The sequence below is a fragment of the Sturnus vulgaris genome, chromosome 3 (genome assembly GCF_052056855.1).
Source record: "Sturnus vulgaris isolate bStuVul1 chromosome 3, bStuVul1.hap1, whole genome shotgun sequence".
Lineage (NCBI taxonomy): Eukaryota > Metazoa > Chordata > Aves > Passeriformes > Sturnidae > Sturnus > Sturnus vulgaris.
Window position 1 is genome coordinate 82,620,808 of NC_142245.1, and position 144,179 is coordinate 82,764,986.

A 144,179-nucleotide genomic window follows, 5' to 3' on the forward strand; every position below is an offset into this window, starting at 1 on the left:
GCATTCTTCCATGGAAGCTCTGGAAGCTCTTCCCAGGTGTGGCACGGAGCTGGAGCCCTTGTACTCTTGTGTCGTTTTCATTGGCCTCTTAATTTCTATGTGGGCTTGCAACCCAAAGAGCCACCTGTATCCTGGGCTGCATCCAAAGCAGCATGACCAGCAGGTTGAGGGAGATGATTCTGCCCCTCTACTCTGATCTTGTGAGACCCCATCTGGAGCACTGCATCCAGTTCTGGAGTCCCCAGCACAAGAAACACATGGATCTTTGGAGTGAGTCCAGAGAAGGGCCACAAAGATGATGAAAGGGCTGGAACACATCTATGAACACAGGCTGAGAGAGTTGGAGCTACTTAGCCTGAAGATTCCAGGAAGACCTCATGGAAGCTTTCTATGATCTAAAGCAGGCAACAAGAAACCTGGAGAGGAACTTTTTACAAGGGCATGTAGTCATAGGACAAGGGGGAATGGCTTTAAACTGAAAGAGAGCAAATTTAGATTAGATATTAGGAAGAAATTCTCTGCTCTGAGCATGGTGAGGCAATAGAACAGGTTGCCAGAGGTGGTTGATGCCCCAGTCCTGGGAGTGTTCAAGGCAAGGCTGGATGGGGCCCTAAACAACCTGACCTAGTAGAAGGTGTGCCTGCCCATGGCAGGAGGGTTGGACTAATGACATTTCAAAGGTTCCTTCCATGATTCGTGCTTAACATCCCAACCCTGTGAGGTCCTGCATCAAACCCCAACAGTTTTCAGGTCTAGGAGAAACCAGACCTGGTCCCATGGTCCATATGTCCACCTCACAGCCATCATCACTGGGGTCTCAGTGATTTGAAGATAACAGGACAAAAAGGTTTCCAGGACTTTCTCCTACTCTTTATACTGCCTGAAACAATGTTTTTCCCCAGACATCCCCAGATCTCAGCAGCCAACAGGCAGAGCTGCATTTACCCTGGGACTAAGAGGAGCAAAATAAGAAGGAAAATAGAGGAGTCTTGCAGACAGGAGTCCAGAAGGAAGACATGGGGATGGGGTGAGCCACAGCTTGCTCAGGGATCCTCCTGCAGCCTCTGTGCTGTGAATGCCTCTCTGCCTGGTGCTGGCTCCGACAGCTCTCAGACGGGCAACAGAGGAACCGTGACTGGCACTTTGCAGGAGGATAATTATAATCTGGGCTCTGCAAGTGTGGGTTAGCTCTCACTGAAATAAACTGCTCGAATCTATGATGAATATCAACATTGTAGGCACAAGGGGCAAGGCAGTAAATTGTAGTAGGATGAAATACCTACATTTAATTATGTGAAATTATATAGAATTTGAGAGTTTTTCTGATGCGTGCTATTTAAAGCTATGCCTAAGTGCACTTCCTTGTCTGAATAAAACAGCTTTTGTTGCAAGATGTGGGCTTACTTTGTAGTTTACAATTTATAGTCTTCACATTTTGTCACTTTCTTATTTCTTAACTGAGACGTTTCTGAACAAATAATGGAACACAACTCAAGTGCTTCACTATATGCAGCTTCTTAAAAACTCATGAGAAGTGTTCTGTTGATTTTTTTTCCTCCAAGATACTCATACTTGAGTATGCTCTTCACCTAAGTGTGTGTAACACATGCACAGACAGTAGTCATTGCTCCACTAGCCTAAAATTCATGCACTTGTACACCAGGTGGATGGTGCCAACCCACTGATTTTCATTGCAAATAATTTTTGATCAAACCAATCAGGAGCATTCAAATAGCCCCAGCCCAGCTGAGCTCACTCTTAGTCTCCGTGGTTAAGCCCTGCTTTGGGACACTGCCTTGGGAGCTCTGTGCTGCATTCTCATCATGGTGGGGCTCGCAAATTACAAAGTAAGGAGCATCCATCTCGAGGCAAAGGGACACCTAAATCATTTCCAGTGTGGGCAGAGGAAACGACCGGCTAGGGAAGCTGAAAGGGTTGCCACCCACACAGTTCAGCGGCCCTGGAAATAAAAGAGGGTTTATGTGCAAATAAGAGCCTGGAATATTCCTGCCTGACGGGCTTGGCATGGAGGATTGTGCAGAGTGAGCTTAGAGCCGCAGGCCAGTAAGGATGCACAGCATGTCAACAGAGAGACCGAAATTTTGTTCAGCCTCAGTAAGCACAACATTTAGCTGGTGATAGTGACCCAGACCTGAACCACTTATTCACATGCAAAGACACATGGGAATATTTCTGATCCGGTGTTCCTGCCACTACACTGCCCTCAGCACACTCCCTGAGCTGCAGGGTTGTCCTGAGGGGTGGTCAGTCCTGCACAAGCCCTGTCACTGCATTGGCTGGTAGGGCCAGGGCCTGGGGATGAGGCAGAAAGCTCTGATGTTCTCCAGGTGTACAGGACACAGTGTAGTCATGGCTTTATTTCACAGTGTTGTGGGTTAAACCCAGCTGGCAACTAAGAACTGCACAGCCACTCACTCCTCCCCTCCATCTCCCGAGTGGGGAGGAGAATAGGGAAGAAAAAAGTAAGGCTTGTAGCTTGAGGTAAGAAGAGCTTAATAATTGAAACAAAATAAAATTGTTATTATTAAAAATAGGAATAATAATAATAGTAATAATAATAGTATTGGAAAGGAAAGGGATAAAACCCAAGGGAAACAAGCGGCACAACACACTTGGTCACCAGCTGCTGATTGATGACCAGTCCATCCTCAAGCAGCAATCCCCCTGGCCAACTGCCCTCAGTTTATATACTGGGCATGGCATTCTACAGTATGGAATATCCCTTTGGCTAGTTTGGGTCAGCTGTCCTGGCCCTGCTCCCCACCAGCTTCTTGTTTGTCTCCTCACTGGCAAAGAATGACAAACTGGAAAATCCTTGAATTAAGGTCAGCACTACTGAGCAAAAGTCAAAACACGGCATTGTACCAGCTACTATGTGAAGAAAATTAACTCCATCCCAGCCAAAACCAGGACACTCAGATACAGTATCAGGTCTTTATATTCCCTAGCAGTGCAGATTTTTTCAGCATTGTGTCAGAATTAACAAAAGGATTAAAGAGCTTCATAAATAATAAAAGAACAAATGTTATTTGAATTTAACTATTTCCCCTGGTTGAAAAATAAGCAAATAAATCCAAAGAACCTGCTTAGAAGATAGCCTCATATTTTAATTGAAGTTGAAGAATCTAAAGATTTCATTTATGGATATAGACATGTCACCAGGACAGTGGAAGAAAATGACTGTAACCTAAGGATTGCTTGTCCTTAGAAATAAAATTAATCAAATTCATTGGGAAAGATAATTAAAATTTCAATCTCATGAAGCCAGATTCATTCAAGAGGCGCCTCATGAATTTCAGTGTGTCTATAGACACCACAAACATCGGTTTGCTTTTGCAGCTATGCTCCACTGAGATAATTTTAACTGTATTAATAACTTGAACATCTTCCTTCCCAAAACATCAGGATGAATGCAGGCAGTTGCTGTGCTGTCACAAAACAGCTTTGCAAAAGCAGAGGCAGATGAAGCTGAGGAGAGGGAGCTGGTGCAGCAATGACAGAAACCCTGACAAATTTGCACAGGGCCTCCCTTAAACCACAGTCCTATGGCAGCCAAAGGCTCGGGTAGAGATGCTGACAGCAAAATGCTCAGTGCTTTCACCGCTCGTAACACAAGATGAATCACAAGTTCTTTGTGGAAAGCTAATTAGATAAAGTGTCATCTCCCAAAGGCTCGAGTTGTGCATATGACAAGACCCAGATCACTACCCGAGTGGGTGTTTCACAGCCTGAGCAGTGAATTGCTCTAAGTCACCAAAACTGCCTCTATCTGGGCGAGAAGGAACAAGAACAAATGCTGAGGGGTGGGACACGGTGGCTGCACACACCACAGGTAGAGAGAGATGCACAGCCTGTGATGTCCAGGCTGGATCTCTCTCCCCAGGGGCTGAGGCTGGGACTGGCAGTGGAGTGGGAAGCCTGGGAAGGATGGAGTCACTTGCCGAGGACAGGCAGGGCTATGACCCTGCAATAAAACACTACTGCCCACCTCACACCTCTTCTCCCTCTCACCCTTCATCACCCAGCAGCAGCAGCAGTCACTGCTGTGGTATGAGCTCCATGACCTCCCCTGGCCCAGCCCCCTCCCTGCGGCAGCAAAGTCTCCCCACACCCAGGAAAGTTGTGGTTGGTTGTGGCATGGGGCCAAGCCAGGAAGGAAAGGACCAAGGAAGAGGCCAGGGCTTCAGACCAGCTCTGCTTGGCACAGCTGTTCAACATCCAATTGCTTCAGTGGCCTCTAACTCAACTATAACACCAAATGAGGAACAATAGTTTGGTTTTATTGCAATACAGTGTGACAAAAACTACTTCAAAAATTTAAAAGTGTTGTAGTTGAAGGAGTAACTAGGTTGTTGGCAAAAAGGGAGGGGGGAATCTTTACTGAAGAGATGGGTGAGGGGTCTGCCAAAAAATCATTTGAGAGGACTAAGTTATGATTACACTAAGCCTCCTTAGTCCTTTTTGTTCTCCATGTATTAACATTTGAATGCCAACCTGCTCACACTTTCCTTCCCAAGCTAAATTCTGTTTTGTGAACAAACCACATGTGATAATTGATAAAAGATTCGTGTTAATCACAAAAGCATTGGGGTTTGTATAAACCAGAATACTAAGCTCTGAAGCATGGACACTAGATAAAGGAAATTATACGATAAAATCATTCTGTTTAAAATCACCTTATATTATGTTACATTATATTATGTTATGTTTTCCAAATAAGTTGTATCGGTTACCAGCTTGCAAAATCAGACTTCCCAATAGCCTTTCCTGCCTTTGTCTGATCAATGCTGCCTATCTCAAGGACCAGACTTCCAGAACTTCTCTGGTGGTTATCTACAAGGAGCAGATGGCTATCTGTGACTGATTATCACCCAAAGGCTTTGTGAATTTATGTAAGGATGTTTATTCGACCACCACTGCTTACCTGGCAAAATTATGATAGCACAAAACCCCCAAAATTATTGATTAAAACGAGAAACCACAGGATAAGAAGAGGCTGCAAACCACGGTTCAATGGAGCGTGGAGTGGGCGGTGACCCCTCACGTTCCCCAGCGCGCTGCTTGCTCTTTCTATATCAAATAAAGCAATCGAAATTTTGCTGAATATCGAGACTTTTGTCTCTCATTTATAACACCGCAGGACCAGTATGTTACATGAGATGCCATGAAATCATCAGAGCTGCACTTGAACAAGGCTGCACTTTGTTTCTCCACTGCCTCACCGCTCTCTAGAGAGGCATCTTTGAAAATTCCTGAGGCCAAGCTAGTAGACGTTAGAACATTATCATCACAGTAAACATGATCTTTCCAGGTGTTATGGGATAAACAATTATCTAAACCCACTTTATTATGTGACACACTGTTGGGGGTTGAATTGTTCCCTTTTCTTTCTGCAGAATTTTTCCCATTGTTATGCTAAGTATTTGTGGCTACACCTCAGTAGCAATAGTTTTCTCTCGCAGGGGGGTGGGGGATAGGGGGACACCGGGAAAGGAAAGGTGGGACAGGGGTCTGGGCTCTCTGGCTCTTGTTCTCTCGCTCGCTGGTGGAGTAGAAAGAAGACAGCCGGGGCTCCTATCCACCGTCCTCCCCTGCTATCCCAGCGCCGGGAGCCACGTTCCCTGCCGTCAGACACCGCTCTGCTGCTCTCCCACTTCATCCTGCTACCTCCGGACACTCTGCTGAGCACCACGACCGACACCGTGAGGGGGGAGTGGCTCCTCCATCCCTCTCACCCCTGGGCCCTGCTGCCATCACCCAGCGCCTTCAGCTGAGCGAGCCCTGCCCTGCCCACAGCACCGGGAACTGAGCGCAGGGAGAGGGCCTTGGCCAAAGGGACTGGAATTGAGATACACTGTTCTGTTCTGTTGTCAGTTTTTATAGCTGTTGTTGTTTCTGCTATTTTGCCTTGTTAGATATCAGTAAAGAATTGTTATTCCTTTCCCCATATCTTCTGCCTGAAAGCCTCTGATTTGAAACTATACTAATTAGAAGGGAGGGGGTTGCACTCTTCATCTCAGAAAAAGGGGCTCTTGCCTTTCCTTAGCGAATACCTGTCTTTCAAACCAAGACACACACACACATCTCAATCATCTTCTGCTTTGACTTGAGGCACTACCCTGCAGCAAGTTGTATGATAGAGAAAAGCATACAGCACTATGTTACAGCCATGGATCCTGCTGGAGGCACCTTCCCTGCATCTCCTGCACAAACCATCCTAAAATTTTAAACATATCTAGTTTGTTCTTTCCTGCAAATCCCTAGACTAGCAAATAAAGAGTGTGAGACAGCCGAGCTGCACGTGGAACACTGTGCACTGCAAATGCAGATGGGCTTGGAGTCACACAGCGCCTATCTGGTCGCAGCTCATCACTGAAAAACAATCTCTAATATCTCCTCTGTGCAGCTGCCACTAAGACCTGCCTGGATGCGCTGCTCCAGACGTGCCAGAGCCCGTCCCCCAGCTCACGCTGTCACAGCTGTCACAGGGGATGGATTCTGCAGCCTCTCCTGCCCCCGGCCCCAGCCAAACCAAAGGTGCCTGGATCCCGGCACAGCTCCACACACCCACAGCATTCTGCGCCGCCCGGACCCTTGGCAGGGGCTGCCTCGAGGCCCTCGGCACAGCTGAAACTGGCAGGGCAACAGAGGGGAAGGGGCTGCAGAAGCCTTCCTGCAGCCCGGGTCACTGTCCTCAGAACTGCCAGAGCCTGCTCAAGCCTGGAACTAGCAGTGGCTCAGGCAGGGCAGAGCTCACCAACACTGCAAGAGAGCAACCACAGGATATTCGGACAATTTCTCTTTTCAGCAAGTACTCAGCTGCAAGCAGAGTGCAAGTAAACAGGAATGATTTAATTACCATATAAAAGTAATTAATTACACACAGGAATCAACAGGGATGGCTTATGAGACACTGGTGGCACATTACTGTCAGTTGTAGAATAGTTAGCCACAGATCTACATGAGCAAGACCAGACACTAATTTCTGTTGTTAGAGTAGCAGAATTATTTTGGCAGACAAAAATAGGGTTTAAAAACATCACCAAAAACCATAAAGCAATTTCAAAGCAAGTAACATAAAACCAAGGCTGAGGCTGCTTCAGTGTTGCCCTTGAAATATGAAAACAGGCAACTGATCAAATTAATTGGTATTGTTCATCAGGAGGATCAGTTCTTTCTGCTAGGGGGCTGGGGATGACTAACATGATATTAAGTATGGATTAGGTCAAAGCTGCTTGTAGCCGCTGTACTGAGGGACAGACCATCCTCTCACAGCTTCTTCCACCAATTAGTGCATAGCCCCAGCATCCACGTAACACTTCATGTGCTTCCTCTCCACTCTATCCCTTCTGCCAAAAGCACGGAATGACTAATGTCATCTGCAGTCAAGAATCTAATGTCTACCTTTGGGCTGTAACACCATGGCAGGCACAGCCACCGGGCAATTAGATCCTGCTGCCCACACATTTAGCAATGATGCCTCATATGACTTCAAACATGGTGAAAAATGTGCCTTGAGTAGCAGATGTGACCAAGGACTGATGGGAGACCTGAACCTTTCCAGACAAGCAGCTGAGGGCCAGGCAGGAAACCTTACAGCACCTAATGTGGCACCATGCAGAGACAACTAGTCAGTGGAGTCAGTTCAGCCTGCAGAATGAGTCAAGATTACCTTAAAGGAACTTAGTACCAGCTCAACTGCTCTGCTCAGTCATACACACCTAGATCTGGACACAATTAGGTGGCTTAATCCTGAGCTGAATCCCACACAGAGCCAGCCTACAGAAAGCAAGGGGACTCATCTCCCATTAACTCACTCTTTTTGCTCAGGGCTTTGCTGAAATCTAACCAGGTCCTGCCCACAGGTTACCTTCAGATAATCATCAGAAACTTTGTGACTTAGAGCAACCAACTCCACCCAGGTAACAGTTCCAAGGCTGGGGTTTTACTCTAAATTATTCTCCTTGAGGAACTAACAGTCCAGTCCAGCATCAGCCCATCACCTAGGAGACGATACTTTCTTTCACACACAATGTCATGTATCCAACCTTATGTACATACTGAGGATTTGAGCAATTTATCTGGAAAATCAAGGAATGCACCAATCTCAGTGCTGGCATTTTATGCAAGCTCACAGAAAAATAGTCAGACACCAGCTATTCAAAATTCCAGAAAACAAAGGGCTCCATTTAGATGCCTGAATGCAAGCATCTGTGCTATTTGAGATGCCCTGAGGCACTTAAGATACACAGGGGGTTGGCAGATACCACATAGGACCTATGGAAGAAGCAGCTGGAGACATGGAGACCATGCAGGATACGCCAGGGTGTCTCAATGGTATTCCATGCCAAAGCATAAGCAACTGAACCAAGTTCTAAAACGCCTGTTCATACTGAAGTCAGCTGTAGCTCTTCCATATCTAATCAACGTGTAACTTACAGAGCAGCTAAGCTGAAAAAGAGTTACAAAAGAATTGCATCCTTATTTCGGGTCTGCTGAAATCTGGCAGAGCTTACAGACTGTGTCAGCTTATTTTGTTATGAACATATAATGCTCACTGAACCCCATGAGCTCTGTGATAACAATCTCTGCCAGCTTGCTGAATGGATTCCTTTCAGTTGCTGCCTCTGAAGTTATGTGGCTAGAACAGAACTTCTGCAGTACACTGGGAACACCAGGTTTTAGCTATGGGAGCAAGAAAGCTGTCTGGAAAGATTAATGGGCTCAGAATTGATTATCAGACCGTAGGAGCAGAAGGTCATTATGTCAAGGCTCCTGGGTACTGCAGTGAGAATGTACTACTGGCTAATCCTCTTATAAACACATGCACTTCCACGAGGAACAATACCTCTGATGATTTAAATCCAGTTTTTATATAATAAGTGCACTGTTTATTATGGTGAGGTTGTTATGGCCCTACAGTCTTAATTAAGCTAGATGACAGAAGAGGATACAAGTCTTTCATCTGCAGTTAATAAATCTGGGGTCCCATGAAGACTGGGTAGGTCTTTCGTAGAATCATAGAATAATTCAGGCTGGAAAAGACCTCTAAGATCATCCTAGACCAACCACTAACCTGGCACAACCAAGTCCACCACTCAACCATACTAATGTCAAAGCTACACATCTTCTAAAAATCTCCAGGGATGGTGATATTTCTCTGAGGCTGTTCCAATACTTGACAGCCCTTTCAGTGAAAATCTCAGGACCCAGCAATAAACTTTGTACTGTAAGTATTTCCAGCAATTACTGTTAGATAGATTACTAATTTTCTGGATTATCAGCAAGGAGTAGTGACAGGATTTTTCCTTTAGGAGTTACTTACAGTGAAACAATCATTGCCCAGGTTAAATGTGAGAATATTCAATTAAGAGACCCAAGTGGTTAAAACCAGAAAATACGACTTGTCTTTGGATTTTAATATTAAGAAACTTAATAAAAAACAGTTATTTGTATGTACGAGCATACACCTTCCCATCCAGTTTAGCATTGTAAGTCATTTTTCTGTAACACACACTTAAACAGCCTCCAACCTTGAGCACAGGTTACGTGAGTGAATACTGCCATCTAGGCAGGCTTTTGGGAGCAGCACCTATTTTAGAACATTAATCCTTTTTTTCCAGGGAAAAACATTCTATTACCCCAAGCAGAGGAAAAAAGGAACAATTTTTTATACTATTAAAACCGACACAACACCAGTCACCACAAACACAACTCACCCCTCAACCGGATTGTAGCAGTCCACATTAACAGTAAATATTTTCTACATGTTTATTAAGAAATATATTATTCCATATTTCAATGCAGACAACTTGAACTTAAGCTTTGCACTAAATTAGAAATCACTTTTTTCTGTGAAAACTGTAAATACAAAGTATATTTTATTAAGGCTATTAATTACCAAAGTACATTTTACTAAGGCAGTACTATAATTGCATCTATTTTATGTGCTTTGAAATACAGTAACAGTACATTTTTAGGAGGCAGTTACTAAAATATCTATTGATGTTCTGCAAAGAAAGAAATAATTTTTTAAATCATTTTCTTAATATGACCAAAATAGCTTTCCATCCAGCTCAAAAAAATATAAAGTATGTAATACATCCATCTTATTTCAGACAATAAACAAGTTCTATACAGGGCATTTACAGGAAACTTACAAGATTTGACAACAATCTCATTTTGTTTGGATACATTTCGAACTAGCTTCATTATCAGTTGTGGGATTCTTTAGGGAATGCACAAACCATGAACACAGAACGGAATCTTACACAAAATGGTAGGACCTGAAAAGATAACAACTTAGCACTTTCCATAGATCCACTGATATTGACTGTGAAGTTATCCTCCCTGGTGTGTTTCAGCTGTCACCTTGAGGATTGTCCTGAGCAGGTTTGTGTACAAAAGTATCCTTCTTTCTCTCAGAAAGACTCCCCTGAATAACCACAGAAATGTGATTATCTGGCTACCAGCATCCATCTCCTCAATGCCCCCACTCCTTCCCCCATTTGGTAAGAAGCATGAGACTGATTTGTACAGAGAGCAAAGCAGGCAAAAAGAAGAGGAATTGCTTTTTGCACAACTGCTTAGTAGCAGACACATTCCAATTCTAGAAGGAAGGATATTGTAGCAAAGATGTACCAATTAAGCCTCTCATTCACAGCAACAAAGCAAAAAAAGCTCTTCTCCCTTCTCAAGAAAAATGGACTTCCCCTTGCAGAAAGGGGAAATCAGTATTTAGGGACTGTGTTGGATGAAGCCACTCAAGTAAAACAGTGATGCCACCAGTTAAAGCAGGTCTCCATCACACAAGTTGGTCTGGCTGTCTAAGGTTTATTGTGTTGACACTACAGTCACATTCCAATAACTTCTTTGGGTTCTTCCAAAACAATAGAAAAACTAAGAGACAACATGAGCATAATATGTTTTATTGAATAAAATTCTGCTTCTAATATTTACACAGTGAAGTCTAGATGTAACTTAGTTAAGCACGGCAATGTGCAATTTTCATTCAACATCTGGAATATCTTTAAATACATCTGAAACTACTTACTGTAACAATCACCTGCCCATCACTGATTTCATAATTAAGGAAAATTTGAACTTGCTGAAGAATAGCCAAGATGAACATTCAGGACAGCTGAGTTAAAACAAAAGTCTGCTATGTAAATTCCAAACCCAAAAGATCTGATTAAAATGTCAAGAGTTTTGAAGGCAGCTTCTGTATTTCCCCGTTGTTCTTCTCCTCTCTGCAGAAAAAGATGACAAAATAAATTATAAATCTGAAGACTGAAACTAATATCTGCACATTAAACAGACAGCACAGTCCAAGGTGATCTTATTTCTTAAATTCATAATGTCTTAACTTCAAGGTGTATGAACTAAAACAAATTACTACCAATTACTTATTAATTCTGCATTAAATACTATTTTACATCTTTAAAGCTGCCAGGGTAGACACACAGAAATTAGAAATGCTGCAAATGATACCTAGAGTCAACACACCACTAATTATTGCCATTTACACAAAAAAGTTTATGATCAGCTACCTTCCCTCCTACTCTAGAATGTTAAGCAAATGTTTTGTATTTTTTCTACTAGATATACTATCATTCTACTATTACAAAGAAGAGGGGTCTGGTAAAAAAACTATAGTCAACACCTTTCCTGTTTACAGGGCTTTTTTTGAAGATAATTTCATTACTGACCTTGCATGAATTCTCAGCAATGTCTGAAAGCAAGCATAGACTTGCAGCAGCCATACTAACAATCTAACTCATAGCTCTAGTAGAGTGGTATCTTATATGTGAACTATTCACTTGCTGCAAGACATAATTCATTAGCCACTTGCATGCTTTTGTCATCCAGCAGGAAAAGATTATAAACCAGGAATCTCAAGCTTCTGGAGGTTGTTTATTGTAGTGGGTTACAGTTAGCACTCAAGCGGGCAGTCTAGCCTGCCACATTTGTGATTTATGTTTTGAAAAAAACTGGTTGTTAGTCTCAGGTTAAAAAGATCTTGCGGTCTCTCATATCTTATTTATCAAACACGGAGAGGAACTACAGCTGTCCTGTGATCAAGTTAACCTGTATGAAGCCCTGCTGAACTGCCAGGAGTGCAAAGGAAGACACAATTACTAACTAAAGTACCTACCAGGTCCCTTCCTGTTTCCCAGCACAACCAATTTCAAATATATGCTTGGAAAGAAAAATGAATTAAAATCAACCCCCTAAGATTCCCTAACATCACCTAACCTTTTAGCACCAAGATTAAACTTCTCATAAAATAGTTCTGCAATGAAGTTCAGTGTGATAACTTTGCATTTTTAGAAACTAAATTTGTAATGTAACAATGGCTCTCCATGAACACACATACTCTCATGGAGGTAAACTGTAACCTAGCAAAGAATAGCTTTAAAATTTAGAATTGACAAGAAAAAATACGCAAATGTGGCGGCAAAATCTGCAAAATGTAACAGAAAAGCACTTAAATACCTGCCATTTCTACACTACACTCAGCCCTCAACATATTTGTGAACAAGAATACATCTTATAAAATTTGTCACCATATTTTTCAGTTTCATACCTATCTTCTGTTTCTTCTTTTAAGGTTTCTTTCCCCTCCTCAAACAAACAGCCAGACACTGTTCCATTTACCCAGGAAATGCATATCCATCCCAATCTCACCGCCTTTTTTACCTTTATCTGTTTTTCAGCTACAGAGAGTTATCTGGAACACAGCTCCCTACCTGGAAGCTATTTCTCTAATAGCTAATATAGCTACAAATTTTAATAACTCCGAAACTGCTGAAAGATAGAGACTTTGCTTTTGCCTGTCTCATTGGTGAGGTATACAGGACACATTAGCAAACACTGTCTTTGCGAAGGAAATCCATCTGTGCTGACAAACTCAAGATAAGCAATTACCTGTGTGTGAGATGCTGTCAACATAGGCTGAACAAAACTAAATGTACATTAAGATAATAATGTTAACTTTAGAAATTATTAACCACAGCGCCCAGCTTTTTTTACTCTTCCAGTTCTCTCTCCTCAATCCCACTGGGGGAAAAAGAGAGAGGCTGTGTGGGACTGAGTTGCCAGCTGGGGTTAAACCACAACACCAGCTTGACCATTTCTGTAACCCAAAAGCCAACCCTACACTCCTCTTCACCACAGGGAACTCCTAGCTCCCCTGTCTCTCCAACAGTAGGACATGAAGGAGACCAACTCCTCTAACATCCAGAAGGACTGACTGTGCTCAAATCCATACAAACTGTAAAACCATTTCTTGGAATTACACATGAGATGGTTTGGAACACATAATTTCATCACTCCGTACCAATGGCAAGTAACAAATGTTACCACAAGTACAAAAAAGAAGCAAATGTAAAACAATCCTTTTATTTCTCAGAAACGTAAGTGAGCTACCTTATTGCAATTACTGTGTCAAGTATGTAAAACCAATGCGTAGCAGACAGAAAATTAAGGAAATATTCCCCAGAAATGTGGCTTACAACAAGGCACATTAATGTTCTTCCATAGAAAAACTTTGAGTAGCTCATTCTGGAATACTAGTATCTAGTCACACCAACCAAAAGATATGGTGCTATGGGCCCCAACATCTGGATGTCTTGTTAGACAAAGCAGGAAGCAGAGTTTCTGTGTCTTGACACCTTTTCTGGGGGGTTTTTTAGACAACCCCTAATAAACCTGCTCCTCGATATGCTAAATCCACATTTTCAGCTGACCAATAACCTCCTCTGATATTTGTGTGTGGTCCAGCCCACAAAAGAAAAGTTTAAATGCAGATGACTTTTCCATGTTTTAGACCAGGTTTAGAGGGGACTTCCAATGTCAAAACTGGATTGTGCGCAAATTCAATGCAATCTCAGAACCCATTTTTTCAGCTCATACCTCCCTCACTTTACCATCCCCTATAGAGGAACAGGGGGTTAACTAACTCTCTGAACCACCAAATGTCCTCAGATGTCCCCTTTTCTTACAGAGGAAACAATATCTGGTCCTTTGGTTTCCTTTGAAAAGTAACAAATCAGAGGCTACCTAGCATGACCCAGTTACTTGCCTCAAGGAACAGATACAACCAAGCCATTCTCTTTAGGTAAGATTCCCTGACTTTGTTACAGGGTGCCAAACAGAAAAAAGAAAGTAAGTCCTTAATGAGTTTACTTCAACCCAGATCAAAGGCAAGGACAACTGTTATTAAAAAGAGTGCACTGATTACATATTCTACAAAAAAGATGACAGGTGAGAAAACAGCTTTAGTTTTAATTCCAAGGAAATGAGGTGCATTAAGAACTGCATCACAGCCGGGCAGGGCTGGGGATTGCCCTGCTCTGCTCTGAGCTGGGGCAGCCTCACCTCCAGTGCTGGGAGCAGTTTTGGGCATCACAATGTGAGAAAGACATTAAACTATTAGAGAGTGTCCAAAGGAGGGCACAAAGATGGGGAAGGGCCTTGAGGGGAAGCCGTGTGAGGAGCAGCTGAGGGCACTTGGTCTGTTCAGCCTGGAGGAGACTGAGGAGAGAGCTCAGTGCAGGTACAACTTCCTCAGGAGGGGAGAGGAGGGGCAGGCACTGATCTCTTCACTCTCATGGTAAGGCAGGACTCAAGGAAACAGCATGAAGCTGAGTCGGGGAAGGTTTGGGTTGGATATCAGGAAAAGATTCTTCACACAGAGCGTGGCTGGGCACTGGAACAGGCACCTTAGGGAAGTGGTCACAGCACCAAGCCTGACAGAGTTCAAGAAGCATTTGGACAACACTCTCAGGCACGTGATGGGATCCTTGGGATGTCTTCCACAGGGCTAGGAGCTGGACCCAATGATCCTTTCCAATTCAGCATATTCTATGATTCTATGAAATGCTCTGGCATGTCAGTAACAAGCAATTTTTGAGAAAAATAGAACTACATTATTTTTGGAGAGATTGCATCACTGGTAGTAATCCCATTTCTCATACAGGCACTCCCCCATCAGTTATTGAGGGAAACAGTGAAATGCCAGAAAGTCTTCTGACAGTAACTATATATAAAGGAAATTAACATTATGGTTTTGGTAACCTTCTATCCATGGCTCTAAATTGAATTCACAGTTTAATTTAGAGGTAAAACAGACAGAAGATGGCACCCCTAATATAGGGCCCACCTTGGCCATCCTGTCTTTGGTGTCAACAGCTAAAAATCCCCTGACTGCCCATTACAGATTCTGTTGTTTTCTTCTTTTCATTTCCCACACACAAGCTCCATCAAGACGGTATCTCAAAAACTAGGTTACTTTGTTCAATTAAAGGAATCTCAGAATACATTGTGTTAATACATTTTCTAAACTGTTAAACTGTTGTCATTAAAAACCAGAAGTTCTCCCACAGCACAATTCTAAATCCTGGTCAGCCACCCCACAGTCAAATGTTACTTAGTATAATATTATAATGAAACAAAAGATGTTACAGACTGTGAGTAACAGACACAGAAATATGTATTACTTCACAGTCTTTCTGCTCTGCAAACAGAAATCTTCAGGCATGATCAAATTACATTGAAAATCATAAAGAAAAAATATTTTTATAATATATATTGAATATTAGTACTTCAACAGAACTACAGATGCTGCACATATTTCAATGGTTTGTGTGTATTTACAACACAGAGCCAAAATTCAGGGCAAATTGGGTCTTATTTGTACCTTGCAGGACTACAGGCCACCCTGAGGAGTGAAAAATTATAAAACTTAACACTGTGCCCAAAGCCATAAAGGGCAATTCTTATTATAAATAACTAAATAAACCAGTAGTAAATAAACTAAATAAACGAGTAGTAACAGCGCCAAACCTTGCAGTTATCCTGTCAGAACCCTTGCAGGTAACCTAAATAACAATATGTTTATTTCTCACCTGTACTACTGCTCAGTAGTTAATCATTTTTTTAAGAGCATCATAGCATTTCCATTTGTCTGGGATGTAGAAAGGCTCAAAGATGTGAGGGAACGGAGTGTCATAGCCACATACTCTTGTAATAGGAGCTTCTAAATTCAAAAAGCATTCCTCCTGTTAACAGAAATACAGAACAAATGTTAGTGAGGACATTATTTTCAGGAGTCTTACATCACAAATGGAGGTCAAATGAACTTTGCCAGACTGACAGTCCTAGAAACTCAAAAGCTCTATTTATATCACTGAATAAGTAGTCATAACCAGAATAGTGCTTCCTCTTGCACAAAGGTCCTTATTAGAAAAACAACTTGTATTAATGTTATTTTCATTCTCTACATGTGTGCTGCATTAAATCATAGGCAGGTTATATTTAGTACATCTGCTATACATCCAGACAACTGCTGCCAAGAAACAAATATTTTAGGAACAAAGGAGTAAGAGTCTCTTTCCTGTGCCACTTTTAAACATATAGAAAAATTGTATAATCTAAGAGTGCATATTATTTGTTGGATAAAGGAACATCATATTCAAAGTTCTTTGAACTCCTAGATTATTAAGGCTCTGTCTAAGCATTAAGCAGTTATGAAAATTAAATGGATTTGCATATTTCCAACCTTTGAGTCAAATCCATGCTCTACTACTTAACCCCCTACAATTTGTGCTCTACCTGGAGATCAGATTTGATAATGACTGTGAGAGTTTCATTACTTGACCTAGAATGGCACAAAATATTACAAATACCACATTAATTTGAAACTAACCTGTAAATATGTAACATTATCAGCCTTAATAACCAAATAAATAGTGGGGTTTCCATCCTCTTACTCTCAAGTATCAGAATGATGGCATAGACCACAAAAATCTGCGAGAAGTAGAAATAACTTAGCCAGACCAAATTGATGTTGATGCTAATTATCAGCTCCCTTTCTCCCCATATCTTTAGTATAGGTATTTGCTTTCCAAAGCAGACAAATGAAGTGATAAAACATGTCTCCTCCTGGTCCTTCCTTTATGGAGTGCAGCAACTGAGAAGTCCTGGCCAACTTCCCCTGTACTTGGCTCAGCAAAATGGAAGATGAAGTATTATCTACCGGTCCTTTTCTGCCAGGTCCACAAGGAAAATAGTTAAAAACCTATGCTTTTCTACAAAAGAGTGCTAAGTGCTTTCTCAGACTGATGAACTGTTTCGAATGCACATTGCCTTGCAGTCCATGGCAGCCTGATTCTACTTACTGTGCTTTCAATCCATAGCAATATTTAGCAGTATGGAAGGTACTGGTAACACTCTGAGATCACAACATTTCACTCCAGCATTGTGAAGTGGGTTTTTCTGGACAACGAACCAAAGTAAAAAGTCCAAGAAGTTGTGATTGCACACAGTATCAATTACACTTAATAGTGCATTAATTCATCTAGAATTCACCTAGTAGGTCTGAGGTAAAATATATATGCAAATATAAATATTTTTGAGCTCCATTTCCAGGCACTCTTTTCTTTGAAAAGCAAAAGATTCACATTAGTAGAAAATCCTGGGAAGTAGAGTGTAATAAATCCTTTATCTGCCCACAAGGTAGATCATGATGTTCTACTCTGACTTGCTGGCAAGGATAATTTTGATACTAAACAGACCTTGATTCCCATGTTGCAACTGACCAAAAAGACAAAGCAATAGTTTTTGAACCATCCCAAAACTGACTGCCCAATCCACCTGTCAGCTGCATTACACCAAAACATGCAAGTATATTCTAGACCCATAGCCTCCCAGTACTGCAGGGCTGTTTTCAAGTACCCAACACAGACCACTGTCTAGAAGACAGACTGTTTAAGCAAACTGAAAGCTTTCTAGGAAAGATGTTAGAAAAAAAATTAAAGTTAAATTGTTTTGGAAGTAAAGTAGTAGGCATGGGATTTCTGATTCAGTGTAAAATGTTTACTTTTGAAAACCTGTACGAAAAAGTCATTCTCTATTAGCAGAATACCCAAAATTCAATTGAAAAATTATTATTTTGTTACAAAAATAAGAGTTTACAAAAGCAACAGCTACAGTTACATATAGTCAATATATCTAAATTTTTCTTAATGCAAAAAAATCCAGTGAAACATTAAATCTTGCTCTGCTTCCTAACTGCAGTGGCCAAATTCTGGCTCAAGTTATTCAATATGAAATTTGCCAATTTTGCTTCATTTGATTGATTTTCACTCAAAGCTTTCTGGAAAATACATTATTATATTAGGATATAAAGGCATATAATTGGTCACATAATTCTATTTCGACATTTGATGCTTAATACACACTTATTAAGACCTTAAAACAATTTAAGACCACAGGTCTCAGTAAAAATCAGTTCTTGAAATTCACAGCAATCAGTCAAATGCATCACAAAAACAACACTTTAAAACAATCACATGCCTTGATTTTTAGAACAGGAGCTAGAACCAAGGACTTGGTGGATGTTGCATAATTGTATGTGAAATGGATCCTCCAGTATGTTGTACACTCCATCTATTTCCCCAGATTAAAATATCCTAGTATGCTAATATAGGATTTTTATCCAAGTTAATTTTAGCTTTATTTAAAAGTACACTTTACTTTTATCAGAGATTCAGGTACTCATTGCTAAACCAGGGTTCTGAGCTAAAAACTCTTTGAGTGAGAACTGCAGACATTTACAGAGATAAGCAGTTGCACAAAATGGATAAAATAAAAAAACAAGTCTCCATTATTGGGCATTATTGAAAGAAATCATTACTCATCCATCTGCAATGTATGGAAAAATAAAGCAATCTCATCTGCCGTTTGGAGGAAGCACTTTCAGGCATCTGGTCAAGAAGAAGATAGTTAAAAGATTTTCTTTTGCTCCAGTCTGTCCTTCCTCTGAAGGGAATCTCTACAATTCCACAGTCATAGTAAACAGACCTTCACATGCAAACACTTTGGTAAGTAAGTACTGGTAAATGAGACTATTTAATGCACAGCTAGCATATCAAACAGATTCAAACTCAGTCTTTTCCCCTATTATAGTCTTAATTTCTTTATTTCCATACTTTTTGGATCTATTTCATTTTCCTCTCTAGCTGGCATGGATTAAAATCCATAAACAGGATTTTTTTTTTTTTTTTTCATTTCTACTTGTGTGTAGAATACTTCCTAAGTGAGAAAGCTTTCCTTTAAAAATAAATTACTTCTGCAACACTTTATGTCCTCTCCCAAACTATTCTTATTTTGCAGCACTACAAGCACCCCAAAAAATTAAAAGCTACTAAAATGTTAGATGGCTGCTACATGAGACCACTGATTTTACAACTCCTTTTTCCATACATAAATTTACTTTCTGAAGGACGATAAACAAAAAGTTTATATTAAAGGCCAATATGAATATGAAGAGTTGGATAGAACTCTTGATATTTATTTTGATATTATAGCTACTATAATAAAAAGAAGATTAAACAAAATCCATTACACAAGGAAAACCATAGGAACATTCTTCATGCAAGAGTACTCATTTTTTGGCTGACAATACTTAAAAAATTTAGATTCAGGAATTCATGTGACAGGTTGCAAAGCTTTAATTAAATTGTAGTCAGTTCTGTCAATTAGAATTCTGAATTTTGCCATCTCATCTACAGATTATAACATTTTAAAAATCACATATTTAATTGAAGAACTTTTCAGAGGGAAAGCTTATTGCATCAGAGTTTCACTTTCTGTTCTGGATTTTTATTCAGATTTATTTATGCTGCTGACATAAACTAAAGTTACTTAGGCTTAAACAGTTAAGAAAATTGATTTCAGATCACTTTGTTGGTGATCCACATATGAATTTTCAACTGTAAATTACCTACTATTGTAAAAATAAGATTAAACTTATTATAAGTTAATAATGAACACGACAATCTCAAATACAATAAAATTTATTTTTAACTCATAGCTTAGATTTTCAAAAGAAGCTTTCCAAAGACATTGTCAATCAAGTCCCATTTTGTAAAATGTGGATTTCATGCAATAAAGCTGACACTAAACAAAGATTAAATATTTTTCTCCTTGGTTTCTGCCGAAAAAAGTCTCATTTAAAAAATCTACTTTCTATAACAGAAAAGCCAAGCGTCTGTAGTTTTCGTATGTTTCTCACTTGTAGTACAGTCCTTTCCTTTACAGCTGCAAGCACCAAATGCTACACATTTTAAACATAATTTGCTTTGACAACATATATATGTCACATTCCTATGAACAGTCACTTCTATGAGTTACGTAAGTACTATGCAATGCACTCACAAGATATTTTCAAGGTTGAGATATGTGTAGAGAGAAAGATCTATATATTCTTTCTTTAGAACTTTTTTCCAACAGCTTAGCCATTTTTGTCTTAAAATATTTTTATAAATCTTTTCCTGATAGTTACAACAGTGACACAATTTTTCCTCTGAGAACTTTGCAGATGTATGTTGTAAACTTTTAACTTCTATCAAATACTTTTCTCCTTTTCAAATTACTTTAAGATATATATTTATAACCTAGCACAGATTAATAATGATACATTTTATTTGTTGTCAATTCTTTGCATTTATGTAATTAATATATTGTCAAATACAGAAAAATAGCCGCTAATACTATTTATTTTTTTGATTGCCAAAAGAGATCATATTTTTACCTACAAAATACTTCCGTAATTATAAAACAAAGAAAAATTTAGGGGAGAAAAAGTCTGTTCTGTGTAATTCATTGCCTTGCTACCATTAAAAAGCAATTAACTGCAAATATTGTCTTTAGAGTAATAAATCACATAAAACAGTATTTATAGAATAAGTCAAATTTTTTCTAAAAAAGATAAAGTACTATAACATGAAATAAACAATTCATACACAGACTTGAAGACTGCCTTCGAATTTCATTTCAGCTAGCTTCAAAAATGAATAATCTTTAATAACCCAATACACAACTGTATTAAATTAAATTTAAAAGTCTGTTAAACAACAAACATTCACAGCAAGAGCATTAACTTGAAGCTGTTGGAATTAGAGCCTTAGTCAGTGGCTGAGCTGTCTTGGTGGCAGAACTGCACAAAGAAATCAGCACTGCATTCCCAAGGTATTTACAATACCAAACAAAAAAAACCCCCACAAGCCAAACAAACCCAAAACTTTATTTATGTCAAATAATTATCTTTTCAACAAGGAGGAAAATGGAAAAAAAAAGAAAGTAACTTTTCTTTCTTCACAACCTACCCTATGTTTTATGCAAAAGGCACAGACTTTGTATGAAAATATTACACCATTTAAATTGACTCTGGTAGAATCTAGGACTAGAAATTAAATATATTCAATTCAGAAGAACACAGAGACAGGAATTAAATTATTCCTAGTAAATGTATAATTTGGATTGTTTTCGGTATAAGGTGCAGCAGCCAGCACAATTCTTCTCCATAGAATAAATGTACAGGTACACTCAAGAGGATGTGGAATGACTTCCAGGTTATGGAATATGCTGCTTTAAGTGAACTATAAGAATGTCTTTTGGCTAGTCAGGTTTTCGATAATTAATTGTAATCCACTAGATCATCACTTCCCAACTTTTTGCTACAAATACTAGAAATACTATTTTTCCTAGGCAACTATGTTATATGCAGAACATGACAAAACTATTCAAATAGAAGTTGTTCCTCTATATAGCAGCAAATCACCTTACAGCAAAGTCACTACAAATTATTCTATAGGATATTCCAAGTTTCCTGAGCACTTTCTTAAGTGGCAATTATGAATATTTGCACGGGGACCAACATATTTTCTAAAAGCATGCCCAAAGCCCCAGAGCTGGAATGATTTCCCAGGCCCATGTGTATCTGAACATTCTTGCTTTATTTAGCTACTTGGCATTACTAACTGATCTGTTCAGTAAATGATCCTGCAAACTGCTACACGTACAATAATGTACAATAACGTGGCTGAATAATCCAAAGGAAATCAACACAGCTAAAGTCCCTGCATAAAATTATTTTTACATGAAAATGTTTGCAGATCACAGGTCATTTTTCCACATGAATGAGCAGTTGCTCTGCACAACAAACATTTGTTAAGCTTTTCAGTAAAGATTAACCTACTTCTAATTACTTCCTACCTTTTAAAAACAAAGCTAGAAATATGCTACCAATATAATCAGACTTTATACTTTTGATCATCATTTATCACCTACAATTCTAATTACTTATTTAAGTATTTTGTAAAAACATCTTCTGGTTAAGCTCAGCATGCCAAAAGTGACTGGAAGGATTCGCTGCTAAGAGTTTTAATAGTCAGTGAGTGGTATTTTTATTTTTACAGCTGTTAAGGCAGCTGAGAGATTCTTGCAAAGACAGTCTTGTCAGTCTGCATATCTGGCACAGTAAAATTCTCATAGAAGTACTTCGCTCAACACACACTAATGAACTTCAAAGGAAATGCAATTTCAGCTGCTGTTACTAAACAATTTAAACCAGCACATTTCCCTTTTTATATTGAAGCATTTGCATTTTGGGACAGCGTAGTGGATGCTGTCACCGTGACTCACCAAATCCTTCCCCAGGGCAAATCCACGGCTTGGCCAGGCAGCCAGAGACACAAGTACAAAGGAACCGTCATGTCCTCCCATGAAATAGTGAGGGCTTACCTATTATCTTTCCAGAATTTTTTACAAGATGACCTTTGCAAAACAGACTCAGGGTGGAGGGGATTATTGGATCACTTGACACAAAGATATAAGGAATTTCACGATGTATTATTTAAACCGAGCTGTCATTTTACTTACAAATTTAATTTATCAGAAGCTGCTTGATGATTCAAGTCCTTAGGTAGAAGAATTCTAGTGAAAAGCTTTAAGTGAATAATAAATATTTTCTCACTTAAAGGTAAAATTAACAGTTAAGAAATCTGACTGTTGAGAATAGAGATGAAAATTTTATTCTACGTAAGTGTAAAAAGTTGGAGAAAAATATAATGAGGTTTCATTATAAAGGTTTATGCAAAAAAATACTCGGAATACTAAATGAATTATATTGGAGACTGAGCTTTTGGGTATGGGCTAACCTAAAATGCACAAAATAATTATTTTACCAAATTTCTTACAGTAATTAGCTTTTTTCCTTTTCTAGAAATGCAATTTTTTATCGTTTTGATCATTCTACACTTCATTTCTTTAATTACTATTCAAGCAGACTACATTGATATTCCAGTGTAATGAAAAACTGCCAACAAAACAAACGAAAACAAGACTTCTAAGAAAGTAAGAAATTAACACTTCATTAACTTTTGCAGCTATAAATAGTCAATGCAACTCTGTTACAAAAGACCAAGAAATGGGCTGCAAATGAAACATTTTTATTTTAAAATGTTTAATAAGACCATAAACAGTTAGCATGACATCTCTTAATTTAAAAACTGGTCCAAAAATATAGACAAAGAATAACATATTTCAGAGACTACGAAATTTTGAGTTTCTTTTATGCCAGAACAAACAGTTCAGAATTATTGCACTGATTTTGAAGAGCCGATGAAATGCATGTATAAAAACATGTGGGACCTGCAACATATTCAGCAATATTACACAGACAGAAACATGGATAACAGAATTAATTACTTTTACACAAGAGAGAAACATAACAGTAGTTGTCAAATGTGTATTTTAGGAGTCTCACAGAAGTTTTCATTGGATTAAGCCCAAAGATTTAACTTGGTCAATGTTTTAGAACTGATCATTTAAATAAATTTCATACTTAAAGTGGTTATGTGAAGTTCACTTTTATACTAAATCATTTACACAATTTAAATTTTCACTCCAATGAACCTATTGCTTTTAAGATGGAACTACAAATCTTTATATAAACTAATCTATGTCTTCCACCAATGTTATCAATTGTACAGTGTAAATTCTTAATGAAGAAACAAAGTACAATTACCTACACAGCTGCCTTAGCTACTGTGAAGCACCTCTCTTAATCTTCTTCTTTTCCACTTCAGTTAGCACTCAAAATTGCCATGAATGAAATGTAAAAATAAGCTATTGGTAATATTGCAAAAGGAAAATCACAACAGAGTTCAAACTGAGGTTTTCTTTTCCCCCTATGTGCCTGATAAACAGTAAAAAAAATTTTTCCCTCACATAAATAACTGGAGAGAAATTCTCATTTTTTTCACTAACTAAAATTTTTGCAGAACTCAATCCATCACGACTCTACTGGACTAGATATCTCTAACAAATGGCATTCAATAGCACAATACATAAAATCAGAATACCATAAATATAAAACAGAACTATAGTACAAATCAACATTAATTTACTATTTACATGCTCTGATTTTATTAAGCTAATTATTAAACAGCAACCCTACTTCACATCTGCCCTGAAAAAAAACCAAACCACCAGTATTATACTAATGTAAGATTGTTTGAGAATCAGTGTTCCCTATGTCAGATAATTTTTTTTCCATTTTTAACATAACTCTTGAAGTACATTGGGCTTCTGGTTTCACCCAATATCCAGTACTGTGATTGTACAGGAGCATAAACTCTAGCCTCCTGCAAGCACAGAGATTGTGATACAGGACATACAACAGAGCATGAAAGGGAGAACACAAAATGCAAAATTCTGTGAAAGTCTGAGCTTTTATTTCCTTTGCTAGTGACCAAACTCACCACTGCCTGAGGTTTCCTGTCACATAAAGTTACTACTGATGTCAGAAGTCAGGGATTAGCTGCACTTACACTGATGTGCTCTCCCAGCTGGGCAAACACAAAATCAAAGCACATTTTAAAACAATAGTTATCCAATCATGGACATTTCTGTGCCCACCAGCCCATACATCTGATTTCATCTCAACAAATGAGACCACTAGGCCATGCACAGATGAAGCTGGGGCTTTTTCCCCAGACTTCTGACAAAGCCTAAGGATACAAAGCTTGGCAAGGTCTCAGAACTGAAGTCCTGTCTCTGCCATCACAGAAGGCCACAGTTTCTATCACAAATTGATCTCATTTAACTGTATTGTACACTGCTCAATGATAATACTGTAATGTGGTTATTGGCTTTTTTTATCCACACTCCTTCTATGTGAACAGGTCATCTTGAAACCCTTTTTCTAATTTCAAGCTATTCATTTCAGATTCATTCAGATATCATTTTTTCCCAGTATTACTTTAGCAAACATTTTTCTGCTGGTTACCTTTGTTTATCTTTTCAGTAAATTTATAAACAGGATTTACATTCCTTTAGTCTTCCTTTTGACAGAGGCAGGAAGGCAGGCATTGTTAATCTGCTTTCACAGAGCAGGCTCTCCACAGTTTCTGATGACCCTAACAATTCCTCGCTCACATCATCTGGTTTCAATACTCTTTAAAAAAAAAAACCAGTTCACCACACCACTGTCTTCTACAACAAAATAAGTCTATATTATTTCTACTATAAGGGCCTGTCCAAATACACTTGTATTTTTATCCAACTGCAGGATACACAACTGAGCTGAAGGTAACTGATACACCAGCTCTTCCTCTTTCACCCAACTAATCATCTATAAGCTTATGCTAAAAAAAAAGTTAGTAGTTCCTAGTAATGTAGAAACTCTGTTTCTGTGACCCTCAATATCAGCCAGGTTCATTACAGGATTCTAATTTTTACTATATCAATAATATACTGACTTTGTAACTTTAAAATTCTGATGTTTGTAACTAAGAAACTACAAGATTGTTAAGATCTAACCAAGTCTTCAAAAATGCTACTCTTTACAACTTGTTAATATTTTTGAGAGCCCCACACTATACAACTTGCAGTTCTTGTACTGACAAGATTTTGTAAGGTCAGGATCTGTCAAGTTAATCTGGCACACAGACTGTATAAAGCACAGCAAATTCACTGACAAATTAAGTTTCAAAAACATCAGGCTGACAACATTTTTATCAGAGCACAACAACAGAAGAAAATTAGTCCTTCATGCTTTTAGGAGGGAATTATTAGCTGTCAAGACTGAAAAACAGTATTCAGAAAAATCCACCCAGTACAGAAGTTATTATGGGGCTTTTCTCACTGTATTTGGTGAGACTTTTCACTTGTCAGATGGTAGGAATACAGTCAACCAATCCTGCCAACAACTGTAAGAATTAAACATGCAGACACTGCTGATATGGATTTAGATTGCTAAAGATCCAATTTAAGTGTCTGACATTGTACTTTTCTTGATCAAGACAAGAAACATGTTCTCAAATGTCTTCTTTTGTGGCTGACTTTAAAAAAAATCATGAAATAAAGTACACACGTAACATTATTTTCCTAGTTTGTTTTTGCTATGAATTCAGGGATACTTCAGAAATTATGGGGTTTGCTAGCTTCATAGTTTCCTATCCACTGTAAAATCAGTATTACTTTGAATGCTCCACTAAAATAGAGGCTTAAGCGTCTTTCTCTGAACAGTATATAATTTTTCAAGGCATTTCTACTTATTTTAGTGATCACCACAAATTATATAGAGAAAGAAAAGCTTAGCTTGTAGTGGTTAATAAACAACTTCAGCCTAGAAGACCCAGTGACCAAACAAATCTAGGGTTGAGATTTGCCGTGGCACAGTGACCACATGCTCAAATTTAAGTTGCTGCTTTGCAGTTTTCTTATTGAATATAATGGTTTCCTTTATTCAAAAATCTTTTGAAAGTTTTCTAAATTATTACAGCTGTTTTCAAGACTTCTTTCTTTCAGATTTCCCCTCAAACAAAGAATCACTTAGGTGCAGGCAGTTGTGTGTAATTCATTAGCTTGCTATCGTTAAAATTCAAGTAAAGCTATTTATTTTCCTGAAAGGGAGACAATTTTAGGAGGTAATCAACAATTACAGTTACAGTTCTCAGGCACTGCTAAAACGTTTCAAGTCTCTCCATAGGGATATTTACTTAAAATGAAATGTACCATCCTTTGAAGATATTAATCCTTATTGATTATAAAGGAGGCCTGTAGTGCATAGATTAGAGATGCAACTTTCAGATCAATTCCAACTAAGTAATTATTAAGAAAAATTCAAATCCATGCCACCTCACTGCAGTCACAGAGATGTCAGTACATAGACAGTGAAAAGTCTTCAGATCTTTCAAGTTTCTCAACTACCTGGAATTCAAAGCAGGTACAACATCCAGCTTTACAGGTGAATGAAGATTGCAAGTAATCAAACATATAAAAGGAAAAAAATGCCATTCTGAAGTTGCTCCTATAATTTGGGTAGACCCATTGGTTTCTTGAAACTTTCAAATACATACATAATGTTGCATATAGTAACATTACCATGTTTCCCTCCAGTAGCTCAAAACTCCATATGAAAAAGGAGTAAGTTCACATCTTCCTACTCAAAGTTTAATAAGAATTTCTATCCTTAAAGAACAGCAAAAGTTTCTTTATAACTTGTGCAGAGATGGTAACATCCACATTTATTCACATAATCCCATCAAGCTTACTTATATAAGAAATCCTTTTCTTAGTATTCTGAATATAGGCAGTGATTAAATGCACAATAACTTGAGGATTTTGCCTAAGAGGAAAGTAGATGTCTCAATTTTGGTTTAACTAAGTAGGATTCCTCTCAAAGAAAAGCTGTTAAAATTGTCTTGGTAATGCAACATTGATGATGTAATTTGATTTTTGAATAACAGTGGATTGCTTCCTCTGTATTATTTACCATTATTATCCTTATACATCTTATACATTCTCAATACATTCTAGAGATAAATTCTTACTGGAAGCATTCTGAATAAATGTGAACAATTTTCTAACTCAACACATATCAATATATGGTGTTACAGCTCATATTTCAGAGACATGCTGCCCTTTGGGACTGAATAGAACGTAAGTCAATCAATATATTTATTAGCATATAATCACATTAATTCCATCAATATCAATATATATTGTGGTTGACTTAGACATATGCACATGCAGACTTGAACTTGGCACTTGCAATACACAGAATGTGTGTTGTGACACCTACAATACACAGTATTCATTCCTAGCTTTTTATACTCAGTGTTTCTTATTCTCAGTCAAACAGCATTTTTAATTTAAGGTGGTGCCCAGGCCAGCAAGAATCTGATGTTTGGAATCTAATCCCCAAGTATCTGAATTATCTGAATCTAAGGTATTCTACAACAAGCAAATAAAAAATAAACAAACAAAAAACAGTATAATTTTTTTAGTACTCCCATAATAATAATAAATAACCATAGAGAGGAGTAAAATTGGATTGAGAGGTATTCTCTTCGTGGTACCCCAAAAGTCACAGCGCCACTGAGCAGCAAAGAAGGGAACTCAAGTAGGGTACTTCTGCCCATGGCCAGCATGCTCATCTCAGGGATAGCAGCTCCTCACTCCTCCTGCTCCTCACATTTTATCCAATGGACATGAACACAAACAGAAAACAATCCAGGGAAGAAGGTCAAACTTCCAACCAAGAACACCAAGTTTGTCAGAAACTCCACCTGGAAAGACAGAACTAGTATTCCCTGCTGCTAAAACTGGCAAAAAGATTTGACATTGGCATCTTCTGACAGAGCAGTATTTTGCCAAAAAGACTATGGTCAGTCTTAAAACAGAGGTATTTGTTTTGTTGGTTTTTTTGCTAAAGAATAGAAGTGTTGCATGTAATTAGCTTCAGTGCTTAATTGAAATAATTGATTGGCAAGGACTAAACATTAGTAGCCCCACTGGAATTGGTTATTCCTCCTCCAGGTCCTCAGCAACTTTCATTTGTCTTCTCCTACCATTAACGTCTTGAATCTAACCATGACTTACAGATATATTCAAATATAAAAGTCTGAACATCTTTTACAGATCATCTTGAAGAAAAATATTGAAACTATGTTAGGCAGAGGAACAGACACATCATATTTCTACTTGGATATTTCATAAATGAATATCACAATGCTTGTTTCTCTGGAATAACACCAGTCAATGCTAGCCACCCAAGGGGCCTTCCAGGATTTAATTACCAAAACTTGGGCCTGCAGATAACTTTTTTCTGTGGCAATACTGAACAGTATAAGTTTGACTGTATTTAGAGCAGCAGCCAATCCTAAAATACAATTCATCCATCTCAGCTGTCCAACACAAGCATGGAGCTTTCACATTATAATGCAGGATTTAAGGAGTGGGGTTTTCTGTCTTTTTTTTTTTTCCCCTTCCAAGTTTTTGCAGGAACACCACGTGAGTTGTCTTTGGCCTCATCAACTATTTCTAGTATGCTTTTTGGGTATCACTGTTACCAGTATTTCTGCCTCCCTGACGGAACATCTTAGGTCTGAGGTTTCATGATTCAGAGAAATTATATCATAAAAACTGAATGTTAAAACAATTCATTTACACATATGTTTATACTGCTCCAAAGATTTTGTACACTGAGATCAGATTACAAAGCATATGCAACTAAACTTGTGTTTCAACTTCAGCTAACAGACTATTCACATACAGTAAATTGTTTTAAATTAAGATAATTGCATTTAATTTTAGAGTTTGTGCATTTTTATTATTATATTATACTCTAATGTATTTTGCAATGAATTAATTATATTATTTAGCAAAAACACAAATGTAGCCCCCTTAAGTTCCTTTTGTATTACTTAAACCTGGTTTTGATTATAAAACCTATGAACAGCTGTAGAAAGAATAATTTTTCCTTTAGTCATATGTTATATAAAAGAGTTAAAGTGTAAAAAATTAAATATACAGAGTTTCACATACCATAAAATAATTATTATCATATTTTTAAGGTATGGAAAAACTAATTTTTAAGGTTTACAGTGTATCAATCACTGGGTTTTAAAATCAAAAATTATGGATTTTTTTCTGAAGGACAATTACTAATATGGTCGACATTTTTCTGATCTTTAGAATTAAATTTAATATTTTTTTAAAGTAATAAATTATAAACATATCAATTTAGTACGGAAAGGAATTATTTAAAATAACAATTCTGTCTTTAAGTTCTGAATGTATGTTCCATAATTCACTGTTAAACTTCATGCTATGAAATAGGCATGAGAATGACTTTCAGATTTTAAAGCTGCAGTGCTACTATAAACCAGAGTACATGGAAGCAATTAACTCAGATTGCAATCATCTTATGCTGTGTTTATAGAAAATTAAGCTTTAAAAATACTTATTTAAACTCGTGATAATTTGCAAATATGCTTGGGGTATGCATAAAGAGAATTAGATGTAATCAATTATTTTTTAGTATCAAAGTATGCAAAGAAATATACTGTATTACTGAAGTAAAAACAAACCCATACATTTTCTCTGGAATATATTTCATAATTGTTACTAATATTTATATAGATAAGCACACTAAATTCTTTCATTATTACCTCCACTTAGCATCATTCCGAATTCTTTCTACAATGTAAACAAAATGACTGGCTCAGAATTGTAAAAAAAAAAAATAAAGTTGCATAGACAGTAACGATTCCAGCTCTGTGAGTTGTGAAATGCTTTCTCACGTTTACTTAAAACTCAGATTTCAGTCAGAGTGACAGCAATAAATAATACAAAGGGTTAGGTCTGAATTTTTTGTCAAAGAAACAGCACAAAAGATGCTAAGGCACTAAACTCTCTTACTTTTACTTATTTTACTGCTCAAACATGTTACAGCCCACTAAACTGCGGAGTAAAAGCAAGAAACATTTCATTTTAAAAACAGCTCCTCCATTCGGTTTTTGTGCCCTCAAGCAAGAGCTCCAGTTCAGCTCTCCGGGTATTTTGGATATACAGGAAGATAGATATCCATGCCATCCAATATTCACATTTCTGCAGTCACTGGCCAAAACCTGCAAGAGCTAAAAGAACTGCTTTTGCTTTCTACTTATTGTAACTCAATTCATTTGAAGACAGTGACCAGCTCTGCTTCAACCGCTGCTCTGGAAGCGGGCCCTGAGAAAAGCCATCTGTTCCGCTCAATCCAATCAATTCCGTGGGCCGCCTTCCACTTTTATTTCTGAATTCAAGTGCCAAACACCTGCAAATTCTCCAGGCAACTTCCAGATCCAAAACTTCCACTTTCCCCAGGACACATTTCAAGACAAAATTGCACCACTGCAGTGACTGGCAAAGCTCCTCAGGGTGGAGCTCCCACAGCTCGGGGGCATCTCCAGGGCGGACAGAGCTCTCCCCTCTGCTGAGCAGGCAGGGATGGTATAATGATCACTCTCCAGCCTTGGGCAGTACAGTTCAGTGCCTCAAGTCACAAACCAAAACTGAATACCCAGGTTTGGCAGGTTTAAGACACCTAAAAGCAGGTTTTGTTATTCAGAAGCCACTGAATAAATTTGTTTTACTGTACTACCCAAAGGAAAAAGGCAACAACCACAGCTGAGTATTATCTGAAAGAACTTCAAGATGCATTTAGACAGTAAAATATTTAATTTAAAACTGTTTTGTCAACAAAATGTCTGAAATCGGTCCAAGAGAGTGGGCAGTTTCTAACCTCAACTGGCTATTTTAGAGCCAGCATCTGGTTTAAGCCAGTTCCCCAAAACCTCCTCACAGTTCTAGGAGAGTGAGGCCCCCCATGGGGCATGGCACACCTCGGGCATTCTGTGTGACCGACACTTACGCTTCGGGACTGCAGAGGGAGCTCATGGCACCAAAACTTCCCAGTCTCTTCACTTACCCCGGCCCAGGCAAATGTCCAGTCAAGCAACAATTAAATCAAAAATTAAGTTCCCTTTATAGACAGACTTATCACCACTAAATTTAATGTATCTATAAAGAACATACAAAACTGCATATAGAGTACACAGTTACCATGAGCCCTGGCTATCCTGATGGTTGTCTACATAGTGAAGTGAATCTTTATTTTTCACACTGTGCAATAAATCATGCTGATAGATGACACCATAGAACATGTCTAAATCAAGACAGACACTGAGGAATACCTAAAAACTATCCAGCCAAAGAACTGCAAAGAACCAGCACTAAAATCTACCATATGCCAAAAAGCTCTACAGGGTTAAAAGGAAAGTATAAAAATACCCTCTGGTAGGGAAATGCTCAACAGCTTTTAGCACTGTAAAACACTTGCCTATCAGTATGGTTATCTGCTTATCTGATCTATTTTACATACCTGGTATGTTTGTCTTATATCAAAGAGCAAATCTTTTCTCTGGCTCCACGACTTCACCATTTTATGGCATCCCTCAGAGCCTAGATGAAATAAGTGCATCTATCTGGGATTAATGACTCTGGCCTCCCTCAGTTTAAAACATAGATATGCAGTTCTGCAGCTGAAAACCCTAATTTTCAACTCTCTTGCTATAAATGCTAAGCATTTCTGGGCTGAGAAAGGATTTTCTCTCCTTAACACTCAAGGGTAAAGACTTGCAGGAGAAAAATGAGTAATGGGTCACTCACCATTTCCCAGCTTCAGAAACAAAACCATCAGCGGTTCCAATCGGATCAAACACTTTGCTAAGTCTGAATCAGCTTTTCCAACCAACTGAGTAGTTAGAGGTTACAGCACATGATAAAATCAAAACACCAACAGCATTTCAGAGCAAATTATTGCAAACATCAGGTTTTTCAAAAATTCATATGCAGGAGGTCATTTCCAAGTCTTCTGAATAGCAAAATATGCTCACTTGTAAAATCTGGCATCCACATAGCAATGTGGATCTTATGAACCTGAGCAAAAAACCTAAAAACCTTTAAAGTTTCAATTAAGTGTGTTTTATTCTTAATATTATTCTCATTCTCTAGAAATTGTGGTTGCAATGAAGAAAAAATAGTGAAAGTCCAGAAAAGTGTCAACATAATTACAACCATATGCAACAAATCTCCATAACAAAATATTTGTGGAAAAACCTGAGTGACATGGAAGAATATCTTTCAACAACAGAATATATTTTCCTGATATAGTCCTCTTGCATTTTAAAATACAATTTGTGAATATTTTAATGTATGCAATTCTCTCAGTCTGTACAATTATTAAAGACAGTAAGCCAAAGATAATGCCAGTTTTATATCAGAGCTTCAATTACACTTATTTTGTTGTGCTCCATATGCTTGTCCTCTAGAATTAATGTCATCTATCATTTTAAAGATTAACATCTTGATTGCGTATCCCCTCCTTTTTATAAATTATGAACTTTGCAAACACTCCTGAAATCCCCTGAACTCCATCCTCCTTTTGGACTCTATTGAAACTCCAAAACTTCCCAGTACTATTAGTGAGAGAACTAAAATTAGATAATTGCTTTGTACAAAAATCCAAATTTCTGTCACTGTTTCAGGACTTTTGAAAACTCGGGCATTGAGCAAACAAACCACACTGATAAAGCTCATGTTGATAGCCATATTTCTTACTAATACTTAAAAATTTGGAGGAATTTCTGTTTCCTTTCACTTGTTGAAGTGTCATTTTGTCTATAACACTACACTAAACAACTCAGATTTTTGACAGACCTATTTCAGTATCTTGTATTTTAATATCTGAGAGAATTATTACTTAAGTAATTTTAAAAACCTTTAAATCCTCACATTTCTCAGCTGCATTGTGACAACACTACTGCTTACGCTGTATTTGTAGTAATGTTTAAAAGGGTACACTACCATTTTTTAAGATTAATTTAAGGTTGAGATTTAAAAATTTAGTTTGATATCACTTAAAAACTTCCCATTGAATACTTGCTATTATAGTGTAAGAGGCTGGTTTTGCAGTTGCCTTCAGAAAAAGAGGTGTATCTTTAGCCTTTATTTCTTCCTTTTCACAGACACCATTAAAAGACGCTCCTACAATCCGGTGAGCTTTAGGCATATAAAACCAAGACTTCTGGATAGCTGAGAAACTATCTCTTGCTAGATCATGCAGGATCTTTATTAAAGATGCTATGGTAGATTAAATGGTAATTTTGATTTGGTTATGGTACTATAAATACTTATTCACAGATTTCCCCTCACAGAGATTTTTAAGTGTGAATCCTTATTTTATAGCAATCTAGAGTTATGTAGAGATATTCAAAGCTATTTCAAGGGAAGTCAGTCCTTCTACTTCACTTATATTTTATTAATAAGCCCACAGAATCACAGAATTTATAAGCTTGGAAGAGACCTCTAAGATCATTGAGTCCAACCATTAAGGTAGCATTGCCAGGTTCCCCTCTAAACCTTGTACCAGTTTGCCACATTTTTAAATACCTCCAGAGATGGTGATTTCACCACTTTTCTGGGCAGTCTATTCCAATGCTTGACAAACCTTCTGTGAAAAAAGGTTTCCTAATATTCAACCTAACCCGTCCCTGGTGCAGCTTGAGGCCATTTCCTCTTGTCCTCCCTCTTGTCACACGGGAGAAGAGACCGACCCTCAGGCTACAGCCTCCTTACAAGCAGTTGTAGAGAGCAACATGGTGGTAACTTTCATCAGCTCCCTCAATACCCTCGCGTGGATCCCATCGAGACCCATAAACCTGTACATGTCTATGTAGTGTAGGAGGTCACTGACCATTTCCCTTGGATTATGGGATCTTGCTCCAGATCCCTCTCCCTGCCTTCCAGCTCAGAGGGCTTTGTACACAGCTATTAGATATTGTCCTCAGTGCGAAATTCTTAATCACTTCTGCATTTTAAAGCTAATCTCCACACCATGTCTTCAGAGATAAGAACATTCATCTCAGTCCTAAATACATTCTTTATCTTCCTAGAAATAGAATTAGAAACTGAATTATGGTAAATAAACAACTGTTCTTTGAAAAAGCAAAATAGCCCTCCTTTTCTTGGTAAAGTATCATTTATCTGGAGATAAATTGTTTGATTCTGAATAGACAAACCTTAGTGTTTCCAAGTGCTAATCACAAATAATTTATTAGCGTCTCCTTTAAACAATAAAATTGAACAAGTACTCCTGAAAACAATGTGCTGTCTTATGAATGTTTACGAATTGTCTGAAGAGACTACATTAGCATTCCTTATTCAAAATTAGGCATTTTCAGCATGTAATTCTTATCAGATGTGGAATTCATAAATCATCTATTGTAAATTATGTCGTTTGTTCAGTTTAGTTCAGCTGTCTGCTATTACTCTCTCTAAGAGTGGAACTTCTCCCTTAACATCAGTTTAAGTCAGGCATTCTAACCTAGCACCAAATATAAGATACAGCAGAGATTAAAAACCCTCTGCATATGTCAATCAGTTTTAGGGAAGGGTCAGCCCTTCTGTGTAAAATCCTGTTTGACCTGCTATTAAAAAAATAGATAAAAATCTGACCTCAATCAATTAAAACTGTGTCTGACAAAGAAGTTTGCATTAAGAAATTATCTATGCACAATACAATGCAAACTATTGGCTAATATTCAATTACAGAAGCAGCACATTTACCTTTGGAGAACATTCCCAGTCAGGCATAGACATATGCAGCAAAAGAATATAAAACAGTCAGAAATTTAATAAATACAGCATTTTCTTTGACTGTTATCAAACAATTTTTAAGTAATGCAAAATAAACAGATACCAATCAACACATCTCTGAGTTACAAAGATCGTATGCTGCTATCAACTGTGAGTGAAGCTAGTAAACTTTATATAACAACTCGAAATTTAAAGAACTTACTTTCAGTTGCTGAGATTTTTATTGATTGCACTGATGCCAAATGGAGGTAAATTACATGAGCAGTGGAGCTCAGTTAAGCAGCAATTCAATACAGCTACACAATATTTGTTGATGAGCATCCACCTAGAGCAAAAGTCTCAGCAAGATCATATAGCTACTTGCCAATACTGCCAAGGTTTAGGGGATATCCACTGCATTCTAAGTCACTCCACCTCTGCAACTTCTGGAAAGAATTTGTGCTGCATTCTGCAAAATCCCTTACAGAGTGCCCTTGCTTACTCTGCAATGCATCCTAAGACAGTAATAGGTTTACTTGCAACTTCAAAATGCTTATCTAATTACTTTTATGGTCTGAGTTAAAAACAAATCAATTTACCATCACAAGTTTTCCTTAGATAATTTTAAAATATTTTCTTGTAAACGAGACCATATGACTATTTTCCTTCCAGGAACATTTGAAAGAGCTGCTAAAATAACTGAACAGTGCTGAATATGAGAAAAGGCAAAAATGAAAATAAGCAAGGTACACTAAAAACAGAGAGTAAGAACAAAAATTAAAAACAATCTTTAATTATGTAACAAGGTCATATAACTTGATGGTGTGGAGATCTGAAGTGTGCTCAAGAACATCCAGTCCACACAGATAGTTTCCAGTAATGCCGAAGACAAAATGGATTCATACAGTGGCACCAAGAAGTAACAGGGAAAGTAAAAGTCGTTTGTCACCAGCAATTAGAGTTTATCTAGCATCAAGGATCAGGAGAAATACGTTCAAGCAATTGTAGATAAGAGATGGACACCCATGCTCCAATGCTCTGCTGCTTTTCTTGCTAATTTTTCCCACACAAACACAAACCCACGGGTTCCCAAACTTTCCAAACTAAAGTCCCCTTTTGTCTAAATCAGCCAGCAATATACAAACCAGGAATCTAGGAAAGAAAACTGTCCAGATTTCCTTCTGAGCACTGTTCCATTGGTCTACTTTTTGAGCCCAATTCCAGCTGTTGCAAAGGAATGCAGTGCAAAAAAAAAAAAAAAAAAACCTTCAGAAAAATCTCATGCTGAAAACCATGCATCTCTGCAGGATATGAAGCCTACCAGACTTCCAAAATAAATACCTTCCTTCCTTCAAAAATAATAAAATTAATTCAGCTTATCTTTTCCAAATATCTCGAAGTGTCACTACTATTTGAACCTTAAAGTATGTCAAGAGAATGTTCAAAGAAAACCCAAATTGACCTGTTTGATGATGACTGGGCTTGACAGACCAGACGAGAGATAATTTAGGTAGTGAAAGATGTTAACACAATACATAGCAAAAGCATTCCGGTCTCATATGGTCACAGCAGCTTTTCACATTGATACAATAACTGCCAGGCATTGAGTTGCTATGGGTTTTTTCAGAAATGCTATCATTAGATTTTCTTTTATTTCCACCATAATATTCTGGATTAATTAGGAAAATTAGTTATGTAAGAATAGACTAGCCCATGCACTTCTGCCAATCCATTCTGTTCAGGCCACTGGGTACTGTATAAACAAAACCCAGCATGACCTTCTGACTAAATCAGGTGGTTGACTCAAGGTTGGGGTTTTGCTTAGAGGGACTCCCTGATACCCCAGAAAGATTTATAAAAGCTGATTTCTTCCTCAAATCCTGTGTGATTGTAGGAATCAGACAGAGTATGGATTTGATCTGCAGAGCAACGTAATTAATTTAAATTTTTACACAGGGTAAGGAGGACCTACAGAAATGTGGATCTACAGCTGTAAACCAGTCTGCCTAATACCAAGTTTCTAGAAAGACAGAGCAAATCATTCTCGACTCCATGTCCAAGACCACCACACGGCATCAATGCCATGTTTCAAAGAGCAAAACTTGTTTGGGAATGGTCAACATAAGTTAAACAAGGGCAAATCTTGCCTGATCAACCTCACTGCCTTCTAATATGAGATGTCAAAGATAATGGACAAGGAGTAGTACAAGAAGAGTAGATACTGTTCTACCAGGATTTCAGCAGGGCTATCAACAGCCTTCCTTTAGTCCAGCTGGTGAAACACCAGTTGCAAAAATGAGCACCAGTGGAAAACCATCTGATCAGTCAGGTTTCAAAGGATCAGCAGAACAAAATCCAATAAGCAGGTGATTAGTAGACTAATCCTCAGGGATCAGTGTTCACCAACAGCTTTATTACCTATTTTCAGGATGGGAATAGAGCACACATAGCAAAAATATAGGGGGAACAAACATGCAGTGAAAGGATTGATAAGCTGGGACATAGAGCAGCTATTCAGAGGCACCTCATCACACAGAAAAATGGAATGACCAGCACCTCATGGAGAACAACAAGTCCTGCACCCAAGCACTCTGAGCACCACTGCAAGCTAGGGGCAGCTGGCTGGAAAGCAGCTTTGTGGAAAAGATGCTGGAAATTCTGTCAGGCAATGAGTTGGATGACAGGTAGCATCAGGCACTTCCAGCAAGGACAGGTAATGGTGTTCTGGGATGTATTAGCAAGTCCAAGATCAGACTGGTTTTAAAGACTTTGGTTTCAATGCCTTTGTTTCATGGTTTTGAAAATCATATTCCTTACATGACACAAATGTAATCCTTGTGGGTTAATATTATAACTGGGAGTAGTTCTCAGCTAATGACTTCCTGCTCAGCTCTCACTGTCTTTTCTTTCATATATTTGGACTTTTCATGGATTTTCATTTAAAAAATAAATTACAAAGTTAGGAAAGGGAAACAGGCCAAAGTCTGAAAGATACATTTTTGTCTGGCTTTTTTTTTTTTTGCTTTAAATGAACACTCTTGTGCTAATGAATCATAACACATAACCCCTGTTCATACTATATTAGTTCAAAAGAATAAAAGCCAAAAATAATTGGCATCGGCAAAGATTTCAGATTTAAAGACAGTGAGCACAATACATGCCTTGTGTTATTCCTCTGTACTGTACTAGAAACTCTGTAATATTCCATCATTACAAAATGTGCTTGTGAAAGAATATAAAAATAGGCAAACAAAATAAAGACCAAAACACTCAAGCTCAGAACACACAGTGCACAAAGTACATTCCCATTGTATTTACCCAGTCATTAGCTATCTGTTTGCATTGTATATGGGGAAGTGCAAAGTAAACCAGAAAGCCTGCTTGCGTAGGCACTGACATCAGGACTGTAGGGTTATTAGACACTAGACAACCTTTTGCAAAAAGCTTTTATGATATGAAAACTTTCTAAAATAACAGATATGGATTTACTGTGAGAACTATGAAAATTCTAAGCCCTCATTGCTCTGCTTTCACTAATTAACACTCTTTGCTATGGCAGGCACAGTCCCCAGCATTGCATGACAGAGGTATCCTGCCTTCTGTTGATGTAATACTCTTGAGTTTCAACATATGATTATTTAAAATCCATAAGCATAGAGTATGAGATTATGCATTTCTCTGTTAATCAAAAGCTGTTATTTCTCTCCCATGCCATTGTCAAGTCACACAAAAATGGAAGGAAGAGTAGCCATGGCTGTGAAAATATCCCCAAGATCTTGCTTAAGGTCGTAATGATCTTCTAGAGAGCTGTAGCTCACATTACAGCTACAAATGAGAAAGCAGGGAAAACAGCCCAGAAGAACAGTAGCACAAACACATACTTTTCAGCCCCAAAGAAATAATGGAGCAATAATTCAATTCATATTCATCTTTAGGACAAAACATAGACACGACTCTTTAGCAGAATGGCTACTGAAAAACCTGTGGGTTTTGCAAGCATGAAAGTAAGAGTATGAAAGTGGCACGCTGGCACATACCTCCACAAAAATCAGGTTTTCCTATTATTTCTTGTTGTCTAAAAAAACGTTTTGTCAAAATGGAGAGAAAAGCAAAATTACCCATATAAGAAGCTTAATGGGATTTGATTTGATTTTTCATGATTGATATTGTATACCAGCAGTTCAGCATCATTCAGGTAACTTAGTCCAGTGAGGAACTTAAGAACAAAACCTTCTTACCCAAAAAAGAGAAAAATTTTACTGTTTAAAAAATGTAAGTTATTCTTCCATTATGGAAGCATCAAAACAATATCCATTTCACTATTTTCAAACTTGAAAACTGCCAGTAAAATCTGCAGACAAACTTTCCATTTCCATTCTTTTTCCTTCTGATTTGCGTACCATAAGATATCAAGAAGCACAAGCACTGCCACTTCCTTCAGGGGAGATACAAAGGCATGTTACAATATGATTACTTTTAATCACTTCAGCTGCCAAGCCAAACTTAACAGTAATTTGAAACTCTTATCTCAGCCATCTTTCTCAACTGCTTCATGTTTTAATATAGCTACTGCTAGTAAATTATGACAAAATTAAAAGCAAACACAGATTAGAGCATTTTACAACTGACTGGAGAAAGGTATGATGAACATGTAGGACCCCTAAACAATGAATCTGCCTGGAATACAGTCACAAATTTGTCTCTACGCCTTTGCAGAGACTTTGCAGTTACAAGGAATAAAGTTGTTGCACAGTGCAGCTGTTTCCAAGCAAATGTTAAGGCTCCAGCAATTGAAGTGGGTGCAAATGACAATTCACTAAGAGAAACAGGGTTTCCTTAGAGCCGTGGACAGATATCAAGGGGGACAGAGAGAAGATACCACCTTCAGTGATGCTGTTAATTCTATTCAAGTTAACCCATTTGTGATATCCAGTGAGACTCCATGCTAGCCAGTATCAGAGGGGACTTTAGTTATGACAGAAGGCAGCTTCGGGGTGTTTTGATACCACTCCAGCTGTATTTTTCCTCTCAAGGAGAACATGCTTCATATCATTCCCTATGGCTGAATTAAAGAGACTTTACTCCCTCTGCTTATGACAAAGTGGAAAGCAAAGGAAATGTACACATTTAACTCAGTCACAACTGAATGGCTTGTCAGATCTGTATATCCAGTAAATCATGAAGCACACAACCTTTCCTAATGTTATCCCACACTTTTACAGCTCTTTCTTCCTGATGGTTTCAATCAACATTTTAAGTGTTACTTTCACTGCAATCCTGGCTGTGATATTAATGTTGTCACAGTCAGTCTAGAATAGAAGTAACCTATATATTGGCCCTTACATACACCTCATTATTTATTTCAGCCTTGTTTTGAAACACTGCAATCACTGGCTCTATTTTTATGCCTCTCAGTGCTACTAACATGAACTATTGCAAAGCAGGACTGTATTAAGATATATGTTATACAAGGGTTGGTAATTGGCCCTCATACCTCTCATACTCACCAGGTAACTCACGAGGCAAGGAGCACTGGGCTGCTGACTGCAGCTGCTATGATACCTGTTAGCACACAAATACAGGACCAAGATCTCACACGTGCAAGGAATTTAAAATACTGCATAGAGCTTTTCAAGTCAAGTTAGTATAATTTACTTCCAGAGGTGTAAGTGATCTTCACCATATTTTTAGCAGCACTCCCAGCTCATGACTCAGAGCAGGACTAACTTATGCAGAACTACATCCCACAGTAAAGCACTAAAGCACTGGAACATATGCAAACAACCAGATTTTTTTTTTTACCCAGAAAATATTTTAAAATGTCATTGAGGAGGACCTGGTTTTAATTATGTAAAATATACTTACTGTAATAAATATTTTAAGGGCTGATTAAAGAAAAACTGCCCACATAATTATAAAAATGTGTAGCCTATAGATCTTCAATAACAAACCAAAATTCTATTATATTTAACACTGTAAAACTGTTTTATTTCAGATATTCAGCAATTTTATCGAACTACTGCCTGCAGTCAGATTAGGGAAGATATTTTATTTGGCTATGCACATTTGTATGCTTAGAAATACATTTTATTCTGGTCATAGTTTAAGTTACTAACACTGGAATGTAAGTTTCAGTAGTAGATTTTTCTTTCATCTTTAATTCGAGTAGCATTGTGTACTACCACAACTCAGACCTGAAATTCACTTCTGCAACATGAAGCCACTTGGCTGCAAGAGTTTAAACAGTTCTCATAGTACAACTCTAGTATGTATCACAATAATTCTGTATTTAAAACTGGTAAGTGGGATTTTCTTTGAAATTCATAGCAGCTAATTCTAATATGTCATCTAGAGTGTATTTAGCTGTCATGTTCACGACAAGCAATAATGAGTAATAGCCTCACCATGCCATAAATTATTATTCAATTATTTCTGCTTACTTTCTATTAGACTGTTTGCACACATTAAATACAAAATATATGATCAGTGTAACAGAAAATAACCCAATTATTTTACCACAGTGGATATTCCTCTGTCCAACAAATGTTATATGCATGGTAGAGATTATTATATATGCATCTTTTAACTGAACCAATTTCTGGGAAAGCCATGTTTTTTAACCACAGGAGGCTCAAATTACATACTCAAATCATCACAGAAGTCACATAACTTTCTAAAAGTTAACTGATTAAAAGGTTGACATCTCTGACGTGAAAACTTTGAATTCGGTATGGAAAAATTTCTGAAATATAGTTTGCAATAATTCTCAGCCATCTTTTTTTGCGAGCCATCCCACCTACAAATAATGCTTGCTCAGGGCAAATTCAGCCCGCAGGTAAGGAAATAAATCAGAGGAAAAGATAGAAAAAATAATTTTTATTCCAAATACTAATTTTATCCTTATTCCAAAATAAATTGCCATTATATTACCATAACAGATTTCTGTATCTACTGGAATAATACGTGTGCAAGCCAAGTGTCAATCTCTGTCCATGGGGAGAGAAATTTCATCATTTAAATTTGCAAACCCTGAAACACATCACTGTTAAACACGAAAGTGATGCTGTCTCAGGAAATAAAATACTCCCAAATTTACAGTCCATTTTAAGAGAACATTTTAAACCACACAATTTTATATTTTCTTATTTCTAAAGCACTCTAAACTTAAAGAAGTTCTGAAACCAGTAAATAAATGGGCAGATATGGACAGAAAAACTCTTCAGTCACACAATTATGAGTGCAAAACTGCTATGTAAAAATCAGATCTCTCTCAAAAGGTAGAAAAGTTTCTTTATAAAGAAGTTTTGAAATGCTAGCTATGCCAAAGTTAACTAATAACTTGTTGATCTCAGTTGTTCAATTACCTTTGAACAGAAAACTTAGATACAGGTCTTTCCTTTTTTCTTTCAGTACTTTCTTTTGAAAAATATCACTATGATTATGACATTTTTCTCTCATTTCTTCCGCAGATAATCTATGGACTATCAAATTTAAAAGGAAGAAGTAAGAGATTAGATTACTTTAGAGTAGATTAGATTAACCTTTTTTCAAAATTTTTTTCTTGAATGAGAAGTTCTAAGAAAAAGAAGCAAGCAGTAATGTTTCAGTAAACTTCAAGACAGATGTGGATTCAAGGTTTTTTTAGGTCAAGCCATATATTTAGGTAACCAAATACAGACTTCTTAGTCTAAATACAGGCATCCTATAAAGGAAAAGACGAGACACCTTTAAAAAGAAAACTTACATGAGAAGGACTGAAAAACAAGACTGCAGAGTCTCACAAATGGCTTTTAAAAACAAAGGCTAAAATAATAGAATTTCCTTTTCTGATTCTCCATGACACACCCACTATAATTGTGGCATATTTTTCAGATTGTTGTGTGATGCCCGTAAATGTATTGCATTGCCTTTTAAAACTTCCAGCAAGGCAAGACACACTGGATAACGAAGATTCCTTCTTTACTGCTGCTTTTACCATTTCATGTGGCATGGGTGCCATTTTGAACAGAATCATTGTGTTGAGGAACATTGAGTTCTCTCAAAAAATACACTTCATTTTGACTAATAGAGTTTAAAATAAGTGTGACCAAGTCACAAGTTTGCTCCTACAGTTGGCTGCTATACAGCTTCATTTAGGTCTCCCAATATACAATAAGCACTGGATACCCATGCAAGTAGAAAGCCATATAGGACTCTGACATAACATTAATGATATCAACAAAATTAGAGCAAAACCATGAAACTTTTCCTTTCTAGAAGACACAGTGACATACTTTTTTTTATACATCTATCAACATTATTCCTAATATTGTAATATTAGAATACAGTCTTGGCATATTCTTTCTTGGCACTTTTCAGCAGAATTAACCTTGTTGGCTGAACAAAAGAAGGTACAAACAAGCAAAGCACCACAGTCTTTGCTTTAAAGAACTAGAGCTTTCCAACTGTACACATGTGTAATCAGTTAAAGAAAAAACAGGTGGCTCTTGGGGCAAACTATCCCCTCCATGCACTGACATGCAAAAGAAGTGGAATACTAAAAAAAGGTATTCAGAATGAAATCTTAATTCCATAGATTTCATCACCAGGGTCTACATTTACCTCAGAGCCAAACTGATAATACCAGAGACACATGGGGATTGAGGGGATATGTTATCCAGATAATTACCGAAATCTGTGCAGCTTGTGTTGACTACCACCTCCTGTTAAAGAGTTAGGTATTTTTCCAATGTTGCTTTGAGTAGAAAGTCACATTTTGTCTATATTCCTTCCTAATCTGCATTACTCCAACTGTAGGACAGCAGTTTCTTTAAAATGTACAAGAGAAATGGCACGTTTTCACTAGATACAGTGAAAAAGTGAAACACTTCTGTGCCCACCTCAAACAGCTATTCACGAAGACATTGGTACTATCTAAGTTACTGTTGTCACTTGTGCATGCTTAGTGCTTCAGCAAAACACAGCTGGGTGATGAGCATGCCACTTGCTGGAAGATGGACAAAAGGAACTTCTTCAGTGATTACAGGGAACAAAATATTTCCAAGCAAATATATCTGAGGAACAATTCCAGCTACAGCTAAACAGATCAGTTTCCCCAGAAACTTCAGAAACTTCTGTATGTAAATTAATAAAAGATGGATTTGCAGATTTACATCTGCTATTCAGGTATTTTTAACTGTCTTTAATGACTTTTGTAGCTTTTAAATTGCATCACTGTAAATGCTAGATCCCTACACAATTGCAAGGAACATGTGTCCATTTGCATTCAAAAGGACTATTGGACAAATAAGACTATTTGAAAATTTCTTCCCCTGTGCCCGCCTGTAACATGGAAATTCGGCACTGTCCTAACCTATCTTACTGTTGTAGATCCAGTTTTGAGGCTTTAAGCCAGGTTTAACATCTGGGCACTGAGAAGCTGTGTCTGCCCCAGGGAAATCTTCCCTTCTGAAGGAAGCAGCAGAAGCTCCTAAACTAGTTTTTTGAGGTAGTAAAACTCCACCCTCCATTTTCTCTTCTATATTACAAATCTTAATTTGCCAGCAGCAACAGTATAAAATTCACGGTACTCAGGAAGAGCACAGAAGCTCAGAAGAGCTCAAGAGGCTCTTTTTACATCCCCTCCTACAAATACATTCACCACAGAACTGAAATAATTTGATCTTGTGAGCGTACATAAAACATCAATAACTACACACTGTTTTACAGGCCTCTTATGTATTTATTAAATTAAACCTCCAAGAAAATTTAAAAGGCAAAGTTCCTTACATATTTATTTTTATTTTTAAAACTTCACTCTGCCATTAACACAGAAAGATAGATTTTTCTGTTTTGCTTTATATTTTTCTCCTATTCTGCATAGATTTTTATATGCCACAGGCCACTCTTCTCTAATCATGCTACTCTAAACTATGTCTGTTGCTCTAAACTAATAGTCTAGTCTTAGACCATTTCTAAAAGCCATATCAAAATACAAAAGGCCAGGGAAAAAATAGAATATACTTGCATGAATCAGCACTTTACAACCCCAAACCAACCCACTAAAATAATTTTTTTCAGTACATAAGACAAGGTTCTGATTGTATGGTCCAAAGAAGTAAACCTGACATACAGTGCAATTTAAAAACTCCCCATTTTTCTATACCCCAGCTTGCCAGGGTGCCTTAGTACATTTTAAATTGCTGTACCTGTGGCTAGTAAAGGATTCTAACATCCCACCGAGGCATTTGGAGAAATGATGCCAAAGGTTGAGTGACTTTAACCACCCAAGAAGTTTTTTACAGCTCCAAAGCACTGGAAATTATTACACTTTTATAGACGACTCCTGGGCTCCCTATCATAAACTGCTGTTCAAAGCACTTACTTGTAGTTCTAAAGCAACTCATAATTTACTGGAAATTATTAAACATAATGCCAAACAAAATAAACCAAGTTACACATGGTATTGTTGAGTTTTCAGGCAGACAAGAAGTCGAGTATCCTTGAATTAGTAGTTGCTTCGCAGAGTTGCCTTATTCTAGAGACCTGTCATAGATTGTCTGTTACCAGACCACAGTCAGAATTTCAAAAAACGTTATTTATATTAATTTTCATTAAGCAATAAGTAGGTGATTTGATGGGCTGTAATATAAAGGCCTGCTGAGTAATAGGCTTAACAGGGACCCCAAACTGCTAGAGGGAAGTTCATAGACTTGATGTTCTCCTAAATCGTCATTAACTATATTTACCTATCAGTCAGTAAGAAATTCTAACACTACTGAATTACAATATGGTATTAGAGAGGAAAAAAAATATGGAAAAATATCACTGGATCACAGAGCAGAAGACATAGGATGTGCAGTTCAGAGAAGGTTTTTTTGCCCTCCTCACAATGTGGATTAAAACCATATCATTTCTATCACAGCTCCATGAGCGACCAGAAATGTAAATGTTAGAATCACAACATGATTCTAATCAAAACAATTTGCATTAAAACTGTAAATGTAAACTCTACCTTAGAGTAAGTAAAAACACAAAAAAAATTCCCTCCATTAGTAGAATTCCTGATAGCTAGAAAGATGAAAATGCAAATGGGGGGAAGTGCACAGCAAAGAGAAAATTTTAATTCAGCCTCAGCGCCCATGTTTTTGGTCTTTTTTAGAATTAGCATATGGAAGACTAACATATTCAAAGACTAAACATGTTCAAAGTTATAAATCATAATGAATGAACACGGGTGTATCAGCAGGTCAATGATGCTGGAGCTCAGCCTCAGGCATATGAACATTTGCATGTCAAATTAAATATCAGAACATGGAAAAAATGCCCTCATTGGATACTCTAAGAGCACACTTTCTACTCTACACTTGAGTGATTAAGGTGCATCAAACACTGAACTTCTTCAGTAGCTAAAACTTTTGATTTCACTGAAACACAATGACTTTCAGTATATTCTGCCACTTTACCACTTTGTATTGCACAGGGATAAGCTTGTGCCTCTTCCGGAATTTGCATTTTAAAAAAAAGTACTTGAGTTGGCTGCACACGTCTGTACCCCACCAATACGAGGAAAACCAGTTCTGACAGGAGAAGACAAACAGGTTTTGAGGTAGCTGGAACACAGTGCAGCTGAAAGTGGGACAGGAAAGGGTTATTTTGTTTCAGTGTCAAAAGCCTTTGCTCAATACATTACTTGAAAATAAGTAATTCCATAGAAAGCACTCAAATTAACCCTAAATTTTAAAAATGTTTTCTTCTCAGTTGAATGCTTCTGTTAGAAGTGCCTATCTTGCAAGGCTTTGCCTACCATAAATGTCAGCCCGGAGAGGCAGGCAGTCACAAGCTGATCACTGGCTTGAGCTTTCCCTGTTCCATCCATGGTGAAGTGCTCATGGGCACACACACCTCTCCCCCAATCCATCCTTTTCATCTGTGAACTCTGACCCTGCAGCAGCAAAGCTGGCATGTGCAGCACACTCCAAAAGAGCAGGCCTTTATCCACATACACTGGGAATAGTCCCTCAAAACCTCACTGCTGGACTTGTTCTCTCACTTATAGAAGACTTTTAGTGAGGCAGGGCTTACTGCTCTCCTCTCCTTTCACTGTCTATGGAAGCTGCCAAGCTCCTGTCTCATTTTTGGCTCCGTCTCTTGAAGAAAAAAAACCCAAGAAATCGTTTTAGCCCCATAGCACATGGGAAAAGCTTACTCCAACCCATATTTTTTAGACAGAACAGACCCAAAGCCAAGTAGACAGGGCACACTCACATAATGAAGACAACCATGTTCAAATCAGTGCCAGTGGGATTCAAACGTGGTTTAATCATTTGCTATCAGAAGGATGTGCCACAAGTGGCTGACTGAAACACCACCTGAAGGCAAGGCTTTGGTTCATGTCCTCTCTCACACAGAATGACACAGTGTTCAAAGCCAAGAGGAGCAAGTGTGCATGAGCAACTTCATGGATGGGACTGCTCTTAGCCCAGGTGCCCACTCTTGTGTGGGTCTCTTCATGAAGTGCTTCACAGACGCTGAAGAGACTTCAAGCTGAGCTGCGGATGAATAAGACATTTTGATATTTGTTATGTCTAGAGACTGGACTAACTGGACATGTAAACACTGAGTGTTTACACCTTTAGAGAGTGCATTCTGGAGCCAATTTTATGAAAATACACCAACATTTCTGAGTACTTCATTTTCCAATGCTGAATGTTGTTTTAGGATTTGGGGGTTGTTTGCTTTTTTTAAGAAACATATTTGGGAGGTTTGCACAGTACAGAATACTGTGTCCTGTTCAATATTTGGCTATAATGAATTCATTAAATCACTTTTCTCTGCTCAGTATTGAATTTATTCCAGCCTAGAGAGAACACAACACTCCCTTGTAGCTGAACTGATAACATACGCCACTATTTCAATCATTTTCTGTTTTCATCGTAGAAGAATTTGTTCTTCCTTATGTTCACTAAAATTAAATAAGTATGCATAAAGTCTCATGGGTAAATTGGACTTTATGACATGATAACATCAAACAAAACATCTTAGAAGTCAATTTCATCCTGTGCTGCATTTCTCACATCCTGTACTACATTTCTTAGCTATTAACCAAGACATCTGTATGGGTATAGGTAGCAGAACATGAGACAAATGAAAATTAAGATACTTCCATGCAGTGAGCCAAGCTATAATAAGAAGACTTTTGTGTAACATCCAAAACAATTTTGGCCTCAAAGATTTAGTGTGAAGAAAGTCCCAGGCACCACCCTGTGAACAGGCATTGCTTGTTAGATTTTGGTTCTCTTTTAAACGTGATACAGGTTCAGAAAAATGCCATCTCTGCCAGACAAACACAACCACCAAATCCCAACAGTTGGGCTCACAAGCCCAGGACTGTACAGGCACTACAGCAGAGAGGGGCAATGCTCTAGGACAGGGCACACAGTGGAGTACAAGGCACAGAATTTGTTCTTTCATATTTACAAAAGAATACAAAAAAAAAATCCTGAACGTTTACTGCTATATTCAAGGTCTTTTAAGATAATGAATAACTCTTAGCTTGTTAATTAATAGAAATTATTCACATTAAATTCATACATCAAATTCCTAATCAGAAAGAGGGTTTTTTTTAATATCAATTTTACTAAACTTTTCAGAATCACTGTTGAATCTTACTTTTTAAATGTTTTTTGCAGTGTATAAAACTTATTTATTTATAGGTGAATAACAAAGTTTCACTTCCTTTGAGAAACCCTGGTTTGTAACATTTTGTCTATTCACCTTTATTTTCTACACTGTGTAACAAATCATGCTGACATTCAATGCTATGCAAGACTTCCGATTTGCAGAGTAAAAATTGCTTCTAGTTCATTCTGCATCATAAATTGGGAGTTTGCTGAACTATTTAGTCACATTTAATAAACACAGGCAATGTTTTCATGTACCTTTGTCCCCAGTCAAATGAATGGCAACTTTATGCTGACATTTCCCTTATTGGTCCCAATCCCTCATTTAAGAAATAATCTTATTGATTCTCACCATTATGGTTTATTTCTGTATACTTCGATTTTCTTTTCCTTAAATTTATGTTCTTTTTTGTACTGCTAAACAATTTATGACCACCTTGAATTTACTTTCCAGTATTTATTCTGGCTTTTCTTTATATTCTATACCAGTATTTTCTAGATCACATTCCTACTGACAGAAACTGATGGTGTGATCTATAAACCCAGACTTTTATATTGTAGTTTGTGATTGCTGCTAGATGTGCCAAAAGAGCGATAGTGAAAGTCAAACAGGATAACAAATGAAGGACCACATTAAGTCAATATTTCATCTCTTCCAATTTTACTGCCTACTGTAATTGTATCAAAGAAAGTTAAAAAACATCAATTCAGATGTAATAATGTTCTTACATCTGCTGAACAACCATACTACTGTAACTACGTGTTTTAGTGAGCCTTTTCCTTGGATATCTATGTTACATTTAGTCCAGAGCCTCTTTCTTTAGGCATTCCATGAAATGGTACTCAGTGAAAAAAGTCTAGGTCCTACAAAAAGCTGTCCAGGCTGGCCTCAATTATTTTTCTAATCAACCGGGGGAAAGATATTTGAGTATTTTTATTATTTCTCCTGTTGAATAGAGGACAACTAAAATTTCCTTCATTTCCATGATTATCTAGTTCTAACAATTTGTATCTCAAGTTTCTCTTAATACATACACATTCCATTATGTCTCAAAGGTCAGTTCAAAAGGCAATTTGCTTCAACACACCTTGTGAGAAGGAAAATATTTACCTATAAATGAGTAACAATTACACCAGTATCATTGCTTTCAATAAAATCAGAATTTAATACCAGTTTACAGTCTGTTCATTAAAATAAGATTTTAAGTGACACCAGCACAAAATCTGATGCTATTCACCATAACTTCAAAATCAATCCCACAGACAAAGTTATTCATTAGTTCCTTCTGCACTAATACAAACACAGGTGCATAATTTGAAACTCAAACCTGGTCCCATGGATACTTTTAAGTACTGCACTGCATTCACTTCCTCAAAGCACCACAGAGAGCCACAGAGGACTGCTACAGCTTCCTTGGGAATTCCTGCCTTAACTTCTACTCATGGGAAAACTGAAATAATGGAACTGTTTGGAATATCTCAACATCCCAAATTCCAAAGACAGATAATGCAACGGTATGAAGAAGTATTTGGGACAAACATTCTGAAAGCATTTTCTTGGAAAGGTGAGATTTTTTCATTAGGACTCTGTAAAATAATAGTTACTCAACACAGTTCCTGTTCAATACCAGGTCATTTTATTTAAAATGTTAATATTGCTGAAATAATTACATTTCTTTTTCTTGTTGTTTAACTTTTTTGGGCACATTTTTTCCCATGGTAACCTGCTTTAGGATAAAACTGCTCTGGAATTCCTATGTCTTTGAAAGGTATTTCACTATATACCCACTTTTCCTTTTCCTGAAATACTTCTCACAAAACCAGCTCATCTAATAGTTTCCCCTAATGCCACACTCTAGCAGGAAATTACAGGCACTTACTGAAGATTAGGCCTTATTTTGCTGCAGGAGGAAGAAATCAAAAGCACCACTGATCAAACAGTCAAATACTGTTATATCCGATTTGTAGATACAGAATGCAAGATTCGAAAAAATAAGATCATGTAACTCAACTCTCAGAAACAGGCTATTTCACTGAGTTTTCTGAGTCCTATCCTCTGATTGATATCAGTCTTCTGGAAGACTGATACTTCTGTGTAATTCTGAGAAACATGCTGAGTCCTCTGGAAGGGATCTTGAGGACTGAGCTGTGTTCACCTGTACATTTCTTTGGTACTGACCCAACATCCCCTGTGCAGACAGATGCCCAAGGACAATGTACTTACCACACAGTAAGAAAAGAAACTGTGTTACAAAGACAGGAACCATAATTAAATCAGAATTGCTCTGTTCCTGCAAGAATGATGCATCCGTGCAACTGTCTACAAAAAACAATGTGCTGACTTATTATTTTATAGACAACAATGACTTTTACCAGGTCAGCTAACAAATTTCTTTACTCATACACATTTCTTTTATTTTAATAACAGCATATATTTTCATGGTGTATCCTGCTATAATAGCATCAATGTACACAAAAATCAAAATTCTTAAATGAAAATTTAAATTCCTTAAATGAAAATATTAAAAATCATTAGAGTAATTTTCTATTTTTAAAAGTTTTAGACATTACTTGTAGAGAATGGGTAGAAAACCACCAAGATCTTCCTGAGATGTACATTTCCTGTATTTGCAGGATCAATGCCAGAGGGTATATGCTACTTCCCTACATTTATTTCAGCTCAACCAGAAAATAGCAACCACTGTATTACTGAAGCCATAATACAAGCTTCCTTTTTATACCTTTCTCTCTCTGTTTTCCCGTATCTGCATCTCTCCAAACCACCTTGGCCCCTCATCTCTCCAGTTTCGGTTCCTCCTCTAAACATCTCACAAGACTTGTATGATTCTGAAATGCTTCCTCCTGCATCCCATAACAAGTCCCCAGTGCTGGCAGGCAGCAACTTTGAAGTAATCCAAAGAATTCCTTACTCTTTGTGCTAGCCCTCTCCATCCTGCCTGGTTCTCTGTTTTACTTTTTTTTCTTTTTTTTTTTTTTAACTTTTGTTTTTAAACAGGATACAGTTGGATTTGTTTCTGTGTATTACAAATGATTAATGTACTGATGATTTCCACACACAATTCTTCATTAGTTTGGAAGCAACATCTCAGTGGGCTTCCCTCCCAAGGCTTCTCAAACTGTGCTTTATGCAAGTTTAACGCTTTCTCTGCTGAACATTACCGTTTCGCAAGCTTTTATATAGAATGTAAACTATTTGGACTTTTAACTGTATCTGAATTGAATTTGCCCTGGTATCTGTTGCTCACTTCATAATACCCATTGAGAGCACATATGAAACATTGGAGCAAAGGGCAAAGTCATATTATGTAGAGTTTTAAGTACAGCAGCTTTTCTTGTTTTTAGTTTTATGTCTGAGCAGAGTAAATGACCACGTAGTTCAATAATGCGTCCCTTTAAAATATTCTGCACTCAACACACAACAGATCTGATTTAACATGCTCTCCAAATGCTGCTTTTAATCTCTCATATGCAAAAAGGAAAGTATTCAATGCATTTTTTCCTAGAGTTCGTGAGTGAAAGCCATCATTTCTATATGTACTCTTTCCCTTTAATTGTATATCACATGAAGTGTATGTGACCACTAACTTCTAAAATAGCCTATATACTTCTATTCACCTTATTTCTATGATGAGACCTCACAGCAAGGATGGAATAACAGTATGGAAACTAAGCATCTAATCCAACTGGACATATTTTATTGAAATCTTATTACTTCCATGTGTAAGAAGAAACTAAAGCCAACTGCAATCCCCAATTTTTGGCATTCTCAGTATACACTGTATCCAGCAAAAGAGAATTTCACTTTTTGTTCTCATTTTTACAGCACAGTGATATTAGACATACAGACTTGATCTTTAAGAGATCAAGATTTTTAACTGAATAAGAACAGCAAGGTCTTTATTATGCCTAAAGCAATAGTGATCTTTAAAAAGTTTTAACTTTTTATTTTAATCTTTTTTGCTATATAATCTTTCAAGTACTCATATTCAAATTTTAGTATGGATAATATAATCTTCAAGAATGGATATACAGAATAATGACAATATAGTTGTGACACAGAGTCAAGTCAGGCAATATATATGAATGAAACTTGTCATGGATACATGCAATGCTGAAGAGTTATATTTGAATTTATTCTGAGTGAGCATATGTAATAGACCAATATTTCTTAAGATACAAAGCCTAGTTTCCTAAGAAAGATGAATATAAAATTATGAGCAACTGTAATAAAACAAGTATTTTCTTCCAATGTTGAGAGAGATAAATAGCCCTTTACTAAAGCATTTTCAACTTTGTTTTTTAAACAAGTGATATTTGTCACATATATCTCTGATATGAAAAACAACATCTCAAGAAGGCTCAATCAGGTAAGTAGCTTTTTCTCAGTGGAGATCTGAGGACAAAAAACTCATGCTGTAATTTTAGCAATATACTGAGCATTCCATGTATTTCCAATGATATTTACTGGTAAGATTCTTTTTCCAGCTCATTTTTTTATCCAACACATATGCTTTCCTTTGTTATACGGTAGATTTTGATTTTGCTGCTCATCTTAGAATAGTTTTCTCCTCAAGTGTTGATAATAATACAAGCTACCAGAAGACAGGCTCTTTTGGTTGAGCCCATTTCATATTTATAAGAATTTATAAAAAAAATTAATTTCCTACACTCACAGCTGGCAGTACCTTATGACTTTATTAGTCCTAGTTTAAATCAGAGACTATCTACTAAAGAAAGGAGGTCAAATGCTGATTATTTAGAAGGATGAAAAATCATGGAATCGTAGAATGGTCTGGGTTGGAAGGGACCTTTATCTAGTTCCAACTCTCTGCCATGGGCAGGGACATCTTCAACTACATCAGGTTGCTCAGAGCTCCTCCATTCCACCTGGCCTTGAACACCTCCAGGGATGGGGCATCCACAGCTTCTCTGGGAAACCTGTTCCAGTGCCTCACCACCTTCACAGAAAGAATTTCTTCCATATATTTAACATTAATTTCCCTTCGTTCAGTTCGAATCCATGACTGTTTCTTATGACTACAGTTCCTGATAAAAAGCCCTTCTTCTGCTTCCTTGTAAGCTCCCTTCAACTACTGGAAGGCTGCTATGAGGTCTCCATGAAGCCAAATATTTGGTCAATGGAGAAAACATTTTGTTAGAAAAAATGAATTTACTTTAATATAATTATTACATTAAAATTAGTACAACTACTCTTTAAAAAAAACTGTATCACAAAGATAAAGAAACATTGTATTCTGATTCCTTCTGCATATTTAATTAGAATTACACTCCTAGAACTAGTAATTCTATTCCTTCCCATAAAAAGGCTAATTAAAAAGTTTAAATTACTGCCTATGTTGTTTATATTTTGTGAATTTTACAATCCCATTTCACTCCTATAATTTTAACTATCCTAGAATAATCAAAAGAGTCATCAGATAGTGATGCACACACTTAATTTCGATGTTTCTACAAACAAGTACCACTGATGTGCACAGAAAAGAAATCAAGGGGAAAATTTTCAAGGAGGTACAGGTATAAAACACATCAGAAAGCTCAAAAGGACTTCCAAAACCTAATGCTCCAGAGGTAACTGATACTGATGCACATCTCAGCCTTTCCAAGCTGTTCTGTGCCTACGAGCTCAACACGTGCATGAGCATCACCACAAGCACACATGAACAACTTGTGCAGACTTTTCTAATGAAGTTTCTGAACACTGTGTGTCACACTATGTTATGTTGTACTGAATGCTTTTTCTGTGTCTGATTTCAACATTTCTAGAATGTATTTTTAAGAAGCTCGAGGGTAAACATATGAGAAAAATAAAAAGGAACATTAAAACCAGACTATACATGAAGATTTTTCCCCTGCATCTCACAGTGGACATTCTCCCTGCTTTGCAGTGGAAGTTAAATTTCCAGTTTAGCAGACACTATGCACAGTGCCTAGTAGATACATTATTTCTCAGCTGTTCAGAAAAAGTATAGCAAGCATTCACAAAATTGCAAAAGAGAGTAACTTAAAATAAAACCTCAACTTTTAATGTAGCATTAAGTATTTCTTATACAGGGAAACATATTCATCCATGCAGAACATTTGAAAACAAATAAACTATGTACCTGAACTGTGGAACTGATTTCAGATGCAAATCCTCCTGTCAAGGGAGCCTCATGGCTAATCAGCAATCGCCCAGTCTTTGCCACTGACTGAAAAGGAAAAACAAACACCCAAAATGTCATCAAATTACAGCATTTGTGATTTCTTACTTGCATTACTTGTGGAACATATGAAATATGTGACCTTGTTAGCAGTTTTAGAACACAGCTACTTTCCCCTCTTGCATTTCCAGTGAAAGATAAATTATCCCAAAATACTAAATCGAGTGATTAATAGGATGGTTTTATACCTACCATAAAAGTATTCACATTTTCCACTCAATTTTAAGCAAGTCTCAAGAATAAATTTGAACTTGTTTCATATGAATTTACCCTATCAATGCGAACGGTAACATTTCTGAAATAGAATGAGTTCAGCAAGTAGCCAGTAAAAATATGAGTCCTTAAAATACTAAAATACACATACACAAAAAAATCCTTCACTGATATCTCTGTACAAACAGATCCTATGTAAAGTCATGAACATTGCTGTTCAGAAAACAAAATTGCTAAATAAAAATTTTAGCAAGAAAACGTGTGGATTAGTGCTATGCATTTTAATTTTACATGGCAATTAGAAGTAGATTTCAATGTTTGTACAGTTTTTATGTAACCTACTTCGTAAGTAAATAAATAGCATAATACATACAGATGACCTCAGCATCTTTGATCAAGAAACCCAACTCTGTTCACTGCGAAACATAACAAGGAAAGCAAAGTATTTTTAATCTGATGGGAAATATAAAGCTTCACCACACACAAATACACTGATGTTTATTGCAACAGTGCTAAATTGCCTGAATCAAATAGTATCAGATACCTTTAGTAAGAAATAAGGCAGCAAAGTTTCTGCTTCCATGATATGCATTTTAAAATTACTATAATAAAAAGCCTCATTAAAATTTTTCATAAACTTCTAGATATGTAGATCAGAAAAATAAAAATCAGATTATTGTGTATGTTAATCTTTTAAGAACAGTTACAGTCTGACACTTAAGATAAGCACATAGTGTACTGCTGGTCTAACATTACTCATCAAGTGGAAGAGCCCAACACAGTGCTTGCTATAAAATCAGACTTTCCGAATACTGTGATCTTCAATTTAACGTCCACTCCAGTCAGAACAGCTCCATGTTATCTACATAATAGGATACACAAAGGCAATGCCTAATTATGCAGCTTTCTCTCTGATTCAAGTATTTTACTAATTCTTTTGCTTTTCTAGCAAGGACTCAATCAGTGGCTCTAAGCAGCTCATGCACAGATGTACTGGCAACTCACATACTACGAACATGTTCCACATACTGTACAATGAAGTGGTTTGAAAACATTCAGAGCTAAACAAGGCAGAAAAAGTAATTTCAAGAGTTGGAAAGTAATCCAGTTACACAGGCTGATTTCCTGGGGTATTCTTCCAGCACTGGAAACTCATATCTAAAGGAACAGAGGTATTAACTGCACTATAAATCTGTCCAGTACATCAGAACAACAGCTCTATGAACAAAATGTACACTTCAGTTTAAAGCTGATATGATTAAAACTGATACAATCAGTTGCCATAGCACAAGTTGCTATAGTAAAACCGATACAACTATACAATGTTAAAGTTCAGTTTGGTTGTTCATGGGTTTTTTTAATCCTCTTTAAAGAAAGATTCTTTTGCATATACTTGTTCTTAGAGGTTCACATTTTGATACATTGCAAGCTATCATTCAAGTTACAGATTTTGTTTCTCAGAAGATAGTAGAGTATAACCAAACAATGTTAGCATATAGGAAAATTCACATAGAGTCAGACCAATAATCCATCAGTCCAGTAAATTATCTCCCCAAAGAGAGAATTTAATGTTTAGGGAAAAATAAGAAAAGGACCTTTAATGCGTTCCTTTATTATGCCTCAGTCTCCAATTATTTTCACATTTCCAGTTTCTTGAATCCAATACGGTGTTTTGTATTAAATAATTAATAACTTTTATTTCATCTGTTCTCAAATTTAGTCCATGTAAATAAAGAAGGGGCGGGGGGGCACGGAAATCCTTGTCTTCAAGGCACACAGGCTTCAAGGAAGTGCGTGTCTGTGGGAGCTTTTTAAGAGTGAACAAGCAGCTGTGATCACCAAGCACGACAGAAATATCTCAGGCCTACTATAACACACTGTATGTATCACTCCTGGTACAAAATTATGCAGAGGATTGGTGCTTTTAGTATCCAACCAAGACTACAATGTGTTTTTCAAGAACACATGCAATCAAGTATTTCAAGTGTTTGCAAATGTGTTATACCTATTGGTAAGTTGCTCTACTTTGTAACGCCCTTCCTGGTAACAATTTTGCACCTTATTTCCAAACTAATTTGGCTGATTTAACTTCAGAGCTGCTGTTTTATTTCTGTTTGCTAGAAGGAGGCACTATCTATTATCACATTTCTGCTCCCAAATGAATATATTAAGACTGTGATCAAAGGGTCTCTTAACCACAATTTTGCTAAATTAAGCAGACTGAGCTCTAAATCTTTCAGCAAACAGTACATTTCCAATTCCTTCATCATTCTTACAACCCTATCCTGAATCATCTCCAGTTTTCTATGTCCTTCTTGAAGCACACCCATCTGCAACCAGCATTCCAGACTTTTTCAGAACACCATCAAATGCAGCTCTAAGGCAGCTGCAGTACTGCAGCTCTTGGATGTATGAGGCCAAAGAATAACAGCATGAGTCCAGCTTTTACTGAAAACGACAACTACCTGCTTGTGGGAAAGGAGGTTAAAGGATAATGGCTTCCTGGAATAAAGATGAAAATACAGTGTGCCTTTATTATTTCAAGACATAAAATTATATTTGCATATGCTGAAAAATACCTTGTGTGTCTGAGTTTAGCTCAGTTAATGAGTTTATCTTCTCTTTATTGGTAACTGTCTATTTTATCTGTTCCTTAGCTGTTTCTTATCTCTAACTTTTTACCAGTAACGGTTATAAGGTTTTCTATATATTTGATAGAAATATTAAAATAATAGGTTCAAAATCCAAGTTTGCAGAACCTTGGGATTACCTTTTCCATTCACTAACACTGCCTTTCTATGCCACAAAGTAACAAGTCTGCTCACTACTGTCTTATTTTTCAAACTATGATAATTTATTTTTTGAGCACCTATTAAATGTTCTCAAACAATGCTGAACTGTTGATCATGTATTTCTAATTATTTTTAATAGCTGCTTCTTTCTTGATAGTGTCTTCTGAGCTTACAGATCATTCTCTCCAATTAATTTAGTACAGGGTTTTTTGTGGAAAAACTGACCCATAAGGTATCAGACTTCTAAATTCCTGGTCAAGAGATACTTCCAGTTAGCAAACGTATTGCAGATATATTGCAGTCTTTGTATGCTCTCTTCATTTCTAGAATATTGTTTTTTCTAGCTTACATAGGACAGCACAATACAGTAATAATAGTAGACAATAACAACAGATGGGCTTCTTCTAGACACAATTTTTAAATATCTATTATCAGGAAAAAATATTTCAGTCCACATAGCTTAGAACAAAGCCTGGCGAATACAGAATAGCCCCAGAATAGCTAATATTTAATTTCTCTATTTTCAAATGAAAATTTAACCTTATTTCCTGGAAGCAAAATAGCTATTCAGTTAAAAGTGCAAATTTCAAAACTAGCTGCTCTACTGTGTACAGGGCATAGCAGTCATGGTTAATGATTATTTGCAGGTATCATTGCTCTTCTATAAGACATTAATTTCACTTTTTAAATCTATGGCAAAATATTAGTCCCTGGTAGTTTAGATGAGGTGATCATTCAACTGCCAGGGTTCAAAGCCCAATATTCAGAAGAGCATTTAGAGTACAGATAAATGCAGCTCAATAACATCAAGTAATGGGGTCCTCAGCCTTCAAACTTCATAGGAAACATCACTGCATAAAACTAAAGAAAACAGTGCCTAAATCTGCACAGTGTAGCAAACTGGCCAGCATAACCATTTTACCACCTTTTCTGAAGGTGGACAGACGGAATGCTTTTATTAGTCTGGATTAGACTGAGAAAAGGATGGCCTTTCAAAGAACACTGTATTTTGTCCCCTCACAACCAAACACTTGCATTCCTGTAAGAGATTGATTCTTCCCCATTGCTTCAACAACCCCAAAACTAGAGTGTTCACACTTTTTCTTGCCCAAGTAAAAAATTAAAATTTTGAAATGCATGCAGCACATTCTGCAGCTCATGAAAAGTACTTTTGAAAATATATCTACAAAAAATGTAGTATGGCTTAAGAAATTAGCACTGATTAAAATGTTCCTTCTTTACAACTGGTTGTTGCTTGCTGATCCTTGAAGTCCACATATACTTCAGAGGGCACCAAGAGATTCTGTATGTATATCACATCTCAAATGAAAATCTAATTTATTTCTTTTTCTTGTCATCTTTAGTTACAGACCATAAAGAGAAGTCAGAGGGAACATCCAGGCACTTAAGGGAGCATGGCTTCTCTGTATCATGGTCACTCTGTGCTGTCACAGCCAAGTTCAGATGATACAACCCTGGGCTTCCACAAGGGAGAGGTCCTACCCTGCCCAGAACCTCTTTTTCCTGGCCCATCTCTGACATCTCAACACCACGGGAGCTGCTGGGAAAGTCAGTTGAAGGGGATAATCTGATTTATCCTGTACAGTTAGTATAGAGCAGCAAACACCACTTCAGAGATTCAGAGATGAAAGGCACATCAAGATTTGCACACAAAAAGTTTCAACAGTGCTCTCGCCTTCTGGAAGGTAGCAGAGACCCAGGTTACAGTACACACACATCACCTCTGCTATATCCAGTCATTAGAGAAGAGATTCTATGGCTTTAAACTATTAAAGTAGCCCCAAAACAAAACCAGAAACCAATATTGACTATACTTTTCCACCTCAATTTCATTGTCATGACTTTACTTTGGTGTCATTCACAAGAATGATGACCGACAGTGCATCAGAACAAAAGGCTAATGGCATGATCACTCTGATAAGGAAATATAAAAAAACCTAATGCCTTTGCAAAATAAATGCTTTCAGGGTGCACTGAAAGTTTTCTGAGATGCAGCCCAATGTTTTTATAGTGAAGCAGTTGAGCAAATTGTTTTCAACCTTCCTGACCACACTCTCTATCCAAGACTTTCTATAAACACGTTTCTGTTCAACTCTCCAATTCATTGTGTTGGATGTTTTCTCCTCTCCTACAGGCACTGATGACAGAAGAAAACAACACAAGCCTGGCACTTCCAAGCACTTTGAAATCCAAGTGCTGACGCTACCAGTAACAGATTCTGCCCTTACTTAGGAGAAAGCAGCCAACCAAAATGAGTTCGATGCTAAACCACATTTAACACTACTGCTCTCCCCATACAGCAACACCACAACTCCCAGTGTAAACAGCTGCTCCACTGACACAGACACTGGCTTAAGTGAAATTATCGAAGTCAAACTTTTCTTATAAATAGCTGCTATTTTGTCACAATGGCAAGCTGGCTAGTATTTTCTTTAAGAAGAAAATTCTGTTCTGTGGAAACAACAGAAAAAAGAAGATTTTCCACCTCTTGCAGAAAAAGAATTTTTTTTAATGTTCACTTTACCCTTTACATTTTTGCACACATTTGATTGTGTTCTTAAGAGACTATAAAAATGTCCAGCATAATCTAAAAACTAGCTTTCCACAACAATTTCTAAAAAGCTGGCAAAAGTACTGAAATCATGTTTTTATTGTATCCCATTTTGTACTAAGCATATATGAAGCAATTATAAAATTGTATAAATATGAACATTAATTGATATGTGCTTTGACTGAAAACAAACCAGAATATGGAAGCTTTAAAAAAATTACTTGGTAAAGCTTCAATAGAAGTCTTGAAAAACATTTTCCTTTTTCACTTTTAGACCAGCTTTAATGAATTTGTGCTTGGAAAACATAAAACCTGAGGGAGGCTACTTTCCCCAACCCATTAATTCTACCTTCCCCTCAATGTTTCAATAACAAATTGCATAGCAGCATTCTTGAACACCACAAGCATAGGGATAGAAATAAGATCCCAGATTTCTATTCTGCATTTCCCACAGAGAAATATGTAACATAATCTGCCAGATAAATCACTGAGGATTACATTCACTTAGCACATACAGATTCACAGGATGACACATCCCAACTATAATGAATTGTATGTGCATGTGATACACTGACAGTCTTAGCAAATGCAGTTATTCCATCCCCAATTTCCAGACATCCCAGAGGACAAATCGCACTGGATTTTTGGGTTCTCTGGAAAAACCAAACTGATCCTCAAGCAACTTTTTTTTTTTTTCTAGGGTCCTAAGAGAAGGAATAGAACAGAAGGGGAACAGTTTGAGTCCTAGTAGCTGGACACAATAAAACCCTGCAGCTTCCTAGCAATCATGTTCTAGTTTGCAAATTATAGCCATCGGTTGTCCAAGAGTGCCTTCTCCTAGAAGCAGAAAAATCTAGGAAAAGTATGTCCTCTTTAAAGCACCAAACAACAAAAATAATTCTTAACATTGAACTAAAAATGAAACAAGAAAACAAAATAACATAATTTGCTGTGGTTTTAACAGAACAAGATTTTCAGAGAAGGAAAAATGAGAGATGTACTCTATCACAGTGTCTATGCTACACTTCCAAAAGTTGACTGAAACTCAATAAGTCATTTTTCAATAAAATCAAGACAATTCCAAGATAAACAAATGACGTGAAAAAACATTATTTCATCAGTGAACAGCTCGAAGCATGAATAAGACTTCTCAACTACTGGTAACAAGGCAGTCAGCCTTACTTACCCTCCTTTTATTAAGATTCTATTAAGTGTTACAAATATTATCACGGTATTGCAATTGTATAGTAGAGAATCCTAGCCAAAGACTGGCAAATATCTATAAAGATCAAAGACAGAAAGAAAAGAAGTCAAAAGAAGTTGGGAAGAAAAATAAGTCATTTTTATTACATCACTTAGGAAGGCCATTGGACAAAAATCTTTAACCAAAACTTCTCAAACAATAAAATGAAAAAAACACAGGCAATTCTGCAATATACGAGTATGCTGATTAACAGCAGAGAATGGAAAACAAGTCCATCACCTTTCTAGCTTGAGACAAACAGCTAAACAGTTGCCAATTTGAGCTGACCCATATTAGCAGAGCAGAAATCTTCATCATCTGGTTAATACCTAACCAAAACTGAGGCTTGTCATCCACTCCTGTCTGCTTCTTCAGCTGACACAACCAAGGTTTGTGCTTTCTGACCTACAAGTCTGGAATTCATTGACTGCAGATGGCACAACCACAGTTGCTGGGACAGGCTCAGACATACTGCCAGCTTTGAAAGTGCAAAATGAGTTTCCCCAAAGCAAAAGGATCTGTGATAACTAATTTACACGTCAAGAATGATGTTGAGCAGATCCTTTATGGTTCCCAGACTGCAAAGAGCACAAAGATGAAGATATTTTGATTCTGGTTTCTATCAAGGAGAAGCAAAACACAGAAGAAGACAACACTAACAGGAAACTGGGACAAGGGAAAGAGTAGAGAACAATCATCCATTACTGTTGAACACATTGTGTGACCTTCACATATCAGGAGTGGTAAGAGAGGCTACACAACCCCCTTCTGACACTGTCCCTATATCTTCACCTGCCTTCTCTGGAGTAAAAGATGAAAACAAAGAAAACCCACAACACCCTCTCCCCAAAAAATAACCAAACAAAAAAGCCACCACACAAAACCCCAGCATTTTTTAGTCTAACCTCCTTTCCAATTGATTTCAAATCACAATAAAAGACCAAATATTAGAGGAAATCAACAGAGATTTAAAAGTATGATCCATTACAACTGTAATTATTATTGCAATGGAAAAAAAATACGAAAAATTAAGAGAAGTATTAGAAGTGTATTTGCTGCCCAATAAGATGTTTACCTGAAACCAAATGATTATTGGTTCATAAAATAAATTATCAAACCATGTACTCAAGTGTAGTATGTTGCAGACAGCGGCCATGCTGTCTACTGAGCTCTTTGAAAATTAATACTATGCATTTGAATATTGACTTCTAATAAGGAACAAAGCTCAAAAAAAGAAACTTAAGCTCATTTTACATAGCCCCTTTAAATCCCTTCTCTCCTAAACAATCAGTCCATCTGTACTTCTACCTGGCTGCTTGTTTTACCAACTTCTTAGTATTAGGAATATATAGCTACAAGAAAATCCTAATGAGAGCTCAAAGGAAGGGGAAGCAACAAGCAAACAATTTGGAGCACAGAGAGAAGCTGGGTTATATTTCTGGCAGTGCAAAGGCAGAAGCAGGAGATGATGCTAATAGTAGCATGGATGAAGGAAGGGAGGGAGGACAGGCCCTAGCACAGATCCCTGCAGTTCTTGCTTGTCACTGGCTTCCTGGTAAAATACTGCACTCTACCCACTAACTATGACTATGCAAGCACACAAACGTTATTTTACCTATCTTGCTGTCCACTGGACCAGATCTGTTCACTGGATACAGGAGTATTCTGAGAGTATCAAAAGCTTTCTTGCAGTCAAAGCATCATTTATTCCTCATCCCTTGTCCATAGATCCGGATATTCATCACAGGTTTAGCCTTTGAAAGGTCATGCTTACTTTTCTTCATCCCATTAATACATTCAGAAATCATGCGAAACTTTCAGTTTGGGTGAAGAACATTAGTTTTATCAAAAACAGCTTAAAAGCATTTACTGATAACTCTTCCATGAAATACATAACATGTTCTTAAATTTGATCACAAAAAGGCAACTAAGTGCTCACTGAAGCAGAAGACATGCACCTGTGAGCAGTCCGAGTGCTGTCAGTAAGATGACCCACAGCTGGGAGCACTCCAGCAATCTCAGTACACATTTTCAGATCTGCATTCTACATCATTATTTAGAAAATGTTAATACTGTCTTCTTCTTGGGCAAATCTGCAGTTGCATCTGAATAACGGGGTAGACTGTATACCCTCAGTAGAGTTGCAGGTGACACCAAACTGGGAGGAGCAGCTGATGGGCCTAAGGAGCTGTGCTGCCATCTGGAGAGACCTGGACAGGCTGACAGGAACCTCATGTAGTTCAAAAAAGGGATGAGCCAAGTCCTGCCCTTGGGGAGGAACAACTCCAGGCACCTGTGCACACTGGGGGCTGCACAGCTGGAAAGCAGCCTGGCAAAAAAAGGAGATGGATGTCCTGAGGGACACCACATTGCCCAAGAGCCAGAAACACGCCCCTGCAGCAAAGAAAGCAAATGGTATCCTGGGCTGCATTGGGAAGAGTGATGGCAGCCAGACAAGGGAGCTGATACTGCCCCTTTGCTCAGCATTGGCGAGGCCACACCTGGAATGCTGCATCCAGTTCTGCACTCCTCAGTAAGAGAGACACGGACATACTGGAGAGTCCAACTGAGGACCACAAAAATAATTAAGGGACTAGATGAGGGGACTGGGATGGGGGGACCTCATCAATATATCTACATGCCCAAAAGGAGAGTGCAAACAAGACCGAGCCAGGCTCTTTATAGTGGTGCCCAGAAGCAGAGTTTGTTATGCTGATGTTGAATACTGAAATCCACATCAGGACAGATCTTTTCCCCAGTTATATGTATGGCAGAAACACCCCATAAAGAACTAATGTGAACACAGCAGGGATGCACATATGAAACATCTTGCAGAGAAATGTTAACACAACCATAAACTTCACTGACTCGACATACCAGGATTTTAATATTCCACTATGTATCACTTTACACTATAAATGCCAAAAATAATTCTGAAACACTAATGCGGATTCTTTCTGCATTGCACTAAGAACAATGTTGTAGCGTAAGGATGGTGGTACAGAGATAAAGAAAAATGAAAACAAGCAAAGGAATAATGCAAAGTAACACGGAAAAATTTAAAAATTGCAGTCAAAACCAAATGGGGTTGCTAGAGGGCTAGATAGAACAGCCTAAGAAGCAATGAAGAGACAATAATAAAACAGTTATGGCCTTTATATCCTACACAACATTGTCAGCACACTACTCAGATGATCAGCACAGAAATTTATAAGCTTCCTGCAAAGCCAAGAACCAAAATCCCCACAGTGTAGAGTAGCATATGAAGAGTAACAAAGAATTCCTCTCTAAAGAACCTGTAATTTAAATAGCTGAGACCATGAAAACACAAATGAGGTATGACACACAGCAGGGTGCATCTCAATACTGTTTGAGCTGCTTGATATGATTTTTAATAAAAAAGGGTTAAAGCAGATTAAAAGGACTAATATCCTATTAAGTAGTGACTAACTCTCCAATGCTTTCAGTCAACTTACTCTTGTAATACAACACTGCTACAAACCCTGTTGCAATGCTTTCATAACATCATGCTACATACTTTAAAACAGATAATTGCTGACAAAACAATAGGTGCTAATAATGGTCATGGATTGTGGGGACAATGAAGAAAATTGATGTTTTGTGCAGATGGATACTCCTGCTTAACATAAAAGAATTTAAGAACACATTAATCAACTTCATTAAGAGACAGACAAAGAAAAAGTACTTCTGGAATTCCATAGCATGGCTTTTTGATATCCTTAAGAGAAACTGCTAACATACACTACTAAATTGCTACATACTAGACTGAATTGGTTAGGGATGAAAACTGATTCAGAATTCAGAAGTAAAAGTAAAAATAAAACCCATGTGGTTCATTCTTATAACTTCAGTTATACACTACACTGATTTCATTGTATTCTTCCCCTCCACCTCTTCACATCTCATTTACTTTCTGACACTGGAAGCTCTCCTTAATAGTGACAATTAATAATTTTAATACACATTTGGTACAAGAGTATGTTTACTTCTGAGGATTCCACATACAATCTGCTAACCCTACTGAAACAAGTAGCATGAATATTACAAAAATTTCTTTTAACCAACTGCCTCTAGGTCTCCCAGTCATTGTGTTCTAACAATAACTATGAGCAGATTCCTTAAATAGACATTTAAAGTATAATGGAAACTAAACTTAAGGAAAATATTCACAAATGAGCTGGACTGGTAATCATGATTCCTCAATACTCTGAACTATATTTGTCTACTTGACCACAATTAAATACATCTATTCAAATAATCCTTCCTTGTGTATAGCCTAAAATAAAAAAAATAATGGCAAAGGTTTCAGAAAAGGGGAACTTTTGCAGCAGCTTCCAACTTTCACCAGTGTGACTAAAACACCATGGACAGACTTATCCCACCTTCACCCTCTGTATCTTTTAGTTCCCTGTTTATGGGAGCAAAATTAGAAAGTCTCAGGAAACACAGATGAACAATACTGCACCAAAGAGATCCTTTACACTAAAGGGATCCTTTTCATCCCAAAAATCTTCATGGACACATTATAAGACACCCTTCAAGTCTGTGTGGCTTCACTGCATTCAGCTGACATTCCATAGAGTAAACTCCTTTTCCATGTTTTAATTAATTGTTAAACATATGAATTAGCATCTTCATAAATTAACTGGCTTCTTCAGTTTTCCTATATCCATGTTCAAATCCAGCACTTATTTTAGGCCTTAAATGTTTTAAGTCTATTAGTAAATTAAAATTTGAGATTAACTAGCCTTTCTCTTGCCTTTCAGAAATTACATACATACTGTTTATTAATATTCTCAATTTTGAAAGTTTAATCTGTCCTTCAAATTCCTGGAATAATCAGGCTGTAATAGTATATATTCTTTTCACTATAATACAATTTAATATAATATAATATAATTTTCTCAAAAAATAAAATCCAAGCTTTTAAGTCTGAGTGTTTTTTGAGGTTCCTCCAAGATAACCCTTAAAGAAAGACGGCAGTCTTCAACAGCCAAAAAGACAAGGAAAACACTCACATTTCACAAGAGGAAAGTCCCAAAGTCTTAGAGGGATTACCCCAGGAGTATGAAGGTACCTAAACCTGTGAAATACTAAGAGCATCTAGCTAGCTTTATTTATCTCCCTTCCTTACAACCACCACATTCTCTCACTTCAATACCCTTGCTCTTCCAGGTGCTCTGATTCTCAAGTAGTCACATTAAAAAGTCAGACAGTGAAGCCAAGTTATAAAACAAGACGATGAGCAGTGCCTCAGCTATTCTTTTATTCTTGAAAAACAGATGGGATCCTGGGCAATTCTTAAAGGCCTCCCATGGACAATCCAGTGATTTGTAAGATTCATAAATCCTCTCTTAATCCAAATATTGTACTATATTTTCCGTGAAGAACACCAGATTGAGAACTTCCCCAGCCACTCCAGAGGACCTAAGGCCAGCTAATTCACTGCCATACTCACACCCCCAATACACACACAAAAACACTGTCTGGAACAAATCTTGGCAGTATTCATCCAGAAGCAAAACACTATCCTGCCAGATAACCCAAATAACAGGTCTCCTCAGAATAATTTTACTGCAACTATAGGTTTGGAGAACTCAAAAAAAGCCAACAACTGCTCTTAAAAGAAAAGAGAAAAATAGCATCAAGTCACTAATAAAATAAGTAAAGCAGACTGAAATTTTGCTGAAGACAACAGTACTTTTATTTTCCTCCACTGAATTGCTCAGTAGCTTTTAACACAATTCAAATAAGCATGTAGCACAAACAATAGTTAGTGTCCTAGCAAAAAAACCTGCTTTGATCCAAAAAGAAATATTAAAATACAGCGATGTTTCTTAAATTTGTAGATGAAGAGGAAGGCTGTGAGAATATAAGAGCTTGAAGGCAGAACAGACAGAAGAAAAACATGAATTCTGGAAAATTAGAAGTGCAGGAATGTCAATCAAGAATAGCAAGAAAAAAGAAAAGGCCACGGCAAGAGAGATTCCAAGTTCTGGGAAGAAAATATCTGGATTCTGAAAGTTATGGAGGAAGGAACTGAGAAGCAGTACCACTTGTGGTGTACCCCTCATTTGTTTTTCACTCTGGTTCGCACTGGGAATTGCAGCATGACCAGGACAGTTGCAGGACTTAGTTTCACCAAACCTCCCAAAGAAGCAGAAGCTTCAGCATCTATGCATTCAGTATCTGCTTCATTCCTATTTCCTAAATTACTTTCAATTCTGATAACACAAATTCATAAAGTTCATCATAGATAGCTGAATTCATTTCACTGGAGATGTTGAACCCACTTAGGCTTTATTGGACTTAGTATCTGAATAACTAACATGGACTATATGGGAAAGCATGAGGGAAAGATCTAAACAAAATAATCACTAAATAATTAAATAAAAATATGAAGTAGACCAGGATGATCAAGTAGATGTCTGAAAATGAGAGCTGAGCCATCTCAGCCCCTTTCAAAAACAAGCATTAGCTGGTGAATTGATAGATGTTTAGTAACAGACTGTTAGAGTTTTGTGACAAGTATCTTGCAAACCTATGCTTTAAAAATTACTGTATCCCTTGTTTATGTTAATACATTTTTTTCTGTATTACTTCCCATTTGTTTTTCTAAAGCAACAACCAATTCACCTTCTCCTTTCATTCTTTCAGCATCATATTTTGTCCTATTCTCTCTTCCATCTTTTGTGTTCTCTTCATTCAAACCATCTCAGCAATCATCATGTCATTTCTTCTACAATCTCCATCTTTTTCTCAGTTACACTCTCTCCCTACCTGACCTACTTCAACTTACAGAAGAAGGAATAGTCATTTTCAAGATATATATTAATTTTCAGCCTGTCAGCCAAGAAAATGAGGGTCCTGCAACCTGATATCATTTTTCTGTCCATTTGTCAGTGTCCTGGTAGACATTTTGAAGCCAAATGCAAGTCTCAAAAATATTAAGTTCCTGAAAGCTTGGTAAAAAACAGTCTCTATGAGGAAGATTAGTACTCATACTAACTTCATAACCTCATGAAAGACAAGCTGCACTTAACACTATCTCTCCCACAGCTCTTTCAGCAGCAGCCAGTAAGCACCAATAAATTGCCCCTGTCGCTTTTTGTCTAGCCACCCATTTTAGAAAGGAGCTGAGCATCTTCATGTAGGTAAGTGGAGGACGTGGAATGGTGGAAGGCAGGAAATATGGGACATAAATTCATAAAAAACAGGTTTCACTCTTCATGCATTTTTTAATCTTTAATCATAATGTTGTGATCCAAAGTAAAGAAATAAATTCATTTCTGTGCCTTCAGAAATGAATTGCATGAGAAGGGAAAAGATGGTAAGGCCAAATGCAAAGCCTATGGAACAAATACCTTGGAGTTCTCTGGGTTTGTTTTTTTCAGGCTTCAGTTTCATGAAACAGTCCTACTATGCCATTAGGATTTCTAAATTACCAACAGAGAGTTATCACTCAGTAATTTGCCCATAATTTCTTAATTTAAATTTCCACAAAAATACCATGAAACAATAGCTGTTTTCTATTTACGTAATAACTGTTGCTTTTGTAACAATTAATTTGACCTTTTCGATGTCTGTCGCTCAAGCCAGTAATTTGGATATAACTCCTTTTTAACTTCTTTTTCCTTAGAAGAGGGACTACAGCTGCAGTGCTTGGGATAAAGATAAAACATTATTTCTCAGTATCAACTGAATAAGATTACTGATCTGAGATGATGATTCAAGTCTATATAAATTTGCAGGTTTTATTATTCCTGTTTTCTGGACCAATTGTATGTAACAAAAAGTCTGATGCTGTATCATATAAACAAAGGTTAATATTCAGCAATCTTTCCTTTAATAGACAGACTTGAATTTTAGATTCTATTTTTTGGCAAATGCCACTATTATAATCTTCCAGCATGTTCCATATGTCTTCCATAACCAAGCGAAAACTAGTAAAAAGATTAGATTACACTAAAATAAGAACTTCTTCCAATGCTCAAAAACATTACTAAGGTGAATCATATGCCATTTAGTGCTACTTGTACTCAACCAAAGTCATTCCCCAATTATTTGTTTCCATGAAGTTTAATGGTCTGTCTTTGGACAGTAAGCCAATTACATTTGATGGGTTAACACAGAACAATGAAGCATTAGCATACACAGAAACTGTCACAAAATATATGTATTTGCCATTGATCTCAGTGGGAAGTCTCTTTAGTGGCAAACACCAAATCAGACCTCATATTTGAGACAGGTATTTCCTGACATACAATAGAGCTTCAATTAATTGCTATATTGAACCCTTCAACATGATAGACCATGAATCACTAATTATAGTAATTCTAAAATGTACAAAAGAAATTCTAACTATAGACCAAGAAATACATTTTATTTTTAAACAGCCTCTCCAGGTGAGCTGAGAAATCTGTGAAAGTAATCTGGGAAAAACAGTCTGATATAATTTTTTGTCATTGATCACTGATCACCATAGCATTACGAGTCAGCAGCATGAGAGAATTATCAGCAATAATAGTTTGCAAATATTCCTTATCTGTTTGGTGTATACTCCTCAAAGAATTAACTATTTGGCTTCTTCTGTTCAACATGATACACAGGCATTTGCATTTTTCACTTAGATCAGCAGCTTAAAAATTTCTGAACCCCTTACATGCTTATCAACTAAAAGACAGCAATCATCTTTGTACATGACAGAATAAATAATCAAAGCCTATAATTCATTCACTGTAGAGTTCTGAATATTGCTGAGTAATAGTCTTTGTTCCCTCCTATCTGCTTATTTCATACTCTGAATATCTGAGACAGTCTTTCCTCTAAACAGTTTGAAATGTCACAGTCTTAAACTATGTGTCACATGAATATTTTTCTCCCAGATCACTAAGGCAGTTTTTATGTTTGATGGCAGAAGGGATACAGACAGAAAAACCATGAAGTTGCTGTAAGAACCATAGAAGGCACAAATGAGACCTTCCTGTCTTGGAGCTTTAATTTCCAAATGCAATACAATTGAATAACACTCATTCCCAGTCCAGAATTAATGCTGCATCACTGTAATCACTGAAATGCCTGTAGAGATCTCCTCATTTGCATCCTCTACATATGCAGGGACCAGAGAGAGAAGGCATTAAACACAGATCCATGGAAATGCCAAGGAGCTTTGTACATCTCTGAGCATGATAATGAAAGAAGCATAACCAAGCTTGTCAACGGAGCAAAACTATACTCGACCAGAATATCAATTCATTTTTGGAAAGCAGTAATTAGCAGAACTGTAGTTCTGTTAAGGACCTCTAAAAAACTTGGTTTGCTAGGAGAAGGGTCAGAGGGAAGACCAGTTACCCAGCACTGCAGGTAGCAAACATCATATGGTTGTTTATTAGTTTTCTCTGGTTTTTTGACTCTGAGCAACATTTGCTTACAGAAAAGCACTTGCTGCACACCACTTCTCACAGCTCAGCAACTTACTGCCCCATAACAAATTCTGTGTTCTCTGATATTCTTTAGAGCTGTTTGCAAAAAGCTTTTCTGAAGCAGTTTATCACAGTTTCTAGATTTCTCAGGTAAAATTTTCTTGAGTGCAATGTAATAATTTTCGAGAAAGACTGTTAGTCTTTGTTGTCTCGTTTTCCTCAAAGAGGAAATTGGTTAAGCAAAAGTTTAACAGTTAACACACAAAATTCAGAAAACTGGAAAAGAAGCCTAAGGGTCTATATTATAGTGCCTTGAAGAAAATTAGACAGAAGACCTAAAACCTTTTAAGTTACTGGAAGTCCTAAATATTTAATGTATTTATCTCAGACAACACTGGAAAAATAAAAGATTAATACAAAATTTATAAAAGACAGGACCACAGCATAAAGAAATTGAGTAATTTCACGAATATCTTAAAGGATCTGAAAGGCAATGCAAATCACAATTTTTTCCTTTATACTTCCACATTTCTAATTATGTTTACTTATGAAACCATTGAGCATCTAAATTATGTAATTTTAGATTGCTCAGAGTTCCTTATTTATTTAAAGATCAGCATTTCTGTATTACCAAAAAATATTTTATTTCTTTAGAACACAGATGGTGAAAGCACAAAACTTCATCACATCAGCATCTTCCTCTGTACTGTGCTGAATCATCAGCTGCTCAGTCATGTCAGTTCTGAAATTATTTTAAATGGTAATGAGATAAATACTAAATTAGTACAGGGGAGGGGGGAATTTGAGTCTTCTACACACCTTTATTTTGACCTTTTCCCAATACTGGGGGAAAAAAAAAGTATTTTATTCTAGTGTGGTACAGGTCAGAAAATTAACACTGATGACTTGAGCAAAACAAGTTATAATTTTACTAAATATTTGAGAACTACTGAAGTCACAGGAAAAAATACATAGCTGTTATATAGTTAAATTTATCTTTCCTATTAAGTAAATTCCAGTATGTTACTAAGTAATTTCTGAAACAAGAAAGGATACATATATTAGCTTTTCAATTACCCTAAGTAATTGCCCTATAAAATCTCTACATTTTGCAACATTTCTGGTTGCACCTACACAACTAGATGCAACAGCCAAGATTTTCCAGGTTTAGCTTCAACATAGACACATCAATCCTGATGATACTTAAAAGTCTAGATAATGAAGATGATACTTTAAATCTAGACACACACATACCCAGAAACATATGCATTAACTACTTCAAATACATTTTGATTGTCCAGTAGAAAGGACAATTTGCAACTCACTTATTATGTAGACAGATTACTCTGAAAGATTTCTTTCACTGGAAAATTAAACTGCACTAACATAAACTGCTGACAGTGTTTTAAGATCTAAAAGTCACATCTTTCCCTAGTCAATTTATTATTTAAAACATCACTGAGCTCTTAGCCAAAAGAATGACAGTATCAAGATAGTTCTCTAATGCCAGCAAAACACCATAGCTGGTAAACAAAAATTAATTGTTTCCATGGGCTTGTTAAAGTGCAACAGTTGTTGTCATCATATTGCAAATAGTTCCATACTAAGATGAAAAACTAGGACCCCCTGCCGAGCTTAATAATCCAAATTTTTTTTTTCTCCTCAATCCCATTTTCTCTGTAACAAGAAGCAGACAGAAAACACACATCTTCTAAATTTAATTTTAAAATTTAAATTTTTAAGAGTAATCTTTTAAAACCTTGAAAAAGTTTTAATAAATCAACTTTTCCCTTTAATACTAAAGTAACATTCCAGTTTAATGGCAAATGAAAAATAGATGCCACTTGCTCTTTAAACTCAAAACTGATTTCCCTTTCTCAGCAAAGCCATTTAAGTCCTTCTTCCTTAAGAAAACTGTAACCTTCCAAACACAGCACTGTTGTAAACTTCAAAATCTAGGTAGCATGTCAGTAAATGCACCACAAGTGCCAGATGTAACAATATAGTATAGATTAGTGATTACTTATTGGTAATGTTTGACCACATGCCAAAAGAATGATTTTACAGTTTTGTCATGTGCAGATCTAGGAACTTACTAAAACTGGCAATATGGTGGTTTTTAGCTGGACAGAGAAATCAGAATGCATATTTATAGCACAAGTATTATACAGTAATAACCAAGTGGTATTAAATTACCAGTTCTTTTTCTCATCTGGAAAGTTTGATGAGCATTCTCGGTAAACATTTGCAAGTCTTAAGCTACAAGACACAAACCAAAGAACAGTTCCAACTTACAGCACACTTTACTGCTGATCCAAGTAATGTGACTACAGTTTAAACAGAATATTGCTTAGACAAGTGAATAAATACCTCACATGTGAACCGTATGGAAAAAATGAATTAATTGCATAATCTCAAAGTTATATCACGGTAAGCATTCATTATGCTGACAGCTACTTCAGTAGGCTAAATGGAGAATTCCCCTCACACCACACTATTTGAAAAAAACACTGAAGATTATTCTAGATTGCTTCAGATTAAGACCTTCCAGTACTTTATTAATTTAATTTCTGACTGCTTTTCTTACATGTTATTCTTCATATTCTCTCATCAATGAGATGAAAAATCAGTTTGAACTAGTTGCCCCTAAAGACTTTCTATAATTTTATTAATAAAATCTTTCCTATTTTAAATTAAATAAACTGCCAAAATAACTACATAAGTAATCTGTCTACATAACACCAGCTCACAAGCTGCAAGGCTGATTAATGGCAAAAGCATTTGCAAAATAATCACACAAGTAGAAAAGTAGGGAAAAGCAGTGTCCAGATAGTACAGGAAATTTATTTTGTACTAATATTCACAAAAAAGAGAAAATACCCAATTTCCCAGCAGATTTAGCACTGCAGTGAGATTCATTATGCAATAAGTAAAATCACACCACTTCCAGAACTACACAGACAGGTAGGTCTTAGTCAAGTCATGGCAGAAGAATAGGACATGAATCAAACATAAGACAACATTCTATCAGTACCAATGGAATCTCCTGCTTTTTCCTCAGATGTCACTAGTCCATCCTGCATTTCCTACCACTAAAGCCCAATTTTTTCCATTCTTCTCAAAGTAATGATGACATACACATGGCATAGCTCCAAGTACTTCCTTTCATTTGGCTCCTCATTTTAACTAGTTTGTACTTCAAGTACAAAGACTAAAAATTACTGTAACACATTTCCATATACCAAAAGGGTACCTGAAGAAGAGAGCAACAAGAGCAGTAGCAAATGTTGCAACAGTCATTGCTCCTGCTCTTTGTGGCTTGGAGAGACAAAGACAACCTCTGTAATCAAATACTTTTTTCTTTTTTCCCCTTTACACCTAGAAGAAGCAAGTCAAATAACAGACAAAGCTTTTCTCTTTTTCAGCACAGAAAACAGATTATGGCTTTACTGGCTCAGATGCCAGTAAAGAACAGGTACAAAGATATTCAGAGATATTAAAGGGCTGATATTAAAGGAAGATTAGATGAGCATCTTCAAAGAGATGAATCCACATGGTGTCACAGCACCACTAATCACTTGCTGTATCCATCATACGAACACCAAAAATCCAAATGTAATTTAGACAGGAGCAAAATTTCAAACAGAACAGACCAGAAGTTGCAAACTGTTCCTTGAAATTCTGTTATTTGTTACCTGAAAAAGAAGACTACACAACAGGCAGCTTCTTGGTTCTGAAGGGTTAGTTAGATATAATAATTCAACAGAAATCACACATAAGGGGGAAAAATTGCTAATGTACACTGCTGAAATGTAGTACCACAGAAAAACAATTATTTTGTTTTATAATTTTCTTTTGTTAAAGTCGTCAGGAACTTCGATGCATTCAAAGTTTAGGATTCCCAAAACCACACTTCAAATCAAAGAATTTCTGCAGTAACAGCTTTACATATCAAAAGCATATTTTGCAAACAAAAAGCTAAGAAAATAAAATTAGTCTAATTTGTTTCTAGAAAGAAAAAAATGCAGACCTGTTTTTTTTCCTCATGTTAAACCATTTTAAAATCATGCAATAATTAAATACATGCATCTCATTCTAGGACATTTTTTTGTGACATTGCAAAACAGTAATTTTCTTTTGTTTTCTATATCCACGTGCAAAAGTAAAATTTCCACCAAGCCCAAGCAAATTCTGTCCTATTCTATCATAGCATTAAGTGAAATATAAATTTCAGGACAGTGCGAATTACATACATAGAAAAAGTAAGCAAATTGCAAGGTTTTCAGATTAGTTCAACCTCCAAATGATGAAAACTAGTAGTACAGGACTCATAAACATATACCCAGAATTTCAAACATTTCAATGTGGTAAAGGACTTAATGTGTCTCAGAGATGTCAAAAATTGTGCAACAGTAAAATATAATACCTATAACAAGAAAATAACTGTTTTCTATCATAATGAGTCAATAGGGTAATCAGATATTCAGGATTTCATTCATTAGTTCAGCCCACCAGATCGCAGGGAGCAGAATCAAACAGGCTAAAATAATTTCAAGAGATATGGGGGATTTTAGGAGTACTCCATAATAGCTTGACAGAAAAACCTACTGCTGAATAGACTGAGTTCATTTAGAAGAAACCTATTGATTGTGCTGAATACTGTTGTGTGGCTGACAAAAAAAAAAAAAATGAAAGCAATCAATAACTACAGACTCTTGAACACAAAACAAAGATGAGAAGGATGGAAATGGTTTGTCCAATTCCACATTGGTAGTACCAGAGAAGGTAGCAGCATAATGAAAACTAAGTGTAATCTCAGGTATAATTCTAAGACCTTTGGAAAATATCTGAGTATATACATCTTAAAGAAAAACAAAGACTTATTATAAAAACAAATTCCAACAATATTTGGAAATCTCTGCAGTCTATGCTTTTATTACAAGCATTTCAAATTGCCATCACTGTGAACACACTGTGACTTACAAGAGGCTAAATACAATGCATTGTGCTATTAATAAATGCATATTGTAGACAATAATTCAGTAAAAAGCAGATTAAATCTTGGCATGACGAATTTCGACATTATCTTTAGAAGTACAAAATTATTGTAGAAATACTTAAAACTACATTCTCATGGGGTAAAGGTTAATAAAGCACAAACAGTAAGAATCTACAGCATGTGAATCCTAAAAAAAAAAGTAGTTTAAAAGAGCAGCTGGCTCAACTAAGTGATAATGGCAGGATAAATAGCTACAGACATTTAAAGGCAATACTGTAGGGAAGCAATAATTATGACTATGGAAGAATGATTCATATATGATTGCCATCATGGAACTTCATCCCAACTTCCATTAGAATTCAATCAGCACCACTTGCAAGGAAAAAAATAAATGCACATACTGGAGTCATAAAATAGCTTCTAACCATAGACTATGTACCACTATCCATTTATTTGCCTAAGTGCCTTTAAATCTGAAGGTTGTAATACATAATGTGAGCAAAAGGGAAAAGGTTTGATGAAGAATTGATTGACAGTGTCATCAGCACTATACATTAACAGAAACTACACACAAATGTCTTCTCTCTAACTACGGCTTTCTCCAATCAGATTATTTCTCAAGTATCACTTGTCAATACATAGGCAAAAAGACTGAGAACTATTTTTATATTGGGAGGGAGAAATGAGGGAACAGAACTATATATACACAAACAACTTGGCACTGAGGTACTTCCCTGACAAAAACAAGATGCATAGGAGCAAAAAACAAGGCTTCCATTCAAAGCTTTCTTTGAACATAACATAGAAGAGCAAAGGTATGAATAATTAGTTTCTATAATGGTTATGTATACATTCTCATAACTTTAAAATGTCTGCCTCCAAATATGGCTCCAGCGTTCTGCTTCTGGAAGCCAAGCAACAGTCCACAGCACTAGTAACCTGAAACTACAAGACCAAAAGACACAAGTTTCTTATGGAAACAGTGACAAAATTAACTGTCATCATGCAAGCAGTACAATTTTAATCACATTTTATAGGTACAAGATCCATTCAATAAGAAATCCAAGGAGCAACATGTAAAATGGCAAAAGATCAAGAACAGATAGCCAAGAAACATAAATCTGATCCCAAGATACCTGTGCTACAATTGCACTGTTCAATGCCTGGTGAGTGTAGTTAATGCATGAAAAATCCCACATCAGGCTTGCTGATCTTGATTTTCCTTTTATTCACGGTCCAAATAGATGAAGTAAACTTAAAGGAATGGAACAAGCTGGTAGACCCATAGGTCTGCTAGGACATGCTGCCTATTAAGTATAGGACATGAAAGATGTACTACTGAAAATTATTCACTGATGAGATCTGAAAAAAAAATGCCACTTGTACATTAAGGCTAATGCTTTAATACACACTGGAAACAAAGGCTCCCATCAAGAGCCTCGATGGAAAACAGGCACAGACCTTGCCAATCTGTACTACCCCTTGGTTCCCTCTGTGGAACTCTGTTTTTCTCTTGCCCAGATTTGCTCTTTCCAATGAGCAGCAGATGTGTTTGCACCCTGACAAGCATTTAGGCTGACCTCCACGAGGGGAGGTCTGCAGAATTCTTCCTGAAGAGGAGCAAAGCAACACCAAGTGCCCAGAACTACATGCACCCCCTTCACTTTACTGTAGCATAGTGTCCTAAACCATTTACTTCTGAGTTACTATTCTGAACATTTCTTTGCACCAACGTAGCAACCATTCAGAGACCATTGTGCATTTGCAAACATTTGCCTACTAAATAGTTCAGAAGTATAAAAATGTGCATTTGCAAATTTTCACTTGCACAGTTAAAATAGCAGATTGATACTAATCAGTTCAACATTTAAATTAATATTCTTGGCTCAATTCAGGGTGAAAAAACTACAGTAACTTGCACAATCCTTTAAGTGTACTTAATCCTGAGCTAGATTTCCTACTTCCAGCAACATGTATTTTTCAACACAAACCATTACAACTACAGAATTTTACCCTGCATGTGACCAGTGAAGCATTGGGAAGCGTGCCATTGGCTTTTTAATCAATACCACACCACTCAGCAATTCATACATGGAAAGTCCACACAGCCTAATCTATTCAAAGTGTCCAAGCAAATCTGTTAAGTATAGTGAAGGAAATAAAACTTTTGTTTGAAGAATTCATTTCTGAAAGGGAAAAAAAGTGCTTTTAAACTGTTTTTTCAGGTTATAAATAACCAATTCTATAGCTATTTCATATATAAGTCACATTTCAGTTTTCTGAGCAGTGTCCTTCAAAGCAGCATAGTCTTTCAATAATAATACAGCTAATCAATAAAGTAGTGGAAAAGTGTTATCTGTCTGGATTAGGAACTGACATCTTTTCTGTGGCTGCACTAACTGCAGGTGTCTGCATGCACATGCAACAGCTGGGAAGTCAGCAGAGTATTCAAGGTAGAGGCTTCTTTATCAGCAGGCCATGTTGAGAAATACATTGATTTCATGGATTCGTGTTTACAGGTGAAAGTATAATGGGAAAAAAAAAAAAAATCACTCCTGATCCCAGTCCACTCATACATGAATAAAACACACTGATGTGGGATGCTGATGTTAAAATAAGCACAAGGTAAGCAGTCTCTCCCTCAAAAAAAAATAATCAACTCTATGGACAGCTAGCTCATCTCTCTTTGAATTGTAACTGCTGTACCACTTATACTCCAGACCTAGTGAATACAACAAGAGTTTTTGTCAGAAATCAGTGAAGATTATCAAAGTAAACAAGAGACCTAACAAATTTCTCACTGACCACAATAACATTGTGCTTTGAAAATGCAACATAGACAAAATGCACACTCTTTAAACAAGCTTGTGTCACTTTTCTGACACATAATGACAACAAAACGTTTTAAGTTAATTTATACAGCTACATATTGAGAGTTAATGTTGAGTTTACTTTCAATCCTGCAGGTAAAAAACACGTTTGGTTTTGTTTCATGTCTCATTCAGAAGCAATATACTGGGAGTCTGTGCATGCATAACCTGTACAATCTACTTCATTTTTCTTGTGAAAGACTTTGGAAAGATTACAGATCAGCATGCATTTTAGTTTACAGAAATGTATATAAAAGGCACAGATTCTTTGCTTTTATCCTAGTAAAAATGTCAGATATGTTTTTTCAAATAGGCAATTACTTATGTCCTTTATGTCAGCAGCAGGTGTCATCTCTCAGCTACAAAATTATAGTTCAGTTTACCTCACCTAACTTTACTCTAGGAAAACTAGGGTTTCCCTAACTTTTTTTCAAATGACCAAACTTTTAAACCATGTCATTTCCAGAGGCCGATTTATCTCATGAAAAAGGCAGACTGTTGATGCAGTTGTGATGAATGACCCTCAGGAAACAACCTTTCTCTAGAACAGCTCTATGAGCTCCTGTAACTGGGTCAACCTTCACTTCTCCTTCTTAGACATCTGAAGATCAACAAAAGAAAAATCTAGCCCCTGGTTGCATGTTGACCCATTCCAGGAAATGTACCAAAAAAAATTTCAGTCACTGCTGGGATCCATTCAAATTACCTGGTAGTCTGCTCCAGGCAGGTGCAACCTCATGTCTTCATGCAGATAACAAATGCTAATCTATTTCAAAACTGAGCAGAATCTCAAAATCGCAAAAATGCAAAGAAAATATCAGTAAAATTAGGCAGCAATTTTTATTTATGCTCACTGTATTTATTCTTTATGTTTATTTATGTTTCCCTCAGAGCTATATATTCATAAATGTGCTCCTAGCTGCAATGCAAAGTCAAAGCAGATGCTTAACTTGACTAGAAGAGGCCTCTGGTGGCAGTTGTGAAATACAACTTCTCACAGTTCTACAAAATATGCATCTTGATGACATAACTTTCTGCATAGAAAAAGTTACAGAAAGCAGACCAAGAAGTTATAATTGCCTTGAAAGTTGACATATTACCGCTCATCTCCAAAGCACCAACAATTTCAGCCCACCCCTCTTCATGGCTACACCACAGCTTGTCAAATAAAAGTTGCATATATTTCCAGCTAAGACTAAAATAACAGCCTTTACTGATCACAAAGGACATCACTCCCAGCAGCAAAATTGAGAGATGCGTTTTTACAGCAAAACCCGAAGTCCTGGCCTCCAACACCATGCAGACTCCCATCAGCTGTGGACCATGCATTCCAGCACCAGCAGAAGAGCAATAAGGTTACAGTGTACTATGTGCACCATCATCTGCACCCAACAGGACAAAGAGACAATGGAAGCATTTCAAACACATGTGAGACAAGGAAAAACAAAAAGCTGGCCTGATGTTTATGAGTGCTGACACAAGTAATAGTCAAAGACAAAGGGCCGCCTGTAACAGCTGATAATTTGCTTATTGGTTGGACTGGAGTAAAAGCAATTCCATTAACATTCAAAAGCCCACAGAGAGAACATAATGACCAATGGACAGCTGAGGAGACTTTCTCTGGAATGGCCAACTTTTCTACTGCTCTTTTGGACCTTGACACTGGCATTTCAGGAAGGGAATAACAAGTCCCATCACCCAAACTGATGCTGTAAGCCACTGACAACTGCAACAGCTGCCACAAGCAGTTCCTCTTGGGATGAGAATACAGCAAGCAGCTAGAACTGTAAGTTCCACCCTTTTGTTTACACTAGCAATTACCTTAAAAGCTGTCCAGGATGCAAATTAAATTTTAGAAGTTTCAGAGTTACATAAGTCAACCAACTAATGCACAAATGCAAACCACTAATTATTTTCAGCTGAGCAAAACAGACAAGATCTAAAGAAGAAGAGAATTTAACATTTCTCCCATCAGACCAGCCAGCATACAGCCAAACTAACATAACAGCAATGCTAACTAAAAACATTTACTGTTTGGTATTTATTACAATAAACAGCTGAACTGCCTAGCCAACAGGCACTATACTTTTTTTGAAATTATTCTGTTAATTCTTAATAGTAAACTTAATAACAGATTTACAGCAACAGGTCCACCTGTTCCATCTTTCAGAGATATGAAGAACCTCTCCTGCAAGGAAACACTAAGAATTGGGATTGTTCAGCCTGGAAAAGAGAAGGTTTTGGGGTGACCTAATTGCAGCCTTCCTGCATCTGAAGGGAGCCTACAACGAAGATGGAGAGAGACTTTCTACAAGAGCATGTAGTGACAGAACAAGGGGGAAGAGCTTCAAACTGAGAGTAGGTTTAGATTAGATACTAGGAAAAAAAAATCTTCACTGCAAAGGCAGTGAGGCACTGAACAAGTTGCCCAGAGAATTTGTGGAAACTCTAGCCCTGGAAGTGTTCAAGGCCAGCCTGGATGGGACTCTGAGCAGCCTGATCTAATGGAAGATGTCCCTGCCTATGGCAGGGGAGCTGAAACTACATCATCTTTAAAGTCCTTTTGGACTCAAACCATTCTATGATATTTATTATATTTATGCCAGAGTTACCTTAAAAGATGTTCAGGACAGAACAGGAGCTGAAAATTTCACGGAGTATCCAAATTTAAAGAACATATTTGCAAAATATTGTACAATTAAAGCTCTGTACTTCCTATGCACAGCTACATCTTTTCCTGATGGTGCTTCAGTCCAAGTCCAACCAAACAAAACAGACTTAACTGCCCTTTCAAAGAGATGCTTTGTTTTCAAATGACAGCTCAAATCTTCAAAGAAGGAAAAAAAAATTCGCTTAAAAATAAAGAAAAAAAAGGATCATTTTACTTGTCCAGAAGAGATTTATTATGACCAAAAAGATTTATTATGGTAAACGATTTATTATGGCCAAAATTTCACTTCATATTGATGACAGTAACTCAACACATTTCATTCTTTTACAGCTAGAAAGTACATCCAAGTAACAAGAAATACACTTCAAACAAAAAATGAAAACACTTCAACCAAGAAGATCAAATTTGTATGAGGCAACTCACAGCTACACATATAAGTACACATCCACAAACAGACAGCAGAATACTGCCAATAGCAGATGCACAACATGGATCTTTCCTCCCATAATCTATTCCATCCCATCCCACTGGCAGTCCCCCAGACAAAACTGAGGAGAAATACAAGTTTTGCCATAGAGTAGCAGACCAATGGCTCATTTCTTCCTTTACCATACTTAATGTGTCTACATGTTACTTTACCAGAAGCAAGGCCCTTGACTGAGCAAACATATAATGACAAAACACTTGTCTACACAATTAGGATATTCCAAATATATAGTCAGGTATGTGCCTGATTTGCCCTATTTAAACATCTATACAACCTGAGTAAGCTGTAGATAAGACACCATATTGCCTTAAATTAGAAACTGCAAGCACAGAAAGCATTTGATGGAATCACACACCTTTTTCCAAGCCTGTGGCTGTTCTCATCCCTGTGGTAACTCAGTAAACTACAGTTACTAGGCTTGAGCTAAGAAAGCTGCAGATATCTCTCAGTCTTCTGAGTGATTTGTTCAGCAGCATAAAATGAGCAAGTGAACCCAGCTTGAATTAGTACCCACGGAGTTGTTAGCCACGGTCCTGCAGGACTGTGGATCTGCCAACTTAAGGAAACTCTCAGCTCTAGCAGAAGGAGCAAGTGTTCTGTTAGCAACATCAAAGACTTCCACAAAGAAGAAAATGACTTTTCAGTACCCAGGAATTTCAAACTAGGTAGTCTGAGAAGTGTAAATGCCGTTTTTTCTCCCCAACCCAAGAATTCGCATACCTTAAATAAAACATTTATTTCTAAAAATACATATAAACAACACAAAGGCACGTTACTGAAGACCTACAACTAGATGAAGATCTTAATGCAAAACAGCAAGAAAAAGTATTAAGCTTTTGCCAAAGACAGCAAAGATGTCAGAAAGACTCAGAAATAATGGAAAAGCAATTTTCAGACAGAACTCTGATTAAATAGTGCCCTCTGCTTGAAAGTAACGAACATGTATTCTGCCATTATTTTGAGCCCTGAAACATAATTCTCTTTCAATGCTAAAGCAAATGTCTGGTCCATGTAATGTGCATGTACTCTGCATTTATGATATAGAACAAAAATACAGAACAATATATACAAAACAAAGCAAAAATGTAGGTATTTTTTTAAAAAACCTAGGTTGTTTTTTAATTAGTATGCATAATTTCCTTACCTTGCAAACAGTCTCTGTATCCCATGGTAAGATGGTCCTCAGATCAATAACTTCACAGGACACACCAAGTTTTTCTTGAGCCATTGCTGCCACTTCTTTGATCACATGTACCTGAAAAAGCAATGCATCATCACCAAATAATCTAAATTATGCAAATTACTCTAAATTACACATATGGAATACAAGCAGTGATTTAACATATCACCTGCATGTTGAGCAGAGACCCTTCTGTTCAATAATAACCATTTATTTTTCAATACTTTCTTCTTATTTAGTACCTAATTTTTCCTAGTATTTTAACACCACTCCAAAAACTAAATTCATTGAGGAAATACTGAGAACAAAACTTGCTTTCTAGAGAAGTGTCTTTCAATGAATAGTATCAATCCTCACTATTTTTTTAAATCAGTTTGAATGAGTTTTAGAAGTTTTTTGTTAGGATTGTAACTAAGCTAATACCCAAATACATCAGAGTAATCTATTTTAATGTAGCAGTCCCATGCAATCCTGCAAGAAACAGTAAATACATTCAGAAATACTATACTGCACTACATCTGATTTTAGCCAAAAAGCCAATAAACAGTTCTAGCAGTCCCAGTAACTACTCTAACTTACTGAAACATAGCTAAGTGATCACCTCCAAAGCATTATCTTATGAAAAGTTAGGAAAGTAATTACCATTACCTGTAAATATCCAGTCCTGATCCCCACAATCAAAGCATATAGCAGCATGCTATATGACATTATAACCATTTATTGTTCTTCCAACACATAGTTTAACACCAACATTACAAATGCTATATTACCTGACTACTACAATTCACATTCTACTAAAACAAAAAAGTATTTCCCTCTAGCAGGAGGCTAGAACTGGAGGAACTGGAATACAGATTATTCCCTATCCACCAGCCAAGGAATCTAGTAGTAGTGTGTCACAGTAGATATAAAACAATATCTAGTCCCATCCTTTCCATAAGGTGTATCATGCTAAGAACAGAAAAGAAAGTAATACTATATACATTCAAAACACTATCTTTACATGTGTTATAAAACACATTTCAGCAAAATGTACTTCAATCATTGGCTTCCCTAAAACAAATATTAGCAAGCAAATGCTCCAACATGGAAAATAACTGCTACAACTCAGATTATCCTCCACAAATAGCTCAATAAGAAGCATTTGCTCATGAGATATATGGGTAAAAAAATATTTCTCAATATGATGTTGCCAATAAACTCTGGTGCTCTCTCTATTGCTAGAACATTTCTCAATACAGGGTCTGGACTGTGGCAGATGACCTTCATCAAGCAACTTCTAGGCATAGGTAAGAGGTTGAAGCCAAGGGCCATCCCCAATAATCAATTTGGATGAGGTCATCTTCATCTTGAAGGCAACAGAATTTAACATGGACATGGTGTCATGCAGTGTCAGTTGCCCAAAGATCAGAGGGCATTAATAAATACTACACAGGCATAAATTCTATACTGAAACAAGATGATTATGGATTTAAACATGAACTACATCATGATATATGAACAGGTAAATGCAAAAGGACTATTTTAAAAGGAACATCTATAGAAGCATGGCAATAACAAAAAGAAAATACAGCTTGCAGTGTTTTTGTTTCAACTTCTAATACATCTGTGGCTGTAGTAAGAATGTTTGAAAATTTTCAACATGGCACATAGAATGGATGTTTTTGCTGTTTCTTTGTAAAAGTAAAAAAATTTACCTAGCTCACAGGGGATACGGATTATTTAATGACAATAAACAGAGCAGTTATTGACAGTAAAAGACGGAGCACAAGCGGAGAGGAACTAAAAACCTTTGCTGTCCTTCATGAGCACCACCCAGGACAATCAGCATCAGGGAACACCACCAGAGCAGCAGCTGACAAGCAACTACCTCATGTCCAAAACCATTCGAGGAGTCACCAGTGAGTCTGGGCAACCCCTCTGCCTGTTGACAGTAAATTCTGGATTGGTAGCACAATTAGCAATCAAATTCCAAGTTCATGTGCTTCACCTGAATAAATTCTCAACACAAACTCACTGAACATATTTCATCTGCAGAATCCTGTCACCTCCAGTGACAATCCAACACACTGGATTTACTGCATATGTGTGAAACATCTGCCTCCAAGCTGTATGACACAGCCACACTCATGGTTTGGTCAGCTCCTAAACCTGGATTAGTCTGTACATCTGTCCTATTTTTAGTTACACCAAAAGAAAAGACTGTCTTAACTTTTTCCTAAGCACTAGAACACATAGCTTTTTTGAAGCATGTCACTCCAAGTCCTTTACTGCCTCCTGAGTAAATTCAGGATATTATTAAATCTATATAGCCAGCTTTTAAGCCATTACTTTATCAAGTCAATTACTTTATCAATATCTGCTGGAGAAAAACAAGTACAAGATATTTAAGAAGTCCATAATTTAATAGCAGTGCAAAATATCAGAAACTAGTAGGACTAACCATGGATATAAGGGAGATAAACTAGTCTGAAGACAAGAAAACTACCACAGACAAGCACTGAAGATTAGAAATTTCAAACAAAACAAACAAACCAAATAAAAACAAAAAGGCAAAAACCTTTGCTCTTTGTCACTAAAGTTGTAAAACCCTGTCCTCTAAAAGCTTCTCAGATACAACTAGGCCAAGAAAATAGTAATTTCTGGTTAGTCCAAACTAGACTCAAATTTATTCTCTATAATTCTGGACTACGAAGATGTATTTTCTTAACAATTTTTTCAATATTTGCAGATCTTAATTTGGCAGGAAGGGAGGGAAAGGGTTGTCAATGATGCTCCTGAACAGTTTTGAAATGTAATTGCTAGAATCAAAACTGTACCAATCCCTACTTGTATTAAATGTTCCATGGATTTTTAACTTTCTGTATAAAGGGACTACCAGGTTACACTCCTTTAAATCATGCAGTGAAGATCTATACTATTCTTTCAGCATATTGTTTTGAACTTTTCTTTCCCACTGCCTTCCTCAGAGTTACACCTCACTGCTCCATTCTTAAATCTATCATTTTTGTAATCACAGAACATTAACCTGATACACAGGTACCTCTTCCACACTACCAGAGTCATCTTCAACTAAAAATGAGTAAAAACTTACACAATAAAAAGCTGGTTTCATAAAAATATAAACACTGGTAAACATTCATTCAAGCATATAGTGATGGAAGACGTACACATTTTTAATGTCTGGCACTTGAGCTTAAATGCAAACATCACCTAGGCCAGGCTTTGCTGGGTGACAGATAGTTTGGAAGACAGTTACTGACCTGAGTGCCCCAAGCAACCATTGTCACATCACTGCCTGTCTGCAGCACCTCAGCTTGAGACAGTGGAATGTTGTAGGGCTCTACAGGAACTTGTTCCACTGAAAAAATAGAAGAGGGGAAAATAAGCATTAGATTACTTTATTAGTCAATATTATCCCATAAAAACATACACTAAAGTTTCTTTAATGTTAAAGCCATCTAAAATAATAGACGAAAATTACACTGAGTATTTTACTGGCACCCAGTGACAGGATGAGGAGCAATGACCATAAACTAAAACAGAAAAAGTTTTACCTCAATATGAGGAAGAACTTCTTTATGTTGAGGGTGGCAGAGCACTGAACAGGCTGCCCAACCTGGATGTGTTCCTGTGTTACCTGCTCTAGGTGACCCTTGCCTTGGCAGAGGGGTTGGACTGGATGATCTCCAGAGGTCCCTTCCAACCCTAACAATTGTATGACTCTATTAGCATTAGGTCAAAATAACTGAGTATTAACATTCTTTCCAAGTGTTTAGCTGCAATTCCAATTCTTTTTAATTAAACTGTTACAAATATGTTCAGTGTAGAGTGCAATTTATGTTATATACCACAACAAGATGATACATATATATACATGCAAAAGATAGTAATAAGTTCTGGTGTACATCAAGTCAAAATATCAGCATCAGATTTGGAAATGGACACTGCTACAGTTAATAAAAAATCTCAAGTAACCTCTAATTGATTAGAATTCTTGATTATTCTAGCAATCACCAGAAGAGGCTTGAAATCATACTTTAATACTCGGACAAGAAGGAACAGCTGTGCCAGTATTCTCCTGACACTCCAAGCATGATGCTTTGCAGTTTTATGTTTAAATTGAGGTTAAAAGTTTTCAGAACCTACATAGGAAGTGTCAACAAGAACATCTGACTATAGCAGTTTTAAATGTCTAAATATTTTTTCTTTAAAAAATGTTATCTATTCACCAAAAATACACTACAATTCAAGAGGGAAGGCAGGAATTAGGCATCTTGTCTTCTCCTAAGACATTTATGGTAGTTCCATTCAAGACTCATTTACTAGTTTTCAGATGGAAAATGCTAGGTCAGTTGTGCCAGTATTGAATCAGTGTTCCAATGCACTATACATTAACTGGTTTAACGACAAACTATGATAAAAGACATCCATATATCATATTGCAAAAGAAATACTGTTTTTGATCTAAAGGTGTGGTTATGCACCAGCAAGTCAAATAATACTTCTTGAAACATATTCTAGTGATAAGTAGAAAAAAATAAATCTTCTAAATACACAGAAACAATTTATAAAGAAAACATTCTGCCTTTTTTTGTTAACTTATTTCATAGCTCATAAAATACTTATTGAGTTCCTGCTGAAAGGAATTTCTTCTTCAAGTTACAGTAAAGAATCTCCTTGAGTGATAGCAGTAATGAAGAGGTTTGTATTTTTCTTTCACTGTTACGGTAGGTCCAACACAAGAAGAATGACCTAGGATTTTTCGTGGCTTACAAGTTCCAAACGTAACTTCAAAAAATGAAGTAGCAAATAATTTTCAAGCATAGCAGACAATTTTCTTTTTTCTTGTTGATAATGATCCATAAATACCACATATGTCAAAGAATCACAGAATGGCTGAGGTAGGAAGTGACCTCACGAGATCACCTAGTCCAAGCACCCTGCTCTGTAATAATTTCTCTGAATAACAAGTGGCTAGAAAAATACAGGAAAGAAAAATATAAGGAAGAAAAGGGAAGAAAGGTACATCCAGCCCTTGATGCCCACATTCGTGGCAGACCAAGTTTCTATGGATTTTGCACACTGTACAACCCCCAAACAACAGCAAGAGATCCTGAAAGATAATGAAACACACAACTGTACTAATTGGCATTGCATGACTGGCTTTGTCATGAAATGGTCACACGCATGAAACCTGGAGAACAAGAAACTCAAAAAGATACCATGGGACCTTCGAGTGGAAACCCAGGACACTGACATGAATGAAGTGGTTTTGAAGGGAGTGGGATGAGCCAGAGGAAGAAGTGGAAGGTACACATGATACAGAAATAAAAGCTTTTTCTCTGTGCAATGGTTTTATCCCCTTAGGAAATGAAATATAACATACAATTACACAAATTAACTCATTTCTTACCACAGCTAAACCATTCTGTACAAAAAGGCCATTAAATGAGCTCATCTATAATACCTGACAATTTATATGGAAAATTCAGCTTGTCAAAAATTTATAGGCAAGTCCAATTTGGAAGGATTTTTCTTGATTGCCTTTGCAAAAACTCCTCTCCAACTAATACAGATGAAAAATAGCATATGAAATTATTCTATTAATATTCTTTCACGATAATTACCTAATTCAGAATAAAAATGTTTACATACAAGGCAGCGAAATATTTAAATCAAATGTTTCAAATACAGATGTCAAATACAGCAATTAACAAAAAATTGTAATTATCAGTGAAAAAGGGACATGACAAGTTAATTTTAAGAGGGTACAACATCTGTTGCATTTTCTAAAGGAACAGTCTGAACAGCAGAAAGAAAATACATGTTTTCTCATCTTACCTGCCTTGTCTCTATAACAACCACTGATGCAAGTAATATTTATTTCTACACCACCAATGTCATATATAGTACAATTAAATGAAACTGAAAAGGTCAAAAAACATCAGAGTAGGCTCTCCACAAGATGTCTAAACCTGATAATGTCAAGGTGACTCATCTTCTCCTTTGATTCATAACCATTATGTTCTCTTGACACCGCACAGGCTGTTAACACTTTTTATAAATCAAAGCCTCTTCTTCCTTTTTAATTCAGATATTTTCTTAGTATCTCTGACATTTAGGGGGATGTCACTACGGCACTTTCAACAACACTATGATCTCGTAAGTTAAACAGCAACAGAATTCTCCCTTCACATGTGTACTCGTATATTTAACTTTCGATTTTTACTCAGAAAGGCTTACATTTCTTTGCTCCTTCCTAACATAACTGAAGGAAAATTTACATACACAATACTTCTGATAAAGACTTGTAGGGTTATGCGAAAGAAGACAGTATCTGCTCCTTGAGGGGCGTCTAGACAAGGATCTTTACAACACAAATGGAATAACAGGAAGAGGAAGAAACCATAAGGAAGAAGTTACAGGGACACAAACCTTACCACAAAGGTTGAGGGTGGCAGTTACAAGAACTAAACCTGCTCAGTCTTACTTATTGATAAGGGTATGGGGAATATGAGAGTGTTTCTTTCAGTAAAATTATCTGATGGGAATGATAAAGAAAAAGGAGAAGCTATAAACAAAATATGGAAAGACATACCTGAAGACAAATGTAACCACGACAAACCTTGTCAGGAACACTCAGAGAAGGGCTATAAGATTTTGGTGGTTGGAATGGAGTGGGAGTGGAATTTCTGCCATTATTTTAGTTTGATTTTTTTTTTGCTTGTTTGTTTTAAACAAAGCATTATTAGCTTCAGGCCACCTGATAAAGGACAGATATCCTGCATTTTAAAGACTATCCCACCTACAGTTTATTTTCAGCTGTAATTTCATATACGAAACAACAAAACAACTGAACAAAATATCACGGACAAATATTTAGAGGCCTCATAGGAAGAAAGAAAAGTCCATTAGAGGAAAATGATGAGGCTTAAAAGCCTACATTAATTTTACATATAGAAAATCTTCCTTCCCATTAGCGTCCTTAACACCTTAATTTTTCAACTAAGTCCCACTGTAACATCAGCCACAAAGCTCTCTGAACAAATATGTCTATTCACATGAAGCTAAAGCAAAAAAAAAAAGCTATAGCAATATAATTTCATTATTCAATGACTGAGCCATCATCATGGAAATAAAGAAAATTATTTTTGTCTGGCACAACGAGATCCTAAATCTTAGGTGAAGTTTTACATCATACTAAAAAGGAAAAACAAGTAATAGAGGACAACTGATGCCATTTTCTGGTTTTGCTTTGGAAATCCTGCATGTTCCCAGCCTTCAGATGACCCTGTACTGTTTTGAGACACTAACAGAAAGACACAATAAACACAGACATAGTTGAAGTTTACCGTCTAAGTCAATTTCTGAATCTGTACTATTTTCTTTCTCCTGCTAGAATCAACACACTCACATAGGGTATTGTAAAAATTTTCTCTATGAAACACAAGACAGACACATTCTTAAAACTCTTCTTTCCACCATTTATCTTATTCTTGTTTACCAGGCTTGTGTCTCATTGCTGTTGCTTCTTGATCTTATCAATTATGATGGCCCTGGTCCATTTCTCAATTCACCAGGCCACATGGTTTCTATGGTGGCATTACCAGAAACCCAGACTATGGCCAGGAGAATAAGAACAAACTCTGAGAGAGATCAGTTTTAAAGGAGAAACTCCCAGGCAGTCATCTTCCAGTCCAAGCTGACCCAATCCACGAAGGACAGCTTAACAGTAAAAATGACAAACTAATGATAACACAGAGAAAGGTTTACAATAAAAATAAAAGGAACATAAAAATCACCCCACATAGTAAAATATTCCTGATTTACATTGTAGAAATAATAAAATATCCATGTAGATGAAAGAAGTTACCTGTTACAATCATCCCTGTCACATGTTGATTCAAATATACTATAAATTTCAACTTATACCACTAAACTGATATTCTTAGAAATTTTAAGACAAAAAATATAGGTAAAGTCTCTGAAAATTAGTCATCAGAATACAGGAGGAAATCACTGTCTTTCAGAAATGATCAACAACAGCAACGCTGTAGCTGGTTACTGACCAGCACATATACCACATTAAACACTACTTCAGCACATCTTTACTCAAGACTTCCATCACAAGCTTGATTTATGTTCAATAAATGATCCAGTAGTCAATTTACAAGTCATTTCCTCAAACACAAAAGCCTTCCTATATTCTCAAAAGCTGTGTGATATTGATGTGCAGCCTTTCATACCAGTATGAAAGCAAGCATTTTATTAAATCTACAATCTGTACTTGTGACTTGTAAATACTATGGGGAAGGGGGAGAAATAAAGGCCTGTTTTAAAAACACTTCAGTTTTTTCTTTGTGTAACTGGACTCAGACTCAAGCTCGTTTTTCAAACTACTTCCTCTAAATGAATGTACAGAGGCCTATTCGTTGAATATTAGTAAGCTCTCAAAGCACACTGAACTTAAGGAATGCAGTACCCTATATATACATCACACTCCATTACACTAAAAATAGCTGCACTTTTAAATTTACATTGCTAATGAGACTTCTGGGCTTTTTTCAAAATATAAAAGCAAATAAACAGTTTTGCCAGTAAATATCCTATTTGATCATGAGTTATATTACTATATTTTTGCAGTTTTGATGTCTGCTTTCTAAATTTTTCCCTTATTACTGTCTCTCTAGGAAGAGGATAAATTTACTGACAAAATGGATGCACTGATAGAAAAGTGCTGTTAAAAGGTCCAAAGCAAAATTGAAACATTTTTGTCTCAGTCCACACAGAGTCAACTTATAAAGCGGATTGATGGATCGAACACAGTTCACACATAAAGCCACGGACAGGGAAATGCTATGGCTAAGTCATGGCTTCAGTTCTATTTTATCAGTTGCTCAGCCAATTTCTCTGCCTATCTCCACATGCAAAATTTTTCATCCGTTTTTCTGCTCTATCAAGTTTCTCTAGTCCAAAGAAGTAACAAGCTAATTTTTAGAACCAACTCAAACACCATCATTGTCAATTTCTGCTGTTCCAGTACTTTACACATAACTGAGAGTTGTTAAAACTACTCTGAACCAGAAAGTTCACTATGACTAAAAACAAAGTAATGGCAATCCCATTTCCTTTCAAATAAGGATAAAATCTAAATGGGCAGATTCTGAAGATTTTTAGAAATTAAGCGTTTCCAAAAAATTTTAGCTTTGGGAAAACAGTGATAGTGGGGCTCAGTCCTTTTGGAAAAATAAAAACTGATCTGGAAACTTATTTTAGTATTTAGAGTTACCACAAGAAAGCCAAATTTATATCAGATTCTGCAAATTTATATCAGAATTTAATAAAGAATAAATACCTCTTAGTTCTATTTCTTTTTTCAACCTTAGGCTGTAAAGCATTCCACTTCCAAAGCTAATTGAGTGTAAATCAGACAGTAAATGTTCATTTATCTTTGCAGCCAAACTTCGAGAATTTATTCAATTTTCAGAATTCCTCTAAAAACCCAACCCACGACATAGCTAGAGATCAAACAAGTCAAGATTTCTAATGAATTATTGTTTTAGCTGTGACCATCAACATATATGTGCAAAAAACCCCAAACATTGTTGCTTTATTGGAAAATACAACATACAACTCTTTACCTGCAGCTCTGTAAAGTATTTTAGGTTCAAAGAATATGCATGGATTTTTGTCCTCTATGCATGACAGCAGCAGTCCTTTGGCTTGCAGAGGACTCCTTGGAATAACAACCTGTAAAAATATTTTTAAGTAGTTTATTTAAAATTGCAATTCTGCTAAAAACTTCACCAATAATACTTAAAACTAAGCAATTATTTGCTTTAAATAAATTTACGTACAGATTGAGCTGTTCTTACAAAGCAAATTAACATCAGTGCTACATTATGAAAACACACTCCAAATTTTCAATTTTATTTTGTTCCTTGATGAGGCTTTAATAGTCCCCCTCCATACAGTAATTTAAATACTAAGGTACTGTGCTCAGATAAGGTAGAACTAACATCTTAACAATAACATTTGAGGTAAAAGGAACAGAAGAATGACAGCCAGATTAATATATATATATATATATATATATATATATATATATATATATATATATATATATATATAAACTTAGTAAAATTAACATAGATATATAATTAAAAAATGCAGCTGAGTGATCCTCAGTTACTTGTGTAAAGACTCATCAGAGTAGACCTTAAATGTATCCAGACTTAGTCCACTAAGTTTTGAAGGCTACATAAGGAAATAGCTATTTAAAGCTTTCTCACTTACAGTGGAAGCTTGAAATGTATTCATTTTGGAAATAAGGAACCAATAAATACCTTAAACTATTATCAACCAAAAAAAAAAGCTAAGCAAGGCCTCCAGATATAATCCAAATACTCAGAAGGAAACAGTATAATTCATTTGCCAACAGAAGAGTTAACTTTGGATGAGTTAAGAGAATGTCAATTACAGAAAGAAAATTACCAAATTATTGCAGTTTAAATGAAAATAGAACCCAAGAGCTGAATTCTCTCAAATCAGAAGAATCAACTATTTTCCATCCCAGAGACCTCAAAGAGCTGGATCATACAGCATGAAGTCTACCAGCAGAACACTTTTATAGTTGTGAAGTTAGAAGTCACTGAAAACATAACTTCTAGCACTTGTTAAAAAAAAAAGTCCATTTTAACTTCAGCCATGGCTTCAAAATATATTTGGAGAGTAATATCATTTATTTAAATAAAAGCAATGTAAAAGAGTGAAAATACAACCTAAATCTCCTACTATGTGAAATTAACTTAAGAAGTGATTTTTCTAAACAAGGGAGAAGCAGTTTATCAATATTTCACCAAAGCATTTGGTAACAGATAAATGGGAAATTAGACATGGATGTCACCAGTACAGCTCCTTAGGAATTAATCATTTTTAGGACAGACTTTATTTACTTTATTCACTTACAATGTTACGTCAAAACATGGTGATGAAAACTATTCCAAAGCTGGAAGTCACTACACTAGAGAGGATAATACTAAAAAGACCTAGTTTACATTGAGGACATGACTGACAAAAACAAACTGAAAAATACATACTGAAAGTCACATGCTTAAGGACTATATTTTTGTTATAGATTTTAGAGCTCAGGAGTAGAAATTCAGATCTGAATTTATTATCTGCTCAAAAGATGACTAGCATACTATGCAGTAAAGTGCTAAAAAAAAGTAACAGCATAGCCAAGGAACTGTTAGTGCTATTGCAAAAATCACTGCTAGACACTCAACTGGAATACTTAATGATTCTTTCAACCCTTTGAAAAGAAAATTAATGAAACAGATGTCAAAAGAGCTTGTTAACAGATATTATAAACATTTATTCGATATTTTGATTTATGTAGTCTAACAAAACAAAGACTAAGGAGTGTGCAAGTGTTTTAGGATATAAAAGGGATGGTGAAAGACAGATAAGTTAAATATACAAGTTGGTCAAGAACAAATTTAGCCTGGAAATGAAAAAAAAAAGCTTCTAACCATGAGAGTAGATATTCTTACAATGGAATGCAGAGAATCAATATTAATGTCTTCCATGTACACTCTCACAAGAGTGGACAAAAGATAAGACCATCCAGTAGGGTTCTCAAACTCCAACCAGCTTTGCCCAAGTACCAATGATCACAACCTTTTCCCTGAATGACCCAAGTTGTACAAATTCCCTTGCGCTTGAGCAATCCAAACTGCACCTGTCACTTAAGAAAAACACAAAATAAAAAGCCAGAAACCTTTCACAAAGTTTAATAAGAGGGTTGTTTTGAAAGCAACTCTTTCCAAAGATCAAACCCTACCCTTCTCAGCATGTAAGACACTGTCTTTCCTCCTATAATATGGAGAAAATATGCTTAGATATGAGACACTTGAAAATGCATCTGAACTCCCAGTTCATTTTAACTTCTTGATTGCTACTTTAAGGGCGAGCGTTATTCAAAAATACCCACAATCCTGAAACATTATGAAGTGCATCAAAAAACAGCTTTGCAAAAGTATTAAAGGAAGAACACTGTTTTCACAAAGCAATAATATTCAAAAGATAGAGTCTAAAACACTTCTCTGTGCACAAAAAACTAGTAGATTGTTCCATCAGTTCAACAGAATTAATGTGCCTTTACCTTTAACTGAGATGACAGATGTTAGTGGTAGCAACCCATTTTAGCTTTTTCCCCAAGGAAAAGTGAAAGAAAGTAAAAACCCAACACAAAGATTAGAGGTGGGAACAAAGAATTTACATTACCTGGAGTGACTAAATAAAATTCTGACTTACTAACATATTGATAAGTCTAGCCATCAGCCTGCGTGGTTGGTATGAATTAAGAGTTTTAATCACCGGAGTGGACCACTGAATTTCATCCCTCAGTTTACTATACAGAAGTTTGAGATTGACCTACAAGATCAGCAGAAATTAGCTAGACCTGGATTCAGTATTTTAATCCTCTAAGTTATGTTTTGCTATCATATAGTAATGCACTACTTTAGTTTTTAAACAAGCTCTAGAAAACATTTGATCCAATACCCTGGTAAAAGACTTTGCAGATTGCTTTTGTCTATAATCTGGAACTACTTTCAAGTCCAGAAGAGGACCTCAAATACCATAAAGAACACCCAAAGACAAGATTGTATCCCATTCCTCATATATAATGAAATAAAGTGTGAATAATACAGGCTTTTTATTTAAAAGAACAAGTAGGAGAAATGGCCTCCCTGTAGATGAGTAACATCTCAAGCTTTATGACACCAAAACCAGAGACAACAGTTTAAACAGCAGATAAACAATGAACATGTGTCTTTAGAATACAAATACTGGTTCTGCCTAGATCTTCTACATTAATCCATCATGAGTCACTGCTCAGTGGACTGGATGCCAGCTAATATTCAGTTAGTTAGATGTTAAGTACAGAAGTACAAGTTCATAGTCAAAAATTGATTCAGGAAAAAATAGTGCTCTCTTAATTGAGATGATTGGATGCTGCCATTCCCTCTTCTCTAGTAAAATTATCCACCAAAGCATCACTTCAAGGGATGCCACAGTCCGACAGAAAGCTTGCCTAAAGTTCTCACTCAGAAAATCACCAAGCAGTTGAGTTTGACAGAGACTTCCAGAGGGTCAATGCTGGTCCAATGCCCTTGACCAAGCAAAGCCATCCAGATCCAGTTGCCTGGAACCACGTGCAGACAAATTCTGAGTACCTCCAAGAATGGACACTCCACAAACTATCTGTGCAATCTGTGCTTGCTCATGTTCAGACAGAACCTCTGGTGTTTCAGTTTGTTCCCACTGCCCACCACTGTCTTTCATATAAATTAATTCAATAATACACTTAAGACAGATGCAGAAATTTTAAAAAAAGAAAGTACTACTTATTAAGTGTTAATTTTTAGGTTCTGTACTACACTGCACACAAAACTATGTATGTTTGTAGCACAAAAAATAGACAAATACAAAACGCTATGTTTACAAAAGATTGATTCAATAATGGCTATAAATTAACAAACACTTAACACAGTTTAAGTTTTCGAATAGTTTTTAATTAAAATATTCAGACATTTTGTTGTGGATTGACATCTACTCTTCTTCCCCATATGCATCCCGACTCATTGCTAGTCAGGTTCATTATGAAGCAAACAAACTAACAAAAAATCTTCATAAAATAAGTGTTACTATACCTTTATTCCTGGACAGTGAGCAAAAAAGGCTTCTGGACTTTGAGAGTGATATAGTGCACCATGACCCACACAGCCCCAGGGTGCTCTAATGGTGAGGTTTCCACAATTGAACAGATCTCCAGAGCGGTAACGATATTTTGCCGCCTCATTAACAATCTGGAAAGATTTATATAAAAAAAGTAACATTCAATCCAATACCTCTAGTTATACTTCAATACATGCAATATAACTCCATCATCTGTTCCATGCATGGGATTCAGAGGATGAAATTAGAAGCAAAGGAATACTGTAAGTCAGTGCAAAGACAAACTTTTTCTAAGGCAAATAAACCAATAATTTATTGTGCTCAACTTAGATGCCCTAAGCCTCAGGAGCAGCCTTATAACCCAGTTGTTCCCTCATTCTTTACTGCCAATCAGCCCAGTCTGGATCTGTGCTTGTCCTATGGAAACATGGCCAGCTGCAGCTCAATGCAGAAATGAGAGACTGTTTTCAGAAGACACAGGCTGTTGAATTTAAGGCTGTTGAAGCCAACACAGCCACAAAACCAAAAATTAAAACAAACAGACATTTGCCTCAAACCAGATCTTTAATTTCCATTATTTAATAGCCGACAAATTGGCCATGGTACAGTTTACTGTTTACAGTACAGTACTAGCACAGTTTTCAGTTTACGCCTGTTTACCTAAAGCATGCATAAATATTAGTAATACAGCTGTGTTATATTTGCAAAAATTACATATTCAAACCAAGTGCTAATGCCAACAGAAGAGTAATTTAAACAACAATTGTAAGATTTATTTTAAATGCTCTCAAATTTATTAGTACTAACCTGATCAAATGCTGGAAAAATGTAATCTGCAAATTGAATTTCTGCAATGGCTGTAGCACCTGTAACAGCAATTCCAATACCAAAGCCAACAATTCCTTGTTCACATAAAGGGGTGTTGAAAACTCTGTCTTTACCTGTATAAAAAAAACCAACAACACAAAATTCCTTTAATACACCAGCTCTAAGTGGAAAATACTGTCCCAAAAATATTTTACTCCTAAAAAAGTCACATGCAATTAAGCATATGGCTGTTTCGATGAGCTTTTTTAGGTGTAGAAACAATAACCATCTATTACAAGAAAAGAAACTTTAACTTGTAACAACTCAGAGTAAGAAAAGGAGAAACTAAATGAAAGCTAAGAACAATTTCTGTAACTTACACCATTCTTAATACTTGAAGAAAATTTGTTCTGACTTATTCACACTTAAACATGCATACTCCTCACGCTTATATGGGAGTAAACAACACTCACAAGCATTTTTTAAAGTTTACAATAAAGTTAAGTGTTGTTTTTTCCATTTTTTCCAGGCACTGACAAGTAACTGTGTCTACTCAAAGGCAGACAGATGTCCAGGAGCACCTGCACAAAACCACACTGCCTCTTGTCCACACCCCCATCATCAGTGCCCATTCTTACCACTCCTCTCTCCCAAGGTAGGGCCACATTTGTATAATTTGCCTTGTCTCAAGAAACTACAGTTCCTGCTAAAAACCCAAAACATTTGACTTCATTTCTTCCCTGTGGGAGCACAAAAGGTTATTTTAGTCCTGGCATATTTCTGTGCCACAGTAATTTCAGATATCAAATACGCATCAATCTAATAGATGGTTGCAGACAAAATTGTTCAGTTCATGAAATTAAAAACAAGAAGGCGTGGGAGGGAGATGAAACACCACTACAGTATCCTCTATAAGACATATTTACAATACTTGCCAGCAGTACTTTTCTGCCAAGGGAGTACAGCAGAAAAATCTCAGTCTGCTATTAAATCTTCCCTCTACAACACTGGGTAGACAGTAGGTTTCTATAGGAATCCATCATGCATGAAAATGCCAAGACTTCAAACTGGATGGAAAAAATGTGCACAGTGCACACCAGTGGCTATGAAATAAATTAAACAGGAACAAAATAACCATGAAACAACTAACCAAAAAACCAGACTAAACTAGTAAGTGGGAAAGCTGTTACTAAGAGGACTTCTAATTTCAATATCTGTAAGTTCAACTATAAAAAGGAAAGCTAACAGAAGTTTTCAGAAAGGGATGATTAGGGAAAAACCAAAGTCTTTAAAGGACACATCTTTCATTTGCACATGTCACCCAGCACACCACTGTCACCGTTGTATCCTGTCCACATACATGTATGTATGCATGTATATAGATACCAGTAAATATGTTTTTGTCTCTCCCTCTGCTTTTCCTTTTTCCCCCCTCCACCAGGAACATTCATTTGAAGCAAATAAAAAAAGAAATGCCATGAAATGATACTACAATGTTGGTGGTGTCAGTAAGGTTTCATAAGCCAACACCAAATCCAAAAAGCTGTCACAATTGCTGCACACACCATGATTTCTCATACAAGACAGTGGAAACAAAGAGAATCCAAGACTATTTTTTCCCCTAGAGGGACTCCTTACTGTGTAAATTGTTCTCATTTCTGAAGGAACTATAATTTCAGTTCCTATATTGCATTCCCTGGTGCACTCTCTCCACTGACAGACATCACGGCCAAAAAAAGAAGAAAATAAACTTCCTGTGCAAGTGTGTAGCTGTCCCAGACCTTAATCCCACAACTGTGAAGCAGAAGCTCTGTACCTGCATCTATCTGTAACACCATCAACACTCGGCAAACACTTCCTTTCCTCCCTTTTATTTATCTAGCATACCATGAATTAGCCATCTTGATTCCCTTCTCTTTCACTGACACAATTTTATCTTAAAACGAATCTTATTTTAAGAAACTAAAAATGTATGTAAACATTGTGAAGAAATATGGCAATGTTGGTAATTGTGTTTCCTGCTTCTAATAAGTCCATTGGCAGATTACTATTTTTCACTTCGCTTGCTTACAGGATATTTTGATCTAAGACTTATAGCTCACCTAACCTTATTATTTAACAGATTTTTCCAAACACACTGAAATAGCCCAATACAGAGGTTCCATACATAAATAACCCTCACACAAAAACTGAAATGTATCTGAACAATCTTGTAAAATGAGCTTTTAACTAATAATTGATACAAACTTGAAAATTAATTCTTTAGTATCAATGTAGGGTGGTAAATTAACTTAAAAGCACGTTAGCTCAATCACACTACTATGTAACTCAATAATTCAAAATATAAAATACTTATAAATAACCCTAATAAAACTGCTGAAATACTACTGAGATAATAAATGAGAGGCATCATGCTGCTATCAATGGACTATGATGAAATAAATGAAGTGAAAATCAATAAGGCAAAAGTGAAATGTAACGAGACAGCTGTAATGTGAGCAGTGTGAAGCACTTAATTTGGAATTTCAGGACTAAAGGAACAATTCTGAGGCACCATGACTTAAAACAGAAAAGAGTGAGCTAGGGAACTCAATGAATTTTATAACTCAGGAATGGTTTTGATTGTAGTATTAAAACAATAATACTTACCTCCTAAGAGGAAATCCTAAAGCACTTGACTAAATATTAGATCAGAAAACAACTTCAGGTAGAGTTTACAGGGGCAGGGCTTTCTTTATAAAATCTAGCCCCTTATGACAAAAAGACATACACATTGTCAGGATAAAACAAATTTATTCATTTCCCCAAACATTAAAAATTGCATGGTGCTGCTTTAACTTTCTATTTTTATTGATACAGTATGAAAATCATTACTAAAACTAAACACAAAATATTTAGCATTTAAATTAAGCCTATGTATTTTCTCTATTTTATTTCACATTTTCTTATTTTTCACGTTTTTTTCCAAATGTGAAAAGGAAGTCCATTTTGACAAACAGCCATTCACATCACCCTCCGCAAACCAGCTGAGTCAAATTTCAGCTGAAATCTGACTGAAGCAGACAACCCAGAGATACTTGACGTTTCCATATTTCATTTCCTTACCAACAAAGAATCACTTCCCAAAATGTGCTCTCCTATGGTTTGCGTCAGCCACGCAGCCCAAAACAAACTGACACCAACTCAACGAGTGGACCTGTCAGTCCAGGTGATAGCAGCATTTTACATTTTCTGAAGGCAGCTGCGTCAGCCTCTGCAGGAAAACGTTACACTGGTGTGCATTTCAATTAACCTGCCTGCCTTTATACACATTCTTGATTTCAGCCATCTAAACAGGTCAGTGCCCTCTGCCAGCTACTGAGGGAAGCAATACAGCAAATAGGGAAGGTTATGTAAAAAAAAAAAAAAAAAAAAAAGATTATTCTCCTCATCTCTCCATCCCAATAACTCAGAAGTAAGACTAGATGCATGTTAAGGAAGTGAAAAAAACACTCTAGAAGTCTTCCCTAATAAGGAAAATCTGAAATTATGAAGAATAAACATTAAGGAAAAAACAATACTCTGTTCAATTTTACTTAAATAAAAAAAGGAGCTATCTTTGTGATTTTCCAGAACAAAGAGTACCCCACAAATGTTCAAATTACCACTGACCCTTTGTGTAAGAAAGAACAGCTTTAAGGCTGTCTCACAGTCATCTTCTCGTTCGCCAGGAATAAAGAGTTTCATAGCAACCTAACAGAACATGTTTACAGACATTTGTAGTCGATTATTGTGCATTAATGTTTTGGCTGCTTCATCTTTATTTGTTCCAAGCCATCAGGAAAAAAGTATTTCAGGTTTTAGTAACTGCAACAAGTCATGTTCCTGTCTTAATTTAACTTAAAAATGAGATATTCAAACAATATTAAATCTCCTATAATGTTAACAACACCACCCAATGCTCCAACTCTGAGTAATTTCATATCTCTCTGCACAAGTCCACCCTGGACCATTTGGATGGTTTAAGGAGTTCTGCTGGTGATTTAGCCAAAGGGGAACTGTGGTTTTTTTTCAAAATACTTCTGTATCTCTGGTGTTAAAAAAAATGCATAACACACCTTAAAAGATGTCAGTACTGAGTAGTATTAACAATATATGAGGACAGCATTTTATTTGTCCCAATCTCACTGACTTCCATTTAGAATATCCATTACAAGTCAAATAGAAAAGTCTAGGAAAATAAAAATATTAGAAGTTCAACTGAAGCAGTCAGGCTGCACATGCAGAAAAGACTGGAAAGAAGAGGAAACCCCAGCAGATGAGGTTTTTTTGCTACTCACCAGGGACCTCGTGTAGAAAATTCAAACAGGAATTACTGATTTCCAATCAGTCCTGCCTTTAAAGGCCTTTTTTAACCTTGAAATATCTGGGATTTTTCATAGATACAATTGTACATCAGCCAACTAATTTTATTCCTTAACATAATTAACACAATCTATTCAACATTTAAGCTTTCTTGGTCCCACCATCCCTTTTAAGCCCCATTTTATAACTGCTAACACTTGTAGTCTTCCATTTCTCTCATACTAAATAAGAGGGCAGGCCAAACAGCAAGTAAATTTGGTAAATTTATACTCAGCTCTTTTAGAGCTCCTAGGTTAACAAAAAGTAGTTCCACTAACTTAATAGTTCTAATCATTTTGGTCTACCATTTTTTCTACTAGTCACAGCTCTCCAGCTTTAAAAAAATAGTCCCTGTTGCTCTAAAGGGAATACCAGTAAATATACATTAACTTTACAGCTGAATATAGAAATTTCAAACCTACTCGTCCAAAGCAGGGCTTCAGGTTCACTGACACAGAGATGGTTTAACTCTCAGTCTTGAAACCTTGCACACTAACATGCTGTGATACTTAAAAAGATGCTTTTTCCAGAGCTATCCATGTTAAAATATATTATTTCACCCAACTGATGAAAAGTGATTATACAAAATGAAAAGGATTTCATACACAAGTAGCTTTTAACTTCTGAAGATGACTTCTACCCACCGTGCATAGAGAATAACAACTTACAGAATTTAGCTATACTTCTCTCCTGTTTTCCCAACCCTGTGTCCTGCAAAAGCCAAGATTTATGTGTGCCCAAACATTCCTAAAAGGCTTCAAGGACCCAGCCATGCCTCTGGCATAACTCAGCCAACCCCAGGACTGAGTGACCAGGCCTGAGCCCTCAGTCAAGTCAGTGTAAAGTCTCAAGTCAAGTGCAGTGAGTCGGGTCTGTTAATAGCAGAAATGCATGTATCCACACCACTGTGTATACACTGCCTATGCCCTCAATTTCAACATTTAGTTACCTTGAATTAAAAAGTCATTCAAATTTTGATTATTTAACAACCAAGTACATAGCTTTCCCATTACATTTTCCATAAATAGCCCAAAAAGTCACATCATGGCAGTAAGATACAGAAGTTAGTAACAAAAAGCTACTGCCGAAATCTGTGAGCAACTGACAACAGGGTCAGAAAACTAAATTAGCTTCTTCCTATTCTGCTGCTGCAAAATCCACTATCATGCTCTATTCTGCAACAAAGGAGCAGACTTCTAGTTACAGTTTTAGACAGAAGTTTTTAGACAGAAGTTTTAAAGGTAAAATGACAGATAAGTCTTGCCTACTTGGTTTCACTTGTTCACAGGATTCTTCATTATGCTTCATTTGGGAGAGAAAAAGAAAATCCCACAAAAAAATGCATTCTGCTGAACCACTTGTCACCACTGTGTTGCCCAAAGTAAAGGACACCTGTTCTGCCTGGCAACTCATAAGATCAGGAATTCTTCACAAGTTTATCATGCATGTCACTGACATAACCAACACTTTAAAAAAGCACTTCAAGTAATTTGGAAATCAGGAACAGCTGAAGGGTATATTTTCCTTTTAAGTTTCCCCCAGTTACTAAAATCACACTTTTGATGAAACATGAATGTTTGAACTAGTAGTTCTAGCTCAAAGTGTTCTCAACAAGTCATTCTTTGACCCAAGACAACGCATTTTTCTTCTAAGAGCTTATTAGATCATAACTACACTTTCACCTCCTCTCCCCCAAGATTCCCTCAGGAGAAAAGCATGTTTATTGCATTTTCATTTAACCCTCACTCTCAAGTACTACAAATAATACCAGAGTCAGGAGAACTGCTGAAGTACAAAGAAAAAGTTACCATGGATAGGGAGTAATCTCCTCCATTACCCAGAAACTCTTAAAATCTGCACTGTTACCAAATTTCAGGTTTGGAAGGAAAACTTTCTACTAAAACTTAGTAAATTCTAAAAGTTCACAGCATGAATTTAACATTAAGAATGTCCTTGTCAGGCTTACAGACTTGTGGATTAGAGAACACCCAGAAAAAACTCTATAAACACCTCTGCCTTCCTAAAGCAAAGAGTGAAGATTTCATTTTTAGCTCTTCCCCAGTTCAGATTTCCTGTCATTTGTGACAAACTAGCAGCCACTGAAAGCTAAAGAATAAACCAAAAATAATAAAATATATTATGTAATTCTCTCCTTTCTCAGGAAAGAAGTGGGAGGAGTTGGGGGAGGTTAATGCAAAGCTTTGGCTTTAGCTTTGAATGCTGAATAACCTTGCAAGTCATTTAATCTTCCCACAATGGAGGAACAGCCAAGTAGTATGAACGGGGGAAGAGTCGATTCTTTTCAGGTACCCAGTGTCAAGCGAAAGAATGATGCAAAAAAGTAAACTAATTATATTAAAGAAAAAATCCTCACTATGACAGTAGCCACATGCTGGAATAAGCTGTCCCAAGAGGCTATAGAAGCTCCTGCCTTGGACATGTTCAAACTCACCTGGACAATACCACAGGGCACCTAAACTGTGTTGAGTTCTGGTTTGAAACAGATGACGTTTTTAAGGTCTTCTCCTTACAACCCTCTATGATTTATTAACAGCCCCAAGCAGGGCTACATGCTGACTGCCAAAACTTTTTATGCCTGTCCTTTTCACCTGTTGATGGAAGCATTTAGTGACATCAATAAAATAGTACTGATTCAGATCCACACTCTTCGGAAAATATTTAAAAAGCAGCTCATATCTCAGTGACAGATTTCCTCACCAGAATTTCTTTTTACTTTTCGAAGGGACTCTTGAAGGAAGAGGAGGTGAAAGAGTAGTTTTGATCTAATGAGCTCTTGGAATAAAAACACATCATCTTGAGTAAGAGAATGACTTGTTGAGAACACTTTGACCTGGAACTGCTAGTTCAAACATTCATGCAGGCTACCCGCTCCACACTGAAATCCTCATCATCATCTGGCTCATACACCCAGTTGCAGACTAAATAAAAAAAAAAGAGCAATGCCTAATTGGACAAAGTATTCAAATATTCCTCCAGCTATGATTAATAACATTCCTTTGTCAACTACAAAAAACTTTTGCTATGTGAGAAGCACATTTGCAGAAAAGCATAACTGACATACAGTTTGACATGAGAAACTATGCCAGATGACAGTTCTTACTTGCAAAAATAGGCCCCAAAATTGACATCTACCAAATACTTATATGTGGGTATAAGCAGAGGACAACACACCATCCTAAATTACAAGACTTAGGTCAGTTCCATGCATTTTTACATTGTCTGCAACATGACATGACAGATATCCAACAGGAAGCAGAACAGTGGTCAAAGCTAAGTATTGCAACCTCTTAATGAAAATTCTGCTGTAATAAGCTGCTCAGACCATCTGGATGACAAATCGAGGAGCAGGCAAAAATGTCAAATACAAGCTACCCTCTCTCACATTCCTCAGTATCAGTAGTGTAGATGTATTTAAAGTAAACGTGAAAGCATGCTGGATCTACCTGGAATTGTGAAGCAAGTATTCTCAACACAAGATCAAGGATTTCATGCTGCTGTAGAAGTACTCAGGGGCAAAGAGCTCAATGACCTGCAGTAACGAAAACCATCTTACAAATCTCACCCTTTATAATGCAAAGCATGTGCATGAGAAAAATTAATAAATTAATAAATTAGTATATACTTGATGCTTCCGTCTAAATGTGAAAACCTTGGGCCAGGTTTTCAGGGTTTAATTTTTCTGCAAATCAAAAAGAAAAGAGATCTTTTATTATAAATGACTAGCATGTTATGTCAATCTGGTCACTGGAAGATGGCTCTGAATCAAGTCAAGATAAGATTAACCTGCGCCTCAAAGTGCTTCTGCAAATCTTAGACAATTCCCAGACTTGGATATTAATCTTGATTTTTTTCACTAGAGATAATAAACAGCATTTTAAAGAGCTGCCTGGAGCCCTGCATCCCTCGTTTTTGGCTCTGACACTTCACCTTTTTAGGCTTCAAGCAAATTACTTTCAAGAAAACTGAGAGTTTTAGTCCCTGTAATAAAGTCTGCAGTACCTTCTTAAATTGAAAGTACCACCCTCTTACCACTAAACTCAAAGTAGGAAGAACAGCAGACATATTGAATTAACTCCAGTTGATGAGTGGGATAAATAAACATACAAATGAAACAGAGGGAATCACGGGGCTAACCGAAGAAATTGAGAATCACCTAATTCCATCTAAAGAATTGCAAAGGCATGAAGAGAGATGTCTAAAAGAAGGTACACAAAATGTGCTTGCAGGCCTGGTATTAAAACAGACTGCAAAGACTAGTAATGATCATCAATTCTATCTTGGGTCTTTATTACATAAAGTTTCATCCTCCTTGACATGATATTATCAAAATATTGTTTCTACATGTTTCACTACAAGTATTTTCTTAAGTGGAAAATTCCATTTTTATGAAGTTCAGCAGCACACACTTTTTTGCCAAGCAATGTATCTTGAAATGACTTAGAAAAGTGAGAACAGCTTTCTTAAGCTCTGCCCTGAGTATCAAGTTCTATATTAAAAAAATATATTCCTTATCTTTCCCTCAAAGAGGTTTACAACACAGGAAAAGAAACACAATAAATATTAGTAAGCCCCAAATAAATAAAATACAGTTTTCACACCAGACACATTATCAGAACAATTAAAAAGAAAACAAAACTAAAATAAAAGCTATTTAGCTCTGACAGAGACTGGTTTATATCATTATTCCACATATACAAAAGGTATAAAAAGGGCATACTACATTTTACCAAGTTTTCAAATAACTTTTCTTCTTTTTCTAACTGTAAATCTTCAAAAAAGAATTGGCTATTTAAGATGAAAATGAACAAAATGTACTATTGTGTAATGAGTCTGGAACACGTTCTCCAGATGTTACTGTTCAAAGACATTTATATAAATCAGAACAAATCCAGGTCTTGCCAAACTGTTCTGGAAGAACCAGGCAAGCAAGCTGCAGAATTCTCCACTTAAATCTATCCACAAAGAGATGACAATAACCACATCCCAGTCTATTTAGGTTTTAGTCAATCTACACACAAGAAGTAATTCTGAACTCTGAATAAAATGTTCCACCCTTACCTCATGTCCATGATGTCAAAAATTCTGAACGCCTTCCTTCTACCACATGCAATGTTTTAGGAAGGACCAGGACCTATAGCAAAGAAGCACCATGTTTCTCCAGCAACCTTGCAGTCTACTTTTGAAGCATTGAGATAACATTTTTCTATCTGCTTATACAGTAAAGCCCTAATACCTATGCTAATTTAGGCTGAGTTTTTCCTCCTCCTCATAATAGCATATGGTTATGTTCTAAAAGAATGTAAAAGACACCATGATTATTGATTAAAAATTCCACATAAAAACCTTAGTGCATCTTCCCACCCGTTGAATTAAGACCCAACTACTAATAGTTTTTCTGGAGGTAAAACACAATGTCTTTAATATATAGCATTACAGCCCATCCAAATTGTGCTTTTGCACTTCTTACCTTTCCACTGAAACATTTGGGATCACAAGAACACTCAGAACAACCCTGAATTTCCATTGACAAATATCTGCTCCCTTATCAGTAACATTAAGTGTAGTTTACACAATAAAGAATGCCCTGAAATCACTAACAAATATATTTACAATATAAACATTTAAAAATATTTTATGTATTTTGGATGCAGACTATCAGAATTTTTTTAAAAACAACCTTATACTCAATCTACTTTTATTAGCTCAGCTTCAAAAGGTTCTCTCATCATTTCATGCTACTAAAAGCTATCAGGACATTAAGCAGTTTTTGCAAGCTTAAACATCCAAACTTCAGCCAACAACCTTCACCAAATACCATAACAACATGGAGACAACTCTATCTTCTCACCCATGTTTGCCTCCATAGCCTTTTCACTTAAAACACAGAACTTGCTTTCAGGAGTTTTCTACAGCTAAAGCTCACTGAATAATATCATGCTCAAATAAATAATTACCTTCAAAGAATGACTACTATATTTTTTCAGAAAAGCTAGTGTCCCTTGGGCATGGCTAGGTATAGCCATCTCCTGGACAAATAAACAAAGACTCCTGAATTAGTTTACTGGACTATAAATAAACTATTCATTTATTAAGAATGAAGTTTTCCCTGAAAACTCACACAGGTGTTTACATGTTAAATACAAGGTCTACAGGATAGCAACCAGGGATTACAGTGGATCAGGTGTTGTAAATAAACATTATTGCTGAACACAAGCTAGCATTATCATGGGATGTAACAAGAGAGAGCTGTAAGCAACCGCATTTTACTTAGTAAAACACAAGAGTAAAGTATGCAGTTTTGGATGCCCTATATCCTCCAGCTGCAGCAACCAGAGTTCAGAGAAACTGATCAATAAAGAAAAGCTTCAAACCATAATAATAATCCTGCACTGGGACCATGTGTGTAGGAAAGCCAGAGAAACTTCACCACTGAAGGCTAAAAACAGCCTTTGCCAGCTAATCTGTTTCAAAACATACCCTGTGCTTCAGAGAGAAAATTTTGTAAGGCAGACAGAAAAGAAAGAAAAACAAATATGTAAGTGACAAATAAAATCACTTTTAAAGCATCCAGCTGATTGCTAATGTGGGTAACTCATTCTGATATAAGGAACATAAGGATGCTATTTTCTTTCACAGCTACAAGTATGGTTTCATATGTAGTTCAGTCACTTGCTCTTTGATATGTTTGAAATTTGCCACAGGGGAAATTTCTGATTCTTGCTCTATTCTCACAGGATTCATTACAAGTGTTACCTCTTCTCCTGATGTTCCTTTTTCTCCTGTGATTTATCAATTTGCAAGAAAATATCCTGAACTGACTCAATAGACAGAAATTACTGTTTACAATCTGCTCCCTATCTATTTCACACTTTTTAAATATGGTTTGGAAGAAAATAATCCTAGCAACTATATTTACACTTCTAGCTGCATCAAAATAATAATAATAATAAAGCACAGGGAGGATTATATATAAACCAATCCTATTATCTTGAAAATACTAGGGAAAAAAGAGAATTAAATTTCAAGTTACTTGTGCATACCCCTTCTACTCTACATGACAAAACCATAAAATGAGTGAGAATAAAAAAAAATGAAGCTGCTTATTACACATTCAGTACTATCTGCATGTATTAATGTCTCTAGCCACTTATGTAACTCAGAATTACTTAAAAGGAAATGATCTGGGATTGATTTTGTTTTATCCTACATACATATAGGAATGGCACACAGTTGTTCTTACCAAGTTTCATTTTATCAAGCTTCCACCCAGAAAAAAAACAATTAGTTACTGCACAGCAGTAGATTAGAAAAAAACTTGGGGACTAAGGCCACAAACTGACAGTCAACGCTGCATTACTAAAAAAGGCAGCAAACATCACTCTAGAACATTTCAGCAATGTTACACAGAAACCTTGGGAAAAGCACTTTGTTCTAATTGGCTGTATTTGAGGGTACCATAAGCTGCTGTGGGCAGTACATCTCTGCATGCACTGACAAACACAGTGGAACAGCAATAACGGAGACCAAACAGAACAGATAAAAAATAAAAAGCCATGAGTCAAAAACCCTCCAATCAGAGATGGGACATTAATCCAGAAAGGAAGAAACCTATCTTCCTCTTGTTCACTCTGCGATCACACAGAGGATCCCAAACAGTGAATGACAAATGAATCACATGAGCAAAAGGCAAATTAATCCCAAAACATTTCAAAATAACAACTGCTGAAAAAAGTATTTCTGCTGTATCTCCACAAAGATCAGCTTCGGTATCTCAGTTAACTCTTTGTGGAGTAAGTTCAGAACTCCCGAGGGACAGCATTAGGCCAAATCTCTTATACCTTGGGTAAGCATTTGCTTCTGGTAGGAAATACCACAGTGACATCCTTCTGGAGATGAGAGAATCTTTAAAGAAAAACTCCCATTTAAGCTGTTCACATTCTACCTGCATTTGCAGATAGTTGCAAGGGAATTAAAATGGTATTATTCAGGAATTCCCTACTGAAAAGTAAAAGACTTATTTACACTACTCTTTCAATCAACAATAATTTTCAATAGCTCAAAAACATAAAAAACAATCTATTCAGGCCTGCAAATACTGGGAATCTAAATTATACAGTCACCTAGACTCCCTTGATGGCAAATAGAAGGACATTCCATGACAAGGAACTGCAGGCTGCTGCACAATAGAAAATTGAACAGAACCTCAAAAAGTTTGCAAACTTCATTTGTAGAAGTGAACATATAAAACAAACAAACAAACAAACAAACAAACAAACAAAAAAAATCAGCCTCTACCCAAGCACTGCTATGGGGAAAGACCTGCCAAGCTCACCTTTCTTCTGTTGGACTCATACAGTTCTGAGCAAGGACTGATCCTATTTCACACTCTCAAAATATCAAGCTCTGAAATAGTCAGAATGCTCCTGATCCTTACCTCCACTAAAGGACAATTTTTTGACATGGCAGCAAGTGCACATTAGATTCTCTCTTCAAGTGCAGGCCAGAACGGTATGAAAGACAAATCACCACAGAGGCCAAATCATCACAGAGGCACTTACAGGTAAGGAAGCCTTCAAGCTGTAGGTGTTTGGAGGATGGCAGAAAGAACATTCAAGGAAAGTATTCTATATATGTATATATATATATATATATACACACACTTCACTGCCTTGTTTACATAATTTTCATTTCTTGGCCGCAGTAAGACAGTAGGATAGAGAGGTCTTTCTTTTTTTTCTTGTGAGTTACACAAAAAGCATCTGCCTTAACATTACCCTCAGTGACATCCCTTGTCAATCACTATTTCTGCTATTCTTGTTTCTCAGTCTTCACTTCTGTCCACTTTCCCCATTTTTACATTGTTTTTACCTGTTTTTTCTTCCCATTTCTTAACCCTCTATCATCTAATTCCTACCTCTGATCTATTCTATATTTCTGTCATGTTGCAACTTTATTTCACACTTCAGGCAGAGCAACAGGACATGTGTTTCCACTCCAAGATAGTTGTTTCAAATCCATTTGCAGACTCAAAGACAAATGGAAAGCATTTTCTCTGAAGGACTGGAATAATAATGTACTTCCCTTTAAAAGAAAAAAAAAATTTAAAATGTTTGCACACATTACCTAGGCCATAAAAATACAGTAGGCAGTTTACATCACACTGTTCTAAGGATAGGAAACACCTTCAGAGAGCAGGACTGTGGAACACCAGGCATTCCTTATTTAGATACTCTATAGGTTAGAGGATGTAACTTCTGCAAAACGATGACAATCAAAAACCTGTCAGAGGGTGAATGGGAAGGAGATAAGAAATAAAACATGAATATGCCTTCCAGTGTACCACACTAGAGAGAGGGGACAAAGGGAAAAAACTGTAAAATTTATTTCCATTATCTGGAAAGAGCACTTTGCATAAATATTTCAGAAAGTCAACTCATTTTCAGAATTATACAGCAACAGATTTTTAAAAATTCAATTCAATGCCAGAAAACTGGAATAATGTATTTCAAACCTTGATGTAAGATTGTATTGGAACAAACACACTCTCTTTAGTCATACTATCATGGAAATGAAACTTCCATACACTGACTTATTTACATACGATTCCTTAATTAAATGTTTTTAAACAAAATTCCTGGTAGCATGTTAAAAATTAATCTGAGCGAAAGGCTGTATTTATTTCCTTAAAAAGTCAATGAGCTTTCCTTCACTTACTAGTACAGGCCTCTGGCTGTGTTTATACAACAAAACACTGCACTGGGGGAATAAAAAAAAGCAGTAGCTTTTCTATTTAATGACCAATTTATTCTAAAAGCAAATTTCGTTTCTGTCTCTCTAGAGAGACTTTAGTAACATTATAGACAGCAACCAACATCTCTATAATACTAGCACTGAGTATTAATATATTAAATTCTTCCTACTATAATATTAGATGATATTTAGACCTTGACCTCTATAAAAGTGCTTAAAAATGAACTATCAATTTGTATCAAAATAACAGCTTACAGACATAGACTGCCACCTAGTGATTTTAACTATCTACAAGGAAAAAGAAACTAAACATGGAACAAAAATCAGCCTCTCTTCCAGGGCAGAAGAAAAAAAGAAACATTCATTCCTTCATATTTTTTATCAACATATAGAAACAACCTCATATTATATTACTTGCATCACCTCTTATTATTTGATGGTAAATTCGGGAGAGTGATGGGGAAAGAGTAAGTTAATGTAATCTTCCTCATAAGATTCATCAGGTTGGTTGGTTGTCACTTCCACCTGGAATTCCTCCCGGTTTTACACAAGTCTAGCCTTTTTATAAAACAGGCATTCCATTTAGAATTTATTTAATCTCTGAAACTGCACTGATAGGCAGACACACCCCTCAAAACATCGTATTCTTTCATTTTTTTGAACTTTCAGTCTTCAGCTGTTCCTCCTCAGCATTGCAACTATATTTTCAGTACATCCTCCAGGTCATCTTTGCCATTCTCTCTTCAGCCACTGCCTGCTGTCTACTGTCTACTGAATTTCGCTATCAGTGAAGAAAGAAGCTGAGTTACCTGTGTCCTCTTACCTGCCTTACAAAACCGAATTTCCATTCTGTAAATGAGTCCTAAATTCGGGACCTTATCTTCAGACTCTCCCTCTGTTCAAACTTTTATTTCAGATATTGTCGTTCATTTACTTATGGGCACCTCAGCAGCATCATAAAGAATTTTTATTTCTCGTGTGTACTGGGTTTGTATAGCCAGGTTTTGATAGAAGGGGAAAGGAGCTACCAGGGTGGCTTCTGTGAGAAGCTGCCAGGAACCTCCCTTAGGTCCAACAGAGCCAATGTCAATCAGCTTCAGGACAGACCCACCTCTGGCCAAGGATAAGCCCATCAGCAAGGTCAGTAATGCCTCTGTGATAACATATTTAAGGAGGAAACAAACAAAAAAAGTTATGGCACAGACTGATGCAGCCCATGGTGAGGTGGCTGTGCCCCTGCAGCCCATGGAGGTCCATGGGGGAGCAGAGATCCAGCTGCAGCCCCTCAAGGAACCACATCAGAGCAGGATATCCAAAAAAAAAGGTTGTTAATCCCATGGGAAGCCTGCACTGGAGCAGACTCGTGGCAGGACCTGGGGCCCTGTGGAGAGAGAAGCTCATACTGGAGTAGCTTTGCTGGCAGTTTGTGAGCCCATGTGGGACCCATGCTCGAGCAGCCTGTTCCCAAAAAACTGCACCTTGTGGAAAGGATGCACACTGGAGCAGTTCATGAAGAGCTGCAGCCCAGGTGAAGGAGTCATGCTGGAGAAGTTTATGGAGAACTGTCTCCCGTGGAAGGGACTCCATATTGCAGTAGGGAAAGCACTCCTCTCCACAAGGAAGAAGCAGTGGAAGAGACAACAAGTGATGAGCTGACTATAACTCCAATCCTCTGTCTCCCTGTGCCACTGTGATGGGAGGAGGAGGCAGAGAAGACTGAAGTTAAGCCCAGAAAGCAGGGAGGGGTAGAGGGAACACGTTTTTAAGATGTGTTTTACTTCCCATTATCCTACTCTGATTTTGATTGGTAATAAATTCAACCCATTTCTGTAAGTCAAGTCTCTTTTGCCCATGGCAGTAATCAGTTTATGATCTCTCAAACATTTCATTATATCAGCTCATGAGCCTCTAGTTACATTTTCTCTCCCATGTTCACTTGAGGGGAGTGATAGAGCAGCTTTGGAGGGTACTGACTCCAGTCAGGGTCAATCTACCACATCAAGTCATGCCTTCTCCACCTCCTTCTCTCTCAATCACTATCAACATCTTCAGTTCACTTTTCACCTAGATCTAAACATCAGAATCTGTAAAATAAACTTTTTATTAATGAAAGAAAACAGAAAAAAGCTCTTCAAAATTTTCCTTCTCTTCTAGCTGACACACCTTTCCTCTAGCAAGTATGATTTTTGCAATAGTCTGAATGATTGTGAAGAGACAGATTCCTACCTTGTTCATCTGATCTCACCAGCACTTTAAATACTTAGCCATTTTATTTTATGATCACCTGAAACAAGAGCACTTCTTAGTTTTTACTCTATCCTCTTATTCACCCTGAAGAGGTCAGTACCTTTTTTGAGCAAATGGCAATACTAGTTTCATTAGTCCTTGTTCAATGTTCATATAAATACTTCCCAAGTCTCATGTTCCCTCTCACACTTTAATGGAGTTCTTTCCAAATATTCCCAAAGTCACATCATAACTTCCTCAAAAATCTCATTCAAAATATTTGTTATCATACCCATGAAATAAACCTGAATCTAGCTGGGCTGGTGATGTGCTGTGACTGCTGGTTATCATCTTGATTAGCACAGTGTAACCAGTCCTTTGCACTCCCTCAGCAGAACCCCTGTGTTCTGTCAGGGCAGTCAGGGCTGTCACAGAATCTTTGAAACTGGCACGTTGGTATACACTACCAATAAAATGCTATTACAAAGATTAAATGATCTCTTTTCTTCATTCCAATCTTGTATGACTGCCTTACATCAAAAAAAACCATCAAATGAACCTCAAAGCACCACCCTAACAATATAAAGTTTGTCCCCTCTGTCTTTTAAACTGGAGAGGTTCACTAAAACCCAAGAAGATTGCTTATGCAACCATCTGCCCCGTTACTTATTTCCCAAACAACATCTTCTGTTGGCTGTGTTTCCAGCAACTGGTTGCTGTCTCAGAGGCCTGGTTTTCATATGGTGTCTAGGACACACAGTCAAGATATCATATCAGTTACAGAACTCTAACTCACTCTCAACAAGAAGCACTGAAGATCATGACTAGCAGAAGTTCTATCCAAATTATTTGAACATTAACATGTAAACTAGAGAGCAAGATAACGTACACACAATAATTGAAGCAGTGAAGCAAGACAACAAAATATGGTTGCGTTTCTAAAACTTCTAAGAAGTATAGTGTTTGTCCTCTCCCTTTTTTTGGTTTACTCAAAAAAAGGTGGATTTTTGTTCTCCAAGATGGCTGTAACACATCCTTATTATCATTAAATAAATGTAATCACTTGTTGCAAAAGGTCCAAGTCACCTCAGTGTCTTGAAGAAAGTAAGCAGCTGAAACTTAGTATGTTATAACCTCTTCTTCTCTGTAATAGCCCAGTGGGGGAGAAGCAATTGCAGCGGGGGGTAACAATTGCCAAATTAAAAGCTGTATCATGTTACTGTCTCCACAACCAGCTTCCAAGACCTGAAAATGCTATACACTAATTAGCCCGCCATACATGAAACATTGATTTTACGGTTTTTTAGCATTCCAGTAACAGTACTTCTCACAGCAAAATGGGTAAAAAAAAGAGCAGAGATGTTAACATGAAACTGATGTCAGATTTATAAATTAACTTACCATACTTGTCTCGCAAGCCAACTGTGCATCTGAAGACTCCACCAAAGGCCACGTCTTCACCAAATACAACTGAAAGTAAGAACAGTATGAGAGGCTAACATCACTCCAACCATCTTACTTTTAAACTACCATGTTTCAAAGACTTTTATATGAGACACTAACAATAGTAACTCCTAACATTTTATTTCACTTCAAGATTTATCTAGATCTAAGTATTTCTCATGCACAACCTGACTATAATATATGAAGAACCAAAGTTAACGAGGAATCAGAACACCAAAGCAGCTGTCTCAAAACAGAATTCATGAAACTGATCCTGTTAGGCTTTCATTAGCTATCTATTTTTTTAAAATATTCTACAACAACACGGTGTCTAAAACTATATTAGTAGAATTTCAAAAAGCAATTACATTCAGTCTCTAAAGAGTCATTGAAATTAAGCCTTCTGCATCAACTGGTAACCATTTGCATTCTTCACCCACAGATTTCAATACATATAGTGTTTTGAAAACCATCAAATTGAAGTTTTTCTTCAAAATATCAATCCAACATGAAATGTCAAGCCAAACATACTCGCCAGACCCCTGAAGATTGACTTCAAAGGAACTCCTCTACAGAAATGATGACAATTTAATAACTAGGATAGTTCTCAGTATTTAACACTACTATTCTTGTAGTCAATAAAGTTTTATCACTAAAAGTATTTGCCTTTAAAAATTAGCTTCATATCAACTAATCTGTTTGGAGTTTTTTCTTTGAATTTATGGGATGGTTATGTCTATTTTTTCTTGAAATAGTTTTGTTATCTGTTTCACAGAAACAAGTATTGCCCATTTCAATTTTTTTAAGCATGTAAGATGTGCAGCAATATCACCAATAGCTGCTTGCATGAACCAGGGTCAGTTCTGATTATTCCCCAATTCTTCAATATTTTCCATATTCTAAAGGACACAAAATAGTAAGTTAACCTTCTTGCCTTTCAAATACTACTCTTAAATAAATTTCTGATTGGAATCACTAAAAGGGATTAGCATACTTGTGCTAATCACATCAATGGCACCACTTAAAAAAAAAAAACTTCTATAAAGATGTAAAATGAATGCACTCATGGAGTCTGTGATTGAACTATGTCCCTAGATCACGTCTCTAATTTTTAACAATAATTTGGGCAGGATTTTATGTACTTGAAATCTTTGTAAGTCCTTTCTGTTACCATATGGCTCCTTATTTTTGAGCCAGCTGGCATCTACAAAAAATATTTCCATTTAATGCTGGTATCCTCAAATTTGAATGGATTTACTCATTCAGTTCAGCCACTGAAATATATTTTCCTGGAGAGATTCTAATTCTCATCCACAGAAGTATGAGGATTTCCACTTAAACAACAATTGCTCAATTCCCATACAACTGAAAACATATGAAGGACGTGTTTTCTATTGTGAAAAGCCCTAATTAATTCAGTAAGTGCAGTGATTCTGAGAACTCACGTCTGGATTGGAGAACTCCAACACGGTCTTGCAAAGGGCTTTACAAAGACTAAGCCCTGCAAAGCTGAGGAGCAAGATTGGAACCTTAGAGTGACTGGTTCTCTAAAGGCTCAAGATTTTATATGAGTCTAGGTTCCTGATGGACTAACATTCGACTTGTTTTTACATGGCTAATTCTACAGAAATGGTAATAAAATCTGTTCCTGGCCCTAAATTTACCCTCAGTTATCTAAGTTTAATCTAATTGAGGTGCATATAAAACAGCTGAGATTGAGAGGGAATGTATACAGGCACAGTACTGGACACATAACATGGAATTTGTCCCAACAGATTAGACAATTAGTCACACTTTAGGTTGAGCAGTGATTCAAGCAGTGCCAAAAAGGGCTACTAACATGCTAAAAAGACAACCCAAAATTACACAGGATGATGCAGCCTTTGAAGCTGTGTTCATGGCATGAGGCATCTCTTTCAAATATCTGTCCATCATCATGGCTTTTTTAGGACAACAGAAGCAAAGAAGAATTAAATGTATAAGAATGTATAAGACTTCTTAAGAGTAAGAACTTAAATTGGAGTATATGTAAGTATGTATAAATGTATAAAAATTAAAAGTGGAGTCAATAGTTTTGTGCAATAATTTAGGATAAGCCCTTTAAATCTCAATATAATGAAGTAGCATCTTCCAAGTTATGAGTTATCCAGACCGCAAAAGCCTAGCAAATCTTACATTGCCTATGCACAATAATGAACAGAAATCAGTAAAGCTATAAATTAATTTTGGAGGGCAGGGAAGAAAGAAGAATGTACAGACCGAAGAATATATGGTCTCTAAAAAAATACCAGTTTTAGGGAACAGAAAGTTTAACAAATGCAAAAATAATGTCTACATTTTTAAAACGTCTATTAGTGGGATTCAAAACTGCATCTTAGACCATATACTCCACTAGTAATCTGCTAATGTTACATATTTTTAAAATTTGAGATCAAAGTGTAGAAAGAACTTATTAGAAAACTTTAAAGGCTATAAGAAATACATTAAACAGTGTACACAGGCAAAGCAAAACATAATTTATATAAAGCAAAATACAGTAACAAGCATAAGGTACCTGCAGTTGGATCTTTGGCTAAAGCATTGTCCAAGGCACTTGTTATGGATTGGAAGAGATTCATCTTCTGAGTTTGCCCTGTGTGAAAATAATCATTCTGCAATTTAATTCGGTTCAAAACACAAAGCACATTAGAAAACAGTGGTGCAAACGCATCTAAAAACTTGACCATCAAAAACAAAATCCCTGTTAGGAATACCCAAGATTCATTTGCTGAATAAAACTGTGGGACAGATGGGATTGAGCATTGTATACTCGGCCTTCCCAAGGACTGTAATTCTACTTCCACACCAACTTTTCCCATTTACAGACATCTATTATTATCAGAAATTTTCTAGTCCACTGGCCTGCTCTCTGCACTGCAGTTAGTAAGTGTTTGAAGCATCAAAGCCATACTTCAGAGAAAGAAACTTGGTGCTAAAGCTGTTTAATTCAAGCCAAGGCTACCAGAGTGTCCTTCTTCATCCCAGCACTGTAGGGAAAAACAAGGAGGCCTGAAAGCAAAGATGGACCAAAACAATAGCCTAGCCCTCACTACTGCAACCAATCCAGATTCTCGAAGCAAATAATTCTTAAAAGAAACAAAGGAAGAAACTGCTTGGCTGACATTTGGTTGCTTTTTAACTGGCAAAACCTCTTAAGTCATGACTAGAAGCCACTGTCCAGGAGAATGTAGTGTGTAAAATTAAATAAATAAAATTATTAGATGAAGATGTCACACAAACATAACAAGTGTTAGAATTCAGAAAGGAGAACTACATTATTTTTCCAGTACAAACATTTCCTCAACAAACATTCAGCTTCTCTCTCTTCTAAATCATTAATTAATGTTAGTATTTTTTGTTAAAGACTCATATCACACCACATCTGAGTAGCTGCACTCCTACAAATTTCTTTGCTTGGTAACTTCACTTGTTATACTTTACATGGCCCTTTAAGGAGAGGAAAATGTAAAAAAAAAAAACTTATGGGAACTGTTCAAGTTATACAAAAGCCCTAATGAACAAAATTTACAAATTCGAGAATAAAATTTGGGGAACAGCAGCTGTTTCTCTCTTTCCCTAGTCATTCACATTAATACTTAGGTTATCTTTTCCACAAGATCTCATCCTTCCACTATTTGATATAAATAAATGGCTATTAGTTAAGCTACTGACAGAAACTCATCATAATAGTTCTGACCTGCTTCTCTTGCTTATAGTACAGGGCTTTTTATCAGCCCCACAGAAGAAAAGGGGAACTAATTGTGCCTTTTAGATCACTAATATCAGGATCAGTACTGCCATAATTTTATTTCACTACCACTACTTTCTACAGAATTTCAAAGTGTATTTTAACTCACAGCGAATTAGTTTTCTACTAATTAATGGCAATAACTGGCATGCCACTCCAGAGCTTCTTCATATGATCTCAAGCAGGGACCTGCCCTACACAAGCTTTACCATGTGGCACCTTGGATGCCTGTACATCTTTATACCTAACAGAAATGTAGAGAAAACCGTTTCTGTTGGTCAGGATCAAGATGCAATACCAAGGTATCCAACCAAGTAACAAGTTTTCTAGAGGATAGTGAGGTTCATGTGATAGAAACAGCTGTACTGCAGCTGGCAGGCTTTGCAGGGATGAATCTCAGAAATAAGTCAAACGTCATGCACTGTTCATTTCCAAGTTATCTGTGTTTACTCTCAACCATGTGACCACGAGGATGACCTCGAACCTTTCAGCGGACAGCAGTCTTTATTCATCACAGGTTTATTCTCACACTCATGACCTAAGCATGCAATAAAAAAACCAGTAAGTTACTGGTCAGTAAGTTACTGCTTAGAAGCTTTCGGTACAGGGCAGGGGCTGAGGACGGCCTTGCAGGTCTGAGCACACGATGGGCCCCTCTACCGCAGCTCTGGCTCTGACAGCCCAAAACACTTCACCACCCCACTGTCGAGGGGGCCTGCGCCACCCCCGGCCCCGCCAGCGGCCCACAGGGGCCTTCCCACCCACAGCCCAGGATTTTTGTGGAAAACCGGCGGCTGGAAGTGCCGAGGACACAGCGGGGTCACGCGGCCGTGCGAATGCCTCCACCGCCTGGGGCCCGACTCGCAGCGCCCCACCGGGCCCTCGGCGGGTTCTGCCTGCCTGCCTCCCTCCCATCCCGGACGGGGTTGCTGGCGGCCTCCCCCAAGAAGGCGGGGGCGACAGGACGGAATCGGCGGCAGAGCGAGGTTGAGGCCGGCCCGCGGGGTGGACCCGGGCCCAGCCGCGCTCTCACCGTACTCGCTGGGCGCCGGGTCCGGCTGGAAAGCGAAGTGCGCGGCGGCCCGGCGGGGCGCGCCCGGCAGCGGGGCCAGGCGGCCCCAGAGCCCGGCGGGGAGCGCCGCACGCAGCGCCCGCCCCGCCGCCGCCATCGCCGCGATGCCGGGCCCTCCGCCGCCAGCTGGTTCTAAAGAGGCGGGGTCCCTAGCCGGCCTCCCATTGGCCAGCGCCGCCGGGGCTCGGGCCAATCAGCGGCGGCTCTGAGGTGGGTGGAGGAGTGGGAGGGAGTGCGGGTGTGCCGCTGCGCGTGCGCGCAGGACGCGGCAGCCGTGAGGGCGCCTGCAGGGCAGGGCTGCTGTGCGAGCTCGCAGCCGCTGGGACAGCCACGGGTACAATCAGTAGGGATAGCCACAGGTGCAGGCATAAGGCACGGCCACAAGCCATGGCCACAGGCACGGCCGCAGTCCGAGGCACGGCCACGGGGACCTCGCCGCACGCTCAGTGCTGTCACAGTCGCAGCTGAAACCAAAGGCTTCACCTCTCCTCTTTAACTCTCTTTTCTTCCACTGCAGGGGTTGTCCTGTCACCACCCCAGTACTGACAAATCCTAGACTGGTTTGGGTGATAAAGTTCCAAAAGGCTTGCCAGGAGCAGGAACACCTTTCACTAGGCAAAGTTGCTCAGAGTCCCATCCAGCCCGGTCTTGAACCATCCAGGGATGGGGCATCCATAGCTTCTCTGGGCCCCCTGTTCCAATGCCTCACCATTCTTGCTGTAAAGAATTCTTTACCTAATATTCAATCTAAACCTATACTCTTCCACTTGGAATCCATTCCCCCTTGTCCTGTCACTACATGCCCTTGTAAAACTCCCCATCTTTCTTCTAGACTCCCTTCACAAATATTTGAAATCCTCAAATTCTACCCCAGAAGCTGCCCCAGAAGAGTAAAAAAAATTCATAGACCTGCAGGTCTATAGACCTGTTCCACTCTGTCTCTCAAAACTTCTCTCAACTGCCCATCCAACCTGGCTCTCAGGCAGTCTTATTTTAAATTAATTTTTTCCAAGCTCTTTTCTTCCAAACACTCTTGCTCATGCCTTTGTTGTCTTATTTTGTTGAAATTATGATCTTTCATATGCACATACTTTCTTTGTCAGGTTTTATAAAAACATTCTTTCTAATGTTCTCACCAAAGTGACCACCTCACATTCTTTCTATCATCCAGGTGAATCTTCTTGGTCTACTTTTGCAGCCTTCATTTCTTCCTCTGTACACCCATCCTTGCTGCCTTTTAGTTGTCTCCAGATCAATCCTTCCCCTTTTGTCAGTGCCTCACATCTTGTTCCTGTTCATGCCTCTTCATCAACCCCTTTCTTGCAGCCCCCAATGCATGTGACAAGCTTTGAGTTGTTCTTCCTTGTTTTAATATTATCTGTAAGACCAGCCATACTGCCTAGCATTTTTACTTTGCTCCAAGAACTCTAACTCAAAACTGTGCCTCAAAGAAAAGGGCTAGAAATTAGAATGATGTATAAATGGCATCACCTCTTTCAAATAAGAGGGATCATATGTTACCCTGTGTGGACAGGGCCTAGTTTAAATACAGGAATATGAGATTTCATGTCTCACATAAAATATGTATAACTATTTTAATTAAATTTTCTTTTTCTGAGTTCCAAGCCATTACTGAATATTACTGTAATGACAACAGTTCCATTTTATTGAAAAATATTGTTTCATTATGTATTTTGTAAAAAAAAAATAAATTCACGTTTATTTAGAATTTCTTAATCATTAAGATTTGTGCAAAATAAAAGGCTTAATCCTCCTGCTAACTAAGGAGACCATCCACTTGCTCTTGAACATGCCCTTTAACCCTTAGAGACTGCTGAAAAAGCACTCAAATTTCGAGTGATTGATCATGGGATCAAACAAGTTTGAACATATCCCAGTATATCACAGGGAAACAAGGCACTACTTAAGTTTCTAAAGGGGGTGAGAATTTTAACAAATGATAGAAAAGCCATCTTTGCAATGAACAAGGAGTATAAATGTCAAATGTTGAGATTGCTTCCAACTTCAACTGAAGGCAATGCATAGATGTTTGAAAAAGTTTAGTAGCTGGAAAACATTATAGCCTTCAAGTGATATATAATCATGTAATATGTATTGCTAATAGTGGAAGATATTACAAGTATCCAAGTTTACTATTCAAATAATTGTGTTTCTTTCAGAAAGCAATGTATCTGAGCGGGAGGAATTTAGCTATATTTCACATCATTGTGGCAAGATCTGCAAAACTTAAAAATGGAGACCAATAGTATAGAAAGGAATTACTTTACATGTGAGTCTGTCATCTGTCAGTTGTTGGATCTGTGAATTGCTAAACTCATACTATAAACAGGAAGATGTATTCGTGTTAAGTACAGTCAGCATATGCCATGCTGTGTTATTTATAAACTGTGGTGACCTTGTGGGAGATGCTTGTTTTCAGCATAGGCAGATAAACGATATTCCTTCCTTAGTTCAATGACTTTTGTCTCCTACACCTGGTGCTACATGGAACTTGAAAAGAATGGTCATGTGGCCCAGCACCTTACAGAGGAAGTTATAGCATTTATGATGGAAGGGTGGAAAGAAGACATATCTTCAGTAAGATGTCAGTAAGATGACTTGCTAGTCAGACCTAAGTGAAAGAGAAAAAAAGTATCTGGAGATATAGTAGCACCTAAATTGTTGCTGTCTTTAGAGAACAAAAGATGGTTTGTCCACATGGCCTTGGATATTTGCACTGGTATTTAAAAAAAAAAAAAAAAAAAAGCAATCAAAGAGGTTTATCCAAATGTACATTGCCTGAACAATATTTTAGTGGAATTTAGTCCCAGCCTTTATGTCTTTCCAGCTCTGATGGGGTAATAATTGTATCCATGTTGTTGCTGGTATATGTTAATGATATTCCAGCAACTTCGATTACATTTTGTAGACATTTTTCTCTTTTGGAAGTTGTTCAGTCACTTAGGGCCACTTCTGTTAAGTCTGTTCAGCAGACATTAAGATCTGAAATCAGCTGCATTCCCCATCTGTGGGGGAATGTGTATTAGTCATTTTGCACATCCTTAGTGTTGTTGACAACCATTTAAAAACTCTGGCAGGGATTACTATTATTTGTGAATAATCATGCAAAGCAATTAATGAGGATCTGATGATGATTGCAGACCCTACTGACACAGACCAGATTATGCTTTATTTATGCCAGCATCAATCAGATGTAACTCCTTTGAAGTCCATGTTGTTGCCTCTGATTGACATGGATCTAATTGTAAGCAAACTGCAATATTGGATTTGGACATAAACATATGGCTCCAAGTGTACTATTCTATTTCAAAACCTCTCAAAATTTTTACATAGCTTGCAACTGAACCTCAAACTTTCACATTTCCTAGTATGTGTTACTTTATTTAAATTACATTTCTGTAGATGATGGAGCATCCAGGCAATTTCTGTTGCATTTCTTCAAGCATAGTTGTGTTCTTCTTACTTCTGTCTGTAAGCTGCAAGTTTTCCTCCCTGCTCTGTGGTTCATGGAAGGAATTTTGTTGCATGTTTCCACCCCAACTGTTGATTAGCTGTTTCACCCTATCTTATAGGAGCTGCTAGTAAGCAGTCCTGTCACGCTCATCCTAGGTCTTGGCACTACAGCTGTTTTTGTGCTTTGTTTGCTGTCTACTGTCTTCCTTCTACCCTAATTATTGTCTGCTTTGTCCTTCTTTTTCTGTAATGATACTTTGGACCTGCTTTCTTCCATCCTTCCTCTCTCAGACACATGGGGTTTTTTGTTGATTAGTGACAGTCATTTCTTTCTTGGATATGTGAAATGGAGAAATTGTAGCATTTGGCCTGACTGGTTTTATTATCAGTCCTGTACAGATTCAATGTGGGAACAGAAAGGGTTGTCTTACCTCTAAGAATGAGTAAGACAAACTGAACAAGACCAGAGCAGTAATGGTTTTAATCAGCAGGACTTAGAGATAAATGGTTTCATCTTAGGTAGCAAAAATGCCAGAAACCCTTTTGCAGTTTAGCAGAGAATTTTTTTCCACTTTGATAAAAAGCAGGTCAGGGCAATCTATCTGGAACCAGACAAGTTGTAGTCTGGCAGAGAGCAGAAGAAAAACGAAAAGAAGCTTTAATGGCATAGTTTTGCACTCATTTTCATGTAAGGTCAGAAATCATGCAGTTACTTCTTCTGGATGACCCACCTCTGTGGTAAGACAGTGCTTCCCACTCAGTCTAGAATAGTAACTGGGTGTCATCACCAATTGCTTTTTAGATTTTTAAATGCTGCACATTTAAGTTGAAGACAGTCCTATTTTAAATTACATGAGTAATTCATAACATTAAGTGAATCAAGGCTAGAAACTGCAGTGTCTATCCATAGAGACATTATTCAGGTTTCTTTATATGACATTTCAGTATTTCATAATTACAGGATGAGAATCCCACTCCTCTGTTTAATTCAATCAGTTTTAATTGCCTTGAAACCACAGAGCATATTTAACTCTATTTTCTACTGACTTAATCTAGAAATACCTGTACAGGGAAATGATTTCTAATGGTCGACAGCTCATAATTCTAACGCCAAAAAAGTCATAATGAAATCCAAAAGGAATGGGGATCATGTTTTTATCCTGGGGATAGTTAAATGTAGGAGCAATTTACCTGAGAACATGCTGGATTCTCATTACTTCCACTCTTCAAATCATAACTCGATTTCTTTTAGAAGATGTACTGTATCTCAAACAAAAATTACTATCTTGATAGCAAAACTACTGGGTGAAGTCATACTGAAATAATCTTATTTACACTTTGCAGTTCTGAAATACCTGTTGTTCTGTAATAACTGAGAATTGCTATTTGACTGGTCAAGAAAGTATGCCAAAAATCTTAATCAGTTTCAGAAACAAGTGGAGTGATAGATTGAATATATTTGTGTGTATGTATTTATATATGTACATATGTACATATAGCTGACATTATAAGCAGTGTTCAAAAAACAAATGTACAGCGATGGCTTTAAGTAATGGTTGTATGATTTAAAGAAGTCACATTTATATCCCATGAGGGCCCAACAGGTTTCCACAGTGTTCTGTCTGCTGCTGGCAGGTGCTGCTCTAGAGATAACCATGTACCAAGCAATATGTTCAAGAGGTTTAAATAAGTGTTTGAGGTAATGTTCACCTTACCACAGACTGGCCTTTAGCTGCCTATCAGAGTGGGAGCTGTGGTCAGTTAAAAAAGTAATAAATCTCTCCCCAGAATGTTAATATAATTTCTAAAATTAAATATACTGAATGTGTACTCTACCAGCCAGTGAACAAGTCCTACTGAGGCCACATAATTGTAAAATATGTCATACTCTCACATGTGGAGACATCCATTTCTGTGCATCACCTGGCCATTTGTCGAACTAGGATCACTAGCCAGAGAAGCAATATTGCATAAGTCAGTGCAGTATCCAGACCCGTGTTTGACTGCTGTCAAGCATGAGAAGATTGAAGAGAATTGTATTCAGAGTGTGAATAATCAAAGCTACCCAAAATTAGATCATACTTCAGGGATACCTGTGCTACTAACTTTATAAGAGCCAAATCCCATACTTTGCTGTCAGTTTGCCTAAATTTATACACCAAACTGCAAGGGATTTTTTCCTTCTACATAACTCTTCCTTTTAGTTTGACCATCTGTGCAGTTACAAAATGTTCTAGGTATTTTTTTCTAGACTCGGTTTCAGGTATTGGTTCACATTCAGATTCTAATGCTGCTTTTAGTGTGGCACTGCTGTCTGCACCACTGCAGTCACCCACTTGCAGCTGTCTTTAAATAAAGTTGTGCATTGTGGTATTTATTATTACTTCTCTTTTCCTTTACCCAATCAATATTCTTCATCCCAGCAAAAAATATCTAGTTGCATTTTTTAATTTTAATATAGAGTGTATCTTTCTATATTTGCTTTTGACTGAAGATTTTCATCACCACAGAGTACCTGAAAATTCTGTGGTGAAAAATCCCAAACTTTCATCTTTCTCTATATTTAAATAAATATATCCAAGTCTATTAGAAATAGCATAAATTGAGAATTGTCTTACTGGTTTGTAATTTGTCATGTATACCATTAGGTGGCAGGGAACAATAAAGATTTACTTGATGAAATGCATATGTTGAAATACAAATCTATCAGATTGTTCTCTCCACCCTTCTTGAATCAGATTTCCTACTGTGAACTGTCAAGATCTTTGTTTAGCTAATTGTTGAATGACTTACCAACAGGCTCACTGCTTTCATCAAAACTGCTTCAGATTTCATTTTTGTGCAATCCTTTTGTGAAATAAGAAAAAAAAAATGAGGCATACTCACCCCATTGGCAGTTCCTTAAAAATTAAACAGCACTGTTGTGTATCTGCTTCTAAACTCTGCTTCTGGTCAGGCTAAATCTGACTGTTGGAAGTTGCCCCTAGGCCGGTTTAATTCAGTAGGCATTGGTGGAAGACAAGAAAGTTGTTTATTCTTTTGAGAGCCTTGTTTGTAAGAGCTATGATTTTGTGTGGGTCTGGCTATAAATAAGGACATTTTACATAGCATAGGTACAAAAGGATTGAACTGACAAGGCTTAGACACCCAGGCTGACAGACAATGGCTACAAGTAAAAAGATAGGGAATTTATACTGCTAGCAACTTTTATGTCTCTAAATCTAGCTGGCTGCTGATTTTAGAATTGCAATGGATGTCGCTGGTGAGAGGGTAGTTGGCAGGAATCACAGGGCAAGGCTTGTCTGCTTGATAACTCACTCAATGATTGATGTATGGGAAGTTAATTGCACTATGAGTGACTCTGTAGGAGATAAGGAAATCTATGCTCAGCATTTCCCAGAGATGTGGAATTAAATCCCTTGCAAGAGTAGCCCCTAAAACATTTCTTCTTGTTCTATCAAACTCATCAAGTGCTGTTGGTAGGAACTGTGCCACAGATATTGTCACACCTGCTCAACTGGAAAGACCCAAAGCAGATTTTTCTATATGTTTATGTAATAATCTAGTGCCAAATAAATAACAATTCCAGAAAATAGTATATAGCTGCAGTTTGCCATTCCTATTTGATAAGATAACACCTGAAAGGAAGAGAAGCGCAAGAGAGATATTTTGTTGATTTGTTATTGATTAGTCTGATACGCAGAGAAATTCAGCTCAATGCAGTTTTAAGGTGGCAATGACAGTAAAGTGAGTGACAGTAAAGAGACAGAAATCCATTAGTCACAGAAAAATATGTGGTAGCAACTCAGAGAACTCTTAACAGTGTGATTCTTTTGTGTCAGGCAATTGCCTCTGGAAGCAAGGAGTTCTTTGTTCCTCCTGTTCAGCCCTGGCATTGCCTGAGAACACTGGCAGTAACTACACAAGCTATAACCTCACTGTTCGTGAAGTCTATATGTCTGCTTAAGTTAGAACTCAATATTTTTAATCTTAGCCTCTGAGTTTTAGTAATTGTCTTGTATCCACACAGTTCAGACATAGGCAATTTTGTGGGAAACTCTATCTGAAACAGTAATCTTCAATAGTTAAAAATTCCAAACCCAATAATAATGATGGTACCACAAGATGAATTAAGCAACAGATTCTATTAACTTGGATTGCAGAAAATCAGATTCCTTCCAAATATAAATACTCAATGCCTGTGCACATCACAGTCCCATGGCCACCACGGCTGTCAGCATAAAAGTGGGTCATCTTCAACAGCAATTTCTTTCCTTCACAAATAATAGCAACAGATTTCAGAAAGCTGCCAAGCAGAATTGAATCTAATTCAACATACTATCAGCCTTAGCATCTGACAGCAGTATTGGTAGTCCCAATGGATTAGTCTAGCAGTCAATCCATAGATCAATCTACCCTGTTTCTACTTCTAACTGTGTAGATCACTGACCTCCCAGGAATGATGCAACATAGCCCTGCAGATCATGGGAGAGGAGCTGCAGTGTGTTAGGAGATTGAGCTTGCACCCTGTCTGAAATCAAACAAGAAATTTTTTTTTTTTTGGTGCACTGAGAGTTGTTCAATAATCAAAAATTTTTGTCTTTGAGAGACTGATGAAAAACAGGAGCCACTAAGCAAGTGTGTTTCTCAGAAGGAATTGTGTTCAGTGGGGCTGCGCAGGCTCTCCTAAGGACAGGCTGCTGGGAACAGGTGGGTGCCAGGCATTGCAATACGCAATGCAAGCTGTGTGCACGTTGCAATTTGCCCCTGGAATCTGCAGCACACTGTGAGCCCTAGGGTGGATTGCACATGAAGTGATCTGTGTTTGCACATCCTGATGCTGCTGCTGCACTTTCACTAGCACAGAGCCTAACGGGACATGGGTTAGTGCTGGGGCAGTGGTAGTTTACTTATCTTTGTGGGAAAGGGAGGAACAATCATAACCACCAAGCTGATCGCTTATTTTGCCTTATGTTTTTAAAACCACAGATAAGTGCTACCAAGTATTTGGATATCCACAAAGGAAAGGTCTTCCCAGTCTGCATAATTCAAATTCGGGTTTCCATATGCCTGAAGCTAGGAAACATTATTTGTATATTATCAGCCTGTTTTCCTTATGCCGTTCTGTACAGTTTTATGAGAAATGTCAAGGGTTGCTTACTCAACTGAGCTGAAATCCTGAATATTTCCTTTTGTACCTTTGGTTCTTTCATTGTTGTACAATCAGATGTGAAAGTCTGCTCAAGAAGAGGATAAATATTTTCTGAGATATTAACATATTTTGAGAATGCAAGGACTAAACAAGATGTCTTCCTGGACTCTCCTTAGAATTTACTGTTGTTTTACAACAGTGGGCACAACCACCTTTTTGATTTCTCCTAAGTTATGTCCAAGAGGGCAAAGTTCAGCCCCCTTTGCAGGACTTTCCGTCTTCCATCTACTTTCTGAGATGGATGTAATAAAGAAAAAGAACTTGAAAAATCATCTGCCTCAACCCCCCTACCCTCCCTCAAAAAAAAAAAGAAAAACAAAACTATTGGTGTTCTGTGTCATCTCCTTTTTATAGAAAGCACCAGACAGTTTGCTTTTGTTTTTCTTAATCTGCCTATGTAATAAACTGTAGATTTTTACTTTCCAATGCTTTCTTTTGAGGAGCCCCCAGTAAACTAAAACATATTTCAGACTGTAAAACCATTGATCCAAACTAACTCAGATTAGTGAATGAAAAGTTTCCTTTTAAAGAGGGATCTCAGGCAGGACAGCAGAAGGAAGTTAGCTAGGGAAGTCAAAATATTTTAGAGGTCAGCAGAACAAAGTGTATTTCCTATGATGACTTTGTGAACACTTATGCTATCTAATATCTTTTTCTGTCTTCCTGATAGGCTTCTCACCAGAAATGAGATTAGTGGAAAGAAAGAAGTATGCTTTCCTAGTGCACTTTCCTTAGCATGCTGAAAAGATGATAGCAAGAAGTAGGCTGAGATAGAAAACAGGAGTGGTTTTGCTCAGGTCTGAAGATACTGGAATGATTTACATTGCAGTAGAAGAATGCCTAGGGTTGTTTTCCTTCAAATGTGCCAGAAGGTGGTACAAGACCTACTGGTAGTTTCATATGTATTGTCAAAGCTACTGCCTACGACTGCACACATTCAGATTCTTGTGAAAGACTGTTACAGGCAAGACCAAAGGAAAAATTACTCTTGCAAGCAATACTCTGCTTGCCCAAAACAAACAACAGCAAGGGTGGCTTGTGTAGCAATTTGTAGGAGGAGATCTGAGAATTTTCATCCTTTCTTTAAGGCTAGGATCTAGGAAACTAATCTGAAGGGCAAGAGAGGAAGAAGGATGCAGTTGCAAAATTAAAACATAAAAAGACTAACTGATAGAGAAGAAAAAAAATGAGGAATTAAATTGCAGTAATGAAAAGGGATATAAAAAATTTGGCAAATGATGGAATGACAAAAGAGAAAATTAGGGAAGACAGTTGCAACAGAGTAGAGGGAGATATGGTTGAGATAGCTAAGAGGTGGAGTCCCAGACAGAGCAATGAAGCCTTATGTGATACTGTCATAGAACAGGAAACAAAATGACCTCCAGGTGAAGGAGAGAACAGATGGAAGCAAATCTGAGATTCACCTCTGTATCAAAGAGATTCATCAAGTAGTTCAAGTGAGCATAATGTTAGCTCATCAGTCAGAAACAAGAGAGTGAGATGTGGACGAGACATTGCAAACTATCAGAGTAGGGATGGCAGGTAGAGCTGCCAGAGGCAGATGGATAGAGGACACCACTGTTGTCTACAAACATCTTGGATATCCGACACCTTGAGTGAGACAAGCAATTTGAATTGATACTGGTAGTAGAAAAAATGTGCATGTAATAAAATGTTAGTAAGCTAGAATGGAATTTAGAAAGTTCTGGAATTAGAAAGTTCCTAACCATCAGATCAGGAGTCTCTGTCCCATTATGTGCTGTCCTATTAGGAAAAGGATATGCAAACACATCCTAGATTATCTTCAGGTTGAGCTTGATAAGTTTGGGGATGCAATCATATGCACAATTGATATCCATGATGAGTGAGACCAGATTGGATGCTGTAGGAGGACCTTCCTAGTCCCTGCCCTAATCATATTTTCCTAATAATGATGCTGTTGACTCATATGCATTGACCAGGACAGGTGCAGACAGACTCACATTTGCCTCACTCACTTTCCAAGCCAACTGGATGCCACCCACTTCTGGAATCTGTGTAGCTGGAGAAGCCCAGGGCTGTAGCCAAGTTGTTAAATCTGTGCAAATACATGACTTTCAGATCTGAACTGGTTTGCTTTCACCTAATTTGGAGTGTGGGCGAGGGAGTCCACACCTATCCATACACCCTCAGAAGGCTGTGCTGAGCTCACATGTTCAGTGCCCCAGAGGAGTGTGAAACCTATGTAGGTTAGGGATGCAGGGACTGTACAGGGTGATGTAGCAGGGCTGAGGGGACTCAGGATCCCAGAAGAAGTATAGTAGCAACATCTGCCAGTCCAGGGTGCCACAGCAGCATGGTCAGGAGCCACATGCAACATCTCTGTGGTCACTTCTATATTACACTGTGGTGTTTTGTAGCAGCCTAATCTAATACACCAGCAGTGTGTACCATGTCACCAGGAATGACAACTTGCTCTTGCGTCTTTGGTTGCCCTCCCAGTTGTGTTGAGTTCCTAGACAATGCTGCACAGTGGAGATGGTGCCCTATTCCTCCTGGTTGGAGTATCCCTTTCCTGTCTTGCTCCCAGGAGCTGCATTGGTCCTCTACAAATGTGCAACTCCCTGCTCATGCTGCAATGGCCACAGCCATCTACTGCATCAAGTTAAATTCCAAGGCATGCACTGATACTTGTATGTTTGGAAGCAAACATTTGTCTGTTACAAATTGTTACTTTTTATTGCTAATAAAATCTGGTAAGGAAAGATTATTGGGCCCTTAACTGTATGGTCATCTGCACAAACAAGACCTTTATCTTTCATACTAGATTTCCATTTTTCCCTCCTAGTAAAAATCTATGGTTATGAGTGTGCATGGATTGCACTATTTCTGCTGTGACTGAAATGGGACCATTCCCACGCTACTTGAATCTTTACATCCTTGGCTCCTGAGATTATTTACAGATAGCTGTGGCCATGTCTTCCTTTGATGAAGACGTTCTTATCTTAAGGGAGACGTGGAGCGCTTAATCTTGCAACATTTCTGCTACCCGCCCCCCAGGCAGAGAAAGAGAGAGAGAGAGAACACAGGAAGAATGACAACTTGTACTTTCAAAATCACAACCTCATAAGGACAACAGCTGATAACAAGCCCAAGCAAAACCAAACTACTGACTCACCCTCCTCTCTCCTAACCTACTGGGAAAGATTCAGGATTTCTGCACCAATGGTAGCACTGGCTTCAATGAGACCCTTCTTTTTGTCATTAAAGGAATTGATGCTTTTTTAGACCATGCATTTATTGTAGAAACTTGTCTCCATTTTTTCCCCTGAGCCAGGCTGTTTTTATCAGCAGACCTGCGATAGAAAAGGGGCATATATTTCCTTGTTTTCCTCTATCAATATGAAGTAAAGAACTGCACATTTCACATACCCATACCCTGCAATAGTGCCCTGTCTGCAAATAAAATTATGTCTGAGATTATGACTTGCAAGTGCTTTCTAGCAAAAGTGAAATTTTAGGTTTTGCATGAAAAACCTTTGTTTCTACAGAAGAGGTAAGAAAGGCATTCCACAAGATAAACAAAAAATCCAGCCAAACCAAAAAAACTCCATAGAAATATTAATATAGATAGTATAGATAGGACATAGATTATAAATGTGATGTCCTATGTTCTCCTTCTTTGTCATTTATGGGCAGTGAATAAAATTACAGAATTATCTTTGTTTCCAAACGTATATCAGGTTTTTGTTATTAGAAAAACATGTTTAGCTGAAATTATAAGTCAAAAACCTACTGTTTAAAGGTCAAGACTGCAAATCCAAGCACGCTTCTGACATTGATTAGAAGACATTAAAGTTAATATTGCAGGTGCAAACTGGATCCAGACCATTTCTGTATATGCCATAGAAGTAGGATTAATCTCATTTTTACCGTGTGAAAATTAGGCAGTGAATCTCAAATGGTCAGGTAGGCTCCTTAACTGCCCCAACAGGCAGAAATAAATCACTTCATGTGTGATTCATCCAAACAAGGCAGGTGTCTGAGAGAAGGGAGCATATCTCCCTCAGAGCATGTCCCTCTCCGTGCTCTAGAGAGAGTGAAAGTGACTCTCTTACAAGAGGGATCCCACCACTGAAATGTCATGTTACTTTTGCTAGTGGATCACTGCCTTACTTAGTGCTTACTAAAGCTTGATCTTCAGTATCTTCTCTATTTATCCTTTCCCTGTAGTGTGTAGGCTTCTCCATTATTTTACTGTGTGCTGCTGAATTTAGCATAGAACACTGAATTTATTAATTTTCAGTGGGATTCCCTCATGTTCTCAAGTACAGTATTTGTTAGCTCTTTACAAACACTGATTAAAATCTTCAAAGATGTGTCAAAAAAAGAAGGCATTATTATTACCACTTCTTTTTACAAAGGAGGAATGAAAACACCTAGATTAGACTCAATGAAATCTTCCTGCACTTCAGGTGTGCACAGACTGATTTTTCAGTGTTTACAGCACTATACATCATTCTGGAAGTGTGAGACACAGCCTGTTGTGGCCTGGATTGCAACTGTGAGAGCCTTCTGACTTCTGCAAACCACCCTTTCCCAGGTCTTGTGTTTGTCACTGTGAAAAACTATAACCATTTACTCCAGTTAACACTGTTTAATAGCAGCCCTTTTCTGGGACAATATCACTCTGGAATAACGCCACTTCAATTTATGTGGCACTCTGTAAGGTGTCATTCAACCAGTTTCACTGTAAGAGCATTGATTCTGGTACTGCAGATCCATTTTAGTTCAGGTTCTGCAATGATGGTGCTGCAACAAAAGCAGCTGAACCTTAGCCAACAGCAGCCTCCTCCATTGCACAGTCATAACTAATTCCCACAGCACACACAGGCCATCTTTTGCCCCAAGTAAGACAGGGAGTCCTGGGGGGAAACCACAGGAGGTTGTAATTAGGTCATTAAAAGAGTTTATGATCATAGTCAAAAGGAGGCTTGGAGTAAGGTTTCACAAGCAATTTGAATTTACTTTTTCATTCTTGATTTTGCAAATGTAGGTTTATTCTAACAATTTAAAAATATTGTTATACACTATTTTGAAGAAGTCATCAGTGGGAGAGGTGTCCACGAGTGAAAGCTCTGCCTGGGTCAGCAGCAGCAATAAGTGCTTTATCTGGCACACTTCCAGCAGATACCTCACACTAGAGGTAATGGCAATACTGTCATCTCCTGGACGCTAGAGGGGGATGGATACACATGCTTCCTTGGTGGATTTCACAGCTGGAGAAACAGTGCTTGCTTTCAATCCCAGAAGCTAAAGAAAGTGGTGACAGACCTTTCTTCGTTGCTTCTCTCTCCCTGTCTCTCCCTCTTTCTATCTTTTTTTTTTTCCTGGAGTAGGGATTTCCTGTTGTCATCCTCTTGCCTTCTATTCATTTCTGTCTCTGCTTCTTAATTTCCAGTGCATTATTTCCATTGACTTCTAAAGGCTGTCTGGTGCTTTCCACTTTCCGGGGAGAGCTCCTGTTTTTGCTCCTAACCTCTGCTCGCAATCCCTCACTTCTCCTGTTCCTGCCAGTTCCTTGTACCTGCAGAGCCTCCAGCTTCATGTGATGCTTCAGTACAGTAAATACAGGTTCTTACTCTGTCCTCAGCAAGACAGTGGTACCTCAGCCCCTTTGAACAGGATACCAAGATAAGATCTGTTGATCTTCTGAAGAATCTTGTATTCTAAGCACAGTGAGGTAATGAGGCCATCATGCCCTCCAATTCAAGGAGAGCTGAGTTGAAGCTGTTATATATCATGTAGATAAAGTCAAAGACCTTGAACAGATTTTGATAATAATGCTGTGAGCAGAGACTGATGGTGTGCTCTCATTAGCCTGAAATTCAGGCTATAGAACCATAAACCATGTCCTGGGTTCAGGTTGTTGGTGAGTCATTAAGCAGGCCTTTGACTTATGAAGGTAAGCTGAATTCCACATAGAAATGAGCTCTATTAATAAGCTGCTTCTGTCCCTCTCTCTTCCTTTTTCTTGTTCGGCCTTTTTGCTCCTCTCTCTAAGTCCCCATGAGTGTTTTTCATTATACATATTTTCTGTACATTTTACCTTTCTCTAAAATTCCTCACTCGTCCCACTGAGCTGAGGGTATTCCTTCCACTCTCTACACTCTTCAAACCAGCAGTGGGAGCACTGAGATGAGAGCATAGCCCTTCTTCCCTTTCCTATTGGAGAAGCTGCTGCATGTGCAAGGCCAGCTGAGCCCTGCTCCTTCCACCCCAGCCTGTGCTGCACCGTCTGGGTGCAAGTGGAGCATCTGTAGTAGAGGTAGAAGCTTACAGGACTTGGGAGGTGTTTGAACTGGTATGTCTGCTACCAAATGATATTGTAGATACCAAATATACAAATGCCAGTTTTGGATGTATTCTCCTTGCTTAAATCTTAAGAAGAACAGACAAAAAGCAAATGTCTGGAACTAATGTTTTCATTCAGCATCACAAACAAGTAACCATGGAATATCCTGTTACCCTGCACCAGAAGATCTGTGGTAGTACTGTCGAACCATTTTAACAAAAGAAAAGCTACTGAAAACTTCTACTCTGAGGGCTTTCCATGGAAGATATCAGTCCAAAAATCTGCAATTCTGAAAGGTTTCTTTAGCTTAAGGACATAGGAAGGTGAGTTGCGTTTACTGTAGAGGTTACTTCCGTGATCACTACTACCCAGGGGTTTAGTTGGTTTGTCTTGTTTGGGGTTTGCTTCTTCCCCTTTATTTTTGCGATTTACTCCTCGATTGACAAAGTGGGAGAAAATGTGTGTTCGTTGGTCAAAACTGATAGGTACTAAACTCTTATTTTTCTTTTTTTCTTAGTTGTTTGACTTCTAGAACTCCTTTCAACACCCATTCTGCTGATGTGCATTTTTACATACATATATATATATTTACAATTTCTTTTTCCTTTGCCTTTAGCTTGACATTCTAAGGAATCCTAAGCTATCATACTCTTCGTTGTGCTGTCTGTCTACCTGTCTGTCAGCCCCCATTTGGTGAATTTGAGCCCCCTTGCTGAGCAAAACTAGGCTCGATCCACTACTGAAAATAATTCAGCAATTAATTCCCTTAAGTTTCATGGAAACCATTGGGAGAGGAGTGGGACAGGAAATGGATACAAATATCTTCCCCTGTTGCAGCTAAAGTATAAGCTCAATGTTTTTTTCATCCTGACAGATGGGCAGTCAGCACACACATTGCTTGGCACCCACCCCAACACGTGCTGCCTCTTCTCCAGCCAGACGAGTAGGAGACAGAGACGTTTTTGGGGCTTGCCATAGTGCATTTGGAGGTGGAGACGTGGAACTCTTGCAGTGAGAGATGTAGGAACACATTGTACACATCTGTAGGAAACCGTATTTTAGTGTTTCTGCTGTCCAAGGAATATCTGACATCTATTTGGAAGGAAGTGAGGGTGATTATGGAAGGGTACAGGCAGGGCTAAAAGGGAAAAGGTCTTAAATGTGTAGGAAACTGTGCTACATTAGTTCTGCTGCTTATGGCATGACAGAGTAACTTTCAGCCTTTGTTATTCCCATTCTGGAAACAACCGTGAACAGCTTTTGTCCAGTCAACAAATTTTTGATTCATGTTGTTTAGTTCTTTAGTTAGGAAAGGACTTTTTAAATAATGGGAGAGAGATTCAATGCCCCCAGCTTAGGTTCTTAGAAAAGAACCTATAAGAAAGCAGTTAGTATGGGAGAGCTCCATCCAGCAATTACAGCCAAGGTCTAGAGTTCTCAGTGGAACAGAAAAAGTATTGGCATCAGGGACTGACAAGGAGAAGGAAGAATTTATACTGATTTTACCATTGACCAGCCTTTTATGTATCTATCTTCAACTGAATAAAATTTACCAGTGCCCCTTTTCTTTAAAGTGAAAAGCATAAACAGCTGAAAAAATGCTCACAAGAAATAATACAATTTAACTTAGCACAACTGGAAAGTATGCTGGTGCTCCTAGACAATGTTTAAATACTTAGACTAAGGGGTTTTTAAACCACACAGTATCATGAAATGCTTAATTTTCTCTGATTTTAATTCTAAAATGTTACAAAAATACTTCATCATTGAAGGATATATGGGTTACAAATATGCATCAATTATTTTTTGGAACGCGTTTATTTAGCTCATAATATTCTCTCATCTCTTCAAAATTAAGTATTTTATTGCTCAGATGTCATTTATTTTCAAAGCCAGCCTGGATTGATATATAGGGTTTCTATAAGTAGAACATTTAGGGTGGTCTCTCCTAGGATGGGCCTGAAGAAAAGCTCTTCAATAGCATCTGCATCAATGTCTCGAAGAGATGTGATTAGCTGAAGAATCGAAGCAAACCTGCTGAGGTTTCCATGGAACATTGTTGAGATAAACTCCATCAGGGCTTTCTGAGCTTCCTGTTGCAGTGATTGTACATAAGGGAGACATTTCAGGACATGACATTCTGTCAAAACAAAAAGTAAAATAACAAATCCTGAGTAAACACTTCTGTGCCTTTTGTAATGATGGATGTCTGGATTTATGGCTTATAGCACTACTTTCTCTACAGAAAAAAAATAAACAGTTTCTAAACATAATTTTTGGAAAAAGAAAGTATGTATGGCTCAATAATTTGAATAAGCATTGGGCAGCATTGTAGGCACATTGGAATCTAGCCCATTACATTAAAATCCAGTTTTGAAATGGTAACATCAGGTAATTTTGACTCAGATGGAGAAGAAGTTTTGTAGTGTTGTCTACCCACCAAATGATGCTGAGATAGTAGTCTGAGTAGATGGAAATATTCCAGCTCTAATCTACCCTACCTAGGTAACATCAGATGGAGATGATGGTTTGGAGCAGTGAGCAGTCTCACAGCCTGAAGGTGTAGATTTCCAGTGTAGCCAGCCCCATCTCCATCCTATTGTTGCCTCTGCTTACTAGACTAATCTGGGGCACTGAGGTTCACCATTACTATCTAGGTATTTTCAATTACAGTCTAAAAGGAGCAAGAGGAGTGTGTCAGCAAGAGGAGTGCCTGAAGGAGAGATCTTTGCCCTGTGGAGTCATGGTCTTGAGCCTCAGTCACATACCTCCCATAGCATGTGATCTGCTGTCTCACTGAGGGTGTTTGTGGGTGCCAGAACTCAGTGCTAAGGACACCTTGTGTTCATCCTTTGCCTCTGGGGGGATTGCCTTGTCATGTAGCTCTCGGCAACCTATTGCCTCCTGTCCTCCCTCTCTAAGGATATCTATTCTCTCCTAGAATTGTTGCAGTCTGGACAGAGGATAGAACATACTATTTGGCATCTTTTACAGTGACTGACTCCATACCTCCCTGGAATAGAATCTGAACAGCTCACACCAGGTGTGTTTCACACAGGATGATTCATTTCAGTGTAGGAAGTTCAGCACTCTTGCCTGGAGCCCTGTACCAGGACAAAACCAACTTGGTTGGGTTTCCTTCAGTCTGTAACTGGCTGACTATTGTCAGCCCTCAGCAGCTCTCTTCTTTCTAGACATCACTGCCAGAGGAGAAGAAGCCTCAGCCAAACCTGCAACCAGGCTAGCCAGAAATTAAGAGTTTGGAAAAGTCATCATCTCCCCCAGGATTACCAGCAGCTGCAAGCTGTGAGGATGATTCCAAATGTTAGATTTTTTATGGAAAGGAAATTTTCAGGATTTTGTGTATTCAGGATGAAGTTGCAATAGTTTATATATCTTCAAATATTATATTCTTAATTTCCCCATTTGGTATTTTTTTCTATGTAACCAAACACTGGTTTTAATTTACATATAATGAGACAGAAACTTCTTGCTCTGAGATCTGTTGTAATAATATTCAGTCAAACACATGTTTCCAGCTGAACTGTAAACATCTTAAGAGTACCTTTTTTTTTTTTAACAGAAGCCCTGTCACAGCCTTGATGGACTTTTTGAATATATATGTGTACATAAATATGTATTTGTATGGCACTGACATAATAACAGCACTGTTGTTCACTGTTCCCATCTCTTCACTGTCCCAATTGCTCTTCAGACAACTGTCAAAAACACAAAAATGTTTTCACCTCACTCTGTGCTGTTCCTGTGTGGCAGAGCAGTCCTACCTGCTCCTTCCTTTGACTTACTGCCTGGGTCCAAGTACAGACGGCCTTGCAGCTGGACCCTTCACCCACAGATACTGCGTAAGCTGCTGTAGATGAGGCCTTTCTCCTCTTATCATCCCCCTAGATATAACCAGGTTTCTTTTGGCCTGATTTCGTTGTGAAAAAAGCTTGCACTGAAACGACCTCTTCTGGTTTGATGCTGCGGTATAGACACTCAAGGCAATAGCAAGCATCTGGATGACATTACACCTCAAGAACCAGAATCTGAATCCCATTGGAAAGAAATATAAAGTCACACAGCCCTTGAGCAGCCTATAAACCATCCACCACGAGAAATAAAATGGAATAACTGAAGCATTCAAGTATCCTTTTGGTGCAGTCCCAAGTACAGCACACTGCTGACAGTGCAGCCAACAGCAGTGATTGCTGTGGAAGGAGCTGGGGATCTGAGCCAGAGCAGGCTGGAGTCAATAAGTCTTTCCATTTACTTCAGTGTACTTAGAGCTCAGCTTTTAATGACTCATGCACTCCATGGTGCTGACCGAGGCAACCTTCCTTCCTAAGGAGCCTGAACTTGGCATCAGAAGTGAGAGGATGCAATCAGTAGTCCCAGTTTGCTCTGTGACTGCCGTCCCAGACTTTGAATGTAGAGATACTAAATTATATAAATAAATGATATAAATACATAAAAGCTGTGTAACCTCAACACAGCATCCTTTTGCCTCACTGATGAAAATCAGATGGTTATCTTCTCCAGTGTTCTTGTCACTGAGGAAGCCTTTGTTAAAATTCTTCTGAAGCTCACATCACGTACCCATGTACGATCTCTCCTTTGCTGTGATGTGAGGGTGAGGCTGCTGTATTACCTTTGAACTGGAAGTCAGTTTGAAGTTACACACCTAACTGTTTATGATCTAAAATATGTCTAATAGAGGTTGTTTTGGCTTACAGTGGGTGATGTACTTCACATATCCAAGGAAACAAAATAAACCACATCAGGCAGAAAAATGGTTAAATTATGGAATGCAGGTTTTTGAGAACATTTAACTATATTCATAGAAAAGAGTAAAACTAAGCATTTGTCTATATGTAAATAAAAATGTCAAATCTCTTTCTAGGTACATAATAATTTGTGTAATTTCTGGGAGGACTTACCAGAATTAAAAAGAATAATTCCTTTAAGATAGGCATATTCTTTTGCATTTATGTCCAGGTCCCAGAACTTCCACAATAAATTCTTCATCTTCTGAACTTCTACTAAAGATGCTCCTGCTGATGAGCCACCCAGTTCATTCGTAGCTGTTGAAGGCTGATTGAGGAGGATTTTTTTCAGTAAACTGATGGCTGGAATCTCTCTCAGGTCAAAATCCACCCGTTCTTGTGCCATGCCCAGGACAAAAAGAGGGACCCAGTTCTGTTGTATGAGGACAAACTGATCCTCCCAAGGCATGTGATAAAAAGAAGGTAAGTTTCTAATAAAAGTTGAAGTCTTCAACAGCACTTCAGAAGCTCTTCTGCATGTGGTTTCTGGTGTTCTCAGGACAACTCTTCTCCTGTCCAAACAAGGGCAGCCCTTGTTTCTTGTGGAGCAGTGGGGACTGCCATGCTGCTGGTGCCACTTGGTCTCACTTCCATGCTCTTTGTTAAGGATCTGGTACAGGATGCTTTTAGAATGGTGTGTCTCACGCTGACATTTCCCAGATTTCTCAGCTGGGATCTTAGTGGCCATGGAGGCAGAGTTTCCTGTGGCAGGAAGCAGCATGTCTGGAGCTATGTGTCAGCAGCAGGCGAGGGCAATTCTGCCACACAGGGAGGCATTGTTGGTTATATACACATGGGCAGGTGTTGGAAAGTAATATGACCCTGATCCATAAGGTTACCTTGAACTTTACTTGCCCCAGTGCGTTTCAAACAAGGCGTGGCTGCAGGCTGCTGGTGTTCCTGGGCTGCTGTAGCCCCAGGGGAGTGAGTGGCATGGGGCAGTCCTGGGGATGGAAATCCTGTGTTTCAGAATCACCTCATGTTTCTGTGAGATTTGAGAGAAACTTCAGAGAAGGTCAGCTGTGGGAGCTTATGACAGTGTTCTCTCTTGCATTTCACAAATGATAATTTCAAACACAGAATGTGAGGGCTTAGAGTCATAGAACTGATTAGATTGGAAAAGACCTTTCAGATCATTGAGTCCAGCCATTAACCCAGCACTAACAAGTCCACCATTAATCCATGTCCTCAAGTGCCACATTTGCATGCTTTTAAGTGCCTCTAGGAATGGTGACTCTATCACTTCCCTGAGCAGCCTGGGCCCCTGAGCATTGATTTAGAACAAGAAGACACAGACATCCAGCACAGTTTCCTCCTTCAGAATATTTCTCCCAGACAGGCTGTGTAATTAAATTTTCCTCATAGAAACTGATGAAGAAAAAATGGCAATTCATACTACTGTACATGTGAACATTTGTAGCTGCTCAAGAGCTGAAGGATTGAATTGTCAGGACTCTTCAGTCAACATCAGGGAATACTAGGTAGCAGGAATGAAAGGAACTCAGACTTAATAAGAAGACATTGATACTTCAGGTTTTTGTTACTTCATACTCTTTTGCCTGCTTTTGTACAGGGAAAAAGGTACTAAGATTTTTTCACCAAGCATGATGCTTATGCATTCCTACCATCTGGGTTCTTAGCATGTCTTAGCAAAAACTGAGCATTAAAAAGCAACAACTTGAAGGTCTTCATCTGGCCTTTACACGCCTTTGGTGTGTAAAGCCCTCTCCCCACCTACCATCAGATGTGTAACTGCAAATTTGTGTCCTGGTAAACCAGGTTTTAGGGGTTTTTTTCCATGCTAGGCCATTTAAAAATTACATTTTTTTTACTTCTGAGTGATATTTCTGTTGCAAAATTTTCCCCTTCTGAGGAGACTAAAAGTAGAGGAAGAGGTGACTGCTCCAAAGTTGAGAAATTTAGGAGTGTAGTGCTGCTGAGGTGCAGCTCCTACTAACTGCTGTGGAGGTTCAAGGCACACACAGCACTGAATACCTGGTGGTATTTGCTTGCCCACCTCTCCATTCATTCAACAGTTCCCTGTTGCTGTCCATTGCTGGGGTATCAAAGAGCTTTGTAAGTGAAATCACACAGCAACAGAGAAGTCCCCAGGAAGTCCCACGGTTCTTATTCATGATGTAAAATTCAAGCTGGGCTGGTTTCAATGGAGTGAACTCCAGTTACAGGGACATTGCCATCTGAGGTTCAGCATGAATTACAATGGTTGGCTAATGGCTGTACTGGAAAGAGAACTGAGCTTGCTGAAATCATTCTTGCAAAGTGTTTGTTTGTGAAAAGAAGTTCTGTCTCCTAACTGCTGGTGAGCATGGTGGTGTTTCAGTAATCTAGGCAGCAGAGTTCTGAGCAACCCAGTTCCTGTCCTCAAGAGCAAGATCTCATGGCTAACCATTTCACTCTCTTGGTTCTCGTCATTTCACAACTCCTATTAACTGTGCTTATGAAAATTCTACTTTAGGTTTAATTGGTTTTTTCCTACTTTTTTTTTTCCTTCTGAGGTCTGCATCAGTCATATGCAGAGTCCTGATGTCAGCAACATATGGTATTGGATATCATTTCTATTTGTCATCATTTATTTCATTTGGCTGTGTATAGATCTGAGAGGCAGAAGCAAATTACATTTCTTTCTATCAGAAATTCCTGGTTTATAAATATATATATATATATATATATATATATATATATATATATATATATATATACATATATATATGTATAATAACTTTATGGCTATCCACCAAAAATAAGAGTAAAGGTCACTGCATCAGTATGAGCTGCCTAGGACGCATTACACATTATCAGCTTTCCTGAGAAAATGATTACTAAGAGTTATGAGTCAACATTGAATTACAGGTGAAACTGATCCTGGCTGTCCTGATTCAAAATTGACGGAAATGAACTTTCTGCATGACCTGATTTTCTCAAAGGTAGAAGACCAGCAGCTCTATATTCATAAATTAGGCAACAGTTAATTTTTCTTTCTAAATCTTACCTGTAGAATTGAATGCTTCATATTTTCAAATATTAAGGAAGCACACAATACAAAATCCAATTTTGTGATATGATAAAATTCCCATGGATTTTTATATATTTTAGCTGTCTTTAGCATGCTGGCCTGAGAACAATAAGACACACTCACAGCAGTGTTATTTTTTCTGTTTTGCATTTATATACTTTTTCAGACTAGAAGACACCCATGCCCTCAAACACTGCCACCACATTCTCTCTGAAACCATCAGAATTGCTCCTTGGGCACAAGTGTTTGGACAACAACACAATGTGTCCTAAGTTCACACAAAAAATTAAAAGGAGAGTTGGTTTAAATTAGATATACAGAAGGAGTTCTTTACAGTGAGGCACATGTGGGGCACAG

The 144,179-nt window shown here is 37.4% G+C and overlaps 2 protein-coding genes and 1 long non-coding RNA gene across 4 annotated transcripts; all 3 read right to left on the minus strand.

The window, feature by feature from the left end:
* Positions 1-10,933: 10,933 nt before the first annotated feature.
* Positions 10,934-121,070, minus strand: BCKDHB (branched chain keto acid dehydrogenase E1 subunit beta). Its single transcript, XM_014870178.2, has 11 exons — positions 120,904-121,070; positions 118,638-118,715; positions 116,042-116,110; positions 98,261-98,394; positions 97,429-97,584; positions 93,352-93,460; positions 86,971-87,068; positions 83,672-83,782; positions 55,139-55,225; positions 15,930-16,082; positions 10,934-11,270 (listed from the first exon to the last, which is right to left on the minus strand). Exons 1-10 carry the CDS (start codon positions 121,037-121,039, stop codon positions 15,942-15,944), a joined length of 1,119 nt encoding a protein of 372 aa, XP_014725664.1. The 5' UTR covers positions 121,040-121,070; the 3' UTR covers positions 10,934-11,270; positions 15,930-15,941.
* LOC148224450 (uncharacterized) lies at positions 100,906-111,911 on the minus strand. 2 transcript variants are annotated; one of them, XR_015802643.1, is made up of 4 exons: positions 111,788-111,911; positions 107,723-107,795; positions 106,108-106,193; positions 100,906-101,010 (listed from the first exon to the last, which is right to left on the minus strand). It is a non-coding gene; the product is annotated as an uncharacterized LOC148224450 (long non-coding RNA). The 2 variants fall into 2 exon arrangements; XR_015802644.1 differs by lacking the exon at positions 100,906-101,010 and adding an exon at positions 105,492-105,582.
* A 16,766-nt stretch (positions 121,071-137,836) lies between the features above and the next one.
* On the minus strand, positions 137,837-141,509 carry LOC106849558 (nuclear receptor subfamily 0 group B member 2-like). The gene is made up of 2 exons (XM_014870236.2): positions 140,903-141,509; positions 137,837-138,102 (listed from the first exon to the last, which is right to left on the minus strand). The coding sequence occupies exons 1-2, from the start codon at positions 141,507-141,509 to the stop codon at positions 137,849-137,851; spliced, it is 861 nt and encodes a 286-aa protein (XP_014725722.2). The 3' UTR covers positions 137,837-137,848.
* Between the last annotated feature and the right edge of the window lie 2,670 nt (positions 141,510-144,179).

What these genes read in the sequence shown, in the direction of transcription:
- LOC106849558 (XM_014870236.2), bottom strand. Translation starts at nt 141,509, where the DNA reads ATGCTGCTTCCTGCCACAGGAAACTCTGCCTCCATGGCCACTAAGATC. An exon ending in AATTATTCTTTTTAATTCTG is followed by an intron (nt 138,103 to 140,902) that starts GTAAGTCCTCCC and finishes TTGTTTTGACAG; the next exon opens with AATGTCATGTCCTGAAATGT.
- BCKDHB (XM_014870178.2), bottom strand. Translation starts at nt 121,039, where the DNA reads ATGGCGGCGGCGGGGCGGGCGCTGCGTGCGGCGCTCCCCGCCGGGCTC. An exon ending in TGGCTTGCGAGACAAGTATG is followed by an intron (nt 98,395 to 116,041) that starts GTAAGTTAATTT and finishes TTTTTTATACAG; the next exon opens with GTAAAGACAGAGTTTTCAAC. An exon ending in CTCACTGTCCAGGAATAAAG is followed by an intron (nt 93,461 to 97,428) that starts GTATAGTAACAC and finishes ATATTTTTACAG; the next exon opens with GTTGTTATTCCAAGGAGTCC.